The sequence below is a fragment of the Camelus dromedarius genome, chromosome 33 (genome assembly GCF_036321535.1).
Source record: "Camelus dromedarius isolate mCamDro1 chromosome 33, mCamDro1.pat, whole genome shotgun sequence".
NCBI classification, from domain to species: Eukaryota; Metazoa; Chordata; class Mammalia; order Artiodactyla; family Camelidae; genus Camelus; species Camelus dromedarius.
The window spans coordinates 14,162,207-14,301,036 of NC_087468.1; the positions used below are offsets into that span (position 1 = coordinate 14,162,207).

Sequence of the window (138,830 nt, forward strand, 5' to 3'; positions counted from 1 at the left end):
TCCTCCCTCTTCTCTCAGGCTGTCACTGCGGGGCTGGGGGCTGTGAGAGCCTCAGGTGACTGGAAGGTAAGAGAGAGGAGGGAAGGGAAGCTTTTGTGTCACTCTTCCACCTTCTCTCATGGCCGTGTCACTGCCAAGGGGCCCCGTGGACAACATCCTCAGCCCACTTCTTGCTTCCCACCTTTGGAGAGACCCAGCCTTGCTCTCACTCCCAGGCTCCCTTCCCAGCTCCTGGGCTAAAGATCTCGGGAGACATAGGCACGTATCTGCGTTTTTCCCTCAAGGGAACCTCTCATCCATCACTTCATCATCACCACCAAGATACACAACTGCTTCTCCTCCCAGAGGTGGGGGTAGGGGAAGAGGGGGGAAGAGAGAGAGAGAGATGAAGGAAAGGAGGAAGGAAGGAAAGGGAAGGAAAGGGAAGGGAAGGAAAGGGAAGGAGAGGGAAGAAAAGGGAAGGGAAGGAGAGAGAAGGGAAGGGAAGAAGAAAGAGATGGAGGAGTGGTGGGAGGGGGGGAGGGAGGAGGGAGGGGGAGGGAGGAGGGAGGGGTAGGGAGGGATGGGGAGAGAAGCCGGGAGAGAGAATGGAAGAGCTGAAGCTTTCAGCCCACACACCATCTTTGTAACTGGCCACCACAAGCCTCAGAAACTCTCAAAAAATTGAGGTTTTGCTTCGGGGCATCGTGCATGGCCCCCTGCCATCTGTTCTGCAGTAAAACAGGAGGAGAGAGAACCCATCAGAGGCAACAGGTGGCCGAGGAGAAGGAGAGGGCAGGACAGGTCTGGAGTTGCTTGGGGATGGGGGTCAAAGGAGCAAAGCAAGATGGCCAGGGCCGTGGGGAGGGGGTCCAGGAAGGTCTCTGCCATCAGAAGCCCCCACTCCTCTCCAGCCCTCTCCAGCCCTCTCCAGCTCCACCCTTGCAGGGGCCCTACCGGAGCCACAGGACCCCTCAGTGGTGCTTGGTGGGTGAGCAAGGCAGCCAGGTCGGTGGGCCCAGGTCTCAGCACACCCACCGAAGGCACTGAATCTCCCACGGGGAGAGGGAGGAACTGCCAAACTCACTTCTGCTCTGAAGTCAAAGAAAGCCAGTATAAACACGGTGGGCTCTTTGAATTATCCACATGAAATGTTTAACACGTTTAGCCTGGAGCAGGTGAGATTTAACAAGGGGATGTTCCCATGGTGATTTTATTAAAAATTTTAATAATCAGCCACCATTTATTGAGCGCTTGGGATCGACCGTATCAGCCGCTGGGCTCCAGGCACCTTGCCATGCGCTCTCCTCCCTGAAATCCCTGTGAGGACCCCCCACCCAGACTCACACACGCACCCACCCGCAACCACCAGCGTTACGGCCGGGAAACTGCTCTGACGTTCAGCGTCGTTAAGGAGCTTACTCAGTCATGGAACCAGTAACAGTAAACGTCAGACCTGGAAGCCAGGACTGGTTAACTCCAAACCCCAGGGCATCCATCACTGCGCTATCCTGCTTCCATTTACATTTCAAGCATTAATCAAGCAAGCAGATTCAGTCTGTTCAGTGTAGTTTTATATAAGGCAAAATTGGCAGCTTGAGTCTTCTATCATTTAATTGCTTTTTCCTAAAAATCAAAGCAATTCTGCAAGAGTTAGAGCTTCTTCAAAGGTTGAGAAATTTATGATCTCATTTAGGAGTCAGCACCTAATGCCCTACACGTACTTTTAAAATCAAAAGGATCTTTTCAAACATTTTATGTATTTTATTTCTAAACGATAATTTATGAGCTGCACGTGACAATGTAGGTACAAATCAAGCGATACAGAAGAATTTATCCTCAGTTTCACCTTGCAGTTCATTCATTCCTGCCTTCATGAGGAAACCACTTGAAGACACTTAAACACACTTAAACATAATTTGCCAAAACCAAAATGAGACACAGTGTTGGAAAGTTTCTAAACAGAACTTCTTAAAATCAAAGGGTTATAGGACATAAATATTTCCACCCAACACAAACATTTTCAGGAAAGGGAAGCAGACACTGAATCAGTATCAAGGTGAGGACCTTCCTAAAGAGTTTCCTTCATGGTTGCTTCCACTCTCCCGACTGCTCCTAACCCCAGCTGTTCACCTCCCTTGCTTTTCTGCCTCCCACACCTCAGGTCCAGGTCCTGCCCTCTACTGCCTCGAACCTTAGACAGGGATCTCTCTCCTGGATCCCGTAACCACTTCCTACCCTTTCTCGGCAATTTCCAATTATCCCTGTCCAATCTATTTTCCAGTCTTTTAAAAATACGAGTCTGACTCTTCTTAGAAGACCCAAATTCTTAGCATGGCCTCTCAAGGATGTTCTTGGTTGCTTAACAATCATTTTGTCCTCTTCCTCTCTCCTATGAGAAATGTTGTCAACTAAGCTGTGTTGAGATGCAGGCAACAGAGTACCCGACTCACAGGAGCTTAGGCAGTAAAGCCCTTTAATTGTGTTCCTCGTTTAATGTAGCTGCTCCACAATGTTGTCAAAACCCCATGCCCTTTCTGCTCTGCCCTCTTCAGCATGTTGGCTGTTGGCCTTGTGTCTGCCACCTCATGAGCACAAGAAGGTTGCTGTAGCGCCAAGTATCACAACCGCATTTACAAGCAGGAAGCCTGGGGAAGGTGGTCGGGGGTCAAAGGGCATTGCCTCAAGTGATAGTCTCCTTTTATAAGCAAAATAAATACTCCCCAGAAGCTCCCCAGCAGACTCCCTCTCACGTAGCACACATCAGTACTGCCACATGGCGCTTTCTAAGTGCAGAAAAACCTGGGAAAGTGAAGCTAGGGCAAAGGGAAATGGCATTACCACGGCTGGCTTCAGTCAATCATGATGCATCAAGTGGGCCCCTGGGACATGGCGGGAGGTTTGGGGGCACTTCTGAGAAAGTGATTTCTTTATGTTCCTAGGGCAGCATCTGCAAGGGATCGTGTTCTCTTCCTCAGGATGTGGTCTTGCTCAGGAGTGAAAGCTCTTAAGTTGTGTAGCCATCTTGTTTCCAGCCTGATAGACAGTGATGCACAGAGGAGGGCCAGAGCCAAGAGAAATCATAAAAGCATAGATGGAGGCGGTGGCAGGCAGCCTCTGATACTCACCATCCCCCATGGTCCCTGCCTCCTGGTGTTCAGGTCATTGTGTAACCTCCTCCCCCTGAGGGTGGGCAGGACCTCGGAACTCTCTTCCAGTGCACAGAATAGGACAGAAGTGCTGGCTCGTCATTTCTGAGATTAGGTAATAAAAAGACGGCAGCTTCCACCTCGGGTTTGCTCTTTCTGTCTCTCTCTGTGCCTCAGCTCACTTCCATGCTGTGGGCATCCCTATGGAGAGGCCCACATGGTGAAGAACAGAGGTTCCCAGTCCAATCGCCATGGAGGAAATGAATAACCACTGCTAATCCTGGAAGCAGATCCTTGAGCCCCAGTCAAGTCTTGGGAAGACTAGAGTCCTGGTTGATAGCTTGGCTGCAGCCCCAAGAGAGATCTTGAGCCAGAAGCATCCAACTAAGCCATTCTTAGATTCTTGACTATGAGAAATTGTGAGATAATTCACATTGTTCAGCTGCTTAGTTTTTGGGGTAATGTGTAATACAGCAATTGTTAACTAGCAGTCATCAGATTAAGTCAGTTCTCAAGCCTGCTTGTGCACGGGGCTTCCAGTTATATAAGACAGCATGTTTTCTTATTAAGCCAATTAAAGTTAGGTTTCTGTTACATGCAGCCAAAAGCACACCAGTTGATCAAAAGAAGACTGCACGTTATCTGTCTGTAGACTGCCTCTCTGGCAGCATCTAAAAACAGTTTCTTTTTTTCTAAAACACTCTAACCACCAGCCACCACTGCCTTTTTCTAACCCCATGAGCACACCACACTCCTTCCCATGTTCTGGGTTTTTACTCAATTTGTTCCTGCTAGCCAGAACATGCTTCTGTTTATCTTGTTAACCCTTTTTAGTTTTTCAGGTTTTAGCTTGAAACTATTTCTTGGTGAAGTTCCCTAACTGCCCCCCAAATTATATCACATCCTCTTGCTACACACCTTCATAGCATGGTTCCTTCTTCTGGGCATTTATCACAGTGGTCATTATGCTTTATGCAATCATTTGGGAACCTCTGTCTCCTTCCTCCCTGAGGACAGGGTTCATATCTGCTTGGGTACCATCGTACCACGGTGTTCCATACAGTACGGGAGCAGGGCAAGCTCTCAATGAATAATTAATGAGTGAATAAATGAATGCTTTGGAAACATACATTGGTTGCCCTAGAGAAGGGCCAAGACTAAGTAGATGGGTTTTGGAGTCATCAGTATAGAAGGGATATTTGAGTTCTTGGGAGAAAGCAGTCTCCCAGGAAAAATATGTGAGGGTGAAGATGAAACCTGAGGATCACCAGCGTGTGGAGGCTGAGAGGGAAAGGAGCCTCAGTAGAGGAGATCCACAGGTGGTGAGTGAGAAAGCCTAGAACGCCGAGGCAATTTGACCATCAGAAAGAACTCCAAGTCCTTGAGAGGGGACAAGAGGTGGGACTCTCAGCCAAGGGGACATGGTACAAACCAAGCTGGGCTGCAGAAACGCAACTCAGAGTGTAGGGTCCTTAAAAGGACACACAAGTGACTCTTCCCCCTGGAGATGAAGGACCAGGATGGGTCGTCCCCGCCTCACACTGCTTCCTGTGCCCCCGCGCAACAGCATGGGAATAAGACAGACAGTGGAAATGTAGTCCTTTGAAAGAGTGACAGCCACAGCACTTTGTACATGAAGAGAGCTTTTTTCCCAGTGCAGAAGCTAACTGCAGCATCCATCGCTGTCCCCCAGGGAAGACTGCACCAACCCAGCAGGGTCACGAGATGACGATGCAATCCGCCATCTCTGCGGAGAATGCAGGGCCCCCTCCTCTTGTTTTTAAAGAGCTGAGGTAGGAGCCCAAGTTGTCCTGACAATGATTTTACCCTGACTTTTGTTCAGCCCCTAGCTCATACATCTAGCTGAGCCTGAAATCCTACGTGTTCCTTAAAACGTCATCTATCTGGCACGACCGAGCGAGGAATGAATGTGGATCTGATTAACACTGTGTCTATCAAGCTAAATGTCTGAGTCAGATGAAATTTCCAGATGACTGAAACTTGCTGCTTGAGCATCAAAAAGTGAAAAAAGAAATAAAGCATCGTCAAATTCAACACATTCCTCACTCACATTCAGTGCAACCCACAGCTCCTTCCTTCTTTTTCCTTCCCGATGGCAAAGGGGATGGTAGTGAAGTGGAAAAAGAAACAAAATGGAGAGGGAAAGAGAATGTGGCATGGCTGGGAGCAGGAACTGTCTAAAGCAGGCATCTGCAAATTTTTTTCTGTAAAGGGCCCGGTAGTAAATAGTTAATTGAAACTACTCACTTCTCTCATTGCAGCATAAAAGTGACCATGGATAATACACGATGAAACAAGCATGGCTGTGTTCCAATAAAACTTTATTTATGGACATTGGCCATACACTGACCTTTGAATTTCATAGGATTATTCACATGTCACAAAATCTTCTTCTTTTGATTTTTAAAAATCATTTTATTTGTTTATTTGTTTAGAGCGGGTTTAGGTTCACAGCAAAATGGAGAAGAAAACAGAGAGTTCTCACACAAGATAACTTTCCATTTTTTGTATTGTCTTCAATTTCCTTCATCAATGTTTTACAGTCTTCAGAGCATAGGTAACCTCTTCGGTTAAGTTTATTTCTGGGTATTTTGTTGTTTTTGATGCAATGGAAATGTTTATGCCAGTTATAAAATTCTGGTTTTTGAAGTGAAAAATATAAAAGTGAATGAAGGGCTGAAAATGGCAAAATATTCTTCTTCTTATGGGTGAGCTGTATTCCATTACGTATATAAGCTGCATCTTCTTTATCCATTCATCTGTTGATGTGCACTGAGGATGCTTCCATATCTTGGCACTTAGAAATAATGTTGCTGTTAATAGCGGGGCTTATGTATCTTTTTGTATTAATTCTTATTATGTGGTGGGCTTTATTCCTTTGATAACTATGTAACTTTAAAAAGCTAAAGCTCTAAATGTTCTTAGAAACAATGAACAGTATATAGATGTAAAATTTAAAAAATATGTGCAGTATATTGTGTATGTGTATTTACATGCAATATATTGTATGTGTGCAGTCAAACTGTAACAATTCTACCTAATAAAAATGGAAATTGAAAAGCAACAACAACACAGAGTTCCTCTCTACCCCACGGCCCCACACAGGCACAGCCGCCTCCATCATCAGTGTCCCCCTCTCGAGAGTGGTCCATGTGCTACAATTGAAGCACCTGCATTGACACATCATTTTCACCCAGAGTCCATAGTTTATGTTACGGTTCACTCTTGGAGTTGTATATTCGATGGTTGATTTTTTTTTTCAACTATTAAATTTTGAAACCATCCTTAGCTCATACACTATACAGACACAGGTAGGGGGCCAGATGTGGCCCGTAGGCTGAGGTTTGCTGACACCTGATCTAAATTAAAGAGTTAAAACTCCCGAAAGAAGCAAGTCTCAAAGTTCCCCCTCCCTCACGCTCTCACCTTCTCTCTCCACCTCTCCTTCCACCCCATGACGTTCAAATTTTATCCCGTAACACTCATACGGTTCCTCTCAGCTTCTATTGGACTGTCCACTTATAAATACTTGTGTTAGCTTTCAAGGGATTGGTCCTTAACTGCATATTCACATGCCTGTAGCCAAAGGATTAAGGCACATCCAGAGCTTTCTACAGAGTTAGGTTCTTAAGAAATAAGACAGGAGGAGGCAGTAGCACCCGTGGGAGGGAAAATGACTTAAAATTCAGCTCTGGAGACTATAGGCCCATTCTCTTTTTTCCCTCTGTTTCTGTATTGTGAAGTAAAAAATCATTTCTGGCGAACTAAAAGGCTTCTGTTTTATTTTAAATTTTTCTTACCTACTCAAAATGTTAAAGCAATTTTCTCTGAAGTCTGAAGGTGTTCACTAGTCCCTACTTCCAGATGAAACCAATGCTCATGTGCTGCAATTTGCAATAACACGAAAGACCGACAACCCCCGTATGTATCGTGGGTTGATGTCTTTGACCTTCTGTTTGCATAAACGTGAGGCTCCGTGGATGAAGGTCATGGGCATCATGGGAGACCACAGTGCCCGGAGGGAGACAGGCTTGGGTCTTAACCGAGCTCTGCCACTCGTTTGCAGGACTTAACCTTCTTGAAGCTTCAGTCCTTCCTCTGTGTGCTGGAAATAAAAAAGGCCAATTGTTCTGATGTTAAAATGAGCTGACAAATATGGAGCCCTGGCCAGTGTCAGTGTCCTTCTTCCCCTCTTCTCTGGAGTCTCTGCCAATCCCTCTCCATCCACTGAGCATCCTCATTTAATATCCACAATAACTTTCTATTTTTTACCTTAAGGCAGAGCAAGTCATAAAAAAGCATTCAAACTCAACCTCCTGCAGTGTTGATGGTTGTTTTTTTTTTTTCAGCTGTCTCCAAATATTCAACTTAGATTCAATTACTTGCAGCAATAATTAATAGCACATTAGTAAACGAAGCCGGCTTTCTAAAAGTAATAAAGCCGAGCAAAACATGAGCTCACGGCCGCCCTTGGCTCTTAAGTCTCTGCTGAGGAGGAGAAAAGCAGCCTGCCAAGGAATGCTGGGGGAATTATCAGGTGTGTGGGTTTGCCAAAGCAGAATTAGCCAGGCTCTCATGCGTGCGGTGGGCGCCGTGCAGATGGGGAGACGGTTGAGAGCAAGGCAGGGGTCCAGGAGTGGGTGGGGGGCTGCAGGGGAGGGCTGGGAGGACGGTGACAAATAGGGGCTGGGGTCGTGGTGAGGGGCCGGGGGGTGCTGGGCCGGGACTTGTTCACTTGAGTTACAGGTGGGCCTGGCTGTTAAGCCCAGATTCAGACACCAAAGCTAGAATAGGTTCACACCAAGTGGCTCTGCCCTCACTGCCCAGATGACAGGCTGAGGCTCAGCCCTGCTCTGACTTGCCCAAGGGCACACGTGTTCCAGGAAGGAAGCGCCTCCTTGTATACGGCTGGCTTTCTAGAGGTCATTCAGAGAAAGGAAGTCCAGGGTCCCGTTTTGGCCAAATAGATGTCCAGAAAGTGTTCAGGTCATCTCATGAAAATCCAGAGGCAATGCCACCTACTTGTCTGTCACCCCTGGGCAGAGAGGGTCCCGCACACACACAGACTCGCTCGCTGTTGTCTTTCTTTTGGAACTTGGTGGGTAAGAGAGTTGAAGCCAATTACTGTGGCTTTTTAAAATTTTTTTGTTGCTACTGTAACAAAGACTTATAAGAGTTATAATGAAATATGAATACTAAGAATGAATCGGACGCCGATCTGTGGAAATGACCCCTCTTCTCTGTCTGCTCTGAGGGAGGGGCAGGGACTGAACGCCTGTGACCAGCCTGGGGGATCTTTGAAAACCCACCTCCTGATCGCCCTTTGGAGAATCTCCCAGCAAGAAGGGCCCTTTACGTTCTGAGCCACGGCCCTCCAGCCGAAGCCTCCCCTGCCCATCCCCAACACCTCCCCTGGGCTGGGGTCCCCCAGTTACTCCCCGCCCCACCAGGAGAGAGCCTGGCAGTGGGAGAAGGTGGTTGCTCAGTTTTGCGGGGAAAAGAGGTGCCAATTACAGCCTTTATTAGGCTCACCCCACCGTCTCCCTGCCTTTCGACTGCTGCGGACCACACACGCACTCAGTTTTCCTGCACTGGGACAGCAGACCTGTGTGGTCCTGCCGACTCACTTATAATAAATCTGCGAGCTTAATAAAAGGCATCACTTCTATCTTTTGATCTCTCTTGAGTTACTCATTAGCTCTGGGTAACACACTTCTTGACTGACAGGCCCTTCCCAGGGAAAACCCAAGCTTGGTGGTTCTTCAAACAAAAAGTGGCCTGGAGAGGGGTGTGTGTGTGTGTGTGTGTGTGTTGGGGGTGACACATGTGTGATTTGAGGGAAGGGAAAAGGGGAAGGAGGAGCTTGGCCATCTCAGATGTCTGGGACAAGGTCCCCAGAGGAGGCAAGCATCACTTAGGGCCGGCTGCTGCAAGCAGAAGGTTCTAGAACCCACAGTCCATGGGGCTGTATAGATCTCACCTGCTCCAGTTATCCCTCCTGCCTTCCTTCAGAATCCTTCTCAGGCTTCCATTTCCTCATGGAACCTCTGTTCACTTCCGGTCATCTCCAAGGCTTAGCTTTCATTTAATCTGAATTTGCTTTAAGTGCACTAAGGCCGTTTTCTTGTAGGATCTCCTGCCTGTAAGTTCCTTAAAGGCATAACTATTCCATTCTCTTTCCCCCCTCCCGGCACACCCGAGACCCGGCATACCAGCTGCCGGGTGTGGGCACCTGGGGCTCTTCCTCTGCGCCAGGCCTGGGCTGAGCTCTGGGCATGTATTATTCCTGTGCGTCTTCCCAGCAACTCTGTGAAGTAGGGACTGTTTCGAACGGCATGTAACAGCTGAGGAAAGTCAGGCTCAGAGAAGTGAGGTGAGTTGCCCGAGGTCACACAGCTCACTGGTGTGGCTCTCATCCCAGGGCCGTCTGGATCCACAGGCCCTGCTCCCACCCACTCTGCCCCCAGACCACCCCTGCCCAGCCTCCCTGGGATGCTCGGCTGTGTCTGCATTTCTCCCTCCCTCCAGCACCCAAGCCCGAAGGCAAGGTGAAGTTCCTAGTGTCCCGGCCTCCCTGGACTCACGTCCCGCCCACTCCCGCTGTGTGACTTCACCCCGGGCCACAGCTGCTCTGGGAAACCGCAGCCACTTAGGGGGTGGCGGGGTAGACGCCAGACTCCGTATCGACTCACTGTGTGTTGGCGTTTCAGCTGAGAAAACAAAATCAGCAGGCCAGCCGTGTTTGGTCCTCTTTACCTGGAAGACACAACGGTCTTCTCAGCCACCCCCACACGAAGCCACAGCTCGGGGACCACAGGGCCTTGTGGAAGAGAGAAGCTGCATTGCCCGATGACTAAGGGCGCACACTGTGCGGTCAGCTGAGGCAGGCTCGGGCCCCAGCCCTGCCCCTCAGCACCAATTTTACCTCGAGCAAGTCACTCGGCTTCTCTGCTTGGTCTCCTCACCTATAAATTGAAGATAATAATAATGCTTATTCTGTGTTAAGGGAGGTACTCCACATTTAAAAGGCTCTCATCAAGGAAGGTCTTTCCTTAAAGGTTAGGTACCATTAGTGTTAGGGGTTGAATTGAGTCCCCTCAGAAGATAGATTGAAGTCCTAACTCCCAGTGCCTGTGAATGGGACCTTATTTGGAAATACGGCCCTGGTAGATGTCATCAAGCTAAGATGAGGTTATCCAGGTGGTGGAGGTTTTTCGTCATATTCAATATGACATGTGTCCTTATAAGAAGAGGGAAATTTGGACCCAGATGCACACAGAGAGGAGAACATGAGTGAAGACATAGATGTAGGAGGAAGGTGGCCATGTCAAGACAGAGGTAGAGATTGGAGTTATGCTGCCTCAAGCCAAGGAACTCTTGGAGCTACCAGAAGAGGTGAGGAAGGGTCTTCCTCTAGAGGCTGAAACCTTGATTTGAAATTTCCAGCCTTCAGAACTCTTAAGTCCTGCAGTTCGTGACTTCATTACAACAGCCACCAGGAAACGAATACAGTTAGAAGTTACGATTAGAAGGTCATTGGCATAGGAGCCCCAAGACTTCTGTCCTTGTTTTGACTTTGCTCTATATAGTTGTATGACCTTGGACAAATGAGAGCGGCATCGACTATTAGAATTGAAAAAGACCATGTGAAGAAACAGGCCCACGTGGCCCCAGAGAACCTCAGTTACCTCATCTGTCAACAAGAGATAGTTATCCCCGCCCCGCCTGCTTCACCAAGCTGTGGTTGACATGTCAATAAGATGACCTAGGTAGACCCGTTGCCATTACCATCACAACAACACACACACCACTGTCTGCCCTCAGAGGAGCACCCTTGTCAGTTTCCCAGGATTCTGGTTGCTTCGGAGGAAGGAGCCAGGCCAATGATGAGCTGCTTGAGGCAGATGGAATCAATAAGAGCCTCTGGGCACCCATGTGACAACCAGCCCACTGGTTGGGTAAATACAGAGGCGTTGGGTAAATGTGGGTCAATGTGCCACTTGAGAGGCAGAGCAGACAACATTTATTGGCATCCAAGAAGGAGTGCTTGGTCTCTTAGAGAAGAATAAGATGAATCAGGACACCTGGGTTCTGCACCTGGTGCTGCTGCCTGACTCACTGTGCATCCTTGGGCAAGTCTCTTACTCTCTCTGGGCTTTCTCATGCCTGTCTCTCCTGTGTGAAGCTGGGACCCGCACGCAGGTCTGGGTGACTCCAGAATCTCTGATCTTAACCACCATTTTATTCTGCCAACAGAGATGAAAGCAATTGGCCATTCCAGGGAGTACAGAGTGTCAGTAAGGTGCTATGTGCAGAAGTATGTATGTACGTGTGTCCTGAAATCACAGGGCTGACGTGGTCAGGAGGTCATCTGGCCCAACCTGCCGGGTGATAACCCTCATAAGCAGATGTTTGAATAGCTTCTGGACATTCCAGTGATGTTTTTCTTATTCCTCTTAAGGACACTCATCCCATTGGCATGGAAACAGTCTTCCTTAAGTGGGGAAGTGATGAATATAAAGATTAAGAGTTTACAAAATCAGTTTGGGTCATTTTGGGTTCTGCCACTTTCTTTTTTTTTTTTTTTTTGGCCCATATGACTTTGGGCAACTCGGGGACGTTGCAGTATTACTGTGAAGGCTGTGAAAGCTCTTGGCAGCCCTGGAACATGGCAGGTGCTCAAGAAATGTGGGCTTTCCCTCCCTTATGTTCATCTGGAGCCAAACAGATTATACCTACTCATTGTACCTCTCTCAGCTCTTCAACTGTCTGAAAACAACTCTCAAGTGGTCCCCCAGCTCTTAGCATCCCCATCACCTTCCTTTCCATCATCATCTTCATCATTACCATCAACATCATCACTGTTTATTATCATCATCACCAACAGCCTCCTCACCATCATCTTTATCAACATTGTCATCCTTTATCATTATCTTCCTCGCCATCACATCCCACAAAGGAGGTAACACTAGAATTTATCATGCATTCTCCTAAGTGTGACCAGTGGGCCCTTCAACAATTCAATGAACTAAATATTATTCTTATTTTACAGATGATGAAACTGAATCTCAGAGAACTGAGGTGACATTTTCGGGCTGGCACAGCTAGAAGGCTGCAAGACAGAAGCCTAACCTAGGTCTGATGACGCAAAATCTTAAAATGGTTCCTTCGATGGCATCACTGTTTTTAGCAAACATGTTGCCCAGCCATCTCAGGTTACCGGAGGGGTGAGGTAGGAACGTCCAAGTGTTTCTCAGTGAGGTTTGACATTCTCCATTATGTTCCTGTGCAACTGACTTATCAAACTTAAAGGGAAAATTTTACGTTTGAGTGTGTATGTGTGTGTGTGTGTGTGTATGAGAGAGAGAGACAGAGAAAGAGCGAGAGAGAGAACGTACATAAGCCTGGAAACCTCTGGGATCCTGCTTCTGCCAAGCAGACTCGGGATTCAGCCCACACCTGCAAGACTTGGAAGTCTTTTGTCCCCTGAGAGTCATACTCCGCCTGATTAATCCTGGCAGAGCCTCCCGCTGCCTCCTTACAGGACGTGCTTCAGACCAGACTATTAATGGAGATTACACCAAGGGGAAGAATAGATGTGAATGTGGGAGGGAGCTGCCTGGCAGGGAAGTGTGGCGCCCAGGCGGGGGTCTTCCATCGATGATCCCAAAGCACTTGGTAGGAAGCAGGATGAGATGCAGGGGTCTCTTCCCTGGGTGCCCAGAGCTAGTCTCTGTCCTGTGCCCAGCTTGTTCTTAGGACAAATCTGCTCACACCTTTACTAGGTAATTGACATGCATGCATCTTTTTTCTCCCCTGCATATCAAACTCTGCTCACTACAAATAGAGTGACCTTACAGCCCAGTTTGACTGGGACAATCTGGTTGTATCTGCTGTCCTGACACCCTATCCAGTTTACTATTTGTCATCATCAGAAGTAACCCTGTTTAGACATGAACTACAGAACATTCTTTCAAGGATAAGCATCAAAGAAGGCACAAAATAAGGACCACCAAGTAGGGGGTTTGCCATGTAGCTCGCTGGGAAGAGCATTAGTCTTGGAAGCAGAGAACTTAAAGTCTCAACCACATCACTGTCTACCTATGCAGGACTCAGGCATCTCATCCACAAAATGGGCATAATTATACCCACCGCACAGGGTTGTTCAAGGGGAATGGCCTTTGTGGGCTCCATTCACTTCAGCCGTCACCTTGGATGGTCTGTTTTACCTCCTTTTTTCAGCTATGACTGAGCCAGTTTTTCTCCATGATTGTTGAGTGTCTGGTCACAGGGAATCAGTGGAGGCCTTGGGCCAGGGTCAGGGGTTCACCGCCTATAGGGTCCACTCAGAGAGGTGTAAGTCATGCCTGAAAATCTCCAGCCCCTCTTTCAGTGCTGCACCAACCGGAGCAAGACACACCCCAGGAACTGCTCCTTTGGTAGCTGGATTTGGAAAATCTGGAAGATTATAAAAAGCATTTACCTGTTAGAAGTTTAGAATGTGAGAGCCAAAAAGCAGAAAGTGGTATTGGGAGGTGGATTAACTACAGTGAAAGACCGAATTTGCCTGGGGGAGGAAGATACTGGAGTCAGTCCTGCACGTCATTCCCCGTGGGTAGCCAGGCCCGGAACGTTCTCTCCAGCCTGGTTACTGAGCCCAGCACTGCTCACCCAGCCCTGTGCTTGTGACGTCCACTCTTACTGCTCCCTTCCACTGCTTGTGGCCAACAAAGCCACCTGTCAGTCACAACCTGGCCTGCTGAGCACGTCGTTCCTTTTCCAACTACACGTTAACCAAGTGACTAAGGCCTTGACTACAGACACACGTCTGAGATATTGGGGTTTGCCTCCAGATCAAATATTTATTTAAGAATGAACAGACTATTTTAATAAAGTGAGCCACACACATTTTTGTATTTTCCCAGTGCATATAAAAGTCGTGTTTATGCTCTACGGAAGACTATTATGTGTGCAATAGCATTGTGTCAAAAATGTACGTAGCTTCACTTTAAAACGTTTTATTGCTAAAAAATACTAACCATCATCTGACCGGTCAGCAAATCATAATCTTTTTCTTGGAGGAGGGTCTTGCCTCAATGTTGATGGCTGCTGACTGATCAGGGTGGTGGCTGCTGGAGGCTGGGGTGGCCATGGCAATTTCTTAAAATAAGACAACAATGAAGTTTGCCGCATCGAGTGATTCTTCCTTTCCATAACAGTTTCTCTGTAGCATGAGATGCTGTTCGATAGCATTTTACCCAGAGGAGAACTTCTTTCAAAGTTGGAGTCGGTCCTCTCAAACCCTGCTGCTTCTTTATCAACTCAGTTTGTGTCATAGTCTAAATCCTTTGTTGTCACTTCGACAGGAGTCGCCGCTTCTTCACCAGGAGTGGATTCCATCTTAAGAAATCTCTTTCTTTGCTCATCCATAAAAAGCAGCTCCTCATCCATAAAAGTTCTGTCGTAAGATCTCAGCAGTTCAGCCACATCTACAGGCTCTACTTCTCATTCTAGTTCTCTTGCTATTTCCACCACATCTGCAGTTCCTTTGTCCACTGAAGTCCAGATCCCCTCAAAGTCATCTGTGAGGGTTGGAATCAACTTCTTTCAGGCTCCTGCTCATGTGGATATTTTGACCTCTTCCCATGAATCACGGATGTTCTTAGTAGCATCTAGAATGCTGAGTCCTTTCCAGAAGGTTTTCAAATGACTTTGCTCCGATCCAACAGGGAATCACTCTCTGTGGCAGCCACAGCCTTATGAAATGTATTTCTTAAACAATGAGACTTAAGAGTTGAAATCACTCCTTGCAGAATAGATGTTGTGTTAGCAGACATGAAAGCAAAATTAATCTCATTGTACATCTCCATTGGAACTCTTGGGTGACTGGTGTCTTGTCAATGAGCAGGAATATTTTGGAACAAATCTTTTTTTTCTGAGAAGTCTCAATGGTGGGCTTAAAATATTCAGTAAACCATGTTGTAAACGGATGTGCTGTCATCCAGGCTTTGCTGTTCCATTTACAGAGCACAAGCAGAGTAGATTTGGCATGATTATTAAGGGCCCTAGGATGTTTGGAAATCAATAAATGAGTATTGGCTTCAACTTTAAGTCACCAGCTGTATTAGCCTCTAATAAGACAGTCAGCCTGTCTTTGAAGCTTTGAAGCCCAACATTGACTTCTCCTCTCTAGCTATGGAAGTCCTAGATGGCAGCTAATTCCTGTAGAAGGTTCTTTTGTCTACACTGAAAGTCTGTTGTTCAGTGTAGCCACCTTCATCAGTGATCTCAGCTAGATTTCTGGCTAACCTGCTGTAGCTCCTCTGTTAGCACTTGCTGCTTCCCCTTGCACTTTGATGTTCTGAAGACGATTTCTTTCCTTAAACCCCGTGGACCATCTCTGCTACCTTCAAAGTTTTCTTCTGCAGCTTCCTCTGTCGCCTTCATAGAATTGAAGAGAGTTAGGGCCTTACTCTGGATTCAGCTCTAACTTAAGGGAATGCTGTGGCTGGTCTGGTCTTCTATGCAGACCACGTTATTGTCTATATATCAACAATAACACTGTTTTGCTCTCGTATTATTCATGCATTTACTGGAGCAGAGCTGTCCATTTCCTTCAACAGCTTTTCCTTTGCATTTATAGCTTGGCTAACTCTTTGGCACCAGAGGCCTAGCTTTCAGACTGTCTTGGCTTTTGACATGCCTTCCTCACCAAGCTGAATCATTTCTAGCTTTTTATTTAAAGTGAGAGACTCTTCCTTTCATTTGAACATTTAGAGGACATTGTAGGGTTATCAATTGGTCTAATTTCAATATTGTTGTGTCTCAGGGAATAGGGAAGCCCAAGGAGGGGGTGGGGTGTGTAGTGGGGATTGGCCGGTCGATGGAGCAGTCAGGACACATACATCTACCCATCAAGATTGCCGTCGTATACCGGCGTGGTTCATGGCACCAAAATAATTACAGCAGTAATATCAAGGATCACTAATCGCAGATCACCGTAACAAATGTAATAATAACCATAAAGTTCGAAGTATTGTGAGAATTCCCAAAACGCAACACAGAGACACAAAGTGAGCAAATGCTGTTAGAAAAACATCTTTCTCCACCCAGGGCTGCCACAAACCTTCCATTTGTAAAAAAAAAAAAAAACTCAGTATCTGCAAAGTGCAATAAAACAAGGTCTGCCTGTACTCAGACCCCCTCGGGATGTCCAAATGCGGAAGGTACTGCCAGGCCCTGTTCGGGCTGTTTCCTCTTCTGAACGAGCCCTGATTCTCCCCACCATGCGAGTGCAGCCACCTTTCAACAGCGAAATAAGTATCATCGATTCTCAAGTCTTTTCTTGACTCCACCTGTTCCAGGCAATATAAATTGTTCCTTCCCTACTACTTCGTGGTGAGTTTAACTGTCTTCGCAAATGTGGCCAGGATTTAGAAGAGAGTGTCTCCTTCTCTGTCCCCTCCACCCACCATGAGCTCTGGGAGGGCAGGTGCTGTCCCCACCCAGCTCTGTACCCCTGACGACTCAAACGACCTTAGTCAGGTTAACCCCCCTGAGACCCCTCTTATTCGGACACAAGGTGTTTTGACCTATTAGTCAGAGTTCTCCAGAGAAACAGAACACATAGGATAGTCATAGTATATTTTATATAATGTGTTTTATATACACATTTATGTACACGTGTGTGTGTATATAAAGGGATTTATTATAAGGAATTGGCTCACATGATTTCAGAGGCTGGTGAGGTCCAAAATCTACAGTCATGTCCAATTTCAAGTCTGAAGGCTGGAAACTGCTATACAATCAAGTCTTCCAATGTCTTAGTTGGGAGACTTTCAGGCAGGAAATTTTTCTCTTATTTGGGGAGAGTCAGCTTTCTGCTCTATCCAGCCCTTCGACTGACTGATGAGGCCCACCTGCACTGGGGAGGGCAGTCTATGATCCTCTAACCAATTCAGATGTTAACCTCATGCAAAAACACCCTTGCCGATACATCCACAACAATGCTTGGTCAAATATATAAGCACCCTGTGGCTCAGACCAGTTGACTCGTAACATGACCATCACGAGCCCCCTGCACTGGGTGTTGTTTAAAGGAAATCAGTATTCATTCCTGTAGCCCTCTGTCCTCTCCGGTGCCTCGCAGAGGCTGGAATCTGAGAGCTGTGTTTTCCGGACTCCGTTGCCGGCAAGGATACCATTAAGGTTCTGACAATGGATCAACTTGCAAGAGATTTGGAAGCAAGGCAGAGGCATCTTCCCTCCAGCACCAGGGACTGGAGCATAATCTTCTGCAGATGCGAGTGTCGGAGTGGCAGCTAGAGTCCCGTCCTCTGTGTGTCATCTGCACTAGCAGCAGTGTAAGCAGATAGGGTAGGGGTTCCCCCAAGAAAGAAAACCAGGCATGGCTTTCTTGACATAAGAGAAGCCATTGTGGCCTCAGGCATTGTGTGACCCAAGCCTGGCCACAATGCTTGCCCTTGAACAGGTCTCAGTAATTAATGATTTTAAGAACAAAAGAATGCAGGAACAAAGGAAAAGCAGTCAAGAAACAAGAGTTCAGCAATGAGACAAAGTCCCAGTTCATCCTCAAAGGACATATATCACAATCTGATACTTGTCTTTGGGTTCTGCAGGAACTCAGGCCCTGCCCGGGTGGAGGATGACTCGTGCTGAGACCCCAGGCTGGTCAGAACCTAAGGAGTGATGGGGTGGACCCTTTTTCTGACCTTCATGACTTCAATCAACTAAAGATTGGACACTGTCGACCTTTGCCCCAATTCTATGCTGAGTTCTCCTCTGCTCAAGCCCTTTCATGAATATGCATGTACCCTTAGCTTAAAACCGTCCCCAATTTTGCTGTTCGGGGAGACACTGCTTTGGAAAAGATCCTCCGTGTTCTCCCTACTTGCCACAAATAATAAATCCTTCCATCTCCCCACTCTGGCTTGATTGTGTCTTTCGGCTCGACACCCACCAGGTTTTTGGGTAATAGCAGCAGACGCCTATAGATTTCTGACCTCGGATTGCGTGGTGCAGCCTGACCAAAATGCAGATGTTGGTCCTTGACTTTGTGCCTTCATTCTAAGTACCTCATTCTCAGAAATAAACCCACTTTTCTGGAAATACCTAAAGTGTTTTTTTCTTTTTTGCACTAAACTCCAGATGACATGTCATCATACAGACCTGAAGGTGTTTGGACTCTAGGTTTGTAAATACAAAATTTTTTAAATACAATTGTACCAATATGAATACTCCCTGAGAGTATTTACAGAAGCAAATCTCATTAAGCCAATATAATTTCTAGATCAATTCCTATAGAACACAGTTACCCCAAAACTAGGTTTGCCTCTTGGTGGGCGTCAACCAAAAAGATGCAACTAAGCCAAAGAGCTGCAGAAGGAAGGCTTTGTTACTCGCAGCAAACAAGAACACTGGAGATCTTTCCCCAAGCAGTGTTTCCCGGAACAGGAAAATTAGGGAGGTTTTTTAAGCTGAGGGTACATGCATATTCACGAAGGGACTTGAGCAGAAGAGAACTCAGCATAGAATTGGGGCAAAGGTGGACAGAGCCCAAGCTTTAATTGATTGAAGCCAATGAAGATCAGGAAAGGTCAGCACCAGTAGGTTTGCTATTGACCCAAACCCTTCAGGAAGAAAGATTCAGGTCACCCAACCAGGCAAGGCACCTGGACCAGCTGAGGTGCATGCCCAGGGCAGATGGAGAAGAGGATGGGCCAGGAAAGAAGAGAATTATAAACACCAGCTCCCACAAGAGCAGCTGCAGAAACCAAGTTCGTATTTGTATTTCTTCCTCTTTTTTGATGTGAATACGTTTGTGTATCTGTTAAGTAATTTTTTCACCCTTCTCCCATTTCCCTACCATCTAACAAGAGATGTGTTAACAGTCGTTAACATTATGTCTCAGGATTTGTTACAGGATATTGAAAGGGGAGTATGAACGAGCTGGAAGAACGAACAGCATCCAAAGACAAGAAAAGGCTCCGTATCCTCCTTTGGGGAAAGAGCTTAGTGTGTCACTGGTGGTGTGGCATAGCTGTGCCATGCTGGACGGAGGTGTGACTTGGCTATTGCCTTCCCTTGCTAAGTGTGGTTTGAGGGGGTGTGTAAGCGTTCTGAGTTGACAGCGGGTGGACCACAGTGGCTTTGTAAGCTGTCAATTTCATTGGCATGAACTGTGTTCCCCCTAATTCCCTTTCCTACATTTTTGGTTCTGGTGGACCCCAAGGAAGGTTGTGCATGGGTTCTGGAGAGTGGAAGTGAAGCAGCCGCGGTGGCGTGTGAGCTGCAGGGGCCCCAGGCATCGTCACAGCTCACACATGTCACCTGCTGGCTCACTTTGTTGGCATGGCCGGCAGCCAGGACTGCAGCTGCTCCGGCTCCAGAGCAGGTCACGCTGAACTTCATGGTAAAGGGCGCCAGCTTTGCCTGGCCATGGGAGGCAGTGAGGACCCGTTATGGACTGAATTGTGCCCCACTCCAAATTCATATGGGGAAGCACTGAAGTCCCATGTAACTGGGTTTAGAGATAGGGCCTTTAAAGGGGTAACTAATATTTTAATCTGTGTGAGTTCATAAAGCGGGGTCCTAATCCAACATGACCGACCGGTGTCCTTGTAAGAGGAGGAACACCAGGGATATGTGTGCCCTGAAGAAAGGTCACGTGTGGACACAGCCAGAGGTGGCCCTCTGCAAGCCAAGGAGAGAGGCCTCAGGAGAAACCAAACCTGCCCACACCTTGACCTTGGACTTCCATCCTCCAGAGCTGTGAGGAAATTAACTTCTCTGGTGGATGTCACCCAGCCTGTGGTTTTTTGTTCTGGCAGCAGCAGCCAACTCTCCGGGGCCTGACATGGGTTCCAGCTCATGCCTGTGGCATCCAGATTCCCCACTCTGTCCACCTTCCTTTCCCAACTGTCTGCCCTACTGGCCTCAAGCTCCAGCATCAGGGAAGACAAGCGTTCCAGAGACTGCTGATCACTTCCCGTAACTGCACAGTCAAACCCAGGCACACATCCCAGGGTTCCGCTTCTCCGACGGAGCCTGACGGATACAAGGGGGAGGTTCTCGCCCAGGCCTACAGGGGGCCCCCTGCAGGACTGAAACTCTGAGGGGTGTTGAAGGATAGGCACCAGCCAAGTGTGTGGGCACACTGGCTACAGGCCCATGCATCTCTCTCTGAGCCTGGGCGGGAGGGAGCCAGCCTGCCACTGGGGACCCTCCAGCAGAAGAGAGGGAACACAGGCAGAGGTGAGGTGAGCAGATGGGGCCAGGCGTCCGCTGAGCAGATGTTGGACGCCCCATCTGCAAACTCACAGGCCCCGTGTAAGATCAAACCCCCCAGCCCCAGAAGCCCTGCTGTGACAGGTAGCGACCCAGGAGCCAGCTGCTGCCCTCCACGTGACAAAGCCGGGCACCTTCAGCTGTCAGGCTTAGGGATTAGGCTGCACTGCCACGGGTCACTAAGGGGTTAAACTACAGGCAGTTTCCCTCCTCTGTCACCTGAGCCCATCTCCCCCGGCTTTCTTCCTGCTACCTGGAAGCTCTCCTGGCTGTGTGGAGGCTCTGGGATGGCAGCAGCCGCTGCCCCTTAATCAGCCTGATGCTGCCTTTTGGATTAATTTTTAAAGAATACAGTCACCCTCGAAGGTTTTCAGCATCCTGGTTCAGGAGTCCAGAGGCCTGGTGGAGAAGCAGAAATCAAAGAGAAGCTACTATGTGCAGACACAGTGTAATGGTTATTAGCTGAGCCTCCTACTCTGTCCCAGATGGGTTTATAGTTACAATCTCAGCAAATCTATGAAGCTGGTCTTAGCATTTGCATTTTCTAGGGAATTCTCTGAGGCTCAGAGAGGTCAGGTAACTTAACAAAGGTCACACAGAGACTAAAAGGCCAACAAGAAAATCAAACCGGATTGTCTGACTTCAAAGTCCCTTCTCATCTTACTTCCTGAGGTGGTTCCTGGTTGAATCCCTGTCTCTCAGTCCAGATGGGGCTGGAGTGTGAGTGGGGGGAGAAATACCACATATTACAGGGGTTCTCAAAGTGTGGTCCAACCAGCAACCATCACTGGGGACCTTGTTAGAAATGCAGATTCTCGGGCCCACCCCAGACCTGCTGAATCAGAAATCCTGGGGACGGGGCCAAGGCGTTGCTGCTTTAGTCAGTCCTGCAGGTCGTTCTGATGCGTGCGTAGGTTTGGGAACCACAGGTCTGAAGGCTCCCGCTCTCTGGACCTGGGCTGGGGTGCCCTGGCTGAGCATGTTGGGGCTCCCAGGTTGGAAGAGCTGAAATGTGGGCTCACAGCGAGGAAGGCATCACACCCTCAGGAATCCCGGAGAGGACCCGGGTCTGCGATGCCCTGCTTCTGTATCTCCAGCACTGAGCTCGGTCGAGGCTCAGTGAACATGTTTGGTAAGTACCGTTGAAGAAATGGATGAAAACCCTAGATTCTAACTCACATTCACCATCAATAGGTTTTGCCCTGGTGACGCTGCCTCAGGTGTTTTAAGGCAAAAGGACACTTAGTGTTTGAAAAACGACCACCCCTGATTTTCTCTAGTGTCAGAAACCCTGGGGGTGGGTCCTCCGGATTCTGCCCCCATGGGGCGGAGCCTCCTTCTCTCGCGAGGCTGGAAGAGGAACCTCCAGGCCTCCAGGTGGGAAGTCCCACAATGACAAGTGGCCGCAAAGGCTGTGAGCGATCAATTCCTGGTCAAGGTTTGTGAATAATACAGGAGTAGTTAGTTACTCAGTGAAGTTACACCCGGGGGCTTGAAACAAAATTTGTCTCTAGATTCGGGAGTGATCTTTTAAAATGTTGATGGCATCGTGCCTCCTGCTTGATACCCTCGGGATGAAATCCAAACCCCATCCTTGGGCCTACAGGCCCCGCCTCCTGCTCAGACGGCTCCTCCCCCAGCCTTCTCCTCTGCGCAGGCGCGCTGCAGGCTTCCTCTTTGCTCCTCTGGCAGCCAAACCCGCGCCCCGCTCCGGATGCTTGCACTCGCTTTTCCCAAAGCCTAGTAGGCTCTTTACCGGGGCTTTTGAATTATTGACTCCTCATTCAGATATTGATTTAAATGTTGCCTCCCCCGGGGGGCCTCCACCAGCCTCCAGTCTAAAGCAGTCACACGCACTCTGCCTGCCAGTCTCTTTATTTCTCTCACATCCCTTATCACCCCTGCCATCAGCCTGTTTATTTACGGGTTTATCCTCTTCCTCTCATTTATGCTGCATCAAAACTTACCGTGGAACCTGGGCCATGGGACGACTCCATAAATATTTATTGAGTAAACCAATACGTGCTTCTCTTCTTTTATAAGGAGTAATTGCAACCCTAATGTCCTTCAGTGGGTGAGCGCTTAAACAAACCATGGTACCTCCACACCATCGATACTGCTCAGCAGAGGAGGGGCACAGGCTTCTGATACCCGCAACAGCTTGTGTGGGACCCCAGGGGAGCTAAGCTGTGTGAATAAAGCCCATTTCAAAAGGTTACATATGGTGTGATTCCATTTCTATAACATTCTTGAAATATCAAAACTATTGTGTGAGAACACAGATTAGTGGCTGCCAGGGGCTGGGGATTGGGGCCGGGTTGGGGGTGTGGGGGTGTGAGTCAATTAAGGGGGCAGCATGCGGGACCCGTGCGGTGATGGAGCTGTTCTTAATCTTGATTATAGAGGTGGTTACACAAACCTACATGCGTGATAAAATTGCACAGAACTCTGTACACACTTACACAAATGAGTGCTTGTAAAACCGCTGAAATCCAAACAAGTTCTGTGCATGATGTCAACGTCAGTTTGCTGGTTTTGCTCTTGCATTACCAGCACGCATGACGTTCACACTGGGCAAGGCTGGGTGAAGGGTGCATAGACTTCCCTATCCATTTTTTTCACCACCTCCTGTGAATTTACAATTGTTTCTAAATAAAAAGATAAGAAAATGGTCCTCATGATCAAAAAAAAAAAAAAAAAAAAGGCAAGCTAAAACGTTTTTGATAGTAAATCTATTTCCATAGGCAATACTGTTAACTGCCATTGCAATATAAAGTACATCTAATTCATCTAAAAGCCTTCTTCAAAAATAATTGACCAACGCGTTTTGCCTCTAGTATCAATGAATAATCCTTTTATCTTGGGATTGGTATTTGTCCCTGATTAATCCCTAACATGGATAGTGCTTTACAGATCACACAGGCTTTCATAAGCACCATTTCATTGGAGACTCGTACTGAGGTGGCACTTTGACTGATACCTCCGTCGTTATGGACGAGACAACCAAGATACAGACATAAAAAGGATGCGCCTTAACTAAGAGGCAAAGTGTGAGAGATTCAGGACCCGGTTCTCCTGATTTCAATTACCCCTCTTCCCCCTTTTCACCAGTGACACGTGTTTGAGTAACTATTTGGAAATTCGAAATTAATCTACATGTATGCTGATGTTCAGACTCTGAAACCTGTATCCACTCTCCCCTCTAGAGGGCTGAGCCCTCCCAGCCTCAAGCAGCTCCAAGAGGCTAATTAGCACTGCTTTTCAAAAACTCAGGGTGGACTAAGAAAGAAGAGAAAACCTGTTGGTTGGTCTCACTTGCGGATGTTTTCCTTGCAAAACCACATCAAAGCGGAGAAGCCCACCGTGGATTTGGCCGGAAACCAAAGCTCGCTGGCCAATCTGAGAAGCGGCAAGTTCCGTCAGGCAGAAAACCATTTTATCTTCTGGGCCCAGATTCCTCACTTAAAATTGATGGAGGTGGAGCATCCCCCCAGCAACAAAGCTCTCTCTAAGCCCCCAGCTGGGCCTAGGGAGCCCCCCAGTAGGGCCAGATAGGGATGGGACATGAGTCTCCAAACAACCCCATAGACCATCACTGGGTGCCTCCCAGGTGCAGAGCACATGGCGAATGTGACCCTGGGAGCAGGCCCATCACATTCGGGTCCTAAAAGATGAAAATGTGTTTTCATCTTCCTGAAAGTCATTATTGAACACATGGACCAAAGCTAGCCAACCAGAAGCCCCCACCTACCTTGGCTTTAATGAGGTGCCCATGACACCATCCCATACCTCAGCCATGAACTTCCTACAGGACAAATATCACCCAGGTGGACAGGAGGTCACTGCAGTCTCAGTGATGATTCAGAGAGCATTCAGCAGATCCAACCCAGCCACCAAAAGGCCGTAGTAAACAACAGCCCTGCCTCTGCACCGAAGAGAGACCTCCTTCCATATAGGAGAAGCAGAGAAACGGAGCAGAGCCACCCCGGGCCACCCAGCCCAGGGGCAGGGCCTCCGATTGACAAGTGATGATTCCCGGATTCAGTATTTCAGGCTCTGAATCAGGCCCCATGGGCAAAGGCTGGAGGGTACTTGAAAATTTTTTCTTAAACCAATTGTTTCTGAATGTTCTGAGGAGATGAAGATTTGAGGTTGTTTCCTACTAGACGGGTGGTTAGAATGATAATGTCGAGGCTAAAAACATAGACTCCAGAATCAGACAAACTGGCATTTAGTTCTGAAATCCTCCAACTGTGTGACTTTGATGCAATCAGTTAATTGTGACTATGATTATCGTTGTTGTTGGCGGTGGTAGTAGTAGTGAGGCGGGAAGCCCCATAAAAAGACCGGCAGGACCCGCAAACAGGGCCACTACTCTCCTGCCAGCACCATCCAGTTCCCTGGCCCAGAGACTCTTATCTCACTTTTTGCCTCTGAAACGGCTTACTTACCCCTAAAATTCTATTGGTTCCCTGAGCTCACTTCTGATTGGTTATTTCCTTCACTCCTGATTGGTTATTACTCTCACTTCTGATTGGTCCACTTTCCTATCTTCTGATTGGTCCATTTGTAGTACTTCATTTGCATGGAGCTCACTCCTGATTGGTCTATTTCTACAAAGCTTGTTCCTGGTTGGCCAATTTCTGTTATACTTTATTTGCATATGATGTTGCAAAGTGTAAAACTGGCAGCCTATAAAGGCCTGTGTAAACCTACACATGGGGTCCAGAGCTTGGAGCATTAACTTTTCTGGGCCCAGTGGCGTAATAAGCTTGAGTTTTTCAACTGTCTTAGTGCTGCTTGGTTTCTTGCGTGGATACAGGTTGCTGTCACAACTGAGCTGTAACACCGAGCTATAACACATTTTTCTGCAACAGGAGCATTACTTTTACTGTATGGGGGCACTACTTGAGGGGTCAGGATTGGAGAGACACAGAGGAGACAGGCTGTCTCCAAGCACTCCGCCTGAGCGCCCGGCTGAGCAGAGGCAGACAGTGGGAGGAGGATTAAAATTGCTCAGCGTAGCCCTGAGGGCAGAAGACAAAGCAGCAGTAGAAGCTGCAAGGTGACATGTTTGGCTTCAATGTAAGACTTTCTAATAATAATCTGAAGATGTACCGGGGTCACTTCGTGGATAGTAAATCTCTGATATGGGCGATGTTTAAGCCAAAGTCGGAGAAATACTTGGTGAGCTATTGGAGAGAGGACGTAACCAGACTGTAGATTTGATCAAAAGTATAAACAATGAAATTTCCCTTTTAGATGAAATGTCCTGTGAAGCCCCAGTCAATGCTGTGATTACCCAAGGGCGGAGTAAGCATACGCTTCGAACACCGGGAAAGGGGAGAGAGAAAAGTTCCCCTTGAATAGACACAGCTAGAGTTTTTCCACTAGCAAAACTGGAAATGAGCCACTTTAATGTCAGTGATTAAAACAAGTTGTAGGTAAGGTTGGGGGCATCCCAATCTTCTCAGTGTTCGGGGGCCTTTAAAGTCTTAATCTGGTCCTGAGCTCATTATAACAAACAGATCAAAGGAGAGCTGCTTTAAAGACTGCGGAAGCAAGCGCCAGGAGTCCCCTCCCCACAGGTCTCCCGTTGAGGTCCCTGCAGGGACTTCGAGGACCCCCAGAGAGTCACGGAGCCTGGCCTGAAAAATTCCAGAGCATCCTTCTAGTCCTGGGATCAGGGGAAGGTCTTCCCATCTTGGCACACTGGCTCGAGTCAAGCCTCACTTAGAGTTTCATCTCTGATATTACTTCCTTTGCTTAGTAATTTTAACTTTTTCATTTTTTCCTCAAATACATTATTTTAGTTTGCTCTCACAGTATTTCTTTTTTTTCCCCCCATTTTTTAAAATTTAAGTATAGTCGGTTTACAATGTTGTGTCAGTTTCTGTTGTACAGCACAATGCTTCAGTCATACATATACAGACATAGATTCCTTTTCATATTCTTCATTCTAGGTCACTACAGGGCATTGAATATAGTTCCCTGTGCTATACAGTAGAAACTTGTTTATCTATTTTATATATAGTAGTTAGTATCTGCATTTCTCAAAATCCCAATTTATCCCTTCCCAACTTCCTTCCCCCCAGTAACCATAAGTCTATGTCTGTGAGTCTGTTTCTGATTTGTAAATAAGTTCATTTGTGTCATTTTTTAAAAAACACTCCACATTTAAGTGGTATCATATGGTGTTTTTCTTTCTCTTTCTGGGTTATTCACTTAGAATGATAAACTCGGGGTCCATCCATGTTGCTGCAAATAGCTTTATTTTATTCTTTTTATGGCTGAGTAGTAGTTCATCGTATAAATATATCACAGCTTTTTTATCCAGTCATCTGTCTATGGACATTTAGGTTGTTTCCACTGACTTGGCTATTGTAAATAGTGCTGCTATGAACATTGGGGTGCAGGTATCTTTTTGAATTAAAGTTCCCTCTGGATATATGCCCAGGAGTGGGATTTCTGGATCATAGAGTAAGTCTGTGCTCAGTTTTTTGAGGAGTCTCCACACTGTTTTTCTGTAACGGCTGCACCAAACTGCATTCCCACCAACAGTGTGTAGGAGGTTTCCTTTTTCTCCACACTCTCTCCAGCATTTGTCATTTTCCCACAGTATTTCTTAAAGGAGGTTGAAGGTGTCTCTTTTATTCTTATTTTGTTGGTAAGGAAACACGTCTCAATCACACAACTGCTTTTTTTTTTTAAGTGGAGAATTTCTAACATACAAAAAGTGGACAGAAGTGTATGATGAACCCCCAAGTATCCATCATCCAACCCCAGTAACCATCAACCGATGGCCAGTTTGACCTTAATCTACACGTCATCCATGTCCTCCTTCTGGTTTTATTTGAAATAAACCCCGGGTATCGTACCACTTCATGCATAAATATTTCAGTACAGACCTTTAAAAGGTAAGAATTCTTCTCTCTCTCTCCCTTTAAAACATAACCACAATATCATGATATATTTTAAAAATCAAATAAAATTCTTTAATATCTATTTGGTTTTCACATTTCCAATTACTTGGTAAATGTCAGGATTATTTCCATTAAAAATTCATAATCCAAGTCAGGACCTCACTTTACAATTGGTTAAGTTTTAAAATCATCTTTTAATCTATGCTCTCTCTCATCTTGCAATTTATTTGTTGAAGAAATGCAGTCATTTTTCCTGTGGAGTTCCCCATAATTGGATTTAGGTCACAGAGGTATTCATGGAAAGTAGGAAACAGCCTGGTGTGGAACAGTCCATGTGGTTAGGCCCTTACAGGACCTCCCTCTCTGCCACCAGGGTTACTCTGCTCATGAGCCAGTGTGCAAACCCTGGGGTGGCTGAGAACAGCAATGGGCTGACAGCCATTGGCTGAAGTCCTAATCACTCATTGTCTGTTCCCTCCTCTGCAATGAACGCTCTCCGATGGGCATTAGTCAATACAAAGATTTCCACACTCAGTGTCCACTACCATGGCTCAAATTTCTGGACCCTTAAAAACTCGACTAGTATAGCAGTTCCCTGAATCTTGGATGGTTTTCTCTAGAATGCATGTCTAGAGGTCATATCTTTTACCAAGGCATCCAGAGTTTTTGCTACTTTTTTACACATTGGGTCAAATTAGCATGATTTTACCAATTTATCGTGGAGGGTTGCTAATGTACCACCTATGTGCTGTGGGATGTTAATAAGTGTTTCATTTTATCTTTCTTTCTTTCTTTATTCCTTTCTTTCTTTCTTTCTCTTTGGCTTTTCTGTATTTTCAGGGTTTTTTGTTTGTTTGTTTGATTTGCAATGAGCAAATAAGCAGAAAAAAATAAATAAAACTATTTTGAAGAAGGAGAAGGAAGTGAGGACTCAGGGCCGGAAGGCTGGATTCTCCTCTGTCTCCGTTCCCTCCTTCCCCTCCACCCCACCGCCAAGAGCCACTGGGTCCGAGGGTGGCTGTGGGCAGAGGAAGTGAGGCCGCGCGGCTCAGAGGCAGCTCAAAGCCGGGATTTCTAGCCCAGCAGATTCCCCCATTCTTTTGTTTCCAGCCCCAAATCCCACGCTTACTCACTTCACAGCACCTACTTTTAACCTGCCAAATGCTACTAAATCTGCAAATTAAACCTCTGATTACAGAATTCCTTTTGATGTAAAAAAAAAAAGTGGGGATTTTTTAAATGTAATTATTCATACACTAAGATTTTAATTGTGCTGGTTTTCTCCCTCTCTCGCCTTTTTTTTTTTTTCTTTCCAGGCAGGGTGATTCCCCTGTGCAGGCCTGCCCGGGCAGCACCGGGGGCCGGCACAGGAAGGAGCCTGCAGCCTGTCTGATGCCCACCAGGCTGCTCCGTTCTGGGCAGGCTGCAAGGGATCTGGGCGGCAGCAACGATATGACACCAAAGGGCACTGCGACTTGGAAGAGTTCTTGGGACGAAATCCCGGAGCCAGCCTGGTTGGGGACGGAGCGATGGGGAAGTGGCCTGGGCTGCCCAGTTTATTCCAGTTACTCATCCCTCCCTTCTTGAACTACAACCAGGCTGATTTTTAAAAAAAATTGTAATAAAATACACATCACATAAAATTTATCATTTTGACATTTTAAAGTGTCCATCCAGCTCAATGGCATTAAGGACATTCTCACTGTTGTGCAACCATCACCGCCATCCACCTCCAGGACCTTTTCATGATTCATCCCAAACTGAGACTCTGTACCCGTTAAACACTAACTCCCCATTCTCCGCTCCCCTGGACCCCAGCAGCCGCTATTCTCTTCCTGTCTCTAAGAACGTGCCTACCCTAGGTACGTCATCTAAGCAGAATCACACGGTATTTGTCCTTTTGTGTCTGACATGCTCAATTAGCATAATATCTTCAAGGTTCACCCATGTCGTAGCAAGAATCACATTTTCTTTCCTGTTTAAGGCCAGATGACGTCCCATTGTATGCTATACCACTGGTTTATCCATTCTCCTGTTGATGGACACTTGAGTGGCTTCCACCTTTGGGCTGTTAGGAATGTCGCTGGGTGCACAGATGTTCATTTAAGTCCTGGCTTTCAGCTTTTTGGCTAAATACCCCAGAGTGGAACTGCTGGATTTTGTGGCACAGACTGATCTATTAAGCATGCAAATTAAACCAGTTTTGTTCCAAGCTTCTCTTGGGGTCTACAAGGGTCTGCATGACGGGCTCCTTCGCAGGCTCAGGAACTCACCCCATTGTCCCCTTACAGACCCCGCCACACCCACACTTACATCCTGGGGGATTCTCAGACAGCCAAGCGTGCCCCGCCCAGAAGCCCCTGCTCTGGCTGTGATGTCCCTCTGGAATGCTCTCGTGCTGGGCTAGCCAGTCCTCCCAGTCGGGGTGACAGCTCCTCAGAGACCATCTCCTGACCCGCCCCCCCGCCCGCCAAAAGCTGGCCCTGCCCCTCTGATGCCCTCTGTTTATTTTCTTTCACAGCTTTATCACAGTCTGGAATTAACTTGCTTATTTTTGTATCCCTCTACGGCCTGCCCCACGTCTGCCCCCAAATGAAAGTTCCAGAGAAGCAGGTACTTGATCTGTTACGTCCTCGCACCTAAAACCATGCTTCGCTTAAAGCCAGCACACTTTACAAATGTGTTGGTTCAATGAATGAATGAATGAATGAATGCAACCCCATGCATTTCCACCTGGGGGGAGTAGGAACGGAGGTTGTGCCTTAGGCCATAGACTAAGCATGGGTATCTTCCAGGAACGTAGGTTTTATTTGAAGATGGGGGAAAATATTATATTTATTTTGAAAAGATATTTTGAGGAGTGTGTCGGTTTCTTGGGACGGCCATAACTAAGGAGCACAAACTGGGTGGCTTAAACACGAGAAATTTATTGTCTCACGGTTCCGGAAGCCAGGAGGCTGGGATCAGATGTCAGCAGGGTTGGTTCCTTCCGGGGGCCGCGAGGGCGGGACCACGGCCATCTTTTCCATGCCTTCATGTCGTCCCCTCTCTGTACGTGTCTGTGTCCTAATCTCCTCTTTTCACGAAGCCACTGATTGTGCTGGTTTAGGGCTCACCCTAAAGACCTCACTGTAACTTAATTACCTCTTTGGAAACCCTGCCTTCAGATGCAGTTATATTCTCAGCTACTGAGATTTAGGACTTCAGCATGTGACCATCTGGGGGACACAATTCAGTCCATTACAGCTGATAAGAATTCCTGTAGTCAAACAATAAAACTAAAAACACACACAAAAATAAAGATAAAAAAAGGTATTTTCACTAACTGCTCACCACTGCACCAAAACGCAGAGAACGTGGGCCAACTCTGTGATTCACAGCACTGACAGGGGATCAGGTACATCTGGGGCCACCAGCTGGATGGTGGCAGAAGCAGGAATGAGAATGGGGCCCCCTGACCCCCAGGCTACTCTGCTGTCCACCACAAGCATCATGTCTGTCCCCAGAACAGGCCTGGACGCCTAGAACAATCTGTCCCAACCCCTCGAGCCAATTACAGCACAGACCCACACACCCAAACATAGCAAGCTTTCTTTACCTAGAAAAAAAAGAAGTTGGGGGGAGTATTCTGGCACATGGAATGGAACCACTTAAATCATCAAAAGGTTATCAATTTTCAAGAATTGTGTAGACTTGAAGGGCCACTCCCTGGTCCTAGCTGGCGCAGGCAGACGGAGCCTTTCTTTGATGATGCTGATGGCCCCGGTGGTGACCCTCATTCTGAGCACAGATTGCCACTAGGATGCCTTTAAACATAAGGTACAGAAAACTCAACTAAAATGTATTTAAATATAACCAGCCTTGTTATCTCCTCTAACTGGGAGTCTGGGACTTGGAGGCTGCAGAGCAGCAGCTCAGAGGTTCACAGCATCCCTCAGGGCCGAGGGCCTGGCCCCTCTCTGTTCTGCCATTCTCCCCGCCTCCCATTCCAATGCCAAGAGGCAGAGCCAGTCCTGGATGAAAATTCCCTTGTCAGGGACACAGTATCAGGCAGGGGGTACTGATATTGTGTGATGATTCTCAAAGTTTGGTCCCTGGGTCTCTCTCTTAACATCTCATGGGCCAAAGCCAGGTGACCGGCCTTTTCTGAGACTGGCCTGCGGAATAGGGCACCACGATTGCTTTATATCAGCCTGTACTCCCCCAAGTCCCAGGGCTCATCCTAACTCACTTTTCCTCTGAAATCCGTTCCACCCCACCCTTGGCAGGGCCACTTGATGTCTTCCCATCTAGTCATTCAACAAACATCTACTGAGCATCTAGGACATGCCAGGCATGGAGAACACAGTAGTGAACAAAAATGGACATTTTTTTGTCCCTATTTCTGTTACAGTACTTGGCATATTTATTATGTTTTGTGGAGTGTGTGATATTCAGCAACTCTCTGAGCCTCAGTTTCCTTCTGCATAAAAGGGGGGTAGTGATGTCCACTTCAATGCTGTAAGCTTTACAGATAATGTACCTTACAGAGGCCAGGAGGTGCCCAGTTCATAACTGATGCACAAGAAATGGTGACTCCACAGATTTGTTTTCCCCAAATGAGGAGTACTTTTCTGGTACGTGAACTCCTTCAATAGCCTGGAATAATATTTTCAAGTGCATAAAATAAAATACATGGGATAAGAAAGAAGACTAATTATATTGAAAGGCAGTTACCAAAATACTTTAAAATGTACTGTAGAACTATATGCTCCTTATTGATAATTAAATAACATAATATCATGTCAGATCTAATACTATTTTAAAGTAGCGATGAGCGTTAATGACATTTCAGGACACCTACAACTGCTACGGTAACGTCATGTGAAAACGTCTGTGATTTTTGTCTTCGGCAAAGTCCCAGGTGCTACTCGTGTTAATTGGGTTGTTTGCCACCATTTATATCTTAAGGAAGTGCTAACTTTCAGGCACAAGCTGGGGGAAATAAAGATGAAGTTTTCTCCCATTTGGTTCTTCTCACCCTTTCTGTCCCAAATTCTATCCATGGACCCTTTGGGAGTTAATAGACCTCAAATTAAAAACCTGCCTCTGCAGGTGGGGCAGAGATGGTCTATTTCCCCCAGGCCCTAAAAGTAGCATCCACTGAGGCCTCAATGTCTAAAAGATTTAATGAGTTTATGTATATATTCTTCATATACATATATAGAGATCAGAAAATGAGAACATACAGAAAGATGTGGACTGGAGTCTTCTTTTCAGACCCTGGAGTCTGGAAGGGCTTTAGACAAGTTCTTCCTGGGTCTATCCAATTTCTTTCCTGTTCCAAACTTTGAAAGATGACCGCTTGAAACCTGCAGGAAGCTACCCGAACTGCAATGCTTAATCTCTAAAAGCATGCCCCAAGCTCCTCTCCCTGGGCCGAGCCCATACGGGCTGCCTGAGTGTGTTGTGTTGACAAGAAGTATTGCTGTGCAAAATGGGAGATCTTGGTGGGGGGGAAGCTATAGCTCAGGGGTAGAGCATGTTCCTAGCATGCACGAGGTCCTGGGTTCAATCCCCAGAACCTCCATTAAAATAAATACATAAATAAACCTAATTACCTACCCCCCAAAATGTTAAAAAAAAAAAAAAAAAAAAGAGAGAGAGAGAGAGTTCTCAATCTCCCTGACCCAATTAGCTGTGTGACCTCGGCTACGTCAACCCTCCTTTCTGAACCTTTTTGATCATCTCTGAAAAGCAAAGGTTGGGGGAGATAATGTGTGTCAAATGAGGCTGCAGACGTACATTCTTTCTAAATTTTCTGTATTTGTTTTTTTAATTGAAGCATAGTTGAGTTATAATATTATATTAGTTTCAGATGTACAGCAGAGTGATTCAGTATTTTTACAGATTATGCTCCATTAAAAGTTATTACAAGATAATGACTGTAATTCCCTGTGCTATACAGTTTATCCTTATTATATATCTGCTTTATACATAGTAGTTTGTATCTCTTAATCCCATGCCTCTACTTTGCCTCTCCACCTTCCCCTCCCCTGTCTTCTATGTCTGTGAGTCTCCTTCTGTCTTGCACATACATTTGTCTGTGTTAGTTTTTAGATTCCACACATAAGTGTTATACAGTATTCTTGCTGTTTAAGAATTCTTCATCTATGGTGTTTTTGGGGGTGTGTGTAATTTCATTTGATAATTTTTTTTAAAGACTTTTCCTGGATCATCTGTCCAACCATCTTAAAATTAAGTCATGGCATCATTTCAGCATCTGCATTTGTACGTGTAACATATTCACAATGGCAAGCAACAGTACCATCTCAGTTGTCACAAACCAGTAAGAGGAGGCAGACAGATGTGACAATATCTGGTGAGCTGGTGCCACATAAAGGTTATCAGACACCCCAAAATGCTGTGCTTGGGATGTTTCCTGGTGGTTAGAATATGAAAAGTGGTGGGAGAGCCAAGTCCTTCCCCTGTAAAGGCGGGGAGACACACTACACAAGCAACAATAGTGAAGTCTTAGGAGTGTGGGTCCACGACCACGCGGCACCGGAGATGGGCGTGCACCGCATGACGGTCACATGTATTAATGAGATTATTCTGAATTTTATTGATTTTGTTTACAGATTTGTTCCCATTAATTTGAGTTTTTATTTGTTTATCCGTATTTAGGAGTTACCAGTATAAGGAGTTTGTAGGAAGTTTTATGTTTGTACATGTTTAGGTAGCATGATTGTAAAACAGAAACTGAGACAACATTGGAAGCATCTGTGATGTGCGTGTGTGTGTATATATTTTTTTCTTTTTTTAACTTTTAAAGAAGGGAGCCCCCAATATTAAATTTGAGAAACAGTGAACTAAAAAAAAGTTTCTGGGCCCCATTCCCCGCTCTGACCTCCAGGGGCTCTAATTCCTACAGAGCAAAGTCAGACCGGTACGCCTGTGGGTTGTGAGGATCCGGCTGCCGGGTGCGGGCGGTCAGTCACCTTGGGAGGGAGAGGGACTTTGAGCGTGTTCTGCCGCCCTCTGCTGGCCGTGTGCACCATCAGCTGGGCTCCTCCTGGGCTTGGAGAATTTGGAGGGCGCATTTGCTCAGAGGTTGGGAAGGTGTTTGGGGAGCAATGTAGCTCGGAGGGATTTTCATTTGCAGGAGTGTTGCCCAGAGCTGGGCCCTGACCGTTCTGAATTCTCAAGACCTCTATTTTGTCTGTTTTACAAGCAAGCACTGTCCCTGCTTGGGGATGAGGCCAGGATCAGGGATGGTGGAAGATGGTGATCCAAGCTACTGACAAGATGAAGGGGAGGCTGGAGAGGTGACACTCCGAGGTCCCCCTAGCGGCCAAACCGAGGGGCGGCTCCAGGGGATCTCCCTCTGGCATGGCCTGATCGGTCCAGAGTCCGGCCTCAGTTCTCAGCTCGGCAGGTGTTACAGGACCTTGGCCTTGATGACTTAGACCCTGAGCATCCACTCGCAGGACAGGAGGTCCCATCCCCAAGGGGAAGTGCAGACACTTCTGCTGCAACAGAAGGTCCCTCGCCTTCTTATAATAGATCTTTGTGATGACTAAGCTGTCAAGGAGAAGGAAAGAGTCCTGAATCTGGGAGCACATCCTCAGTACCCAGCAGACCCCTGGAGACCCAGCCCCGCCCTCTTCACCCCACTCCCACCCTGTCCTGCCCAGACATCTTTCCTCCTCTGGACCCTCCACTCCTCTTGCCAGTTCTGTTCCAATCAACCATTCACCAAGGCCATACTCAGTGAAGGCTGGGTCTGGGGGCCAGGTCCTGGCTTGTGGGGTATTCGACAGTGGCCTTTAAGGAAAGTTTAAGTAGTGGGGGAGCAGGCCCTAAACCAACCCCTGCAACACTGCTGGTCAGTGCGGAGTGGGGGGAGGGGATGTGAAAGGAGGAGGCAGGAGGGCAGCCTGTGCTCCGGCGGCGTTGGAGAACCAGTCCCTCACAGCCCTGGGACAGCCCCTGGCTGCTGCCACACTTTTACCCTTTCACATAAGTCCACCCCAGTCCCATCTTTTCCTACTTTTTCTCTCTCCCCAGAAGTCACCACACTGGCCCTCAGCGTTTGCCCAACAACACCTTGGGGGGGACCCAGGTTGGGAAGTGGATGAATTGATGGGTGGAGCCTAGAAGGGAGTTCCAGAAAGATGCTTTCTTGGGCAAAGGCAGTGAGCTAGACAGAGAAATCAGCCCTCTGCTCTTTCCAGAAGGCTAATGGTCCAGCCCTCCCTATGTTGCTCACCCCTTTTTTATGGGGGACACAGAAAACTCTAACAAAAGCTCCCCAACTTCATCCATCTGAGTCTGAGTCTCTCCAGTGGGACCCACAGGCTGGGCCTCCCTGCCAGCAGCTGAAAATGCCACAGAACCCCTCCCACCCCTCTCTCCTTCCAGGACCAGCATCCCCCGGAGGAACCCAGCTCCAAGTGGGACACTGAGCTACAGGAGGGCTCCCTGCAAAGGTGCCCCCTCCCCAGATGGCCTTTCTCCTAGTGAGGGGCCCCCTTCTCTCCTCCTCCCCCCTCAGACATGGCCCTCTCCCCACCCAGCATGCAAACTCTGACCTGAAGAGAACTTGGGAGCCAAGAGGCCCAGAGCTCCCCACCCTGGTCCAGCACTGAAGTAAAGCTCACAGACCTGCACTCAGCCTCACGCCCCTCCTCCAGGACTCACTGGCTGGGTGGCCTTGGGCAAATTACTTAACCTCTCTGAGCTTCATTTCCTCATCTCTAAAATGGAGCTCCTAATAGCACTCTCGCACACAGCCCTTGGGAGGACTGAAGGCGCCAATGTCTGGGAAGTGCTTTACAAAGGGCTCAGCCCATCATGAGCGCTCAAAAAAGAGAATTATTCCACCATCCCTAGCACTGCAAATGAACGAGGCGCGTTAACCACCTGGTGGGACCACGATGAATCCATGGCATTCAGTCCCCAGATGACCCCGCAGAGCTTGTGCTGACACACTGACGGGGCCAGGGCAACTTCAACCCTGCATCCGGAGCTGTGGCAGCACCGCGGGGCCACGGAGGAACTTTTCCTCCAGGAAAAGGCAGGAGAAGACTAATTCAGGAAGCAGTTAGTAAAAAACACAAGAGAGCTTCAAAGTACTAAAGTGTCAGTGCAGACTAAATTGCGTTCATAATAAGAAGCATTTGGAAGGCGTGTTAGTATTTACCTAGCAATTGGAAATATGTGATCTCATGTCATCCTCAAAACAGGATGGAGAGAGGTAAGTGTTCTAAATAGCAGATGAGGACACCCAGGCTCCCAGAGATGAAGAGACTGGTTTGCAGTCACATCACCAGTTAGCAGATGACTGGGGAAGGAAGGACGGCTTCGACCTGATTCTAATGTCATTTGGTAGCAGGATCTTTGCTTTTTTCTACTGAGGGGGATGTGTGTGTGTGTAGGCATGTATATGTATGTGTCTGTCTGTCTGTCCGTGTTTGTCTGTGTGCCTGGGCACGTGTTCACAGGGCTGAATGTTTCATCTCACTCCTTCACTCCTGTTCTCCTCTGTTCAGCCCCAAGATGCCCTGTGGCCAGAATATCCTGTAGTTCATCATTCGTGTCTATTTGTGCTGTGTCTGATGGCCTTATTCTGGGTCCTCACTCACAGGGGTGACGGCCTCTCAGAGCTGGACAGAGCTCTGAACCATCTAGAAGGTGAGGGGGCTTGTGACCCCTGGTGGCCCCCAACACTGCTCTGAGGCCCTCAGAAATACAGCAGCAAAGAATAAGGAATCCCCGGCTCTGGCTGCCCGCAGCAGGTCCTGGGTGCCAGGGCCAGTGCCGGGCAGGCGGAGCAGGGCAGAGACCTGGAAAGCAGGGCCTCGGCAGCCCCTGGTGGGCCCCCTGGAACAGCACTGCTCTCCTCCCAGATCCACCCACAAGAGGGGATGCCCTGTGGTCCTTTCACAGCAGACCTCAGGGTAGCAGCAACAGCGCCTTCTAGTGGCCAAAATACTCCCCCCACGTGGTGCCTGCCTCTCCTGCCTTCCAGAGGGGCCCCCAGAGTCCAGGGCCTGAGGCTTCTGTTAACATCCACGTGTCTGTGTTTGTCTAACCCCCATCTCAAACCACAGAAGATCTGAACCCAGTAATAGAGCTAAATCCACAACTATCCGTGGTGTGTTCCTGTGTACACAAAACCAAGGTCAAGCTCTAGATCACTGCTGTCCATAGAAACATGATGTGAGTCACATGTAACTTTAAACGCCCTTGTAAAAGATAAAGGGAAAAGATGGAATTAATTTTGATAATATATTTTCTTTAACCCAATACATCAAAATACTATCCTTTGAACAAGTCATCAATATTACAACTATTAATAAGATTTTTAAGGTTTCTTTTTTTCATCAGAAGTCTTTGAAATCCACTATGTATTTTACACTTGTGGTATATCTCAACCAGAGCATTGCATTTTCACTGGAAACACTTATCTATATTTTATGTACTTCATAAAATTTTACAGCTGAAAAAGCAGCTTCACATACTTGCATTTTTCCAATCATACTTAAAAGTTCTCCAATAACTGAATCAAATAAGAGTTTTGAAATTTAAAGGTGAATTAAGTAAACTTTAATAGAACGTAAAATTCAGTTCCTTAGTCATTCTGCTCACCTTGCAAGTGCTCAACAGTTACAAACAGTTCGTGGCTAGACTGTGAAAACAGTGGGAGGAATAAAGCATGCCCTTGTGACAATAAAGCCCCTCTCCCCGTGGGAGAGAATTAGCTGTAAACTTAAAATCTCCGGCCAGGGTTTCCCAAATTAGAATGCAGAAGACTGACTTAGGGGATTTGTAAAAACTGGATGCCCGACCCACACCTAGAGATTTGCCTCTGGAGGCCTGCAGTGGGGGCCAGGAGCATCCACTTTGAGGAGACCCAGGGACCAAACTTTGAGACTCATTACACAGTATCAGTACAGCCTGCCTGATACTGTGTCCCTGATAATTCCAGAATGCACCAGGCCCTGCGCTCAACCAGGACTGCCAAAGACAGGCCCACAGGCAATCCACTGGAGTGCGGGGAGAAAAGGAAAAGGTAACTTTTATTTTTATCCCTTCATCCCTATTTTAGCTTGTGGTTTGTGTAGTCCATACGTAACTTGGTACACATATGTTGGTAGAATGTATTTTTAAAAATTTTAATCAATAGGGGCAAATTCAAAAAGTTTCCACCCATTGTGTTAAGCAGTGGTTTCTATCTTCAAGGAGCTTAGAGATGGGGAGATAATGTCTAACGTGGATAACCTTAAAACAGGGCAGATGAAAGAAAAACTGAGCTTTTGTCAAGGTTCAGAAACAAGAGTCCTTATTTCCAGCCGGGCTGATGAGGGACACAGGGACCAAGGCATGAATAGCCTGTGGGACGGGACTCGTGGCCTCGTCACAGAAGGGCAGGCTCCCGGGGGCAAGTGCAGGGTGGAAGGCATGCAGAAGGGAGAGCTGTCATGTCTTCAGAGGAAAGAACGACCCGACTTCTCTGGGGCAGCATGATGACAGAGGTACCTAAGGGAATGTAGGCATTTGGACGTCGTTTAGTGGTTAAAGAGGGCCTGCTTCTCACTGCTGTGGCCACGCCTTGGTTTAATAAAGATGGTGACCCTGATACAAGAGCCACAGGGCAACGTGACCCAGTTTGAGACCATGCTTCCCCACACCTCCTAGGACTGGAGATCCCAAGCCTCAGCTCCATCCACCACCCCAGGTGCCCCCTACCCCCTCCCCAATTTGGGGCAGCAGTGGAGCGGCCCGCACGGTGGCACCCCCATCACCAGCCACCACGCTCCGCCCACAGCCCATGCAGAGTCACTGTCACACAGAACGTGCACTTTTATTCCAGGGATTCCCAACATTTTAACAGGATGGAAACCTCTGACAAGGCAGGCCAAGACCTCTGGATGTGGCTTGTGGACGAGATCAACTAAGGCTCAGAGACCATGAGCCCCAAATATGTGTTAATGGAGTGAGTGGCCCCCACCTGCACAGGTATAGGGCCTGGGGTCCAAAGTCCTGGAGCCGAGGTGGAGCCTGTTTCATTTGCGCACTGCCATCCATCACCCACGACCCCCGCCGTCTCCAGTGACCAGGCACTACCCAGAGCAGCCGCAGAGCACAGCCGGCTGGGTCCAGACTGCGCTCAGCAGCCCCTTGAGAACCTCCTGCACCGACTCTCAACGAGGATGAGGTGTACAGAGCTCGGAGGGCACGGCGTCCGGGTCCGCAGCCTAAAGGAAGCCAGCCCCGGCCTGGCTATTCCGGGGCGTTCAGGCACTGATCACCTGCTGCCGGCTCAGCTTCTCAATCGTGTCCCGAAGCATCAGCGTCCAGTCGTCACCCTTCCGCATGGCGGCGCAGCGCGCCTCCTTGCTCTCCAGGGCCAGGATCTCCGGGGGGGTCTCTGGGGTCAGCCCGGCGGCCAGCACAGCCTCCGGGAACTTGGCGGCAGAGGCGGGAGCCAGACAGCATCGGGGAGGGCTGTGGGGTTGGGCAGGTGGGAACAGGCGCGCCGAAGCCAGTAGCCAGAGGGACAGGTAGGGGAAGAAGGCGAGGCGAGGAGGGAGAAGCAGGAACGGGGAAGGGTGGGGGAGGGTGGGACATGGAGGAGAAAGAGAGAGGAAGAGACAGATGAACTTGAACTTCTCTCTGCAGTGACTCTGCCAGCGAACTGCTCCTCCTGGTTGGAGACCCAGCTCCACTGGCACATCCGTCATGCCTCTTCTTCTGGGGCCACAGTTCTCAGGACACGGTTCCCCGCTGTACCCATCACGCTCATAAAAGCCATCTGTTCACAGTCCTGTCTCCCCTGCTTGGGGAAGAGGAGGGCCACTGAAAGCCAGCGGGCCCCCCGTGACCCAGGCGCCCACCACCCTTACCTGGGCTGCTGCCTGTCTGTCTGTTGGTAATGGTAGCTCACGGCCACGGCCGAGTGAGGGCACAACAAGTACCAGTTCTCTTCCCAGCAGCGGCTCATGGTCTGGGTGATGGTCTCATCCGACACCGACTCAGACGCTACTGCCTCTGAAAGCTGATGAGTTCTGGGGTCAGGGGGTGGGCAGCAGGGCTGGGGGAATGTGGGGGAAAGGTGACCAAAAATCCTACCGGGTAACACAGCCAGATACACACCAGAAACTCAAATGAAACATTCAGACTGACTAGCTCAGATTCAACTCGGAGAAAAATCTGCCTTCCCACATTTCCCAGTTTGACACAGATTCACTCAAGTTAGGGGAAGGATATGTTTGAGTTTCAGGTCAATACATTTAGTTAGGATTTGGCTCATGAATCAGCAAATTGGTATATAGTTTTGTTGGACAACCTGACGAGACACAGGCGAAGGGCATTCGAGCATCCCTGGGGCTTTTTTGGTGGTGCATCTGCTTCCTGCGGGTGTGAGAACAGCTTCTGTCAGTTCCCACCCAGGTCTGGTGGCACCTCCATCAGACAGAGGAAGACTCCCTGTGGGTGCTTCCTCGGTGTAGACAGTGTATTTGATCGTTCTCTGAAAATGCACTGCGTGCTGACAACATGCCAAAAACCCTGGATATACTCAACTACGTCAGAGACCATAGGGTATTATTATAAATCGTTTCGCTACCTTCCTGACCCATTAAGGGTTCACAGAAGGCAATGAATATATTTTATTTATCTTTGTATCTCCAGCACCTAGCACAGCTCCTGGCTCATGATCGATACATAACATGAAAGAATGAATGAATGAATGTGTTCCAGCAGATGGAGGATCTTCTGTGTGTACAGCCAGGGAGAGAAGGAAGAATCGGGGGATACGGTGTCTGTCTTCATGGAGCATCTCATGGACACAAGGAAAGGGGATGCAGATGTCAAAACAAACTATTAACCAAGTTAGTTGAAATCTGGTTGTGTTATAGGAATGATTCATTCCCCGCACCCGGATTTCTATGTTGAAGCCCTAATCCCAGTGTGACAGTGTCTGGAGGTAGAGCCTTTGGGAGGTAATTAGGTCGTAGGGCTGGAGCCATCAGGAATGAGATTAGCGTCTTTATAAGAAGAGACCAGAGAGCGAGCTAAATCTCTTTCCACCATGTGAGGCAGCCGTCTGTGACCCAGAAGAGGGCCCTCGCCAGAACCCAGCCATGCTGGCACCCTGATTTCAGACCTCCAGTCCCCAGAACTGTGAGAAATACATCTGTGTGGTTTATAAGTCACCGGTCTGCGGTATTTGTCACAGCAGCCCAAACTGATTGACAGGTTGCATCAAAAGAAACATAGATTCTTGAAGACAGAAATTCCACGCCAGTCTGCGTGGATGACTGAGCCCAGAGAACTGTACCCAGTTCTGGGCACAACCCTGTAAGATGGACATTGACTACCCCAAATTATGACGCGGAAGGGACAGCTAAAGAAACCAGGAAGGCTAAGCAGGTAAATAAGATTCTCTCCAATTACGGGAATCAGACTGCTCAGCAGTGCACAAGCTAGAAGTAGCAGATTCCAGCTCAGCATATATGAGGTCGAGAGGTCCTGGTCATTGGAGGTATACACAGTCCGGATGGCCACTCGGTGGGAATGTGGTAGAGAACATTAAAGGTAAATTCAACATATAAAATCCTCTTTTTAATATTAAATAAGTTTCCATCACCAGGCTACATTAAAATAAAAGCAATCCCTTCCAACTAGACTCCTACCACTCTGAGGAGATGAAATTTCTCCTTCTTAATATAAAAAACTATATTCAGTGGCATATATGTGTGTGTAACTGACTCACTATGCTGTACACCAGAAACTAATACAACACTGTAAATCAACTAGACTTCAATTTGAAAAATGGGCAAAAAAAGTTAATAGAACAATAGTCTGTGCTCATACTGGATAGGAAAAGTGGTTTCTAGTTATTATTATTGGAAATCAACAACAATAATAAATAAAAATAATAATAGTTACTATATTTAGCCCTATGTTGCCAGGCAGTATACAAAGTGCTTCATGGGTATCACTTGACTTAAATCTTCAGCAGTGCTATGAGGTAGGCATTCTTATTTTCCCCATTTTATAGATGAGGAAACTGAGGCCCAAAGTTTAAGAAACTGGTCCAAGGTCTCACTGCTGGCTTGGAGTTGAGCCCCATCTGACTCTAAACCAATAATTTCTACTGCCTCTCCTCATTTGACAAATAAATCCACAGAAAGTGACTGCAGAAGTGCCAAGCTCATAGCAGGTACTCGAGGAACAAATGTCCCCTTCCCTTGAACAGATTCTCAAACCCCAAGTCTAATCTTGTGGTTGCACTCTTTCCACACTCCATGTTGTGTGGGTGGGGACTGACCTTGCTGTGCAGCTCCTCAGGCAGACTCACACTTTGGGTCCTTTCAAACTGCTCCATGAGGGCTCTTGTCCCCTGGCTGTCAGAGCCGGAGAGCAGCCAGAAGATCCTCTCCATGTTGTAGGGCACCTGGGCAGAAAGGCAGGGTCCCGGGGGTCACACTGACCTCAACCCTTGTCCATCTCCACCCAACCAACACCTGGGTCCGACCTGCACACCTCCTCACAGGTCCCACCTGAATGTCCATCGCTGATGCCAAGGTTGGTTTGACTGCCCTGGACAGAGAGAAGTCTCCCCGCTGGACAGTCCTGTGGATGATGTCATTGCAGTTCACCGCCACGGCCAGGTGGATGGGCAGACCCATCTTCTGAGCAATGCACCCGGCTTAAGACAAAAGAGGAGAAGCATCATGGTTTCTTAGTGCACAAACAACAAAAGGAAAAACAGATAAAGTGAACTGCATCAAAATTGAGAAACTTTTGTGCTTGTTGAAGCTTTTGTGTGTCAAAGGACACTGTCGAGAAAATGAAAAGACAACCTACAGGATGGGAAATCCTATTTGTGACTCGTATATCTGATGAGGGACTTGAACCCTGAACAACTCATCAATAACAACACAAACAACCCAATTAAAAAATGGGTGAAGATTTCCCTGGTACTGGTGATGCTGAGCAACTTTTCATGTTCCTGTTGACCATCTGCATATCCTCTTTTGGAAAAATGTCTTGTCAGTTCTTCTGCCCATATTTTAAATGGGTTGTTTGTTTCTTTTTAATTGAAGAACAGTTGAACAGTTGATGAACAGTTGATGTAAAATGCTGTATTCGTTTCTGGCGTACAGCATCGATGGACTTGGAGGGCAGTATGCTGAGTGCAGTAAGTCAGACAGAGAAAGACAAATACTGTCAGATATCACTTATATGTGGAATCTAAACAAATGCAACCAACTAGTGAACATAACAGAAAAGAAACAGAGGGACAGATATAGAGAAAGAGCTACTGGTTACCAGTGGGAGACGAAAGGCAGAAGCGAAAGATGGAGGTGGAGGATTAAGAGGTACAGACCATCAGGTATAAATTAAGCTACAAGGACATATTGTACAACATGGGGAATATTACAATTTTATTATTATTTTATAATAGCTATAAATGGGATATAACCTTTACAAACTGTGAATCACTATATGGTATACCTGTAACATAATATTGGACATAAACTATACTTCAATTTAAAAAATATGATATTGTAAAATAAATACATAAATAAATTTTTTAAAATGGGCAAAGGACTTGAATAGACATTTCTCCAAAGAAGATCTACAAATGGCCAATGAACACATGAAAAGATGCTCAACATCATTAGTCATCAGGAAAACACAAACGAAACCCACAGTGAGGTACCATGTCATACCCAGTAGGATGGACAGATAATAACCAGTCTTGGTCAGGATGGGGAGAAACTGGAACCCCCATGCACTGTTGGTGGGAATGTAAACAGTGCAGCTGCTTTGGAAAACAGTCTGGCAATTGCTCTAAAAGTTAAGCATAGAGTTTTAATATGATCCAGAAATCTACTCCCAGTTATATATACTCAAGATAATTGAAAACAGATCCACACAAAGACATACACAAATGTTCATAGCAGCATTATTCAAAATAGCTAAAATACTGAAATAATCCAAATGTCCATTAACTGATCAATGGATAAATAAAATGTGGTGTAGGCATAGAATACAACAGCACTCAGCCATGAGAAGGACCAAAGCACTGATCAACACAGATGAGCCTTGAAAACATTATGCGAAGTGAAAGAAGTCAGACACAAGCCACGTATTGTATGATTTCATTTATATAAAGTGTCCAGAATAGGAAAAATCTGTACACGCAAAATAGATTAGTGGTTGCCTAAAGCTGGGAGGACAAGGAATGACTGCTACTGGGAACAGGGCTCCCTCCTAGAGTGATGAAAATGTTCTAAAATTGATTATGGTGATGGTTGCACAAATCTGTGTACACTAAAAACTCTTAAGCTGTATACTTTATTTTATTTAAAAAAATTTTATTGAAGTATAGTTGATTTGCAATGTTGTGTTAGTTTCAGGTGTACAGGAAAATGATTCAGTTATACATATATGTATCTTTTTCAGATTCTTTTTCATTATAGGTTATTATAAGATATTGAATATAGTTCCCTGTGCTCTACAGTAGGTCCTTGCTTACCTATTTTGTATATAGCAGTGTGTATCTGTTAACCCCAGATTCCTAATTTATCCCTCCTCCTCCTTTCCCCTTTGGTAACCATCTGTGTCTGTGAGTCTGTTTCTGGTCTGTAAATAAGTTCATTTGTGTCATGTTTTAGATTCCACATATAAGTGATATTACATGATATTTATCTTTCTCTGTCTGACTTACTTCACTCGGTATGATCATCTCCAGGTCCATCTGTGTTGCAGCAAATGGCATTATTTCATTCTTTTTTTCAAGTTGTATGCTTTAAATTAGTGAATTGTATGGTATAGGAATCATATAGCAATAAAGTTGTTACAAAAAAAAAAAAGAAAAAAGAAAGAGGGGGAGAGAATGTTACTGTGCTGGATACTGTTCTCCGTGCCACGCCCCCCGCCAGGCACTGACACACCCGCTCACCACCATTTGCAGAAGAGAAAACAAAGGTTCTGAGAGGTTGAAATGGCCCATCCAAAGCCTGCTAAGTGGCAGAGTAAGGATCTGAACTAGGTCTGCCTAAGTCCGGAGCACATGCTCTTGTCCCCTGAGAGCCTCCTGGAACCATCGCCTGCAGACTGAGTGTCCTGGAAAGGGACTGGGGGAGGACAGGGCAGCACCCTCCGGTCACCGTAATAGCAGTTCCTGTCTGCATGGAACAAGCAAGGAGTTCCTCACCCTGAGAGACAGAGAGCCCAGAAAGGTAACATAAGTTTAGGAAGGTTCCTTGAACGGTTTATCTCAGATGAGTAGGTAAAAAGTTAGGGGTAACCACACCACCCAATATCACTCTTAATTTTGCAAAGCGCCTTCACAGTCTTAGTTGATGTGATCCTCATGTCACCTTGTATATGACAGAGGAGCAGTGGAGGTTCAGGCGGGTCCAGGACTTAAGGTCAAGCGGCTGGCTGCTGCTGGGGTAGGGCTAGACTGGAGCTCCCTCTGAAAATGTGACTTTTGTGCCAGGCACTGTGGCAGGCACTGGGACACGTGCAGGGGGCATCACTCACTTGGGGGTGAAGCAAATGGTGAGGGTGGTGGGCTTCCTCCTTGTGTGGGAAGAAGGCTGAACGTCCTTATCTAACAGCCAGCTCACCGTTCCTTCCATCCCTGTGTTAGTGGAAGGAGTCAGGACTGCTAAGATGCTTTCATGATCTCACCTAAGCCATCCTTGGTGCCCATCAGAAGCGACGCCACTGACAGAACCATTGGAAACGGTAACCCAGCCCATCAGGAAGTAACCTCACGAGCTCGAGAGGATGCAGACTCCGGAGCCCGCCTGTCTGGGCTGCAATCCCGGCTCTGCGACTGACGAGCGTGTCACCAGGGGCAAAATGACCGGCTTCTCTGTGCCTCGGCTTCCTCATTATAAAATGGAGCTTATAGGATCGTCCCCCTCATAGGCACACAAGGATCAAACAAGTTAATACACAAGAAGCGCTGAGAGCAATTCCTGATGCAATCCGTCTAGTGCTTCACAAACATTTAGCATCAGCCCAGGAAATGACTTCAATGCCACGCCGCTGCACAGCACCTGACCCTCACAAAGTTCACGTACACACAGAAACGATCTTATTTGTGCCTCACGGTTGTCCTGAGAGATACAGTAAATGGTTCAGTCTCTCTTTTACAGCCAAAGAGCTGAGTCTAAGGGACAACCATTCAGCTCGTAAAGGACCGAACTGGGGCCAGAGCCCCAAGTCCAGAGCTCTTTCCACGTCACGTGGACTCTGGGGAGAACACACTCCCACAGCAGGCAGCGGGCCGAGGCTGGGAGTAAAGTCCCTGTTTCTGGAAGAGAGCACTGCCAGCCGGGCACAGCGGCTGAGCTTTGACCTTGTCTCTCCACCCTTGGCTGAGCAAACGCATCAGATCAGGAGGCTGGAGCATGTGGAGGTTAACCCGTCACTTTCTCCCTTGCCCCCAACCCCAGAGAGAGAGGCAGAAGTGTTCTGGGGGCTTCTGCGTCGTTTCCATCACCTTCAGACTCAGTGTCCCCTAGGACTTAACCTTTGTCTTCACAGTTACAGCCAAAGAGCAGCTGGGAGGACTGGGGCCACGGGCATTTTTCTGGAAAGTCCATTTCCGCCCAGGGGTCTCCTTACCTGCCAGGTTACCAGCAGCCCCTGTTGGCACAACCACCTCCACAGCGGGCAGGGGGTCCGTGTCTAAGGATGGTGCACACCGGAAATAGGCGAAGAAGTGGTGGGCCATTTGCACCAGGACCCGGGACCAGTTGATTGAATTCAGACTCATCAGATTGTGCTTCTTGACAAAGGCCACGTCTGCAAACACGGCCTTGATCGGCTCGTCCAGCTCATCACTGTTCCCCTCCACTGTCAGGGGAGAGAGGAGGGGAGCTATCAGGGGCATGAAGACCCCCAGGGGGTCAGCACTGGTCCACAAGGCCCCCATGCTGAGTCCATCCTGCTGCGACCTTCGCTCACCTTGGTTTCTTTACTCTCATGTGTCTTGGCCTGGTATTCTAGACTCAAAATTAAGCTTCTCAAGGACAGAAACCATGTCTCATCTCCTTGTCATCTTTCCAATGTTTCTACCGTTATATAAAATTAGTTATAAAATGTCAGCCTTCTGGGATATTGGGGGAAGAATTCCTCTTGGTGCTCCACGCCTACTTCCCCTCCCTCTGGGAGCAAGGAAGGATGCTTCATCAGGTTGTGAGATGCTGAGACGCTGATCTTTACTACACGGTCCTCTATTAGGGGCTGGGGGGAAAAGAGTCACTCCTCTCACGTGGTCTGTCTTTCTTCTCCCATTGAGATCACAAGGGTTACGTGCCCTCTACCCCTATGTGGCAGGTAAGCTTGCACAGGCAGAGCTTCTCCTCCCTCAGCTGAGTGTGTACACACTCCAATTTATAGAGGAATTACTGGGTAAATTTATGGGCAAATCAGCTACTAGTCCAGGTTGCATTTCTCAATCCAGCCCAACCAAGCAATCAAGCCAAAATTGATCTCTTTTTCGAAACTTGGGTCTATTTCTCCATTGGATCCAAACTTGGAGGAGAAGGGGGTAAGATTATTGGGGGGAAGTGCCAGAGTTGGCTCTGAAGTTACTATTCATTCCACCCGTCACCACTGTGTAGCAGCAGAGGCTGCAGGACTGACTCCAGATCTACACACAAGAGGGATGTTTGCTGGGTTCTAGGGAAAGATTCACTGCTTCGACAAGAGCCACAGGAAGAGACACTTGGTTACCGTAAGTAACCATCATATGCTGCAAGAGGAATGAGCCTGAGGACTGGAAGATGGAGCTGAGAACCAGGGTCCCTGAAGGCACTACTGAGTCACTGAACCAACCAATCGGGAGCCCATCCCACCTCTAGACTCCCAGATATATGTGCTGGAAAACATTCCTGTTCAAGCCAGTCTGAGTTAGATTTTCTGTTACTTTCAGCCAAAAACCTCCCAAATAATATATAACTAGCTCTTGCTGATTACTCTATGCTTAAGAAGAATCAAATACATGTATGTATGGAAATTAATGACTTTAGAAAACATCAGTGTCCAACACACAATAGTCCAGGTGGCCCGTCCCTACTCCCTGAAATGTTAACTCCTGAATTTATCCACATCCTCCGGGAAACCAAATCAGAAGATTCCCGAAAAGAAAGGGAGAACTTGGCAGCAGTTTAGAAACAAAAACTAATTCCTTGAAAGGCCACAGCCTTATCTTCCGGGAGCTCAGAACATGTATGCCACAGAGATGCCCTTCAGCTCCAGCAGCAGCACATTAGGACCATACACTTTTCACTGCAATGTGTATGTGCTTGTTAAAGGAAAGAGGCAAGGGGGTCTCTGCTTACTTGCTAACAAACGGACAAAGAATATTCATGCTGCTCCCATGGGTCAGGTTTGTTTTCACTGTGCTTTTGGACCTTGACAAAACTGATGTTACAGAAAACATTCTTGGGGGGGAAGGTCTAGCTCAGTGGTAGAGCACACGCTTAGCATGCAGGAGGCCCTGGGTTCAATTCCAGGATTATAACAGGAGGCCAGGCTGTCATAGAAGGGACGCTGTCTCTCACCACATTTGCTGTCCTGCCAGACGAGTGATCAAACCAAGCCTGGCCACCTGGACACCTTGCCCCAGGCCACAGTGTAGAAAACCTCACCAAGACCCCCTGCTGTTCATAGTCCCATCCCTACCTTGGGGCTACTTGGGGTGGAGTGGGGTGTGAGAAGTAGAAATAAAAAAATTTAAAGGATGGCTTCACTCAAGCTCACCTCACCTCCCTACACCCTTGACCCCCGTGATGATTAAACGCACTGGGAATAGATGGCCAGACCTTAAGGAGATGGTTTTCTGTCTTTCCGCAAACACAAAATGCCACAATTTGTCATGTGGCTCAGGAAGGGGGGGTTACTAGCGATGGGGACCCCTGAGTAGCTTCCTATTTTAAATACTTAGACCTACTAACCAAGGTCAGCGCTTAGCCGATTCTAGACAGCAGGGGAGGGCGTGAGCTGCCAACAGGTAACGACACATTCTCTAAAAGTAATTATTTAATAGGTTTTTGCCCTCTAAACCTCAGTGCCGCAGCACAAAACCCAAGTCACTAGCCTCAGGCTATGGCTCCGGGTGGCTGCCTGTGTCCGAGGCACCGGCAGGTTGAACCTGCATGGAGGTGGCATTCTTTGGGGTATGGTTCTAAGCCTGCGCTTCCTAGCCTGATCGACATGGTGAGTATTGGTTTATGTATTCGTTACCTCCAGTAGTCTCTGAGCCTGCTCGGAGCAAAGCCAAGGCACATATCAACCTCAAAACATGACTGATGAGGGAAGGGAAGGGGAGAGAAAGGGAGGAGGAAGGATGGCCAGCTCGTCAATTGACTGGTTTTATTCCAGCCCATCTCCCAAAATAGACCCACTCAAGGCAGGGCCAGGCTGTCCCTGGAGCCTCTGTCCCACGCTTGCCTCCAAACACGTGGACGTTCTCCCTCAGCACCGTTGTCATCTGGAGCTCCTGAATCCTTGTGCAGTGACCCTTGGGCAGCAGGACGATGATGTCCACATTCTTTGCCCCATGAACACTCTCGATGGCAGCACTCCCAGTGTCCCCAGAAGTTCCTGGATGGGATGAAGGAGGAAGCCTCCCCTTTAGAATCAAGAAGATGGAAAAGGAAAGAAATGGCCCCTTTAGGACCATTGTTGCAAGTAAGGCAAGATCTATACCTTAACTGCTTGGAGGGTAGGAACCTGGGTCTTAATCTGGAGTCCTTCAACCTCCAAGAGAACCAGACTGAAATGAGGGCATCTGTGAACCTGGCATCCTGTAATCTATGCATTTTATGTATTTTTAAATACTATTCTGAGAAGATTCCATAGCCTCCACCAGACTGTCAAAAGGTGACACAAGAGAAGGTTAAGATCTCTACTCTAGAAGAACCAGCAACACACTCCTCGAGACATCAGTGGAGGGCATCCTAGGGGTGGACACCGGCAAGATGGGGCACCAGCGCGCATGCGCACAACGCACACCTACAACCACAGTGACGCGCTGCTTCCTCTTCTCCAGGAAGCGCTGCAGGAACTGTGCGGTGCAGCCCAGGGACAGGTCCTTAAACGCGTACGTGACCCCGTGCCACAGCTCCAGCACGTTCAGCCCGTTCCTCAGCCTGGACAGATGGACCACCTCTTTGTGTCGGAATCGGCTGAAGGCTCGGTCGATCAGACCTGTGGGGGGAGGGGGGGAGGTTGGACAGTGAATGAAGGGCATTATCTCTTCTCTCAAGTTCTTAGTCTCTTTACACTTTTACATTTGAAATTTCTATCTCTTGCTACCAGGTAGAAAGACCAGAAATTTTTCTCTAAAAGATGCTGTGTCTGAATGTGTGTGTGTGTGTGTGTGTGTGTGTGTGTGTGTGTGTGTGTGTGTGTGTGTGTGTGTGTGTCTATTATAATCCTAAGGAAAAAGTCTGAAAGACACGAACCAAACTGTTCATGGGTTCCTCTTAGTGGCTCCCCCAGAGGCAGAACTGCTGCTGTAAGACTTCTGTTTTTCACTTTATAAACTTCTTCATCATTTGGATTTGTTGTGTGCACGTATTCCAACAGAGGTTCAATTAAACAATTATGCAACAAACAAATCAGTGTCTCATCTCTTCTAATTTTCCTTCCTAAAGATAGGAAGCTGTTTGCTTGTTTGTTTGTTTTTACATCACTTAACCTCACACCTGTGCTGCCAGAAACTTGGGATGGTTTACGTACAACCCTGCCTAAGGCTAAGGTCATCCAGAGTAGTGTTTCTCAAACTTTAATTGGCAAACCAATCACCTGGGATCTGAAAATGCAGATTCTGGTTCAGGAGGCCTGAGGGAATCTGAGAATTCTAATGAGAACTCAGGCAATGCCATAAGAGCTAGTCTTCCAACCACATTTTGAGTCCTCATCTTCCCAGCCTCAGATTCTCACCATCACCCTATGCATTATATTATACACTTGGTCCACAGACCAGCACCAGTAGTATCATCTGGATACTTGAGAGGAATGCAGAATTCTCAGGCCCATCCCAGACCTACCTAATTAGAATCCACATTTTAACGAGATTCCCAGGAGGGATCTGTAAGCACATTACAGTTTGAGACAAGCCGTTCCAGGACCCTCTCAAAGTCCTTTCTGGAATTATCATTCAAGAAAATAAAACAGCAACCTGAGGTTCAGGTGCTTTGTATGCAGGAAGGAAATATCCCAACATTCAAGCATCTCAGGTTGATGGTGATACCCCTAGTCTTGAAAGAGTTTTTTTAAAAATAAACTAAAAAAAAAGTTCTCTGCTGTTGACTTTGGCATTCATCTCCCTGGAGGTGAGTGGGAGCAGGATGGATGAACCTCCTAGGGGTTAAATGATGGATTTGCAACTCTGTAGGGGCAGTTGGAGGAGCGGGACTGGGCTGGCAGAAGAACAAGATGGGAGAGCAGGAAGGAAGGAGATGCTCACCGGTTAAGTCATCCCTTGAAATGAGCTGAGGGCCAATGAAGAGGGCACACAGCTCCTTCACCAGGTCGGGGTAGGAGAGCGTACTCCACTGACGCAGGGTCTCTCTGTCCAGCTGTGGGAGCTCCTCGGGCATGTAGAGGCCCCCATCTGGAGCATAGCCAGAGAAGAGGGCCCCCTCAAAGTCGACCCGTGGGGCCATCCCCCGAGTGCTGACGTACCACATGACACTGGAGACCTGAGGGAACAGCCCCAGGGGCACTTGATACCCAAGCTCAATACCCTGCAGGACAAAGCTGAAGGATACACAGTCCCCTCAGCTGGCCCCGAGCCATCACTCACCAGGGTAAGTGCCCAGACTGGGAGACTGGAGTTCTGTGAAGTCTTACGCCAGCTTCATTTGAGATATAGCTTCACCGGCTTAGATTCATTTCTCTGCCAGGGCCAGAGGGGAACCCCTGCCCTCTGGCGATAAAATCACCTGAAGCCTTCCACCTGTGAGAAAGGGAATGACCTTCAACTGACTTGGAGGAATTTTGGTTTCCTAGACTGGAGATCTGACACCTCTGAGCCCAGTGCAAGTCCTCCACGGGCTGCCACATGCCGCTCTGGAGCCTGTGAACATAAGTGCCTCCAACTTAGAGACAGAGACAAATTTAACTTTCCCAATCATGAATCTTTTAAAACTGGACGTGGATACTAATAACAATGAAGCTGGGACAATGGGTATAAGCCAGAACTGTCTCAAGCAAATGAAGCACAGGGTCACCCGGGATGGGGATGCACTCCAAAGAAATGAAATCAGGGTACCTCCAAAAGCCAACTGCAGGGAGTAGGCAAAGAAGGCCCAGTGTCTCACGAAGCAGAACCAGGGTAGGAGGAAAGGGAGGAACTTCTGTAACTCTGTGGCAAGGGTTACAGCCAATGCCAACCACCCAAGACCATGGAGTAAGCAGAGGGCGATCCTGTCTGGCCACTTCCTGGACCAGACTGAAGGAAAGGAGGCAATTGAGCTGTCAGAGAAGCTGCCACAGGCAAGAGGGCAGGAGCAGGTGCTGACAGGGCTCCGAGGAACAGCCAGAGAAAACTGCGGAACACGCTTCCCTGGGGATGGGGGTGAGGTGGACCACAGCACACCTGGGGTGCTGGGCTCTGTTCTGGGCTCCCCACTTTAAGGAGGATGAGAGCAAAGTGGCCCGGAACAGATGAGCAGGCCTGACACCAGGCTCTGCACATATCAGTGGAGGAACTGGACTGATTAGCACACAGGTGGCTGTCCTCACCGGGAAGGGCGACCTCCGTTCTGTCCAACGACCTCATGGAGCAGCCTTCTCAGGCCACCAGGGCAAAGCTACAGAGAATATACACCCCTGGGTTCAATGTCAACCAAACTGAGGAGCCCAGCAGCTGCCACAGGAGGTGGTGAAGGCGAGGAAGAAAATCAAGCGCTCTTGTGGGGCTGTCCTACGGGGGCTGCGAGCATCGGGCAGGGACTGGACTAAGCGACCTCTGGCGCGCGGGGTTTTATAATTTGCTCTTGTGACTCAGCTGGGCCCTATTCCGGACGGCAGGCAGGTCAGGAAAACTCTGACCCCTAACCTGGATAAAAAACAAGAGAAACAAGAGGCCGCCCCAAAGCAGGGAAACCTTTCAGGAAGGGCTCCTCCCCGAGGCGAAGAGGTTTTCTCAGCAGGGATAGGGGCGGGGCGGCTGATGATCGCCCCGACCGCCGACCGCAGGCTGCGCCCCTGGGGTGGAGGCGAGGCCGGCCCACGGCGGGCGCCGGCCTCCCGGGGTCACTGAGCACCAGTCCTCCCGCTGGCCCCGCCTTGGGCCAAGAAGGTTTTGCTAAGGTCTGCGGGATAAGCCTCTGAAAACCTCGCAGACTTCTCCGTGTCGGGGCTCCCCCGAGAACGGCACAAACCCTGCAGAAAAGTGCAAAGCATCGGAAACCCTCAGCCCTCTTAGGTTCCCCCGAGTCGCAGCGCCCGAACTAGAGGCTGAAGAAAGGGGCAGGGAGGCCGACCCAGCCACCCTGGAGCCGGGGTTGAGCGAAACGGCGATAAGTTCAAGAGCTCAGAAGTCTCGCTACCGATTACCCCGGGGAGGGCGCCGCGATCGCCGGGAGGGGACACGGGAGGGGACCCGAGGAAGAGACCCGGGGCCGGCGCGCGCGCAGGGGGCCCGGCTGCCAGGGCGCCCGCTCGCGTGGGACGGTCAGGGAGGCGAGCGAGCGGCTGAACCCCAATCCCCGCCCCGGAATCGCCAGGCTGGGCCGCAGGGCCGGAGGGCTGCGGGGCCGGGACCAGTTACCGGGTCCCAGGCTCCGGGCGGCGACGGGGCTGCCGGGCTCCGGACATGCGAGCGGGACGCGGCCGCGGCCGCTGAGTCCAGGCTTCCGGGCGGAAGATGAGCTGCGGGGCGGGGCGGGGCGGGGCGGGGCGGGGCGGGGCGGGGCGGGGCGGCCAAGGGCGGGAGAAAGCGGAGTGGAAAGATGTGGAGGTGGGAGCGACAGGGGATGACAACGAGAGGGAAACCATTTATTCCTCCCTTGGCATGTTTTTAAGAGACTTTGCTGCTAAGCGCTTTATCCACAGTCTCTTAATCTTCATGGCAGCCCTGAAAGTACCACACGCCTGCATTTTTCAGATTAGAAAGCCGAGGGCAAGTTGGAAAGAAGAAAAACCCTTTCTTTTTGGGGCTTCATGCTTCCCACCTACAAAATCAGAAGGCTGACAAACTCTTTGTTTCTCAAACTAGGGCTAGTGCGTCAAGAATGCAAAATCCTTGAAAAAAAAAAAAAGAATGCAAAATCCACAGGGATACTTGACATCGGCTTAACTCAAAAAGTCTTTGTAGGAAAGCGCTTTCCTATTAAGCATAGACCTGTTCTAGGGTAAAACGCATCCCAAATTTATTTTAAACAAAAAAACGCAATACACTTGAAAAAATGTCCTCCGGATATAGTCAAATGACCCTGGATTCGCATTCATGTTCCTAGGACCCAATGGCACTAGACGGCAAGGTTTGGGGAGCTGGATGGGACAGATGCCGGCTAAGGTTTAGACTTGCCTCCAGACTGGCCCTCATGGGGATGGAGGGCATGGACAGCTGCCCTATGATGTGGCGGTTCTTCTCCTATCTTCTTCCTATTTATGACTTTCTCCTAACCTGTGGTCTCTGCTTACTCAAATTACTTGCCCTTCAAACTCTGGCCCGCACATGGTACCCATTTGACATATCCGTACAAGTGCATACACCCCCATTGACTGACTCCAGTCTGAGCGGGTCTCAGATTCCTGAAAGCGAGAGTTTGCTCACCATGGAATTCAGCCAGAGGCCAGGGGTACCATTCCCAGAGAGGGATATAGGCCCAGCAGGAACCCCCAAAGAGTTTCTATCCACTGCATCAAGTGTACTTAATCACTCAGAGGTCAGGGAAACTGAGGTTCATGGCAAAAATGCTGTAAGATGCCACAGCATTTGTTACAGTGCTCATAACCAACCAAGATGGCATCTCCAAGGACACAAGCTTAGCATGTGCGAGGTACTGGGTTCAGTTCCCAGGACTTCCATTAAAAAAAAAAAAATCACCACGACAAAAAGAACAAAGAGTTCTCCCGCCAGGTCCCTTGCCAGAGTGCTGCTTTTTTACCATCTGAGCAGAGTGTGTGCTTCAGTAAGTGATGTTTGTTATAAGGACTGGATGCTGGTTTCTCAGTCATGTCCTTTCCCTTCTCCTGGTCCATGCTGAGCATTGTTCTATGTGCATGAGAGCATCTGTGCCAAGTTCAAAGGTACTTTTGATCATGCAAGTGGGAAAACATGCCTTCCCAATTATCTTCACTGAAGCGGAAGTAAGTGAAGGCCTAGACTCATGTTTCATTGACTGGAGACCGTTGTCCAGACTGACCCTGTACATGCCGCCTGTTTCCTTGGAGTGGAAATGGATGTAAATTGCTTGTACAGTTCAGAATCTTGGGTATCGCTGGCTATCAGGACGTGAGATCCTGTGCTGACCTTACATGGATTTAGATATATCTGCAGTGGGTTCTTGCTTTGTTCCGGGAGGTGACCTAATTCCACGTGCCTGACAGGTACTGGACCTGCCCTTTACTATTCCACGCTGACTCTCAGCCAGGACTCACGTCTTCCAGAATTTTCCCATATATTAGCACATTTATCCTCTCATCCACTTTGTCGGCAGGGTTGATGGGGGGTGGGGGCGGAGCCTGATCATCATTTTCAGTTTTCAGGAGCTGAGATTTGGCAAGATTATGACCGTCCTAAGACATTCTATTAGTAAACAGCACAGCTTAGATTCAAACCTAAGTCTCGCAATTCCATATTCAGCTTTCTTTCTGTCCCACCATAACTATAAGTTGTTTGGAACTTGGAAAACAGTTTTCCATTGATAAGAAATTGTGAAAACCTGAGAGAGATGGCAGTGTAAGAGCAGCCTTACAAACATCCTGGGACAGACCACTGGGAGATGCTCGATCAACATCCCATCCTCATCTTGTTCCTCTGATGTGGCAAGAGGTGCAGCTAGAAAATTTATATGGACCCTCAAACTTCTTTGCCTTTAGCAGTGGCCAAGTGACCAAGTTCTGGCCAATGCAATACACATCAAAGATTCTGGGAAAGGATCCAAGACAGCTTCAATAAAGAACAGACTTAGCTACTTGTCAGCCAAAACAAAATGCACAACCTAAAAGTTCAGAGTTGTGTTTTATTTGGCAGACCTGTTGAGGACTCGAGCCCGAGAGGCAGCCTCTCAGATCGCTCTAAGAAACTCCTCCAAAGAGGCAAGGGAGGAGCCAGGATATACAGGAGTTTTTGCAACAAAGACCAGGTAGTCGGAACATCAAAAGATTACTGTTAATTAAAGAAAACCAGACATTTCAAGTTAAGGAATTTAGCACTTTTCTGTGTATGGAAAGATGCAAGAGTCTGGGCTCACTGAAATCACTCCTTTGGTGTGCACCTTAGCTATGTAGGGCCAGTGTCCTCTTTTCTCCAGCGTGCAGTCGCCGCGGCTGCAGTGGCTGATGGCTCAATGGCCCCAACATCCTTTGTTTACTGTCATGATAGGTGACATTCTTCATCCACAAAGCCTAGTATGTTTACCATTCGGCCTTTTACATAAAAAGTTTGCCCACCTTGGTCTAGCAGCTTCTTCCTAGGTGGAATGACAGAGAATAAAGGTGGGCAGTATTGGAACACTTTGGGGGAGACTCGGAACGTGTTGACTATCTCACAACAAGATGCCGTAAGTGGAGCCACGAAAAAACCTGCCAAGAGAAGGAAGGAAGACACTGGGGCCAGGAAACAGTGCCAGTCACACAGAGGCACCAGGCTGAGTTCCAACTCTCTGGTAGGTCCCAACTCCCGCATAAACCAAGCTGTTTACACTTGCTGCCGCTAGGTGGCAGTACTCGGTCAAAAGTGCTTGCAGCTGTTTTAGCGTAGTCAGCACTGTTCGATTTTGGTTCATGGAGGGGACCAGGAAGGGTGTTTCTGTGAATATCAATAGGATTTTCCATTTTTTAAACTTTAATTCATCAGATTGAACATGGCATATATATCCATGTGCCCAAAAGGATTTTAAAAAATAAAGCAAATTACTAGAGTATTGGTGTCTGTAATAGATTGGAAATTACTGCCTAATGTTTTCCTAGAAAACTGGCGAAACTAGAATTTTGCCATGAGAATTATCTTTTCTTACTGTGTCTCCCTTACCTCTTGTCCAGGTATCTGATGTAGACTTTGGTGTTGCTACACTAAAGGTTTATCATGATCTCCAGTTGGCATCACCTTCTGTCACTTTTGTGTGTCCCACCCCCAGCCTGTCTGTTATGTAATGATGATTGGAAAGCTGGAGTTGTCTAAAATGTTTATAATATGTTAGAATAGGAAGGAAGCAATCGCTGGGGTACAGGAGAGGGACAGCAGAGGGGGCAGGTTGGCAATGCAAGTCAGAAGGACGCAGATCCCCTCTCTTACCCACACGTTCCTATAAAGAAGGTTTATGAGAGATTCTCAGTTTCTTGTGGGCTCAAAGCAGTTGTGAAAGGCAGCTGGGCACATGGAGCGTCGACCATGCCCCCACAAACCACCAAATAAGCCTCATGAACCTAATCTTCCATGATAATTAATCACTGATAATATCTAAATCTAAAAATGGAATGAGAAGAGAAAAGGAAGAAGAAAGAAGAAAAGATCGTTAAAATGGTGTTATTTACAAATGTGGAGAAAAGTATCAGAAAAAAATTGCCAAAAGAATTGAAAGTAGTTGCATCATCTCATTACTTTAACCTTTGTGTGTGTGTGTTTTATACGCATTTTAAAATTTTAGGGATGGTCCCAGATTCTCAACTTTAGTTGTGAACCTTAAACACTAGGGGAGCTTGCTAAACACCTGGACCCTGCCTTCAGAGACCTGCCTCGCAGGTCTGCGGTGGGCTGAGACATCTGAAGGTCTAACCTGATACAAGAGCTCCCTGGACTGCTTTGGGGAATCCTGTTCTAAATTCCAAGCAGGGGTAGAGAGTAGGATGTAGCCGACCCCCAAGTTCTGTTCCAGCCCCACTCCTTCCTGGCTGTGAGACTTTGAGTCAGTCACTTGACATCTCGGTTTCTTCATGTTAAAAAGAGATCACATTAGGTCAGAGCTTCTTGAACTTTTTGAGAGGTGAAGATTGAGAATCTGATGGAAGTCCCATCAGAAAAACGCAGTATGATGCTTTACACACAGTTTCATGGTCCTCTTAGACCCTGCAGGGTCCCACAGATTCTTGGTTACATTTCTTGAACAAATGTTCTCACCAATGTGTCCCTTTCGGCTCTAATGTTTAAGGTTGATCTGGATCCTGGATGCTGTGGGCAGGATGGCCGGAGGAGAGGGCAGGACTCCATCTGGACAGCAGCTTTAGAATCCCAGCCCATTGGGATTCTAACGCTGAACCCACATCTGCTACTGCTTTTTATGGGATCGGAGAGCTGCTCACTAACTTGGCAGATCCAAAAGGGATAAAGATCTTCCTCACCTTGACCAAGACCCTAGGAGCTAAGCCTCCTGGAAGCCCTGAGAGACCAAGGACACCCAAAGCTGTAAGAAAGCAGAACCTTTCTAAAGAGTAGCATTAAATCAGAAATTGACTTACTGTGAAAGATAAACATATCAGCTTGAGGAAGTGGCCCCAGCTCTGCCCTTCTCCAGATCCTCTCAAGAACGGCCTTTCTAGATAAGTAATGATTTTGGTAATGTACTCCGGGCTCTCTCCTCATCCAGCCCATGGGCTGACACTCACTGGGAGAGTGGCGGGCCGATCTGTGCAGTCTTTTGCATCTTTGTCAAGCCTGAGATGACCTTTCATCCAGAGAGGAGTCAGTGTGCAGCCCTGTCCATTACCTAAGGCCGCCAGAAGCCTCTGGATTGAGTGCTGAGTTCAGACCACTTTAGGCTTAATCAAAGGAGCCATTGACTCCTGAGATTAAGGGAATCTTTGGTTCAGAGCCAGCTGGTCAATGGTCACAGGGCCAAGTTCTTAGATAGGAAGAGCAAATTCAGGGTCACTGAAGCTGTGAGCCACCCACTGGGACACGTGTGCTGGGACTGGGACCCCGGTCACAGTCCATCATCCCTCCCAGCCTGGAGGGAGAGGCTGGGACCATGGGGCACACATCAGAGGTCTCGCTGCTCAAGATACTATTTCCCTCATCCACCTGCTGTCCTCCTCTCCTCATTCCATCGGGGCAGGGGCCTGGCACTCAGCACAGCACCAAGAGCTCCAGCCCAGGGAGGTTCAGTGGCTGAGAAACCACGGTGACTGGGGTGCGCCCGGACCCTGAGAACAGAGGAGCCCACCCCTCCCCTGGTAGCTCCTACTTGGGCTCAGCCCTGGCTTGAGTGAGCTAATCATAGGAAAGGCCAGCGCGGGGCGCTGTGGCTGCAGCAGGGGAGTTTCTAGGACAGTATTACATCCTCATTCATTCATTCATTCACTCTATAAACAGTTATTTAACACCTACAATGTGCCAGGCACTGATTTCTCTGGTTCTCTGGTTCTCTGGTCCAGCAGCCAAACTTACTGGAGATGAACTAAAAGGGGAGTTTCCAAATTCTGGGTACACACACTTCATTAAAATACAAACCTTGCTTTGCATTTAAGACGAAAATGTGAAGGGCGGTATCTCTGGCGTGGAGGGGACAGCTTTAGGATCGCTCTCAGAAGTCCTGCCTTCTCCGCTCTTTCTTGGCTGTGTGGCCTCAGATGAGATGCTTTCCCTCTCTGAGTCTCCACTTTTTCTTTGGTGGAGTTGCGAGTTGTAGGGTGCATCAGATCCGTCCAGCAGGTGCCCTCTACTGGTGGACATTTTGGTTATTTCATCCCCATCCCCTTTTTGAGGGGGTTATAAATAAATAACACTACAAAGAGAATCTCAATGTGGAGGCTATGCCTTCATTAGCCAAATAAGTTCAAACTTCTGGATTAAAGATATTCCAGGCCACAGACTACATTTTAAAGTTTAATCAGGATTTACTGAGCCTATACTACATATATGAGACCAGGGAATCCCATCAGGTCAGGGAGCCTGGCACAGGCGTCTAGTGACAAGGTAGCCTGGAGAAATTCTGCTAAGTGACTCTCATCTGGTTTTGGCTGTTTCTGTTGAGCTGTTGACAGAGATGCTGGGTTTTGCCCTCAGGATTTTAAAGGCACTATGACACGTGACTATGTACAATCTACTAGGAACTGAAGAAGGATGGGGAGGGGAGGAGGAGGCATGGCGCACAAGTGCACAAATAGCCATCATTACATTGTTACAGTCATCAAGCGTTTACTGACCTTGTCTCTGCGCCAGCGACCGTGGAAGTCCAGTAGCAGAGACAAAGATGAACGCTTCCACCCTGCTACTGAGCACCTTACCATCAGAAGGAAGATCTGAAACCAGGAGAGGCTGTAGGACAGAGTGGTACATACAGTGACAGAGGCTGAGTGGTTAGAGTTCAGAGTGGAGAGGAAAGACTTCTAGCTCGGAGGAGGGGAGAGGGAAGAGGCGAGGATGGCTATCTTCTCCCTACACCTCCCACCTGCGTAGGTGGCATCCCATCGCCATGGGAACCCCAGCTGGAGCTTCCAGGAGCATCTTCAACTCCTCGCATTCCCTGGCGCTCACCTATGATAGATGTGCAAATGCTCTCAGTTACAACCACAGAATAACTCTCCAATTCATACCTTCCGCCTCCTCCCAGTTTCAGATCCTCACCCCCTCTTGCCAGAATTTTTGCAGGAGTTTCCTAACCCATTTCTCCACCTCCAGATCTCTCTCCTTCCAGCCTGTCTTTCATGCTACCTCAAGAGTAATCTTCCAAAAATCATAAATCTGGTTATCATTCCTCTGCTGAAGAACTTTTGCTGACGTTCCCTCACGGCAATATCCAAAATTTTGTCACTAGTATATAGTTTCCCTATTTTATTTTTGTCATATCTCCATAGGTCCTTGTGCCAGTTTTTTATGTTTGTTTTGTTACTGTTTTTTGCCTATGTCTCTCAGCTCCTTACCCTCACTTCACCACTCTGCTCTGTGTTTCGGGGGCTGGAGTCTACAAGCTATATTTTCTAAACGCCTTTGCCAGCTGCCTCTCTGTTAGGGCCTAGGGCATGCCGATCACCAAGGCAGTCTTGACTCCCTTAATGCTCCCTACTAGACAGTGAGTTCCTTTATAGATTCAAAATATATTTCCTGCAGGAACTCCATGTAGTTGGTCAGAGTATGCTTGTTGAGTGAATAATCATGTAGTGGAGGAATCAGCTGATGCCTGTGGCTTCGGTGGGAACTGGGGCTGGGGAAAGGCTACCCTGGAAGAAGAGAGTGACACTCGTGATCACCATGGAGCACAAGGTGCGTGCTTACAGAGTGGCCCAAATGGAATATTCTAGAATTCAGTTAAATATGGTTTTACTGCACCTCTACTGAACACAGGGCTCAGCAGTCATCTCAGAACCTTCACCCCTTTGTGATCTCTCTTCCTGCACGTGGACTGTCTGGTTATTTGGTTTAGAGTAATAATGGGGCATTTCTAGGCCAACAGTAACCTAACCATTAATGACTCAGGAGGTCGATGGCACCTGGACTATTGTTGTATCAATACTTTCTAGACCCGTACTCCATGGAAAGTGCAGAGCTAAGCTCTGGTTTAGAGGCATTTTCAAGACAGGAACCAAGATACACCTTTATACATTATAAGATAGAAAAAAATACAAGTCAAAAACACAAACTTTGAGGTCCAAAAGATGGGGTTCGTGCTCCTATTTGGCAACTTCCTATTTGGGTAGCAGTTACTAACCACTTCTTTCCTCAGTTTTCTCATCTGAAAAATGGGAATAAAAATGCTTACCCTGAAACATTATGCTGCACAACAGAAATTGACCTAACATTGTAAACTGACTATACTTCAATAAAAAAATTTTTTTTAATTTTAAATGCTTACCCTATTGCATTGTTTTGAGAATTCAGTGAGAACTCAGAGAAAGCACGCACTTAGCACTCAGTTAGTGGAAGCTGTATTTCCTCATTGTTACTCTAATAGAATCACTGGACTAGAGTAGAAATCACTATTGGTGGTGTCACTGCAGAGGAACAGAGCCCCCGGGAGGGCTATGTGGAGAAGGACTGTGGAGCGGAGCCTTGTGAGATGTCAGCAGAGCGGCCATCCCGGCTCTAAAGGGCTGACGATTCACGGCTCTAAAGCAGGGAGGATGAAGGGCTGCCAGGCGGAGATGGCAAGTTGGCCGAAGGTTGCTTGGGAAAGTTTGCTCTTTGAAGTGGCAGGCTGACTTTGAAGCCAACTAGAAGCTTTCAACCACCAGAGGGCAAGGGACACAAGGACACAGGGACACAGAGACACAGGAAAAGCAAACACTGTTGGCATTTATGGCCAACACAGGAGCCTTATGAACCAGCCTTGCAGATAAGTTTGGAGCTCGTTCATGATTACATCAGCCTTCCAGTTACTGCCACCGCGGGCGTGCAGTCCACAAGGTTTTCCCCTCTACTGTGTCACAGCAAAGGAGAACTCACGGGGGGCCACAAACAGATCACAGGAAGGTCTCATTTTACACAATAAGGATATTGCCAAAAGTAATTGCATGCAGGGGAATTTTGTTGAATACATTTCCCAGTATAGTCTGTGTAAGTGTAATTCTTACAGTGCGAACCACCACTCACAATTTTTGTTTGGCATATTTGTACTTTCGTCCCCCGGTGGTTTCTTCAAGCAGGCAGACCTCTAAAACGCCCAGGACATTGAGTGGCTTTAAGGCTGATTCCATTCTGGCTCCTGGACAGCTGTTATAGGCAGGTGATTCTTTAAGGAATTTACAATGATTGGAGAGACAGAGTAGGCATACGAAAAACAAGGCTTAAGAATGTCTTTAAAATATTTTGTTGAAGGATGTACATCCTGACATCCCACTAAAAGGATTTAAAACAACACATGTAAGGAAAACACAAGACTTGCAGGACCAATGACACAGTGGAGCTGATGCAAACTCTCCTCTCAGGACGCACAGAATGTGCAGCTTGAGCATAGCAGCTGTTCCGATGTACAGCTGAGGTCACAAGAAAGAAAGAAAAATCCCCAGATGCCAGGAACACAGTAGGAGCTGAAAGCTGGAGCCGTAAGCAGTGAGCTGCGGCTGGAGCTGGCACCTGGAGACACGACCGCTGGCCCAGGGAGATGGGAAGGAAGCCTGTCCCCAAGCCAGGAGATAAACAGACAAATTGGCCGGGTGCCAGGGCCACCTCTGGACACCTAGTAGGAGCACCCACAAAGTGTTCTGACCCCCTCTGATTGGAGTTTCACATTCCTGAAGGACTCGAGTTGACACAAGGCAGAGAATGTCAGGACCATTTAATGGACAAAGAAGAGGAGGCTCAGTAAGGTTGAGTGATTCGCCCAGGATCACACATCTGTTGGCGAGAAGAGCTGGACCCAAACTCAAGTCCTTCCCCCCTGCAGCCCTGCATCTAGCAGAAGCATGACTCCTTGGCATCTCCTGAAACACCCGGGAAATGGGCAAACTGGCACTGCAGACACCCTGGGATCAGACACAAGTGCAGAGGTGCCTGGTCTCAAATGAATGGCAGTCAGATCCTGGCCGCCAAGAGACACGTCATCCCTCCCACACCTCCGTGCTGCTCATCTGAACAGGGACAGTGAGCAGAGGGGGCGTCTGATGGAGACTGGAGGGGGCTGGAGGCCGGGTGGACAAAAATCAGAAGCTGGGCCCATGAAGTGGGAGTCTCTTTTTTTTTCCTTCAAGCCACTTGAACTTTGTCATTGCAATTAAGCTTATCTCCTCTTGTGTTTGCTTAACTTGTGGGCAGGGCATGTCATTACCCTTTTCTAATTTTATGGAAAACTATTTTCAAGTGTTAAGTTTCGAAATGGCCACTAATCTCTGTGACTTCAAGACACACACACACACACACACACACACACACACACACACACACACACACAGTCTGGCCCAGAGGAGGCCACTGGGGTCTGCCTAAGAATCTCCCTGTCTCCATCCAATCTGGGGGAGGAAGGAAGTCCTCACCTGGTGTCCATCTGCCTCTCCCTCTGTCAGGCTGTCCCTTTGCCGCAGGAGCTGTCGGGTCTCCCATGGCTGTGCCAGCCCCTCTGACCAGCCTCTGGTCCTGCCCGGCCGGCCAGGGAGGCGGGAAGTGCCGGCCAGGGAGGCGGGAAATGCCAGCCAGGTCACAGGTGCTGCTCTTCCTCAGACACCGGAAAAGGAGCAGCCGATGTAGGCTTCCGGAGAGGAGTCTGGGACTGGTGCTGACCTGCCCTTTGGAGAAACTTACACTGATGCTCCATTCCCCTCTCCACCTCGGAGCCATTGAGCAGTACTGTGGGGTCTGTCATTTGTCATCGGTGGTCAGCGGGAGAGGGTCTGAATGTGAAATTTATATGCCAGGTATCCCTTTATCTGAGGAAGGATGTTGGGCAGGCAGGGGCTGCATGAGAGAGAGTGGTGTGTCCAGGGCACTGTCAGCAGATCCTCGCACCCACACAGAGCACTTGATGGCAGGGAGGGCTTGGGGCGGGGATAGAGTCTCAGATGTAACTTGAATTTATCCCAGAGGTCACCCACAGCATAGTCATGCAAAGCTCTCAGCCTGTGGGTATTAACCTATGGAACCCAGATGCCATGGGGAACTGGATGGTACCCTGGCATTTGGATAACATTAGCTTGAATTCCTGCAAAGCCCTCCCTAAGATTTCCAGGGATCCCTGCCTGGGAGGCGTGCACCCCACGGCCACTAGGCTTCCCGAGACTGTTTGGGGCGTGCGGTCTCAGCTCCGTCCCTTCAACCCGGAAATGAAACTCAGCCCCTCACCATGTTCCGCATGCCCATCTATTAACTGGTGAGTTACATTTTCCTGAAGCATCGAGGTCGTTGGGGAGAAGATTAAAGAAAGATGGATGGGGATTCACTTGGCAGTAAAGGAGCAGCTTCAAAGTCAACATCAGCCCCCTAGAAGCCTCCCTGTCTCCCTGCCACTGGGGGTGTGTTGGTGACCCGGCCCCCCACCCCTTCTCGCTGGCCGCCTCCTTTCTGCCTGCTGCCCTGCTCTCTCATCTCCCAGGGGAAGAAAGAAGACACAATCCGTGTGCCTCCCGCCGGCTCCCCAAGCACAGCCCCGCTTCTTTATCAGCTCAGCCTCACCGAGCACGCACGGAGCTCGGGTTCCATCACCCCCCTCCCCAGCAGCTTCTCTGCTCATTTTCCCTCTCACTTACACACACGCACACACACGCACAGGCACACACACACAGACACACACTCACCCACACTGAAAGGAATCTTTTTTTAAAACTGACCTGTTTACTTTTTTAAAGTTTTTAAAAAAATTGTTTTTGGGGTGGAGGTAATTAGGTTGATTTATTTCTTTCAATGGAGGTACTGGGGATTGAACCCAGGACCTCGTGCATGCTAAGCACCCACTTTCCCACTGAGCTACATCCTCCCCGCTCTGAGAGGAATTCTAATGCCAGTTCTTAAGGTAATGGACTTTTCCCTTCCTTATATATACAAAAATAAAAAAATCATTGTCCAGTCTGGGGAGACAAGGGACCCTCAATACAATGAGTCATATTAAAAGGGACATAACCAAGGTGCAGAGCAAGACAAGAGGAAGGCTAGGATTTGCCCATCATCCTCTGGGCCGCTTTTCCCACTCCCACCTCGGTGCCCGGGCACTGGTGGTGACTAAAAAGGGCTGTGAGTTCTCAGCACACGAGCCTGCCCAGTGGTCTCCAGGGACAGCCTTGACCCATGGCCTGGAAAGCACTTTGTGTCCTGGGCACAGTCAGAGGGAGGTGGCGTAGGGAGGGCCAAGCAGAGCCCGCCTCTGCACTTAGACGGGAAGGTTGGCTGGTGCCAGATCCTCAGGCTGGCACGTAGGCCACTGCCCTTTGCCCACACTGCTCAGAAGGTAGTGATGTCTTCACGGCCAGGTGTCTGCTCACAGCACCTGTCATGGAGGCTGGAGACCGGCTATGTCACTGAGCGTGTGGACTCCTAAGGTGATTTGCTGGATCAGCATATCTAAATTCTGGAAGTTTTGGAGAGTATGGTGAGACGGCTGGAGATAACAGAGCGCTCCTCACTGTGGGCTGACTCGTGTTCCCGTGGCATCAGTGTCCCCTGTCACGAACCCTCATCCACTCATGTGCCCGCTGCCTCAGGCACAATCAAAACCTGAAGGCCTCCTGGCTTCCAGAGCAGCTGCCCCAACAGCCCAGTGAGTTCTGGGGGGCAGAACAGGGGGTGGGCAGTTTGGCAGTTGAGGGAGGCAGCACCTTGGTGACTGCACTGCCTGCAGGACCAGACAGGATCCCCTGGCCAGAGCTCTGCTGGAGTCTCCCACCATCCACTCAGACTCAGACTGGGAGGGCAGAACAGGATTGCAGGGGAAGGAGAAAGAACGGCTGGGGATGGGAGGTGGGGGAGAAGAGCTGGCTCTCGGACCTCGCATCAGCCTCGCCACCTCGTTCACAAACTCCCACGCTGGACTCGGCCAAGCGCGACGGTTAGATACACATGTACTCCAATCTCCTGACCACCCAGCCCCAGGATTCAGTGGTTGGAGGGGCCGTGCCAGTCTGACTCCTCTATACCTGGTTTTCCTTTAACCAGCAACACTTCGGCCTTCTTATCTGCCAACAGTCTTTATTTGCTGACTCATCATTAATTGAACTTCTACTATGTGCCACATTGGGAAGACTGAGGAAGGAGGACAATGAGAAAGGAGATGTAGAGAAAAAGTTCCAGTAGGAATGAGGATATAAGTGTTTGCAAAGTGCTCTCTGAGCCCAGAGCATCCATGGAGGAGGTGACCTGGAACGGGAGAAAAGAGGGGCAGAGGGAAAAGTGTGAAGGCCAACGCGGAGGCCGGGGTGACCCCGGCGGGTTCCGTTGGCTCGCAGGTCCTCCTCTCTTCCGTCCCCTTCCGTCTCTGCCAAATTAAATGTGTCTCAGTATCCTCCCCCTACCTCGCCCCGGCTTACACGTATCTTTTATCACTTCAAAAAGGAGACTGAGTTGGAGGACAGTGAGGACGGAGTCCCAGAATACAAAACAGCTCCAGGGGCAGATGACAGCTTTGTAGAATTCAGTTAGTGAGACGGAAAAATGGGGGGAGATTATAGACCTATGTACATAAGGGGAGGTTTGGGGGTTAAAAAGATTCTTGGGTATTTTCCTGAGTGTCTGGATTAATGCACACACACGCACATCTCTGTGTGCAGACGTATACCTTCACATACACACATATAGATGTACACACACACATTTCATGGGAGAGCAGTGACTTAAACCACAGGGCCATAGGGCTTCGCACTTGACCGACACACATTAATGTTTGCTGAATTGGAGAAAACTGCCGCTATGCCCAGCTTGCTGTTTTTTCTATTTTTTTTTTTTTCCTTTTTTATCATTGACCATTGCTCTCAGGAGTTAATATTTGAACCTGGTCATAAAGGAGTTGACACCTACTGACCTACGGCCAACACTCGAAGCAGAAGGAGCCCCTATAAAACAGCCCACGCTGGCACCCGGCCGGCAGAGCTGTGAGCAGCTGAGGACGGACCCTCGTCGCCACCATGAACTTCTCCGGCAAGTACGAACTGCAGAGCCAGGAAAATTTCGAGGCCTTCATGAAGGCCGTCGGTGAGTGCTGGGCCGGGGGCCGAGGCTGCGGGCCAAGGGAAGGAGGGTCCGGCCCTGCAGGTGGAGCCCAGGCAGGGTCTCCATGTAGGGATGTGGGGAGCGGTTCAAGCTGTGCACAGACTAGGGGGCCTTGGCCTGCGTGTGGCTTTCACAGCAGGGCTGTTCCTCCCTGGACAAGGCCACGTCACAGGCGCGTGGAAAGAGCACTGACCTACGGTCTGATCTGGATTGAGGCCACCTCTGCTGGTCCCTCATTGTGTGACCCTGTCCATTCACTCACTCATTCATTTCTTCATTCTTCTAACAAACATCGATTCAGAGCTAACCATATGCTGAGCTGGATGCTGTGCTGGGCAGACACCAGGGAGACAGGTACAGTGAGCCCCATGCTCAAGGTCACAATTGAGAGAGAGAGAAATGAAGAAATAAATGCACGAAGTATCTCTGATCGTGTCCTGAGTGCTGCCTTGGCCCCAAGCCCTGGGCTCAGCCCTCCGTAAGGCAGCTTCCTGTCGACTCCTCACAAAAAAGGTCTGAGTTGGGTACATTTATTTTTCCCATTGTGCAGCTGAGGCAACTGAGGCCCGAAAGTTCAGGTAGTCCCAGCTGAGGTCACACAGGGAGCGATCCTACCTGAGTTTGAAGGAGGAACTAGTTTCCACAGACCTTGTTTTAAATGCCTGTGAACCGATCTGCACCCCCATCCACCTCGCCCCACCCAAGTAACATCCAGGAGGATGTGATGCTCCCAGAAGGACCTCAAGGGAAGGCTTGGTGGTGGTCAAGGCGAGCCTTGGCTGAGTCTTGGAAGATCAGCAGGTGTCCACGAGGGGACAGGGGGAGGGGAGCATGCTCCAGGCAGAGGAAGCAAAGGAGCAGTGGGACCAGGAAGGGAGCTGACAGGGAGAGGATGCAGAAGACAGCAAAGGCCGAGAGAGGAGGCCCCTTCGAGCCGGCTGAGAGCTTGGATCTTCTCCTGTAGGGCAGTCACGGCCCCACTCTGGGCCTTGCACCGCTCACCTGCGCAACAGGACCTTCCCCACTGCTGTTAATGCACATGGTTTTCAATCCTCAATTCATGTGATGGAATAAACATGCTCCGAAATTTGTAAAGCTCTGTCCCGAGTCAGGGACTCGGGGCACATCTGACTCCAGGGCCCTGGTGGCAGAGGACTCGGCAGGGGTGGGGCACGGAGGTGTCCCAGGCACAGAGCTGGAGGGTGCTTGTCGTCTGGGCGTGATTATTAAGAGCTCCCTCTTTCACTCTCACGAGGGACCTGGCTTGGGAGATGAGCTGTAAGGTCACCCTGAGTGTGCAGGACGAAATGCTAACACTCAAAGAACAAAGTCTCCTGGCATAAAGGAGGAGGGGTGAAGATGAAGAGCGAGTAAGAAGGAGGTGCCGTCAAGAGGAAGGCTTCCTCGGGGCACAGGAGTGGTTTTTATAGACCAGCTGGCAAGATGCCTGGTGTGGGCAGTCAGGCCAAGTCAGGCCACTGACCTTCCCTTTCAGAGGTCGAAGCCCATGTCGCTCACAGGAAGCCAGTAAGGGCCATGGTCTCCGCGAAGCACAGCACCTCCCTCCCCGTCCAGGCTACAGAGTCCCTCTTGTAACCACCGCCTTCCAGCTCCCACCTCTGCCCACCTTAAACCTCAAATGATTTCCACCAGGTCTGCCCGACGACCTCGTCCAGAAGGGCAAGGACATCAAGGGGGTGACGGAAATCGTGCACAATGGGAAGCACTTCAAACTCACCATCACCACCGGGACCAGAGTGATCCAGAATGAGTTCACCCTGGGGGAGGAGTGTGAGCTGCAGACCATGACCGGGGAGAAGGTCAAGGTAGGAGCTCCCCTCTCGAACGCCCCTCTGCTTCCGGAACCTTCCCTGGGGCCTGGCCCCAGGGCTTCCTCCCCCAGGGCTCCCACCTCACAATTCCCACTGCTGAGACCCTATCTCTGAACCCACTGCTGGAGGGAGAGGCAGAGAGACAAAGCTCTTAAGAAAGATGCTCTTCTGGGAGCTCCCAGTTTCCTGGGACTGTCTGGGGGCACTCTGGCCCAAGAGTCTGAGCTCCCCCATACGGAGGGTGCTGGGGAAGCAGGCACACAGCAGGAATCTAAGACTCAGATTCTCCCAGGCCCCGCAATGGGCCAGGGGGCGCCAGCGCAAAACCCCTAAAGGGCTCTAAGGTCATCCCTGAGCTAAAGGAAATGGGCCTTAGAGCTGGTGGTCACAGGGAGACATCCTGGAGGAGGTGCGAGCAACGCCAGAGTACCCAGGCCCAGGCAGGCCCTCAGACCAAGCCTTTGGGGATGCTCACTGAGTCCCTGGCCTCAGCTGCCTCGGCTGTGAAATGGGTGCAGTCCCCCTTCCCAGAGCAAAGGCAGTGGGCAGGGCAGCATCACCTCCAACGGGCCGTGTCAAAGGTGTGTAACGGGAGGTGGGTGCTGGCCGTCTGCGGGGTTGGCAGGCAGAGGCAGGGAGATCCAGGCAGTCGGGCCCCTCACCAGGAGCCCCTATTCCCCCCTCCAAAACTCCGCACACCCCAGCACAGCCAGAGCCCCTGAGCGGCGTTTCTCCTCCACACCCCCCACCCCCGGCGATAACCGTGTGCATCGGGCTCAGCTGGCTGGTCTCCCCTCCCCTTCGGACGGCTCTCCGTTTCTGCTTCTCCAGACGTAGCAGCACAGGTCGGAGGTCGGTGATAAATCTGAGGAGGGACATTCCCTTCTACACCCCCAGTTAGGGGGGGCAGGTCCTCAGGGGTTTCACCACAGGCCTTTCCAGTTGTCCATCTTGGAGGCAAATTGTGAGCCTTGGCCAGTGTCTTCTGCTCCCTGCTGGCTTTCTGCTACTCTTCCTGGATGCACAGAGCTTGAACAGGAGAAAGATAAAGGTGCTGGAAAGAGCAATACAAACCAAAGCAAAACCACGTGCTCGCCCATCTGGCCGGGATTTTGAATTTAGCTGCTCCCTCCCTCCGTGGACTTGGAGAATTGGGACTTGCAATTTTATCTTAGTGTTGGCATTCGAAACACTCAGTGGTCCTATGCTGATTTCTGGATCACATCCCAGAAGTGAAAAGTCTGACAAAAGAAGCCCTGGTTTTTTCTTTAGTTCTTTTTTTTGGAGGAGTGGGAATGATTCGGGTTACTTATTTAATTATTTTTTAAAGGAGGTCCTGGGGATTGAACCCAGGACATCATGCTTACAAAGCACATGTTCTACCACTTGAGCTGTACCCTCCCTCCTTTTCTCTAGTTCTTGAACGCACCTCACTTCTCTTTAGAGCCAGACGAACGGGGGGAGTCAGGGACGGTTACACAAAGATGAACAGTTAGGTATCTGTAAGCAGAGACCCCTGCAGGGTAGTCAACCCCATTAGCAAGGGTTTCACCCCCTCCCAGACCCTTCCCCTCAGGCCATTTCTTCTGTCCCCCGTTGCAGGCAGTGGTTCAGCTGGAAGGTGAGAATAAACTGGTGACAACTTTCAAAGGCATCAAGTCTGTGACTGAATTGAATGGTGACACAATCACCAGTGTAAGTTGGCCCTCGGATTCTGTATCTCCTAGTGCTGGGGTTGAGGGGCGGGGAGACAGGACATGTAGCCCTCCCTGCTGCCTTCCCCGTGGCCAGTCTCTGCTCCCTCGTGCCCTGGCAGTGGCCCCAGCTGCTGCTTCCCCGCACTCTGGGTTCCTTCCGGTGGTCCCTCCATCACCACTTTCCTGCCTGGAGTCCATCACTCTATAATCCTCACCCCCACTTCCTCCCTCCTCATTGCCATCCCCTGCCTCCTCTCCCCTTCCTTCCCCAGCACCCGAACAGGATGGGATAAGACAGGAGCTTGTAGGAGACACAGGGTCCTGGGGAGCCACCAGCACAGCTCACCCTTCATGGTCTCCAGCAGGATGTTGACACAAGACTCACTCACGGGCGGGAGCATGGAAATCCGTTCCCGCCTCCTGTGGTCCTCTGATTCATGGAGCAACCCTCCCCGTGACCCAACCAGCCCCCCCCCCCACAGCCCAGGAAGGCTTTGGCCAAAAGTTGGGCTCTTTCCTTCCTTTTTCTATTTTGTGACTTTGCACTGCTTGTCAGCCATAACCCTTCCCTTCTGCCTCACTCACCAACGAGCTCCAGGGGCCTCCACCTGCCCTCCTGCCAGCCCAGGGCACTCAGTCAGTGCCTCTGCCCTTTGGCATCTATAAGGAGAATGATGTTCTTGGCCACTTCACGGCAGCTTTGGAATCCGGCGCTCCGGTGGTGCGTGCGGCATCATCCTCGGTGCCTGGCTGTCGGCCGTGTCCTGCCCCCGTGTGGGGTGAATAGTACAGCGTTTCCCCTGCAGTTATGTCCCCCTGGCTCTTCCTTGCCCCCAGGCTGTGTTTTGAGGAGCAACAGAAAGCAGAACACTGCCCAAAGGGCCTGTCATCTCCCCGTTCAAGTGGAGAAATCCCTCAGCTAGGGAGAGACGGAGGGTCAAGCATGAAACCCGCGGTCCCCAGCCCCCGTCCCGGCACGGTCGCAGCGGAGGAGGGGCACCTGCAGGGCAGCAGGAAATAAGCTGTGCAGGACTGCCCAGGCCTGGCCAACGTCCTTTGATACGTCCCATCGCCCCTCATGCTCCCACCTCTCGTGAGGGAGGCAGGATGAGGGATGCAATGGACAGGCTGACCTGTCCAAGGTCACCCAGGGAATGAGTTGTGGAACCAGGGTTCAAACCTTGATCTTTTCATCCCATTGCGACACTGCTGAAGCTATGGGGCTCCTTTTCCACCCTGATGACATTGCCCTCCCTCATTGCCACAGTCGTGTTCCCGAGAACTAGCACGAGAAAGGGACCTGGGGGAGAACAGAACATCCCTCAAAGACTCAAAAGTGTATGAATCTCAGGAATCTAATGCTTTCATATGCTTCACAGCTTTGGGAGGAGAATTACTGTGTCCCAGGCTGGGTGCCTACGTGTTTCCACATGCATGAGTCCTAGGTGCTCAGCACATATTGGTTCATAGTAGGTGCTCAATGAAACTTTGAGAAATTGGGTTGGATTGGCTGGTTGGGATGGTCTTGCTCTAACAGCCATTGACGTAGAAAGGAATTCAGTAAAGGGCGGACAGCTCTCCACGGGAGGAAGCAAAGTGACAAAGACCTGGCGCGGGAATTTAGAAAAGATTGCCAGCCCTTCCTCTGGTCCAGAAGCAGAGGAGCCTTTGAGTTGCTTCACATGTTAGCTATTGGGGGCTTCATCATCATTTACAATTCAACATCACGGTAACATTTTATGATGTTTTTTCTGACTTGCAGACCATGACTTTGGGCGACATTGTCTTGAAGAGAATCAGCAAAAGAGTTTAGATTAGTCTGCGTTTCATATTCTTTCACTGTGTAAAATTAATGTAATAAAGTAAACTTTCTTTAAAAATACGCCTTTTTTCCTTGATGGGTTTTCATCGGCGGTGCTATTGAGCACTGAGCAGTTCTGTTTTTGTAAGCCCTGACAATCTGCCTGTTCTGTCCTGCTGGGTCAGGTCTGAAGAGTAGACCCCAGGCTGCCCACTCAGGTGACCCTATGAGGAACACATGATGCGGCTGGATCTGTGGGGCAGCCCTGGAATGACCACATGGCAAGGAGCTGGAGCAAGAGGGTGTGCCGTGTGCTGGTCCTGAGGGTGACTCCTGCGGGGACAGAGAGAGCAGGAATGCTGGGCAGGCAGAGGGGAGCTATGCCCACCAGGGCGGCCACAGTGGCCCCACGCAGCAGGGGACACGAACAAAACAAGCGGGCGCTGACCCACCAGATGAGCAGTTTTCCCTTCTAGAGGAGGGCTGAGCAAGGACTGCCAGAAATGAACAGAGGAAGCCCAGACAGAAATTTCCCCCAAGCTACAGGCAGAGGCACAACGTGGGAGAAGGATTTCTCTGAACAGCGCTCTGTACCGGGCAGTGGTAGCTGTTACGGGTTGAATCGCATCTCCCCAAAACTCACATGTTGAAGTGCTCACCCTCATACGTCAGCTTGTGACCTTATTCAGAAGCAGAGTCATTGCAGATGTCATTAGTGAAGCTGAAATGAAGTCATACTGGAGTAGGATGGATGGGCCCTTAATCCAGTATGGCTGATGTCCTCAAAAAAGGAGAAATTTGTGGATACAGACACCCACACAAGGAGGATGCCGTGTGATGTTTGGAGTTACGTAACCCCAAGTCAAGGAACGAGTGGGAGCTGGCTGAGAGAGCCTGACCAGATCTCCCCCTCTCTCCTCCAGAGGGAGCATGGCCTGTACACCTTGATCTCAGACCCCTGGCCTCTAGAGCTCTGAGATGATAAATTTCTATGGTTGGGAGAACCCAGTCTGTGGCACTTCGCTATGGCATCCTTAGCAAAAGAATTTAGTGCTCCTACCCCAGGAGCGGCCAAGCCCGGGCATTTCCACCTTGTATCTTTCAGCTCTTAGAACTGTACGCAGCCCAGAGAAAGCTCTCAGGAAAGATGCCTGAATGAGTGAAGGAATGAATCTGTCCCATGTCCCACCTCCTCTCTTCCCAATTCTCAAGTTGAAGCCCATTACTTGTCACTTGGATTGTCTCACAGTCCGCTAGGACATCTGCCTGCCTCTCTCTCTCTCTTTCACCTGCTGACCTCCATCCCACTAACAGTCATCTCCCCTAAATGCGACACTGATGCTAACATGTCTTCGTGCATTGCCTCACATATCAGAGTCAAACCACTAACCCTGCATTCAAGTCTCTATGACGGGGTGAGTAAACTTTCTCTGGAAAAAGCCAGAGAGTAAATATTTTCACAGCTTTGCTACAACTCCCCAGTTTTGCTTTAGTGGCACCAAAAACAGCCAGACAATACCCAGACAGATGGCCGTTTGGGTATTATCTATGGCTATAAAACTTTATTTATGGACACGGAAATGTGAATTTCATATCATTTTCCTATGTCATAGAATATGATTCTTCTTTTGATTTTTTTTTTCGACCACTGAAACACGGAAAATCATTCTTAGCTCACGTACATATAGAAAGAGGTGGCAACCGGATCTGACCCTTGGACCGTAGGTTGCCGACCTTTGCTGGTGACAGCCTTGTAAAAATTCAGTTAGTGTGATGATAAAAGTATGAGGAGATTATACGGTTATGTACATGAGGGGAGGTTTTGAGATTAAAAAGATTCTTGGGTATTTTCCGGGTGTCTGGATTAATGCACACACACGCACACACACACCTCTGTGCACAGACGTATACCTGCATATATACACACACACAGATACATACACACATTTCATGGGAGAGCAGTGACTTAAAGACCACAGGGCCATAGGGCTTCGCACTTGACCGACACACACTAATGTTTGCTGAATTGGGCAAACCACTCCTGTGCCCAGCCTATAGGTTTGTTTGGGTTTTTTTTTTTTTTTATCGTAGACCATTGCTCTCAGGAGTTAATATTTGAACCTGGTCATAAAGGAGTCGACACCTACTGACCTACGGCCAACACTCGAAGCAGAAGGAGCCCCTATAAAACAGCCCACGCTGGCACCCGGCCGGCAGAGCTGTGAGCAGCTGAGGACGGACCCTCGTCGCCACCATGAACTTCTCCGGCAAGTACGAACTGCAGAGCCAGGAAAATTTCGAGGCCTTCATGAAGGCCGTCGGTGAGTGCTGGGCCGGGGGCCGAGGCTGCGGGCCAAGGGAAGGAGGGTCCGGCCCTGCAGGTGGAGCCCAGGCAGGGTCTCCATGTAGGGATGTGGGGAGCGGTTCAAGCTGTGCACAGACTAGGGGGCCTTGGCCTGCGTGTGGCTTTCACAGCAGGGCTGTTCCTCCCTGGACAAGGCCACGTCACAGGCGCGTGGAAAGAGCACTGACCTACGGTCTGATCTGGATTGAGGCCACCTCTGCTGGTCCCTCATTGTGTGACCCTGTCCATTCACTCACTCATTCATTTCTTCATTCTTCTAACAAACATCGATTCAGAGCTAACCATATGCTGAGCTGGATGCTGTGCTGGGCAGACACCAGGGAGACAGGTACAGTGAGCCCCACGCTCAAGGTCACAATTGAGAGAGAGAGAGATGAAGAAATAAATGCACGAAGTATCTCTGATCGTGTCCTGAGTGCTGCCTTGGCCCCAAGCCCTGGGCTCAGCCCTCCGTAAGGCAGCTTCCTGTCGACTCCTCACAAAAAAGGTCTGAGTTGGGTACAATTATTTTTCCCATTGTGCAGCTGAGGCAACTGAGGCCCGAAAGTTCAGGTAGTCCCAAGCAGGAACTAGTTCCCAGAGATCTTGTTTTAAATGCCTGTGCAACTACCTCCCTCCGACCACCCCTCCAACCCCAAGTCACTTCCAGGAGGATGTGATGCTCCCAGAAGGACCTCAAGGGAAGGCTTGGTGGTGGTCAAGGCGAGCCTTGGCTGAGTCGTGGAAGATGAGCAGGTGTCCACGAGGGGACAGGGGGAGGGGAGCGTGCTCCAGGCAGAGGAAGCAAAGGAGCAGTGGGACCAGGAAGGGAGCTGACAGGGAGAGGATGCAGAAGACAGCAAAGGCCGAGAGAGGAGGCCCCTTCGAGCCGGCTGAGAGCTTGGATCTTCTCCTGTAGGGCAGTCACGGCCCCACTCTGGGCCTTGCACCACTCACCTGTGCAACAGGACCTTCCCCACTGCTGTCAATGCACATGGTTTTCAATCCTCAATTCATGTGATGGAATAAACATGCTCCGAAATTTGTAAAGCTCTGTCCCGAGTCAGGGACTCGGGGCACATCTGACTCCAGGGCCCTGGTGGCAGAGGACTCGGCAGGGGTGGGGCACGGAGGTGTCCCAGGCACAGAGCTAGAGGGTGCTTGTCGTCTGGGCGTGATCATTAAGAGCTCCCTCTTCCACTCTCACGAGGGACCTGGCTTGGGAGATGAGCTGTAAGGTCACCCTGAGTGTGCAGGACGAAATGCTAACACTCAAAGAACAAAGTCTCCTGGCATAAAGGAGGAGGGGTGAAGATGGAGAGCGAGTAAGAAGGAGGTGCCGTCAAGAGGAAGGCTTCCTCGGGGCACAGGAGTGGTTTTTTTATAAACCAGCTGGCAAGATGCCTGGTGTGGGCGGTCAGGCCAAGTCAGGCCACTGACCTTCCCTTTCAGAGGTCGAAGCCCATGTCGCTCACAGGAAGCCAGTAAGGGCTGTGGTCTCCGCGATGCACAGCACCTCCCTCCCCCTCCAGGCTACAGAGTCCCTCTTGTGACCACCGCCTTCCAGCTCCCACCTCTGCCCACCTTAAACCTCAAATGGTTTCCACCAGGTCTGCCCGACGACCTCGTCCAGAAGGGCAAGGACACTAAGGAGGTGACAGAAGTCGTGCAGAACGGGAAGCATTTCAAGTTTACTGTCACTGCTGGGCCCAAAGTGTTCCAGAACGAGTTCACTGTGGGTGAGGAGAGTGAGATGGAGACCATGACCGGGGAGAAGGTCAAGGTAGGAGCTCCCCTCTCGAACGCCCCTCTGCTTCCAGTCCCTTCCCTGGAGCCTGGCCCCAGGGCTTCCTCCCCCAGGGCTCCCACCTCACAATTCCCACTGCTGAGACCCTATCTCTGAACCCACTGCTGGAGGGAGAGGCAGAGAGACAAAGCTCTTAAGAAAGATGCTCTTCTGGGAGCTCCCAGTTTCCTGGGACTGTCTGGGGGCACTCTGGCCCAAGAGTCTGAGCTCCCCCATACGGAGGGTGCTGGGGAAGCAGGCACACAGCAGGAATCTAAGACTCAGATTCTCCCAGGCCCCGCAATGGGCCAGGGGGCGCCAGTGCAAAACCCCTAAAAGCTCTGAGATCATCCTTGGGCTAAAAGAAACGGGCCTTAGAGCTGGTGGTCACAGGGAGAATTCCTGGAGGAAGTGCGAGCAACGCCAGAGTACCCAGGCCCAGGCAGGCCCTCAGACCAAGCCTTTGGGGATGCTCACTGAGTCCCTGGCCTCAGCTGCCTCGGCTGTGAAATGGGTGCAGTCCCCCTTCCCAGAGCAAAGGCAGTGGGCAGGGCAGCATCACCTCCAACGGGCCGTGTCAAAGGTGTGTAACGGGAGGTGGGTGCTGGCCGTCTGCGGGGTTGGCAGGCAGAGGCAGGGAGATCCAGGCAGTCGGGCCCCTCACCAGGAGCCCCTATTCCCCCCTCCAAAACTCCGCACACCCCAGCACAGCCAGAGCCCCTGAGCGGCGTTTCTCCTCCACACCCCCCACCCCCGGCGATAACCGTGTGCATCGGGCTCAGCTGGCTGGTCTCCCCTCCCCTTCGGACGGCTCTCCGTTTCTGCTTCTCCAGACGTAGCAGCACAGGTCGGAGGTCGGTGATAAATCTGAGGAGGGACATTCCCTTCTACACCCCCAGTTAGGGGGGGCAGGTCCTCAGGGGTTTCACCACAGGCCTTTCCAGTTGTCCATCTTGGAGGCAAATTGTGAGCCTTGGCCAGTGTCTTCTGCTCCCTGCTGGCTTTCTGCTACTCTTCCTGGATGCACAGAGCTTGAACAGGAGAAAGATAAAGGTGCTGGAAAGAGCAATACAAACCAAAGCAAAACCACGTGCTCGCCCATCTGGCCGGGATTTTGAATTTAGCTGCTCCCTCCCTCCGTGGACTTGGAGAATTGGGACTTGCAATTTTATCTTAGTGTTGGCATTCGAAACACTCAGTGGTCCTATGCTGATTTCTGGATCACATCCCAGAAGTGAAAAGTCTGACAAAAGAAGCCCTGGTTTTTTCTTTAGTTCTTTTTTTTGGAGGAGTGGGAATGATTCGGGTTACTTATTTAATTATTTTTTAAAGGAGGTCCTGGGGATTGAACCCAGGACATCATGCTTACAAAGCACATGTTCTACCACTTGAGCTGTACCCTCCCTCCTTTTCTCTAGTTCTTGAACGCACCTCACTTCTCTTTAGAGCCAGACGAACGGGGGCAGTCAGGGACGGTTACACATAGATGAACAGTTAGGTATCTGTAAGCAGAGACCCCTGCAGGGGAGTCAACCCCATTAGCAAGGGTTTCACCCCCTCCCAGACCCTTCCCCTCAGGCCATTTCTTCTGTCCCCTGTTGCAGGCAGTGGTTCAGCTGGAAGGTGAGAATAAACTGGTGACAACTTTCAAAGGCATCAAGTCTGTGACTGAATTGAATGGTGACACAATCACCAGTGTAAGTTGGCCCTCGGATTCTGTATCTCCTAGTGCTGGGGTTGAGGGGCGGGGAGACAGGACATGTAGCCCTCCCTGCTGCCTTCCCCGTGGCCAGTCTCTGCTCCCTCGTGCCCTGGCAGTGGCCCCAGCTGCTGCTTCCCCGCACTCTGGGTTCCTTCCGGTGGTCCCTCCATCACCACTTTCCTGCCTGGAGTCCATCATTCTATAATCCCCACCCCCACTTCCTCCCTCCTCATTGCCATCCCCTGCCTCCTCTCCCCTTCCTTCCCCAACACCCGAACAGGATGGGATAAGACAGGAGCTTGTAGGAGACACAGGGTCCTGGGGAGCCACCAGCACAGCTCACCCTTCATGGTCTCCAGCAGGATGTTGACACAAGACTCACTCACGGGCGGGAGCATGGAAATCCGTTCCCGCCTCCTGTGGTCCTCTGATTCATGGAGCAACCCTCCCCGTGACCCAACCACCCCCCTACAGCCCAGGAAGGCTTTGGCCAAAAGTTGGGCTCTTTCCTGCCTTTTTCTATTTTGTGACTTTGCACTGCTTGTCAGCCATAACCCTTCCCTTCTGCCTCACTCACCAACGAGCTCCAGGGGCCTCCACCTGCCCTGCCAGCCCAGGGCACTCAGTCAGTGCCTCTGCCCTTTGGCATCTATAAGGAGAATGATGTTCTTGGCCACTTCACGGCAGCTTTGGAATCCGGCGCTCCGGTGGTGCGTGCGGCATCATCCTCGGTGCCTGGCTGTCGGCCGTGTCCTGCCCCCGTGTGGGGTGAATAGTACAGCGTTTCCCCTGCAGTTATGTCCCCCTGGCTCTTCCTTGCCCCCAGGCTGTGTTTTGAGGAGCAACAGAAAGCAGAACACTGCCCAAAGGGCCTGTCATCTCCCCGTTCAAGTGGAGAAATCCCTCAGCTAGGGAGAGACGGAGGGTCAAGCATGAAACCCGCGGTCCCCAGCCCCCGTCCCGGCACGGTCGCAGCGGAGGAGGGGCACCTGCAGGGCAGCAGGAAATAAGCTGTGCAGGACTGCCCAGGCCTGGCCAACGTCCTTTGATACGTCCCATCGCCCCTCATGCTCCCACCTCTCGTGAGGGAGGCAGGATGAGGGATGCAATGGACAGGCTGACCTGTCCAAGGTCACCCAGGGAATGAGTTGTGGAACCAGGGTTCAAACCTTGATCTTTTCATCCCATTGCGACACTGCTGAAGCTATGGGGCTCCTTTTCCACCCTGATGACATTGCCCTCCCTCATTGCCACAGTCGTGTTCCCGAGAACTAGCACGAGAAAGGGACCTGGGGGAGAACAGAACATCCCTCAAAGACTCAAAAGTGTATGAATCTCAGGAATCTAATGCTTTCATATGCTTCACAGCTTTGGGAGGAGAATTACTGTGTCCCAGGCTGGGTGCCTACGTGTTTCCACATGCATGAGTCCTAGGTGCTCAGCACATATTGGTTCATAGTAGGTGCTCAATGAAACTTTGAGAAATTGGGTTGGATTGGCTGGTTGGGATGGTCTTGCTCTAACAGCCATTGACGTAGAAAGGAATTCAGTAAAGGGCGGACAGCTCTCCACGGGAGGAAGCAAAGTGACAAAGACCTGGCGCGGGAATTTAGAAAAGATTGCCAGCCCTTCCTCTGGTCCAGAAGCAGAGGAGCCTTTGAGTTGCTTCACATGTTAGCTATTGGGGGCTTCATCATCATTTACAATTCAACATCACGGTAACATTTTATGATGTTTTTTTCTGACTTGCAGACCATGACTTTGGGCGACATTGTCTTGAAGAGAATCAGCAAAAGAGTTTAGACTAGTCTGCGTTTCATATTCTTTCACTGTGTAAAATTAATGTAATAAAGTAAACTTTCTTTAAAAATACGCCTTTTTTCCTTGATGGGTTTTCATCGGCGGTGCTATTGAGCACTGAGCAGTTCTGTTTTTGTAAGCCCTGACAATCTGCCTGTTCTGTCCTGCTGGGTCAGGTCTGAAGAGTAGACCCCAGGCTGCCCACTCAGGTGACCCTATGAGGAACACATGATGCGGCTGGATCTGTGGGGCAGCCCTGGAATGACCACATGGCAAGGAGCTGGAGCAAGAGGGTGTGCCGTGTGCTGGTCCTGAGGGTGACTCCTGCGGGGACAGAGAGAGCAGGAATGCTGGGCAGGCAGAGGGGAGCTATGCCCACCAGGGCGGCCACAGTGGCCCCACGCAGCAGGTGACACGAACAAAACAAGCGGGCGCTGACCCACCAGATGAGCAGGTCTCCGTTCTAGAGGAGGAATGGTCAAGCCCCGTCTCTGCCACAGCTCCCCCGTTCTGCTGTTGTAGCTCGGAAGCAGCCATAAACAATACCCAAACAGATGGGCAAGGCTGTGTTCCAACAAAACTTTTATTTATGAACACTGAGATTTGAAATTCATATCATTTTCACATGTCATAAAATATCCTTCTCTTGATTTTTTTTTAAACCATCAAAACACAGAAAACTCTTCTTAGCTCACTTATCATATTGAAAGAGGTGGCAGCCAGATCTGACTCATGGTCGTAAGTTGCCGACCTTTGCTCCATCATAGCCTGTCCCCTCTTATCTACCTTCACACCTTTTCTATAATGTACATTCCAATCAAGCTAAACTATCTCTCATTTCCCTTGTAATTTAAGTGCCACCTCCTTCAAGACAGCTTCCTGAATTGCACAGCTGGAAGTGTTCCCTCTTGCTGTCTGGTATTCTGCCTGCCGCAACCTAGCAGGAGAAGGTCTTCCTGCCTCGCACTGTGGCCCTCCCCATTCATTAGCCCTCCTTCTTCCATGCGGAGCAGGATCTTGGAAGAAACGTGAGACCGTTATTTCAGGGACCAAGGCAGACCTAAGGGCTTCAGAGCTTCAGTAAGGACTCTGAGTTGGAAGACACAGGGGGAAAACCAAGCAATAGCACAGCACGCTACAATGGACCAGTCAGAAACATACATTCGAGATGAACTAAAGAGCTAAATGAATAAATGTGAAATATTAGAAACACACATGGCGATAGGTCAAATAACTTGAATTACAGGAGACCTTCTTAAACAAGATGCAGTGACCATAAAGGAAAAGATGATTTCATTTTACTACCTCAAAAATTTTAAATTTCATATAAAAAAGACACCATAAGCATATTCTCTGCCTCAAAAAAGAAAAAAAAGGAAAAAGAAAAAACAACAATGTGGGAGAAAAGATTTAAGGGTACATAACAGAGGTTAATAGAATATAAAAACCTCCCCTCAAATCAATAAGATCAACAAGACAACGGAAAAGTGAGTTGTGGACATTTATAGGGAATTCACAATATGAAATATGCTAAGCCTCATAGCAATCAGGGAGGAAGGAGGTAAGATGCGATATCATTTTGCAAATCAAGCTAGTAAAGAATAAAAAGATGGATCACATACAGTGTTTGCAAGGATGTGATGGGTGACTCTTCTACCAGTTGGTGGAGATGGAAACTGGTACAGCCCATGTGGAACACCCATTAACAGCACCCATTAACATTTGCAACATCAATTCCCTCACACCTAGCCGTGCCGCTGTTGCACATCTCCCTAGAGACGTGTTTAAACACATGCACAGAGAAGTATATAGAGAATGCAACAGCCCGAAACTGGAAACAAATGCCCATCGGTTAAAAAAAAAAAAAAAGAAAAAGATTAGGCAAACGGGGCTCTGGCCACACCCTGAAATAACCTGCAGTAGACAAAATAAATGAGGTGGATCTATATGTACTTTCGTGGGACTATTTCTAAGACCAAGATGTTAAAAAAAAAAAAAAAGGAGTTTCAGAACAATATCAACAGTATAATTGCATTCATGTAAGTTTTGTTAAAATGTGAAACGAAATGATTGATTTTTATTGATATACATATATGTCTGTGACCATGGATGGATGGAACATCAGATAACAGCCATTACCTCTGTGGTGGAAACAGGTCAAGGGAGATTTTGGCATTATTTATATTATTTGAATCTTATGAGGAACTAACTTTGTGGAACCATTTTTTTCTAATGAGCAATGAGTTTTTAAAAAGCAGAGGATTTCAAGTAACAATGGTGGGCTTGAAGACGTGGTTCTAATTAACCAATCCGTAATTTTTACCTCAGTTTTCTCATCTGTAAAAAGGGCAATGAAATACCTTCTCTTATGGGTTTTGTAAGGAGCCCATGAAATTGTATCAGTGTTATCCCAATGAAACACAGATGTCATCATTACCAGCTGGATTCCTGGGGAACTGCATTTGGGTTTGACGTGCAGACCGTTAGCGGAAGCTCTGTTACTGCCCAGAGAAATTAACCTCTCTGAGCAGAAGAAGAGGCACAGAGAGGAAAAGAGGTTTGCTTAGGACCACCCAGCTGATAAATGGTGAAACCAAGGTCCTTTGACCCTCAAGCTACAGGAGGAGGAAAGTAGTAGAAACAAGGTCTTCTCCACTAGGAATCTGACAAAATCCCCGAAGTCTCCCCCTAACTGGGGACAGCTCTGGTTTAGGAGGTGACTGTTTGTATGCTTTTGTCTGAAAAGAAGAATTCATTTCAGATGCTGAATTTGGATTTTGCACAAATACCCAGAGAACTTTGGGCCTGAAGCCTGCTTTAAATAAGCTGAATAAACAGCTGTTGATGGTATGAAAAATAACATGAAAAGGAATATATATACAATGGAATCACTATGCTGTACACCAGAAATTAACACAACATGTTTAACTGATTATAATTCAATTTAAAAAAAAAACTACAGCAAAGTATTCTCTACAACTGCACTGTCGAATACAGTAGCCACTAGCCACATTGGCTATTTAAATTGAAATTAATTGAAATTAAATACAGTTTAAAAATTCAGTTCCCCAATCATACAAGACACATTTCGAATGTTTAATAGTCACATGTTGCCAGTGGCTGCTGTATTGGACAACACAGATAGAAGACATTTCCATCAACACAGTGAGTTCTGTCAGATAACACTGCTGTAAACAGATGGTCAGGAAGAAAGAAGCCATGGGGGAGGGTATAGCTCAGTGGTAGAGCGTGCAGGAGGTCCTGGGTTCAATCCTCAGTACCTCCATTAAACAAATAAATAAGCCTAATTACCCACCCCTCCCCCCCAAAAAAAAACAAAGAAGAAAGGAAGAAGCCACACATATTGGCTTGGAAACACAGAAAATTTAATGGCCTTTGTGGACTGCTGTAACATCAGAACCCGAAGATACACAGTTTCATGTCTTGCCTGCTTTGATCTAAGCAAATTCATTCACTTATTCATTCATTTGTTCAATACACATAAACTGAGCACCTACTATGTTCCAGGTGCTAGGTTCTGGGAATAGAAAGATAAATAAAGGGTCAAAGCTCCTGCCCTCCAGAGGCTCACAATCTGATAGAGGAGGCAGACAAGTAAAAAGGCAATTATAATGCTGTGAGGAGAGTGTTATGATGGGAGACTCACGGGTAGTATGACAGACTCAGACAGGCAGCCAGCTGAATCTAAGGCTTGCAGGGAAGGCTTCACGGAAGGGGTGATTTCCAAAGTGGGTGCTGAAGGATGAAGAGGAGTTGGCGGGTGTCAGGTTTTTAGACAGAATGTTTCAGACCTCAAGGAGCACACAGGGGAACATGGGTAACCCAGGGACCTGTGAGTGAGTGGGTCTGACTAAAGTCTAAGATGCAGGAGACACTCCGGAAGTGACCAGAGCAGAAGTCAGACGTTCTCCTCGGTGGGGAGAACGGTCCTGAGGAGGAGCAGTGTGGGGATGGAGAGAAAGGAAAGGGAAAGAGCTTCTGCTGGACATGCTGAGCTTGATGTGCCTGAAGAACACTTGAGAGGGTGCATGGTGCTGGAGCTCCTACAGTTTTAAGGACATCAGCCTCAAGGTAGGGATTAAACAAAGGGTCTGGCTGAGCTCATGGGGGAGGGTGTGCAGAATAAGATGAAGATGGATTGAGAGTGACCAGGATGAACAAAATCAGCTCCAGGAAATGCCAGCCCATCAGGGTAGGGAGAGAAGCGCCATCAGAGGACCATTGCTAAGAGGTGGTGCCCAGAATCAAAGGCTGCAGTTCCGACTGAGGCAGAGAAGCCAAATAACATGAGGGCTGAGAAGCACGCATGGGAGTCGACCTTGGGAAGAGCCACATTCCCGGATTCGGGAAGCCAGCCTGCAGGGGTCCAAGAAGAAGCAGAAAGCCAAGAAAGGCAGATGATAACTATGAGAGACAAAGCCTTTAAAAAACTCAGCCGTGAAGATTATGATCAGAGTCCTCAGCATGTCTATTAATTGCTCTGAAGAAGCCAGTGGACAGAGAAGTGTAACGAACCCAGGGTGAGAAGAAATATCAGTGGAACGAAGCTCTGAAGACCGAGGAAGGGACGGGGTCCAAAGCCCAGGCGGAGAGTCTCGCTCTGGAGACGGAAAGGGCTCCCATCCCACTGGTGTGAGAAGGAGGGGAGGGAAGGATGAGCACAGACGCGATGTGTGTAAATGTGGGAAGAGGAAATTGAGGGAACCCCATCTCCTGTATCTGTTTCCTCCATGAAGCAGGAGATGCAGCTCTGCTCAAAGCAGGGGACTCCAGGACAGGAGTGAAAGCCTGAAATAACTATCGGGCAAAGGGAGAGCCAACAAGGGGCATATAACGCATGCACATCTGGGCTGCACCCCAAGGTCAGCTGAGGCTGCGGAGGAGAAGTCCGTGGAGGCGCCTGCTACTCAGAGAGGTGCTGTTTTCCTGGCTGTGCTCAGCACCTCTGGGTGCAGCAAAGGAAAGACAAGACAACTTAATTAATGCAGGCAGGGGCTCTGCTGAGCAGAAAGTGCGGAGAGGCAAAAAAAAAGGAAGACAGGCTGATGCACTGGTTATCTGGAAGGAAGTGGAGACGGGAGGATGGTGACACACATGACGTCATATAGCAGTTTGGGGCGGAGGAAGGAGACAGAGGGGTGAGCAGGCAGAAGGCAACGACCAGCAAGTTAGACATTAAAAATGGAGGAATTATGGGTGATGGCAGTGTCCAGGGCAAGGCCAAGAGAGAGTGAATGGAGGAAATGGAAAGACATCTGGAGCTGAGTAAATGAAGAATCTGTGAAGCAAGAGGTCTCAACGATTTGTGAAAGTGGACTTTGAAGACACCAAGTTTGAGAAAGAGGGGATGGAAAACAAGACCATGGTATGGGGGAATGACCAGCAGATTAGCAGTGGCAAAGAAGGGAAGAGGTCTGGGGGAAGGTTTTATATGGGGGTGCAAGAGTGATTGTTTGAACTGGCACAGCTGGGTCCCTGGGAGAAGGCTGGTGCCCTCTGTAGACACGTCATACATTGGCTTGGAAGAACTGTCACTCTCCCTGTGCAAGTTCTAGAGAAGCAGGTGTCCTCAAAAAAGAGCCAAATGCCAGGAGTATTCTGTACAAGGATTCTGCAGAGAAGTGGAATCTTTGCAGAGTTTTTGGACAGTTTTTGGCACATTGACAGAGCTGTTGGTCAGGTTACGAGGGAGGCAGTGGGTCATTCTGAGAATGAAAGGATGGGGATGGAGGACCGAACACCTTAGGCACCGATGACAAATATGGGGCCCGGTGGGATCACTTGACTTCAAGATTTCAGCTAGAGCTGTGAGGTCAAGGGTGGCCCCAGATGGTGTAGAAGACATGGTGACACTCTCAAATGGGGGGTTTCAGCCCAGGATCCCCCAAAACATTGGTGAGACATCTGGGATCCCAGAAGATAACAGGACAACTAGATTGGTTGATTTCCAAGACCCTTACTCTTGGGTGGAAACCAGAGCAGCCTCCCAGGAGATGAGGGTAACTTGGTCACACCCCTCAAAGAGATCCTAACCTAGACATGTGGAGTCCAGATAAGATATTCCTTCTGGCAAGAAAAGCAGCGGCCTGGGGGCGTGGGCAGTGAAAGAAATTAAGCAAGGAAGGTCATAATTATTCATCACTAAAAATAGAGATTTCCTGGGGGCTGGTGATGAAGTGTAAGCTGGTAAAGACCAAAGGAAACACCCAAAGGCCAAGTCTTCTGGACCCATGACCATTAGGCATCTCTTTCCTTGTTTCTCCCTCTACTTCAATCTGAAGAGACGTCTTCAATCCTAGGAGGCCAATGGCCAGAAAAATCACAGATACTGTCCAAGGAGCCCCACGTCACAAGAATCACAAGGCTTGGTGGCAAGGGTGGGGAAAGGACACACCCCCTCTCTGTGTTCTGGAAGTAATTTCCGAATAATGCTTGGAACCCAGACTTTAAACAGAGGCCTCAAATGGTTTGGGCAAAGCCCCCTCCTCTTTCTGCACAGGTTCCCTTCTGAAAAGGTTTCCGTTCTCTGAGTAGGACCTGAATGGCTCAAACCCAGCCCCTTCTTCATAACTCCACACTCACTGGGGAGACTGGACATCACCCACCCCGGTCAGCCAAGTCCTGAATATTCCAGAGACACCTGCACAGATGGGTGAGCAGCCATCTGAGACTCCAGGCACCTTCCACCCTCAGCTCAGATGTCATCTCCTCCATGACACCCCTGCGACCACGCACACGCACACACACACACGCCAGACACATGCCCACCCTCCCTCCATATAGTTTATACCATTACATCCATTATTACACTGTGCTTTAATTGTTTGTTTATGTTTAGGGTCCTTTATCCCTAGGGCCTAGCACCCAATAAATATTTGTAGGATGAGTTGGGCTGGGCTGGGCTGGGCTGGGCTGGGCTAGAGTTGAACTGAATGGAACTGAGTTGAAATGAACCAAAACGACCATGGGGGACACAGAACAGTACATTCTCACAGCAACAAAGATGAGCATTACCTTGACTTCCTCATCAAAGAGCTCCCCCAGAAACCCACTGCCTCCAGAATGTCTCCCCTGTTCCCCAACCACGACGCATCCCCCATCCCCTACCCCCAACCCCCACCAGGCAGGTCCTCATTGCTTCTTATGGAACAGGGCCGGCGCCGGCTCATTGCTGGGCTCCGCCATGACCTGCATGGGCTGGTTGCTGAGGGCGGCCTCGCGCATCTTGTGGTACATGAACTCGTTCTGGCGGAACATGCGCAGCTCCATCTCCGTCTGCATCCGCATGGCCTGTGGGACCAGATACACTGTGAACAGCGCTGACAAGCCCCCAGGATGTGTTGGTCTCTGACCCACCTTGGCCCCTTTGGAAATGACAGACAATGGGACAGTGACTCCCAGCCACGGAGATTTCAACTGCATCCCCTCAGAGGATGCACCCACACACACACACACACACACACACTGACACACACACTCTCTCATCCACTGGGGGCCTGAGGTCCTGGCAGCGGGCTCCGTTTGTTAGAGAGAGCGAGTCAGACCACTGAGAGAGCAGCTTGGGGAACTGTTCTCAGCAGGGAATGTGTCTTCTCAGGAACTGCCAGGTGGGGACCTGGATTTGAACTTAGGTCCCAGTTAAGGTTGCAGGATGTTAAGCAAATGACTTAATCCCTTCCGTCCTCAGTTTCCTCATGCATGAAATGGGTCCCATTCCCTTGTACTTCACCATGGACAGGGAATATTCCAGCGTAAGACCTACAGAAAAGCCCTTATTCTCCCACCGTCCCTCTGGGAGCTATTTATCACGGGCCAGGCTTTGTGGAGGGGCTGGGGTTACAGCAGTGAATATGATGACAGAGACTCTTGTTTGACAAGCTTAATATACTCACATAAAGTCAGTCTTCTCATACATTCAATGACACCAAAGTCTGTCCTCTTGGACAGGCCTTCGAACCCTGTCACTTTCAAATAAACCAGCACAAAGCACAGGGGAGGCCAGCAGCGATGAAGAGCGTGCCGCTTGCCTAAGTGCGGCTCTGAGTGCTCCGCTCGCAGTAACTCACGGAACTCTTGCCACAACGCTATCCTTTTTCTCCACGTCACAGCTGGAAAGGGCTGTGTGACTGGGGTTCAATCCCAGCAGTCTGATTCCAGAGCCTGCGCTCCCTGAGTCCTGTCCCGTGGGCCACGGGCTGCACACACGTGCACATCATCGTTTAGGTTTTCTCAGCCCAGGCTCTGAGCCCCTCAGGGTTCAAGTCTCAGCTTTGCTGGCCACTCACTCTGTGACTAAGGACAGCTTACTCCCCTCCCCTCTGTGTTCTCAGATGTAAAACCCACGGAGTGGGCTCGGCATTTCTGAATCCCCTTCTGGTCCAGCAGGCCATCTCTGGTCTTTCCAAAAGCAGGGTCTAGAACTCAGCTTTCACCCTTAGAGCAGGCAGGGAGGCCCAGCCCCGGATGCCACTTGCCTCTAGGTCCTTGGTGATGGGGTGGGAGGGTCCGTGTGTCACGAGGAGAATGGCGTAGGCTTTGCAGATCATGCTGTGCCCCACCTCAATGTTGCCAGCGTGCCAGTTGGTCAGCCCCGCCCGCATCACAGCCATGCCCAGCTGGGCGTTGTTGGGGTGGTAGAGCTTCCTGCGGGGCAGAGAAAATCATCATAACACGGGTTCCCAGCCTGCTTGTATCCGCACGGCCTCTGACAACTTACAAGGTAGCCTCACTGATTAAGTCCATCTTCTCTCCCACCAGCCCCTTGAGGCCCTCACCCTTGAGCTGTATTTTCACCTCCTTGGCACCTTGCTAACAGGGCTTCCTTTTAGCATGTTGTACAGTTTCCCCGGGTTTTGCTCATGAGTAATATCCACTCAAAAAAACGAACCTTCTTGTGCCAACATACCCAGACATACAAATTCTGAATTTGCCCAGAAATACACATTCACATGCCCATGTGGACACAGAAGGCAAGAGAGGACATTAGCAGAGCAAAGGCAGGGGAGTTGCAGTTTACAATTTATAAACAAGGAGGGCTGAAACCTTTTTTTTTTTTTTAACTTAAATAAAATCTAATGCTGACAAGGTTGCCTGTGTTGATTGTTAGGGGGGAAGAAACCTTTCTAAGCACTTAAGATCAAGCTACATTTAGCCTTCTGGAAACCACAAGCGCAAGATGCCACTCAAGTAACAGATGAGCTGGGGGATTTGAAATAGACCAGAGACGACAAATAGGTTTCATCTCAGCTATCAGATCTGATTATTTGGACATTATTGCTTGGAACACCATGATAAAAAGGCTCAATCATAAGGAGGTCTGCGATCGATTACTGATGCCTGCTGTGGGTGCAGGAGGGAAGAGTAGCAACAGGTGTGCCGTCCCTGGAACAGACACATTTCCAGAAGACTATCCAAGACTCAGGATCGGACATACATATAGCCATCCACCATCCTCCTGGCGTAGTGTGAGGCCTCCCCATAGGCCTGCAGGTAGGACAGGACCTCGGAAACAATGCTCAGCATCCGCAGCATGTAGATGTTGGTGTCGGTAAATACTGGCTCCTGCTTCTCCAGACACTCCCGGCATAATTTCACAACCTAGGAGACACAGGCCCTGCCCGTTACCACTGCCCCAGAGCTCATGCTTAATTCACCTGGGGAGCATCACGGTGGCGTTGGACACTCATACTCTGAAGGCTGTGGAAATTGCTGACAGAGGTGGGAAAGTGCCAGTTTGCGATCTGAACAGCAAAATGGTCCCATTTGGCTAAGATGTAGGCATGGGAAAAGTAACGGTGGGAGACGCGGCTGACGTGGCAGAATGAGGCGTCATCACGTAAGCCAGTAGGTAGCAGAGAGTTAGGAAAGCTGTATTCATACGTGGACAGTTACCAGCACAACAGTGCAATGAGCTAGGTGCCACTAATACTCCCATTTTACCAGATGAGGGAACTGAAGCACAGAGAAGGTAAGTGCTTTGCCAAAGTTACACAGACAGTGAGCAATGGAGCAAGGGTTCAAACCAAGCCACGGAGCTTTATCTTAATCTGCATTCCCGTGATTCTCCTCCTGGCTGCGCTTTGGAATCACCGGGATTTTTAAAATACCAATGACTGAGCTCTACCCCAGACCAAGTAAAACTGAATAGCTGGGGAAGGGCCCCTGGCATCTGCAGTTCACATATGCCCCTGGGTGGTCCTTCTGCAAAGTGAGGTTGGACAATCATGCCCTGGTGGAAGTGTCCAGGACAGATCGGCACAGAGGCCGGGAGACCCACCATGAGGATGTCACTTGGCACCTGGGGAGGAAAAAGACAGGCCCGGCCCCAGGCAGCTTGGAGTCAGGCTTTTCCTTCGGATTCATTTATAGTGTAGTATGGTTTGCACCCTACGAAGTCAGATGGTTTCTGGATTTTTGTGGTTCATAGCTCTCCTCTCCTTCCCTGGCTGCTCTCCTGGGAGAAATGTCACACAATTCTTTCCATTTCAAGTGGGTGGAAGCCAATGTTCTCTGAGACTTTCCCAGGGGCCTGTTAGGCGGCTGGGTGGGGGTGTGACAGAGTGCAGGCTGGTAATCAATCCTCCGGCAGGTAATCTTCTTAAGCCCATGGGCAGGGTCCAGCCCCACAGCCGGCCCTGCCAGGCTTCAGTGGAGAAGGGACGTGAAGAGGCAGAGAGCAGAGAGGACAGAACCAGCGGGGCCCTCCTGCTGGCTCCAGCTCCTCCCTCGAGCCTCTGCCGTAGACTTTCCATACTGCACAGCAATACTTTGCTCGTGGGCCTCTCCCCACCTGCCTGGCAGGACTCCTGGGAGGCAAAGAGCAGCTCTTGTGTCAGTCACCCCAGTAAGGGCTCAAAAACGGGCAAGGAATGAGTGAGGAAAGGAACAAAAATAAGGGAAAAGCAGATAGAAATGAACACAAATTAATCTCCCCATGGCCATGCCCTAGTGGCACCCAAACCCAGCGATACAAGTTGTTTAAAGAACTTGCGGGGTGGGGTGGGGTGGAAATACTGATTCATGGTCCCTGTGCTCTGTTGCAAATTGAATGAATCACATCTCAGGGGGTGAGACACAGGAATCTGTATTTCCAACAAGTCGGCTGGGTGAATTCAATGCTGGCAAGCGCTCGGTCAGTGTTTGCAGTGGCTCTCGATTTTAGGTGCACAATGAAATCACTTGGGAGCTTTAAAAATCTGGGTGTCTGGGTCCCATCCCAAGAGATTCTAGTGGAATTGTCCTGGGTCAGGGTCTGAGCATAAAGGTTTTTCAGTGATTTTAGAGTACAGCCAGTTGAGAACTCCCGGTGCGTCGAAAGCCAGAGTTGAATGCACAGTTAGTAGAGACTAGAACCGTAGCCCCCACACGCATTCAGTTACGGGAAAGCAAGCCACCCACTGCCATCTCCATTCCTCCATCCCTGATGCCAAGCTAGATATCACAGATCCCTCCAACCCCCGGGGACACCCGTCAGGCTGCCTGTTCCCTCCTCAAACCCAGTTTCAGTGAGTTGAATAGCCAGTCACTGAGAACATGCCCCTAAAATGTGCTAAATGCTTAACAGCAAGAAGAGTCATGCACTCAACCCTAGGACAACTTTTAGAAAGACAACCTGCTCAGTAGCCTCCGCATCTTTACCCCCTGCACTCACACACACACACACACACACACACACACACACACACACACACACTCCTTTCTCCTCCCTTACTAGAAAAACTTTCTGCCCTCCTCTCCACTTCCATCCCCTATAAAAATGAATTTTTACCTCGTGGTACAAACCCTCAGAGCGAGCCTTGTCAATTTTCTCCAGCATATCCTTGGAGTATTGTATCATCTCCTTCACCACATCCTGAGAGGGCTGGGGAAAGGAGGGAGATTGAGCTGGAGACCCCTTCATGAGGCAACCCACTGCATCTCTGGACAGCTGCCATCTTTGACATTCACTGTAGTACCAGATCAATGCCCCCCTCACTGTGAATGCTTCATTTCTGTAAATGCGGCTCAAGGTCCCCCCAACTCCTTCATCATGCTTCTGACCCATGTTGTATTTTCCATTGACCAAGCTCCAGAGCCTTGCCGCTGGCCAGTGGTCCCCACTCTTTGCTCATGTCTGGAATTTTGGACCCACTGCAGTATCCGATATGAATCTCTGTTGTGTTTTCTCTGGCATTTTGGATTCTCATTCTACTCCATCGCCCAAAAGATTTACCATTCTTTCTCTTTAAGTCAACTACATATTCTACAGGTATGTCCTTGACTTTTTGTCTTCACCCAAATCATTGATTTAATACTGGCCAGCACAGAGCTGAGGATAGAGACCAAGAGCTTGGCCAAAACCATACTCAGCCACTGGAGTTCATTGAAGAGGCCCTGTGGCCAAGGGCATTGAAACCCTCCCAAGTGTTTCAGCATCCAGCTCATAGTCCCTTGTCTTGACCAAAGGGGCATCATGAGAGAACTTGTCAGCTGTCTCTGTGAAATCTAGACCCACTTGACTTCCTGTGTTTGCCTAAGCAGTCTAGTGATCTTGTTTAAAAACCCAGGACCTTGTGCATGCTGAGCACACACTCTACCACTGAGCCATACTGTCCCCCTAGAAAGACGATGTTCTGATATTAAAATTATGAAAGGCCCACGGGTGGAGGATGAGATGGACCAGCACAGATGTGGGGCTCTGCTCACTGCTGAGGGACCCAGAACAAAAGGCTCCAGAAGTTTTATGGACCCTGAGGTGCAATTATGAGGCACCAAAATTAAGAAGCCAGTTCCCATGAAGGCACTCTAATTTTGAGGGAAAAGAGCCAAATTTCTCAAAGTCTGAAGGAAAAATTTACTTGTTGTGTTTCCCATATCAGAAGCACCCCCGAACACACACACCTCCGTGTACATGGGGGGAGATGGCCCACAGTGGGGAGATGGACCACGGAGGGAAGATGGGCCGTGGGAAGTCAGCGCCCACTCCAGTCTTAGCCTCTTGCTTTGCCATCATGGAAAGTGATAAAAGGCTTGCTACTTTAATCGGCTGCTCTGACACGTGGCAGCCTAACTCTCTCCCAGCTCAGTGGAGCTCCCGACATCGCCCCCCACAGTAAGCCTTCTGTTGCTCCACGGTCTCACCATCAGTTAGGCAACAGCTACTCAGGAGGTAAGCATATTAATCATTCTCCACATTGCCCCTTGCCATGGGACTAGGAACCTCTTTGTGATAACCAGACAACACATCTCTGCTCATCCGGTCTCTCTGTATGAAATTCCCAGCATCACTTAAGCTGCCAAGGGGCAAGGAGCGGAACTAAGATTTACTGAGTGTCTACTCGATGTGCCCACCCCTTTTGCAAGCAGCATCTTGTTTCATCCTCATTAACAAGCCCGTGTCGTGCGTGCCATCATTCCTATTTTACAGATGAGGAAACTGAGTCACTTCCCCAAACTCAAATACCCAAAGTGGTGGCACCAAGACACCAGTGGGGACCTATCGGCAGTGCTCTGTCCAGCACCCATGTCATCCTAGAGGCTGGTCGTCTGGGAGCGGACGGCAGGGGTGCCTTGGTTAGCAGGGGAACCCACTCTTGCCTTGCCCGTGGGGAAGACGGCCCCAGCACCCCAGGAGCAGGGCTGCATGTACCTTGGGGTCGTCTTTCACCCCCAGGAGGAGGTTGTCCTTCAGCCCCTTCTGGCAGTGCTCACACGTGCAGTCGAAGTAGTACTGCCTTTTCAGCTGCCTCCTGCGCTCCTCGCTGACGTTGAGGAAGTCGATATAGGATACGGTCAGCTCCTCTCCTTCCGAGATCTTGCCCAGGGCCCGGAGTTCAATTCTGGGTAAAGGAGAAGAATGGATCAAACCCAGGCTGGGATTTATGCTCCTCAGGGTTTCAAGGAGCTGAGTCTCAAAGGCAACGAGCTCCACTAGCACTCCGGGAAAGCGCCATTCCCTCCAAACGGAGGGGACATGATGTGAAGCACAGTTTTCTGGATCGTTCTGCTCTACTCATCCTAACAGTCAAGTCTGCTCCCTTCAGTCAATTGCTCTGCAATCAGCGCAGATAGACTCCCGGCAGAGGGCTGGGCTTGGTCATGAAACCATACAAAGCTTCCATGCCTACCATTATCCCCGTGTAAGCAGCCACTGCTTGTCCGCAACGAGGGAGGGGAGACGAAATAAGGCAAAAACTCCAAACAAGAGAAGATTCAATGGTCACTTCTGGATAGTGCTGGGGACTGCTTCTCTCAGAAACATGCACATTCAGTTGCCCACCATCTTAGCCCATTCTGTGTCTAACTGTAAGCCCCTCTTACCTTGGCCACTGGTGCAATGGGTCACTTATGTGAAGAGCCTTACGCCTGGAGATCACCAAAGGCAACTGAAAGCCTCACTTCATTAGCCCACTGTATCGTTCACTTTTTTTTTTTAATGTGGGTACCGGGGATTGAACCCAGGACCTCATGCATGCTAAGCATGTGCGCTCCCACTGAGCTGTACCCTCCCCCTCAACAGGTCACTTTGTGTTTATTGGAGGACATGGGTTTGGGGTTGAAGGCGGTTAGCAAGAGCAGATGGCATTTCAACCCCCTCCCAGCCTAGAACTGACCCTCCGATTACCTACAGCTCTACTACCCAGCTAATGCCGAACAAATGGAGACCAGCCCATGGACCTCTCCTTCCACCCACGAGGCAACAGAAAATTGGTGAGCCTGGCAAGCTGGACCCTAAGCTGTGCTCCTGTGTCTCCCCTGGACTGGGGAGGATCCGGGGACCTCACTACCCAGAGGGAACCTGTAACCCAAAGAGTGAGTGGCAGTCTGCAGAGGGCTGGGGAAGCATCGGCAGAGAGGTCCCCCTGCATGTCTTTTATCCTCCAGAGAGGCTGAGTCAGATGCCATGTGAAAGGCAGGGCAAACTTAATTACCTCCCCCCGCCAAAAACAAAAAACAAAAACAAAAACAAACAAACAACAAAAAAATGAAAGGCAGGGCAAGGTCCAAGCACCGCAGGAGGGTCCCAGTCAGAGGCAGCCCCTTCCTCATGCTCTGAGGTGACAACCAAGCGAGGAACCGCTGAACAGCAGCGACATGCATGTCCAGGCATCTGAGGTGACCACTTGAGGCTAAAGAAACTTCTCTCAAATTGGGATACACGATGTACCAAATAAATTTGATAATATAATATATATAAAAACAACTGTATGGAGCCTGGCAAAATCTAAGGGCTTGTTCATCTTTTGTCCCTTCTTTCCTTTCTTCTCCACCCCAATTTTTGGCAGCAGCTGTTACCGAAGGGATGAAAGAGAGAGGTGGCAAGGTGATCCTACCCACAGCTCTGCCTGGAATCCTAACACGTCCCAGCTCCAGGGGCTGGACCTCCTCATTTCACAGATGAAGATACTGATGCCCAGAGAGGTGACGTAACGTCCCCCCAGGTCCCACAGCTCTTTGGCGACAGGTCAAGATTAGAACTCAAGAGCCACTCGCGCTTCACCACATCAAACTGGCCTCACCTGACTGTCTTCAGTCTGCCTCCCGGGTCTGCAGTGCACAAGAAATGGGATGCATTAATGCCCTTGAGTTAGGACTTGACTCACATCCTTAACAGTGGCATTTGAGCAACTCCTGGGCCACTGTTGAATGTGATCTCTGGTGTCTGGTCCCACGGAGGCAGCTCACTGTAGAGAAGGATCCTCATTCAAGAATGAATCGGTGGCCAGTTGAGTTAGCCAGCAGGTTTGTTTGCTTCCCACCATGGTTAAGCCAATTCTTACAAGAGTGGCTCAAATTATTTCAATGGTACTAGTTTCTAAGTATCACTTAGGTGTGAAAAGTGCACATATGTATGCCCCATTTTACCTAACTTGGAACTGGGGATCAGGGCATGAAAGTGACCACCACCCCTTTCCAGATCCCAGACTTCTTCCATCTCTAACACTCTGCGATTCTATAGCTCAGCCAATTGAGCCTCGAGGAGGCAACTTATTTAAGTACTTCTTGCAGAGATCAGAGGCAGAGTCCGGAGCTACAGAGACTTAGAATTAGAAAGGAAAGGTCCCTAGAGATGCTCTCATCTTGACCTTTGCTCTACAAATGTGGAACCAAGCGCCCAGGGATTACGTGAATCACCCAAAGTCACGTGCAATGCACGTCAACCCTGACTCAGATGCACCAACCAGTCCTACCCCTGCATTGCCAAAGCGCAGACTCCCAAGAAAGCATTTTGTTGTTAATCCAAAGACCATTCCAAGTACTTTCAAGCCTGGCCTGAGAAAAAACCCATCTGTGGCCATGCAGTTGTCATTAAGAAATGTCAAAAGTAAAATCTAACCTAAACCACTAATTCATCATTGGTCAGATGCAGTAAAGAGAACAAATATTTATCAAAAATATCATAGTTATGGGCACAAATTTCAGAACCCAGTCTGACTAAGAATTTGATGGTTATGAACAAACACAGTTTTTTAGTAGGTCAGTAATGTCAACAGTCCTCATTTCATGATAAGCAGGGTTTGGAGGGACAAAGTGGGGTTTTGCTAAGATGATGTGGACAAGAAGGGACCCTCATGCTTTGATATTGGAGGAAGGAGAGAAATAGGGAGGAAAAGAGAGGGAAGGAAGGAAATAAAGCAAAGTCATGGCAGGTAGTGGGTGAGGAACAAAATGATTAATATCAATGCATTAAAAATACAGCATTCAGCAAAGACAAGACTCTGGGGTGCAGAAGGATGCTACGAGCAGATGGCAGCCAAGGAGTCTCGGGAAGGGGCAGCCCCAGCAAACCAGGCAAGTGAGGGAGATGGGTCAGAGGAGCAGGGGTGTTTCCAAAGACTGACCCACCTCATCTGGGTGTGAAACATGGATTTCACTGCCTCATGACTGAAAAACAAAACAGATACCCGAATGGAAATCATTACCGTTGGCTCATCCTGTAGGGCTGGCAGGATGCACAGCAGTCAGGTTATGCAGCCAAAGATTTGGCCATCACAACCGCCTCTATCCCAGCCCCTTCCAGGGGGGACCCTTTGACAAGATGCAGCCTGGTATAGTGGAAAGTGCACTGGATTTGGAGTGAGAAGCTCTGGGTTCAAAGGTACTCAGCCCTGGGCAAATTACTTCCCTTCCCTTGAGCCTCAACGTTCTCATCTGTAACCTGGTAATAAGGCTGTCATGAGAAAATGCATTTAAAAGTAGAGTGCTAGATTTGCAAATGCTACCCACTATATAAAAACATAGATTTAAAAAAAAACAAGTTTATTCTGTATAGCACAGGGAACTATATTCAATATCTTGTACTAACCTTTAATGAAAAAGAATATGACAATGAATATATGTATGCATATGCATGGCTGGGACATTGTGCTATACACCAGAAATTAACACACTGTAACTGACTGTATGTCAAAAATAAATAAATAAATAAATAATAAAAATTTAAAATATAAAAATAAAAGTAGAGTGCTAAAAAAACACATGGGACGCTATTATTATCTCACTAACGAGCATCGTGGACAAATTAGTGTGGTCTCTTATATGATGTCCGTATTGGGAAGCGTTTGAAGTGCATCTGGAGGCTGGTCACACAGGTAGTATGTAAAAATTGCTGGCATTAGATAGAATTGGGCTCCTAAAAAAAAAAAAAAACAGAATTGGGCTCCTACCATCACATGCAGTGTTTTTTTCTCACTACGGCAGGCAGCTAGACAGGGACTGCAAAGTCACCTTCTCTTGCGCGACAGTTAAGAAGCCCAGGTAAAATGTGGCTGCTTGAAATTAGGATGCAAAGCCAGAGCGGGCACTGGCGATGATTTGAAGAAAGGGCTCCCGGGTTCCTGGGACTGGTACACATAGTGACAGGAAGCGGTCTGGGTCACCTCTGCGTAGGGGAGGGGTCTCCAGAAAGACCCGTCCCACATGTGGCTGAATTTGATCCTCTCTGTCAGCTAGGGTAACCCCAGACACCAGCCCCTCTGGGGAGGATTCCCTGAGGTCCAGGCCAGTGACCCCAAGAGGCTTAGGAAGGGGAACACAGTGCTGGGGAAAAATAACCATCTGGGTGCAAAACAGACTTCCCTGCCTTGAGTGATTTTCTCAAGTGCTTTCTCAAGTGCGTCATGCAAATCCTTGCTTCTGGAAATGGGAAGGAAAAGGGAAACCAGTCCTCGCTCTCCGGGGGCTTAGGCTTGAGTCCTGGCTGAGAACCAGAGATCATTGTCTGGCTTCCAGGAAGTTTGCAGGGAAACCTGCTCATTGCTGATGGCTTGGAGTCGACGTGCATCTGTCCTAAGAGCTTGTCTCTAAGAGCAGATGAAATATTGCTTGGGCCTCAAAGACCCCTAGCTTGAGCCATGGACAACCAGGAGCTCAGTCTGTTTGCTGATTCGTCCCCATTTGTGCCCCACCCCAAATTCCATCCTCTACCCTCCTGGTCCTTGATCTGTGCTCCCAGGGGGCAGGGGCTGAACCTCTGAGGGCTTCATCACCCAGGTTCCTTTGTCCTCTGGCTTCTGGTTGGAGTTTGGCCAATGGGAGGAGATTAGAAGGTGGGAGGAGATAGGGGTTGGGGTGTGCCGTCTCCTGGGGCTCCCTCTCTGCCTTGTCACAGTTCCAGCAGTGGCCGGGTTCTCTGCAGGCACAGCCAAGCCATTGGGTCAGGGGAGAAAGGGCCTCTCCCATGACTGCATCCCTCACCACCAGCAGGAAGAGTACTTCCTCCATTGTCCCTCCAGGTCCAGAGGTGGTAACGGCTCCATGCTGTTGCTAGACCCTGGACACCTCACCATTTTTTGTCAGTTTCTTAAACTCTACTCACACTTCTTTCAATTGTCCTTTCATTAAATTCTCTTAGGGTAAACCCTGAGTGTGCCCTCTGGTTTCTGCTGGGAACTTGACCAATGCACGTCCCTGCCGAGCGCCTTCTCAGCTGATGATATTCCACAATGACCTCTAGAGAGAAAAATCTCAGGCGTCCAGTTCTAAAATAGTGGTTAGAGGTTTCTCTAGCATACCTAGGCAACTTCAAGAAACATACCAAGACTCAGAAATTGCTCATGTGGAATTCTGCGTCGTCTTCCTCATTGCATTTATCTCATCTATAGTTATTCTAGAATGAAATTTCTGTTCTCTCCCTGTTTGAAGCCCAGGCCAGTTCAGGTTCAACAGTTTCTCTCTGGGTTAAGCCGAGTGTAGAGAACACCGTGAGGTCTCCCCACCCCCATCACACGCACACAGGTTAAAGACACACTTACTTGCCATTGTTGAATATGACGGTACAGTTGGGCCAGCAGTCGTGGTTCACCAGGCCCAGGTTGGGGAAGATGCCCACGCCCACTGCCTGCAGGCCTCTCTGATCACTGAGCGTGAAGCCGTTGCAGTTAATCTGCCCGGAGGGAAAGGAAAGAGTCAGCTAACAGACATAGATGGGGCCCAGAGCACCAGCCCGCTGTCGAAAGCTTTTAGACAAATAGAAAACCCAGCCTCATGCTGGAAAAACAGAAAACCCAATCTCATGCTGGAAGTGCCTAGAGAGTCTGGAAACAAAACAGTCCTTCTCCTGTTATCTGTGTGATTCCAAATGACCCTCAAGATTAGTATCACGGGAGGGGGAGGGTGTAGCTCAGTGGTAGAGCGCTTGCCCAGCATGCACAAGGTCCTGGGTTCAATCCCCAGTACCTCTATTAAATAAATGAATAAATAAACCTAATTATCTCCAAAAAAAGTTAAAGGAAAAAAAGATTAGTACCAAGGGAGAGCCTCACATTTGCTAAACTCTGCCTTATGTGTATGCGTGTCTCCCCTGCTTCCTTTAACTACACACCCTCAACTCCTAAGCTGTTCATAAAACAAAACTGGCATCTTTTTGTGATTATTTGGTGTCTGGTGGATATCTTGTCCTCCCTGTCCACATTTCTAAAATCTGATTGAGTGCAGCATGTATCTCTGAATGCAAGGCACACCAAACTGGTCATTACTTACACGGCACTCAATTTATTTCCTTTTCCTTAAAAAAAAGTTATTTGTTACAGAAACAGAGCCCAAATATTTGCTCTCAGGGTATAAAGAAATGTCTCCGAATAAATATAACCTAGAAGACATTAATAACTGCACACAAATTTCTGCTATATATAAAAATAAGAGCTATATATACCTGCTGTACATAGTATAACACAATATACATCGACAGATGTGTACTGATGCGTACAGCACATGGCTCTTTGTTATTGAAATTGAAGGAAGTCACGTTTTCCACTCAATCTCATCAGTCATTTAGCAACTACATGAGGTCAGGCCTGTCAATACCACCAGCAAGGTGCATTATCTTGAGCAAGATTCTTCTCTGGGCCCCCTTTTCTCATCTGTAGGTTGAATAAGCTGGACCAGATGGTCGCTGTGGGTCCTTCCAGCCCGGCACCCTGGTGATTATGCCATCCTGTGGCTGTAGCCCCCGGGATCCGGCTATGACACCCATTCACCCCGAGGCGATGGAGCATAACTGCTAAGAGTAGAAACGCTGGCATCAGACAGACTGCTTCCAGTCCGGCCCTGGACAGCAGCTCACTGCGTGACCTCTGGCAGCCATGTAACCTCTCTGGGCCGAGGCCTTCAGGTCCATAAAATAGGAGCGTTAAGAGCGCAGACTTCATCTTGTGTTGTAAAGACTGCATAAAATAATGTGTGCATATACACAGGCTATGATGGCTCATTTTATGGGTCAACTTGGCTGGGCTGTGGTGCCCAGATATTCAGTCAAACATTATTCTGTATATTTCTGTGAAGGTGTTTCTTGGATGAAATTAACATTTAAGTGTGTAGACTTTGAAGAAAGCAGATCAGCCGGCATCATGCAGGTGGGCCTCGTGCAATCAGTTGAAAGCCTTAATAGAACAGAGACTGACTTCCCCTGAGCAAGAAGATATTTGGCCAGCAGATGGTCTTTGAATTTGAATTGCAACCCTTCTTTGGGTCTCCAGTCTCCTGGCCGACTGGCAGATTTTGGATTTACCAAGTTTCCAGAATGCAAGAGCCAATTCATTAAAATAAATCTCTCTCTCTCCCTCTATATATATGTGTGTGTGTATACGAACACATCCTTCTAGTTCTGTTTCTCTGGAGAACTCTACTACAGAAGCATCAGCACATGGTGAGGACTCTGCCAGGCCTATCAGATGGAACCCCATAGCGCACAGTCTGAACCTGCTGATCCCCTGGGCTCCCACCCCACCTCCTAGACTCTCATGACCGAGAGAAGCTGGACTTGTTGCTCCAGGGCAGCAGCCTCCAGAAAGTTCCTACTCTCCTCTCCCTGGTTCCCCATTCTCGGCCCATCTGATCTGGGAAAAGGAAGAGTCTTACTTCCAAAGTGACTGCTGGGCAAGAAGGGCTAGTGATCGGGTCTGTGTTTTCAACGTGGAGGAGAGACAGTAGAGGAGGTGTGGATGAACAGGAGGCAAATCACCCTCCAAGCCTCCCGCTCAGAGCTAATGAGCGGCCTGCGTGTGAGCCGCCAACTTCAGAAGCGGAAGGCAGGACCTCATAGTAAAGCAAGACCAGAAAGGGGTGAGATCTCGTGTGAGGACTCTGTCCCCCTCCAGAGCTTCTCCTGGCTCCCCTTCATCCTCCTCTGGCCTGGCAGCATCTGGAAACTTCCTAGTTGGACCATCCCAGCCGCCCCCCAACCCCGACCCCCACCGTGGGAGAAATGGTACCACGCCGAAGATGTGGGAGATGTACTGCATGCTGAACTGCTGGCTCTGCGGCGGCCAGTACTGCAGGAAAGTGTCCACGTCCACCCGCAGCTCCTTCTGCTCCTCCTCCCCGAAGTGCTCCACGTGGTTCTGCAGGTCGTCCACGGACACCAGGCAGCCCTCCGTGAGCCCGGTGCCCTCTCTCTCCACCCGCCACATGATGCGGGCCGCCAGCCTGTGCAGAGGGGCAGGGTTAGGGAGGCCGCACTGCATTCATTCATTCATTCATTCATTCAACAAACACTAGCTGAGTGCCTCATGCATTCCCATCACAGCGTCGGGCCCAAGATACAGTCTGTACTTTAATGTCACAGCCTACACGTTTGGTGCAAATGCTCCCAGCATCAACATCCCCATCGCTTCTGCTCTCCACTGCTGGCTTCATATGCACCCATCTGCAGACTAGCGTCAGGTCCTACCCTGGCCGGAGTCTGCACGACTTGGGAGCTCTGTAACTGGGGCTCCCCAGTGTTTGGTGATGGCCTCCAGGGGAGGCCACTAATTGTTGCAAATGCAAATGCCTTTTGGGTGTAATGAGTACAAGGGGCTAGTGTACAGCGTGGGACTAGTGGGCTGTGGTGACTTGAAAAGCTGTATATTTTTATTAATTTACAATTTTATTAATTTACAATTTTTAATTTTATTAATTATAAAATTTTATTAATTTTATAATTAGGTACGGGGGATTGAACCCAGGAACTCACACATGCTAAGCACGTGCTCTACCACTGAGCTATACCCACCCCCCAAAAAGCGTGATGTTTTTAAAGGGGTTAGTTGCTATTGAGCTGTAGCTTATTTTGCCAAATCTTTACATTTTTTTAAAGAGAAGCCAGAGCCCCTAATTTTTAAAATTTTTTAAGAATTTTTTAATTGCGTTTAAGTCAGTTTACGATGTTGTGTCAATCTCTGGTGTACAGCACAATTTTTCAGTACTACATGAATATACATATATTCGTTTTCATATTCTTTTTCACCGTGAGCTACTACAAGATCTTGTATATATTTCCCTGTGCTATACAGTATAAACTTGTTTACCTATTCTATAGAACCCCCGATTTTTTTAATGTGAAATTTCCCAATTTTTTTTTTTTTTTTTTGACACGGGCAGATCAGTTTTCAAAAACTAAACACTGGGGAGTCACACAGATCAGGTCTGCAGCCAGTTCCAGCCAGTGGCTGCAGTTTGGACGGCTGCTGCAGACACCCCGTTCTCCCTCAGAGATGGGCTCCCAGACAAAGAGAGAGACGGAATCCTGCCTGTCTGGGGTTCGTTCCTGGTGTGCCCTCAGCCCAGCTTGCCCGGGCCTGGGGATGCTGTCACTGCTGCTGTCCCCGCTTGACATTCGGGAGTCCCAAGCGCCACCCCCAGGGCCCAGCTCTGACCTGATGTTCTCATTGGGCACCTTCCCGTATCTCCTGATGGCCGAACACTCGTTCTTGTGGCTCAGCCAAGCATCCCTCTGGCAGGTGCGGTCACAGTAATGGGCAAACTTGCACTGCCCGCAGCGATGCAGCTTCTCCTGCCTCTTGAAGCAGGTGTGACACACAAAGTTCACGAGGCTGGAAATGGAGAGAGAAAACGTGACTGGGGGCTGCTGCCCTGGCCGTGGGGGCTCTGGGGCTCCGGTACCGGCTCAGCGGGCTGTCCTTGTCTTTCTAAGCTTCAGATTCCCACTTTTCCAAATGAGGGGCTTGGGTTTCCAAAGGTCCCTTCTAGGTGCAACTGTTCTTTCAGCAGATATGTTTAAGTGAAACCAGTGTGGAGGACACTACTGCACTCTGCGTGTGAGCCCTTCAATTTAACTCAGCAAGTGTGGATTTACAGCCTCTATGCGTCAGGCACTGGGAATTCTACGAGTTGCCAGAGGAACCACTGAACTTGCAACCACCATGCGGCGTGAGGAGCAATGAGACAGGGGAGGCACAAGGTATTCCTGGATCACAACGGAGGAGACCCTTGAGGAACCCAGGAAGTCTTCTTGGCCAAGGGAGTGGGTGGAAATTCCTCATGGTCCTCTTGCCAAAAGTCACAGGTCATTGGCACCACCTGGGAGAGGGCCTTCTGCATGACATCTTCTCATTGTTGAAATGGAATGTCCCTTTCCCCAAAGAATTAAAAAATTCTAACTATTTACAACGCGATTAGACATGAAACATGACATTTTACACAAAATGAGGTCTACGCGTTACAACACGTGTCATAGTTCTGTGTGTTTTGCAAGCATAAGAAATACAAGGTCACTGATGTCACTGGTGTTACCTGATGTTGTCTTCTGGCTTAGCCAGAGGGTGGAAGGGATGGGTGGCCAACTCAGCAAACTGCTGTCTCCCCATGTCCTGTGAGGTGCGATGCCAGTAATTTGTTACACATTGTAAAATACTCAAGGGCATGAAAGTTCAGAGTGTATTTATAAAGAGGGCAGATTCAAGGTTATTTCCATAATAATGTCTTGCTCACTTGCTTGTATCCCCTTAAGCTTTCCTAAGGAGAGAGGCAGAGTAGAATTACACCGGCATACTTAGAAGAGCACAGAATCCGCGGCCATTCCTAACTATGCCACAGAAGGTTTACCCTGACTGAGAATGCCATTTGTCACAAGTGCCCCAGCAGAACAGAACACACCAGCTCCTCTGGGATGCTGACCACTCAGTGGACCCCTGGAGATGGAGAGCTGTGAATTTCTCACTTCTGTCTCAAGTCAGGACTGTATTCTCTGCCAAGTTCACTGGCAGGGACTGGATTGCTGAAGAACCCAAGTAATCTGGATCCCAAGAAGGCTCTAAATCTTGTCTCCTGGCCTGTTATGTAGGGAGGCTGGGCCGGGTGGTCTCTGAGCCCCTGCTCTCACCCAGTAGCCACTAACTCCCAGGCAGCCACCAGAAAGGTAGATCTCTCAGCTGGAAGAGATCCTATAGGTAGGGGGCCAAGGGTACTTCCTTGATACAAATACATCCACTTCCTTGCTTCGCCTGTGAAAGCATCTGCAAGACATGGAGTCTTGGAGGACATTATGCTAAGCGAAATAAGTCAGACAAATACTGTATGATGTCACTTAGATGTGGAATCTAAAAAATACAACTAGTGACTTTAACAAAAAGAAGCAGATTCACAGATTAGAGAACAAACTAGGGGTGGGGGATACAGCTCAGTGGTAGAGCACACGCTTGGCGTGCACGAGGTTCTGGGTTCAATCCCCAGTTCCTCCTTTAAGGGAAAAAATTTAAAACAAACAAACAAGAGAACAAACTAGTGGTTATCAGTCGGGGGAGAGGGAAGGAGGGAGGGGCAATATAGGGATAGGGGATTAAGAGGTACAAACTATTGGGTATAAAATAAACAACAAGGATATATTGTACGTCACAGGGAATATGGTCAACGTTTTATTGTAACTATAAATAGAGTATAACCTTTAAAAATTGTGAACCACTGCATTGTACATCTGTAATTTATATAATATCATACATCAACTATACTTCAATAAAAAAATAAATAAAAGACACGAAGTCCTAAGACCACTTTTTAAATTCCAGGAGAAAGAGTGCTTCTTGCAGCCAGTTTAGCTGGTGACCTTCAGCAAGCCTCCTTTCTCCTCCTGGTCCCATTTATCCACTCTCCACAAGCGTCCCGTTTCTATAACACTTTGCAGTTTTTAAAGAGGTTTTTTGTTTGTTTGGTTGGTTTTTTTTTTTTAAACAATTCTCTTTTGTTAAACCTTCTCAACAACTCTTTTGAGTACAGGTGATCATATCCTCACTGGGATATTATTCTCATGGGGTCCCCGATGCTTGACGCTGCTCCCAGCACAGACGGCAGAGGAAGTCACCAAGCTCACCCGCTTTGCCTGCAGCCCTGAGTGTGCCCTGCCCCAGCCAGCGGGCCCCCACTCACTCTCTGCTTGGCAGCCCTGGGTTATGTCATCTGTCAGAGTCAAGAGAGATGGAAGGGCAGCTGCTGCTCGGCGCCTTGTATGGAAATAACCAGTTACTGGACAGATAAATGCATATAGAAGGTGCCTGCCCGGTGGACGAGCCCTGCAACAGCACAGCCAGAGGGCCTTTCTCAGACAGAGAAAGACAGATACTGTATGTTATCACTTATACAAAATCTAAAAAAATAAAACGAATGAGTATATGGAATGTAAAAAATAAAACAAATGAGTAAGTGTAACAAAACAGTAACAGACTCACTGATACAGAAAACAAGCTAGTGGTTACTGGCGGGGAGAGGGAAGGGAGATAGGAGTAGGGGGTTAAGAGGTGAGAACTACTATACATAAAATAAACAAGCTGCGAAGACACATTGTACAATGCAGGGAATAGAGCCATTATTTTGTAACAATTTTAAATGGAGTATAATCTATAAAAATACTGGATCACTATGTTGTACACTTGAAGCTAATATAATGTCATAATTCAATTATACTTTAATTTTAGAAAGTAACTAAAAATAAGCAAAAAATAAGGTTTAGAGAAAGTATTTATTGGGCATCTTTTATGTGCTGTCCATCGAGCTAGGTGACAGAGAGCCTTAAAAATAAACAAGATACAAATCTTGCCTTCGGGCAGTCCCCAGGCTCACATAACACATAAGGAAAATGAGGCATGCCCTCCAGGGCGCTGGTAACCAGCTGCAGGGTTCGAGGAGGTGAGATCTATCCCCCACTGAGGTGGAGGAGGGAGGACTCCCCAAAGGCTATCACCAAGGAGGGGAGGAGGCATTGTTCTGACCCTCTAAAAATGAGCTGAGTTTGTACTCAGAATGTCAACCTCTTCCATGGAGAGGCACTGGCATGAGTCAAAGGCTTCCATGGGGGAAGTAGTGGGGACAGGCTCGTATGGGAGGCAGGAGTAGCTATTTGACAAGATCCTAGGATGCACCACATCAAGAAATCATCTTGGAAAGATGACCAAGGCTGTAGGGGACCTGGAATGCAACTCTCATTAAGTCCTTATTCTGTAGGCACAGGGGAGACTTTTGCAGAGAGGAGAAAAACAAGCAGAGTTGGAATCCTCACTTTCTTTTCCCCAGTGTATCTACCTAATGTCGTTTTTAAACAGCCCGTGTCAGTGCTTAAGGGGCATCGCTGGATTCACGTTTGCAAGATTATATACCTTAGCAGAAGAAGCTCGGTGGTACTGTTTCCCTCGGTCAGACCTAGGGGTTGCCCATTTATTTTTAACATCTCGTCCATTAAAATAGCAATCTCAAGATTTTCTCTGCCACAGCCTGGACGCACCTCTCACACACTAGCTGTGACCAAAGTAAATGAGTGAAGCTGACATTGTTACGGGGACAACCTGACATTTGACCTAATCTATGTTTAAAAGGCAATTATTCCCACACGTCTGCATTTAAGGATTAGTCAATAGAATTTAGCAACATAGCTCATAATGGATCACGTGGCATATCAACACGTCCTACCTCCGCGGCTAAATTAATGTGCCGAATTAAAGGCAGATTTCTGAATCTCCTGTGGTTATCCTCAGCATTAAGCGCAAACATTCAAGGCTGTAACCTGAATACTTTCAGTTATTCACTCATTTTCTGAACTAACTGTTCAGGAATTTGTCTAATCCCTTTATTAAATTATTTCCATTTATAGCATCATATATCCCCCACCAGCTACCCATCAGCTGTCACCAGATTAAAGGCCACACGTGCATTTGTGCATATGCCATGGTTAATTCTGGTGTCCCCATGGGCCCACAGAGAATTACACGGGCTGAGAGCCCAGCTCTTTCCACTGGACCTGAAGAAGCCGTGACTGGCCTGATTTTTCCAAAAAACCCGGCTGAAGTTAATTTCATTTAAAATATGCTTCTTTTTCTCATGTTCTCATCTTTGTTTTTCCCTACACACACACACACACACACACACACACATCTTTGGGCATTTTCAACTCAATCATTTAGGAGCTGGTCAAGAACTTAAAAAAATATCCTCTATCCTTGTCACAGCTTAACATCTTTTGGGATAAATTAGATTAATAGGAAATTCATATTATTGGTTGTGGTAGGCTGAATAAATAGCACCCCCCAAAATACCAACATCCTAATCTTAGAAATTGCAAATACATTACCTTACATGGCAATAGGGACTCTGTAGGTGTAATTAAGATTAAAGACCTTGAGGTAGGAGGATAATCTGAATCCCCTGGGTGGGCCTAACATAATCACAAGGGTCCTTAGAAGAGGAGGCGGGAGGTCGAAGGAGGAGAAGATGCTCCGGAGCTGCTTTGAAGATGGAGCCCAGGGATGCAGGCAGCCTGCAGAAGCTGGAAAAGCCTAGGAAACGTAGCCGTGTGGATGCATTTCAAATCTCTGACCTCCAGAATTGCGTGGTAATAAATTTGTGTCATTAAAGTCACTTAATTTGTGGTAATTTTTCACACTAACAGTTGGAAAGTAATATATTGGTTTGTTATTACAAGCGTTTTTTCCCTGTATAATCGCACGTATGTTTCTATTTCTCACCTAAGAGCTTCTGCATCTAACCATCCTCAGGCCCCAGAACCAGATCTTGATTCTTCCGAAATTGACGGGTGCATACTCTTTCTTTTGTTAAGGGTGAATATTATTAATTGGACTGAAAAGAACAAAAGAAAATTAAGCAGGCAATGCTGGGCCCACATGTGTGTCAGGGTGGGGAGTGGGGGCAGGGAGAAATGACTGGACGAGGTCCCAGGAGGCTCACACCTGCTCTGTGACTCACCCCTGTGTGACCCGGGGAAGGCCTCACTGAGCCTCAGTTTCCCCACCTGTAAGAGAGGATTGCATGAATTCCGTGACTCTCAGCCTTCTTCTGGGTTAAGGACCATTTGGAAAGTGATGAAAGGTGTCAATTTTCTCCCCAGAAATAAAAAGCACGCATGCACAGTCACATAAACTTTGATCCTCCAATTATAGGTGCTTCTCTTGCTAAGGATCCATAGACCCGGGTTAGGAACCCATAGGCTAGAAATACTCTAAATTTAAGACATCTGGGACTGTTAAACAAGAATAATCAAATGGTATGTTTGGCTTCTAGAACTGCCCACAAGCACCTTTCTTGTGCCATTTCTTGTGTTTGATGCTAAAATAGAATAATAATCAGAACAAGCAATATTCCTAGCACCCCTCTCTTGCTGCACGGGAGTCCTTTGCATGTACTGAAGCAATGGTGCAACCCAGAGGACCTCAGGATGGAAGAGACCACACGACCCAATTCCCTTCTACTGCTCCATGTACACCGCCTCTGCCAGGTTGTCACCAGGAAATACACAACCTTGGAAACAGCCCTTTCCACCTGCAGACGGTGTCAACAGCCCCGTTCTACCTAGCGGGCAACAGAGACTCAGTATCAAGGGCCTAAAAGCTTGCAGGTGCCCCAGGAAAAGGTTTGGGACTGGTAACACCTTTTAATAGTTCCAAAATTGTCTTAAAAAAAAAAAGCTGCAAAATGGAAATTAACAACAATTTCAAAAACCATTCTGAAGCGGTAAGAAGAAACTACACTCTGACATGTTGTGAGTTGGTGCCTCTAAACGTAAAGATATCTAGGACCTACTTAATTCTTCAATGGCTTGAGCTCTGACTAGATCTTTTTATCCACCACACCCCCACTCCCTTTTTTTGACCTGAACTATGACTCTGTAACTTTTGCTCAAGGTGCCTTGAGTTCTCACCCTTCTGTCAATTAAAAAAGAAGAAGTTCAGAACCCTCTTTCTTGAAAATGACAGTTCAGTGTGTGTAGATGACTATTAGGAGAAGTTCTTTAATGTTACTGTAAAACATGCTTCAGATCCTGTCCCTGGTCATTTCTTCGGAATCTATGCAAGGCTGGCCACGCATCTTTGGTTGTGGCTATTGTTTGTAGGTGATGGTGATGGTGCAGATTTATTCATATTGTAGTAAGTTACAATTCATATTGTAATAAATTGTGCCTCATGGACCTTAGTCTGTGGGTCGACTGGGTTACCCCACTGATTGATTTTATATTTTGGAAAAGATGGAGGTTGTACATCAGAGGACTGGAGGAGTCCTTCCAAGGCCAAGCAGAGCAAAGATAAGGGTCTAATCTCCTGGCTGAAGGCCTCTGTCACTTTTAAGATTAAAACCATTTATCTTCTGATTCCATTTGATGTAAAATGAACTAAATAAGCTATAAAAGGAAGATGAAAGATGCAATGGCACTAAGTAACTGGAATAAAAAATAAATAAACTAAAAGAAAGAAACTTAAAGCTTAGAGACCGTTTTAAAAGCTATATGTAAGGTAAGGAAAATGGAGAGTTTTAAAAATAAGATGAAAGACATGAAAAATTAGAGAAAGTCAAAACTAATGAAGAATGATTTAAAAAATGAAATCCAAAGAGCTAAGAAACCAAAATGATACAAAACAATTCAGACAACTTAGAAGTCCTGAACATTAAGGAGTAATAAATGAGCTACAATACAATTTTACAATGAGGATATCAATAGAAAACAGAAAAATCACAAAAGGAGAAATGTAATGATCAACAAACACACTTTTTAAAGAATTTTCACCTCCCTAATAATAAAATATTCAAAACAAAATAATACTTTCCATAGTGTCTGTACCAATTTACATTCCCACCAACAATATACAACGGTTCCCTTCTCTCTACATCCTTGCCAACATTTGTTATTTGTGTTCTTTTTGATGATGGCCATTCTGACAGGTGTGAGATGATGTCTCATTGTGATTTTGATTTGCATTTCCCTGATATTAGTGATACTGAGCAACTTTTCATGTTCCTGTTGGCCATCTGTATTTCCTCTTTTGGAAAAATGTCTGTTCAGTTCTTCTGCCCGTATTTTAAATGGGTTAGTTGGTTGGTTGGTTGCTTTTTAATTGAAGTACAGTTGATGTAAAATGTTGTATTAGTTTCTGGTGTACGGCATGGATGGACTTGGAGGGCATTATGCTAAGTGAAGTAAGTCAGAGAAAGACAAATACTGTAAGATGTCACTTACATGTAGAATCTAAACAAATACAACAAACTAGTGAACATAACAGAAAAGAAACAGACTCAGATGTAGAGAAGGAACTAGTGGTTATCAGTGGGGAGAGGGAAAGGGGAGGGGCATGATGGAGGTGGAGGATTAAGAGGTACAAACTATCTGGCATAAAATTAGCTAAAAGGATGTATTGTGCAACATGGGGAATATAGCCAATATTTTATAATAATTATAAATGGAGTATAACCTTTAAAAACTATACTGAATACCTGTAACATATAATATTGTACATCAACTAAACTTCAATTTTAAAAATACTATATTGTAAAATAAATACATAAATTTTAAAAATAAAAAAAATAAAAATAATATAAAATAAAATTGAAGATATAGAATGAAAAATGATAATAATACTAAAATAAGTTTTAAAGGTTATGTTGAAAAATGCAAAGTAACAGATAGCTTTCTGCACTGGCCAGGGCTGTGGGGGCAGACAAACACTCTACTGCTCATGGAGAAATTAGTTTGATTCTTTTTGGTGGAGTGATTTGGAAATCTATATTAAGAGCCTTAAAGATGTCTTTTGAATCTAAAATGCATACTTCTAAGAGTTTATCTTTAATAAATAATCAGAGATGTAAGGAAAGATCTACTAGGAAAAGTAGGAAATGATCTTGATATCCAAAATACAGCAATTCTTAAATTGATGAACAACAGTCAACAAAAAGAATACTATACAGTCATCAAAAACGCTTTAGAGGAATGCCCACAGTTTGGAAAGTTGCTCACAACATATTGTGAAGTAAAGAAAACAAGTTGCACAATAATTCTACTTTTGTGTAAAGAAAAAATGTATACATGAATTACATTGAATTTAAGATATTGTCAATTATTAAGTGCACGATTTTTACCACTAAGAAACAACATTAAAATGCTCCCAATTAAACCATAATGAGGGGAGAAGATGTAGCCCAAGTGGTAGAGTGCATGTCTAGCATGCACAAGGTCCTGGGTTCAATCCCCAGTATCTCCTCTAAAAATAAATAAATATATCAATAAACCTAATTATCCCCCTCATTTTAAAAAAAATTAAACAATATTGAGCCATAGACTGTAGGAGATATCACAATTAAAGAGATGTTAAAATGAAATACGTATTCTAGAATTGATAAAATACTATATTCTGTCATTCCTTTCATTGTGAAATAACCCTTCCCCCAATAATTTAATATCTTGAAGTTAGGGAAGCACTTTACAATCAAAATATACATTTAATATAGTGTTTCTCCCACCACCACACCCTACCTACAAATCACAGAGATTATGAAAATATTTTATATGCAACATATTTGCATAAAACTATTGTAAGAAGTCAATTATACCTCATTAAAAATATTGTAAGGACATTCTTAACAGAATATTAACAGTAGTTTTCTCTAAATACTAAGATTGCAGGGAATTTTTATTTTTTTGTTTTGGTTTTTCTGTAATTTCTGAATTTTCTAAAATAAGCTTTAAAAAAAAATCCAAACAAGACGGCATCATTAATTCCCAGATTAGCTCCACCTCATGCAAAAATGAGCAAGATCACTCAGGCTAAAGAATCACGGAGCTCCTATTCTCTGTCCTCCCTAGAACTGGGAACCCTCAGAATAAAGAGCAAGAGGGGCAGAGAGCAACCTTTAACAGTTCATCCACCACCCTTGGGGTCTCATTCACTTTAGAAGACTATGTCCGTGAAAGACAGCTCCTTGGTAAATTGACCTTACCCACCAAATTCACCTTCATCTCTTTCCAGCACCCAACCCAAAAATACCTAAAAGCCAAGCAAATAGATTTCCTTTTAAATGCCCATTAGTAGTGGCTGCCTGGAGTACTCTGCTAGAAAGAACTCTGAGGCCATGTTGGCATTCAGGAGGAAGGAGCTGCCTGATTGATTAGCCATGTCTGCCCTGGTGCAATCATGGTGCCTGATTGATTTGCCGTGTCTGCCAGGGATCATGGTGGCCCAAGTGCTACACACTTGCCAGGTCTGAAAGGATTGTCTCTACCTAGTTCTTGCTCCTTTATCTTTAAGCAGACCACCTGTTTTTCCAACCAGCAAAATTAAAGAGACCCTAACCAGACTAAGGACTATATTATAAGGGCCTGGATTGTTGCTGTTAATGCGAAACCCAATCTATTCTAGCAAAGACACAATTCAGCTTGCAAGCATTATATTTTAAAACTGAATATCGCATACATGATGAACCAGTAATTCAACTCCTAGGATACACACCACGTGCATCTGTTCACTGAGAGAGAGAAACAAAAATGTCCATAGCAACCACTCAGAGGACAACGGAAGAAGAAACGGTGATACTCACAAGCTCACACAGAGCTTATTCATTTCATTAGCTACACAAAACCATATGGATGAGTAATAAAAGTACATTTGAGTGAAAGAAGCAAGTGGCATAAAACCACATATAATATCTACCTTTGTTTAAAAGCTCAAAAACAAAATATAAACGCTAAGTGATATATCGTTTAGGAATATGTACATATATGACAAAACTGTCATTCAAAAGGCAGAGGAATAAATAACCCAAAATTCAGGATACTACTGTAGTTACCTTTGGGACAAGCAAGGGGCTGGGTAGGGAAAGATGCAGGTATTGGAATATTCTAGTTAAGCAGGATGGTGGCTCATGGGTGTTCATTTCTTGTTATGATTCATAACATATATGTATATACAAGTATATATCTGTCATATATCGTTTGAAAGAAGAGATTTTCATTCAATGCCGTGCTCAACTAAAAATAGAATCTTCCTTCATGTTTGTGTTTGGAGGGTAAGACGGAAAGCCTGGCTTGCAATAACAGGGATTAGAACGTGCCTCTTTTATAGAGTGACTTTTGTGGATGACTCAGTCCTACCTCCGCAATCAGGTTTCTCCTCTATAGTGGCTGTCTCCCAGGAGCCTAAAATGAGAGTGAGGACAGAAAGGGAAAAGCTTTCCTCTGATCCCTCCCCAGCTGTCTCAGGTACCCCGAGCAGCCCCCTCATCTTTGCAGTGACCGGTTTAGGTAAACAACTTTTTTAAAAGCACCTCTTCTAGATTTTTTTCAATCATTTTAAAGATCATTTACTCCAATCACCTTAATTTTTATTACTATTGTAATAATAATAATACAATATTTTATTAGTATTTTATCTGCAATATACACTGAAGTTGTTTTTGTAGTTATGACTTCAATTGAATGATGTATTCTTTATAGTAAAAAAAACATGTAAACAACCTAAATGGCCAGTCATAAAGGAGTGGTTGGACAGCACACAGCCGTTAAATACTATGCTTATGAAGAAAGTATAGTAACACAGAAGATACCTAAGTCATTACATAAAAAAAAAAAGATAGTTTATATAATAAGATCCCTGTTTACAGTACAAACAAATGAAACCTATGTTTTAAAATAAACTGGAAGGAAATAGTCAACAATGCTGAGTTGTTATCTTTGTGTGAAAATACATTTTTTTCTTCCTAAGTTTTACTTTTGTAATGGAAGAAAACCCAAACATTCTTGAAAGGGGAACTGATTGGCTATATTGGCTTTTAGGAAGTTGGAGGCACCCATGGAGGTGTCGTTCCAGGAAAGGCAAGGTGCAACTCAGTAGCAACACCACAAACATTGTTCAGAATTCCTGTGTTTCTAGCTTTTTATGATTTAATTCTGCATCCAACTGACTCCTCAACCACACACACACACACACACACACACACACACACACACAAAGGTAAATTAATAAAGTAAGACACACTTCCCCTGAAAAGGTATTACTGTCATCTCAGTGCCATTACGTTCCTCAGCTGGTAGCCAGCCATGTACTCCATTCGCTGTCTTTTCCCTGAAGGTCTTGGTAGGCTGGATGACATGAGAATTTGAATGCTATTCAAATTATCTCTGAAAAGCAGCACCCGTTCCCTGGATGGTCAGTGCAGGGAGCCAATCATGAACCTAGATTATCAGAAGCCATCTTAATTCAGGCCCCACAAACGTCAGGCAGGTCACCTCAACTTTTGAGCTCAGGGAATACTGTCATAATTTAATCACAGTGTCCAGGGTTTTTAAATAAAGATTTAGTACTATTTTTTTCTTCTAATTTTGTTCTTTTTTTGGAAGGGGGAGGCTGTGGGTTTTTTCTCTTTTTTTTTTTTTTTTTTTGAGATTTAGTACTAATTCAAAAGTCTGGTGGTCAAGTATGGACAAGATTGTGGGGAAATGGGAATGTAAATTTAATAGAGCCACTCTGGAGAGCCTATTAAAACAAAAAACAGCGCACCCTGTGGCACAATTCCTCTTCTAACCATTTATCTTAGAGAATAACCACACACGTATACAAGTGGACATGGTCAAGGATTTTAATTGCAGAAATGTTTGTTCTTATGAATAATTGGAAACCACCAAATGTCTCTCAATAGGGGAATAGATTTTTTAAACTTTATATATTTATAGAGTTGAGTACCTACAAGAGTTAAAATTGGTGATCCATATACTATATGGACCAACATGGATAGATCTACATGTGGGCAAAAAATTAAAAAGAGATCTTTACAGATTTAAAAGAAGTGGGTATAGGGGGTGAGGGTATAGGGCAGTGGTAGAGGGCATGCTTAGCAAGCTTGAGGTCCTGGGTTCAATCTCCAGAAACTCTGTTAAAAAAATTAAAATAAACACATAAATAAATAAATCTAATTATTCCCCCAAAACACTAACAAACAAATGAAAGAAGTGGCTATAGACTTAAAGTCCCCATCAGGATAAATAACAAAACATGTTTTTTGGGAAAAGAGCAAGTTCCAGAATGACATCTGAAATACGATGCCATTCCTGTAAAAAAAAAAAAAAAAAAGGAAAAGGAAAAAAGACAAGCAACAGACATACATTTTGACAGGTACGTATATAAATATATGTAATAGCACAAGAACATTCTAGAAGGAAACGCATTGAGAGCACAACAGGGATTACCTCTGAGGAGAGACAGAGGAGACTGGGATGAAAGCTGGGAAAGGTAAAAGGGGATTCCAGTTCCTTGGTGATATTTTAATCTTTCAGAGGTAAATGGATTCCAGTGTTATTCATGTGTTTACAACTTTTTTTAAGTCTCAGGAATTATTTAATCCTCTAATATATTTTTTTATACCTCAGAAGCTAAAAACACGGCGCCTTCTGTAAGACAGTGTTTCCTAGGGCACCACACCCACCTCTCCACTCCCCTTGCCTCCGCCCTCACCACACACAGCGCTCCCACACAGCCAAGTTCACGGTTCACACCCCGTGCCCTGAGAGAGCGCCCCACCGCCGCCGCTCACCTCTGCACCACCTGGCCACCAGAACAATCCCCACTGGCCGTGACTCTTTGCAGAAAAAGTTACGCCAGGAAACAGTCAGACTACCATTCCTTATCAGTGGTCACATGGGGTTCATCCCTCTCCCTGATGATTTTGAGAGTCAGCTCTCTTAGAGCGTGGCACCAGCCCAGCCAACCGGAGAGAAGGCAACAAGCCACATTCCGTACCTGTCAAAAACCACCGCGGAGTAAGCCCGCTCTGCAAAGATGACATCCGAAGCCCAGAACTCCTTAGTGGCCTTCAGACCCCTGCCTTTGCCCTCGGAAGTGAAGACCTCCACGTTCTCCATTCTCCCTATAGTCATCTCAGAGTCTTCGGGCCGCTGGGCAGATATTTAACACTGAGCCAAGTCCCTTGTCCTCGCTGCTATTTCAACACCTTCAGCATCCCAAAGAGCAGGCCTATAAATGGACAAGCACCTCCCCTTCCCTACCCACTTCCAGCCCCTGGGCCCTCACCTCCCCCTCCGCCGCCCTCCCTGGCCAGGGGGATGGGGCAGGCCAGAGGATGGTGATCTGGGAAGGGTCCCATTCATCGCCCAGCAAAGCTGGCAAAGTAGAAAATGACCAGGGGCCAGTGTGCTTCTCAAATTCCTGGGAACTTTTGAAAAGTTCCTCTGCGAGGACTTAATTGAGTCCTGGATGGCAATCCGTGCTCAGCTTCAGCTGGAATAGGCAGCACTTGGTCAGTAGGGTATTTTTAGCAGCCAGATGCCTCTGTCAATCCAGAGCAGACAGCTGAAACGGTCCAGGAGAAGAGGTGAAGTGATGCTTGCTGCTCTGGGACCCTTCAGCTGTCAGGCTTGGACTTTCTCAAGTGAAATGGGTCCCTTGTTCCCCTACTCCCTCCCCCACGGGCAGACTGTTTGCAGAAAGCAGCTGATGCTAAGCTGACTCCTTTGCCACTATTTAGGCTCCGAGGGGCACCCCCATTTCTCCAATATTACTTGGGGCTCCCACAGCACTCCCACCCAGGGTGTGGGGGTCTGAGAGTAGGTATGCTGGACACAAGCTATATTTAGAGAGGAGGCAGGTCTTGAAAATGATAACCTTCATGTCCATCATTCTAGCAAATCTCCCTTAAACACGTGTCTGCTGCTAGAAAAATATCAATACCTTCTTTCCCAGAAGGGAGGACACTGGCGGGATTATTCTAAAATCTCCATTGAACTAAATGGCCACTCTTTTTCTTTTTTTAAATTTATTTATTTTTATTGAAGTAGAGCCGATTTACAATGTTGTGTTAGTCTCTGATATCCAGCATGGTGATTCAGTTACACACACACACACACGTATATGTAAATATTCTTTTTCAGTATAGGTTACTACAAGATACTGAATATAATTCCCTGTGCTCTACAGTAGGACCTTGTTGTTTATCTATTTCGTATATAGTAGTTAGTATCTGCAAATCCCAAACTCCCAGTTTATCCCTCCACCGCTGTTTCCCCTCTGGTAACCATAAGTTTGTTTTCCATGTCTGTGAGTCTGTTTCTATTTTGTAAATAAGTTTGTTTTTGTCATTTTTTAAGATTCCATATATAAGTGGTATCATACAGTATTTTTCTTTCTCTTTCTGGCTTACTTCACTTAGAATGACCGTCTCCAGGTCCATCGATGTAGCAGCAAATGGCATTATTTTATAATTTTTTATGGCTGAGCAGTATTCCATTACTTTGTATGTGTGTATGTGTATATATATACCACAACTTCCTTATCCATTCATCTGTTGATGGACATTTAGGTTGCTTCCACATCTTGGCTATTGTAAATAGTGCTGCTGTGAACATTGGGGTGCATGTGTCTTTTCGAATCAGTCTCCTCTGGACATGTGCCCAGGAGCAGGATTGCTGGATCAGAGAGTAAGTCTATTTTTGTTTTTTAAGGAATCTGCATGTTGTTTTCCATAGTGGCTACACCAAATTACATTCCCACCAACAGTGTAGAAGGGTCCTCTTTTCTCCAGACCCTCTCCGGCACTTATCAGTTGTAAATGTCACTCTTCTTGGTCTCCAGGCAGCCAGCTCTCACCAAGGTTGAAAAGAAAGACACTTGCAGATACGGAGCTATGGCTTATCCTCCAGGTAACATTTTTAGTTTCTGGGGTGCATCTATTTACGGATTTCTGTGCTCAGGGTTTCTGTGAGTGTAGTAGTTCACAAGCACTGGCTTCTGAGGCAGATAGATCTGCATTTAAATTCTAAGCCTACTAGAGCAACTTTGAGATCAAACCTGTAAAACAAGGGTGGTCACTTCTACCTCACTTTATTGTAGAGAGGGATCAATGAGCTAACATGTACGAAGGACACAGCATGACACTTGGCACTTCATACTGAACTTAGTAAATGTTGGCAAATTTATCTTATTTATCCTGTCACATTATCTTCCCCAAACTATCAAGATAGGATAGGCTAGAAATTCTAACGTGTCTTCAACCAAATTGCATCTCCTGAAATTTCTTTGACTTTTGGAAGCAGCTCAAAAATCCTGTCAGAATATACAACCTGATTTTTTTAGGTCATAACACATAGTTCTTGGAGCTAAAAAAATAACTCAGTGCCTTCTGATGTATCTTGAACAGCAGAACAACTTAAGACAATTAAAGCTGGGTGCTCCAAAAAGTAAACATCATATGCTCTCGGGGGAAAAAAAGATTTTAACAGGGGTACTTCAAGTTAGCTTCAAAGTAATGCCTGCACCCGCAGAGCATGACAACAACCAGAGTCCTCCCTCGGGACCAGCAACTCAGCCTGGTGGGTTAGGCTGTTCTTCTCTAGACACGGTAGCCCTGGAACAGGTGCAGCCCAAGCCAAGGTCAAGGAAGAAATCTACCTGCCCCAAGTCAGAAAGAGAGAGGGAGCAGTGCTTTAGTTTTAACTGTGAGTCTCACCCCTATCAGAACAAGAACTATTAAAGTGTGATAAACAGAATAGTCTCCCAAAGATGTCCAGGTCCCACCCCCCCAGACCTATGACTATGTTACCATATATGAAAAAAGGGACTTTGTAAGTGTGATTAAGTTAAGGATCTTAAGAGAGGGAGGTAATTCTGGATTGTCTGGGTGAAATCGTAAGACTCCTTCTAAGAGTCAGAGATGGAAGCAAGGAGGTCCGAGTCACAGAGATTTGAAGATGCTATATTGTTGGCTCTGAAGTTGGAGGAAGGTCCTGTGAGCAAAGAAATGCAGGTACCCCCCTAGAAACTGGAAAAGGCAGGGGAACAGCTGCTCCCCCCAGAGTCCTCAGGAGGGTGGCCCTGACAACACTGTTATTTAAAGCCAGTGAACCCCATTTCTGGCTTCTGACCACCGAACCGTGAGATAATAAATCTATGTTATTTTAAGCCACTAAGTAATTTGTTACGGCAGCAATAGAAGACTAACACATAAAGTATTCTCCTTAGTTTCCTGTTATAGGAAATATTAAATAATACTTCTTTTGCTGCTCTGAAGTGAAATTCATACATAATATAATTTATTAGTACTTATATCTAAAAAACATAAATTACCAACTCCTATAGTCTGAGTGTTTGTGTCTCCACCAAAAATTCACATGTTAAAAGCCTCACCCCCACAGGTAACAGTATTAATAGGTGGGGCCTTTGGGAGGCACTTCAGTCTTGAAGGTGGAATCCTTATGAATGAGACTAGTGCCTTAGAAGAAGCTCCAGAGAGATTCTGTAGGCCCCTCTCTTCTGCCGTGTGAGTCACAAGGAGAACTCTGCGTCCTGGAAGAGAGCCATCGTCCAAACATGCTGGCACCCTGATCTAGGACCTCAAGCTTCCAGAACTGTGAGAAATAAATTTCTGTTGTTTACAAGCTACCCAACCTATGGTATTTGGTTATTGCAACCCAAACAGACTAAGACACTGACCTAACCTAACAAGGGAGAAGCAAAACGAAAGTTAACTATAACGAAACAATATATATTCACTGTAAACTAAATATGTCAACGTGCTCACTAGACATGAGCTTGGGTACAACTACACTAGAAGAACTGATCCAGTGGCCAGATGTGTGCACCTCTAAGTAGAATCACTGTGATACTGAGAGCTAAAACTGCAGATTGGTTTTGGGGACACAGATACCACACCACGCATTGTTGTCTGCGACCTGATTTTCTGACATGGTGCATCACTCTTAGTCAAGTTCTGAATGAAAGAAAGTATAATCTTCCTTCAGTTAATAAGAAGCTCCATTCCTGGAAAATTTAGTGTATATTAAAACTTTACAGAAACTACTCTATGATTATGTAAAACAGAGTCCTACACTCAGATAATTAGAAACAAGATTTTACGTCCGTCAAATGCACATCTGGATGTTTGAGGATGTGTAGGCGGGCAGAGAACTGTTTTTTTTGTTTTGAAGATTAATCTTTTTTTTTTTAATTGAAGTATAGTCAGTTACAACATGTCAATTTCTCTACAGCATAATGTCCCAGTCATGCACATATATACATATGTTTGTTTTCATATTCTTTTCCATTAAAAGTTATTACAAAATATTGCACATAGTCCCCAGTGCTATACAGAAGAAATTTGTTTTTTATCTATTTTTATATATAGTGGTTAACCTTTGCAAATCTCAAACTCCCAAATTTATCCCTTCCACCTGGTAACCATAAGAGTGTTTACTATGTCTGTGACTCTAATTCTTTTGTAGATGAGTTCATTAGTGTCCTCTTTTCTCTTTTTTTTTTTTTTTTGATTTTTTTTTAAGATGCCACATATGAGTGATATCATATGGTTTTTTTCTTTCTTTCTGGCTTACTTCAATTAGAATGACAATCTCCAGGTCCATCCATGTTGCTGCAAATGGCATTATTTTATCCTTTTTTATCTCTGAGTAGTATTCCATTGTATAAATATACCAGCACTTCTTTATCCAGTCATCTGTTGATGGACATTTAGGTTGCTTCCACATCTTGGCTATTGTATATAGTGCTGCTATGAACACTGGGGTGCATGTATCTTTTCGAATTAGGGTTCCCTCCCAATATTTCGGGCAGAGAATCTTTAATGCACAAGGCTGTCCCTTGCTCCCCAGGACATCTAGCATCTCTGGCCAGGACCAGTGAGACAGGGATGTTGGATCTGGTTACCAGGCTGGTGGTGGGGAAGGGAGCACAGGGCCCTGCTCTATTACATAGCAACACAAATCCTGTGTATAATTTTTTTGCCCATCTGCCCTGCTCCAGCTCTTTTTTTTTCCCCACTGGGATCCAAACCTTTCTTGGTGGCCCTGTCCCTGGCCACAGTATGCCAATAGCATCCCACAGTCATTCTGACAACCAAAAGTTCCCCCCACATTTCTAAGATGCCCATTGAGAAGTGCTGGTCTTTGTCATCAGGAAAAGCACATCTAGGGTTTTGGAAAGATTTCTTATTGCCCTGTTGGAGATGTTTAGCCAGGGAAGAAAAGATTCAAGAAGGACGTAAGAGCTTTCTTCAGTGTCATTCGTCAAAGTATGAACGAAGTAGATTCATTCTGCATTTCCTGGGAGGTCAAACGAGGGGCCAGAGTGGACACAACCACGTGGCAAAGGGGTGGAGTGGTTCAGATCATAAACTTGAGCTCCACAGACCTTCACAATCATGGTGAGCCCTTTCTGCTCCCAGAAGATGGAAACGTTTTCCATTGTTAATAATTTTAATAGCTGTCCAGTCTCTTTTTTGTGTGTCTGGATAAAGAAGGGTGGTGAGAAAGGCAGAAAAATGAGACTGCTCAAGTCAAAGGAGTCCTGGTCCAGGAGAGTGGTCTGAGCTGGGAAATTCCAGACAAGGAGGTGACAAGAATGACCACTGTGGTTCCGTCTACCTCTGTTTCAGCTGAACTTCCCTCCCACCTGAGGCCACACACACACCAAGGACATTAATGGCTATGAAGCAGTACCCCCACACCCTAAAGGTGTGGGGCAACTCTTGCAACATATGCAAAGCAAGGGTCATGCTGGGTCCCCAGTCGTGCACCTTAAAGGTAGAAGGTGACATGAAGAGCCCCAGAGTGGCGCTGTTTTGGAGAGAACTATTAGCATATCATTGCAAAACTAGACAGAGGCTTCAAGTATCCCTTACTGTCAGCCCCATTGCTTAACCTTCATCTCGGGTGGAATCTGTACCCAGATTCCACATTGCAGCCCTCAAATATTTAACCATACCCTGTGTTCATAGCATTATCCTGAACCTTTGAGCAAATAATCTCAGAGGCCTTGAGAAAGTGATTACGTGACCTTCAGTTGGATATATTGCAATTCAGGGAATATGCACAAATAAGTGTGAAGGTGGAGATGGAAATAAAACCCAGAATAACGGTTCTGAATCACTGACACAGTTCGTGTTAATATTGCAGGGGCTGATCTACCACGTTCTGGAAAATCTCCAATCATCCCTTCCATTCCAAGACTTACTGAGTCTCACACCTGCAGGGACTGCCACCTACTGGCAAATCAAGGGAGCTGCAAGGTTTTAAAGCTTTTTCTAAGGCCTTTTTTAAAGCACAGCCCTTTATCATTGGATTGGACCTTCCTTTGTACCCAAGAGCTAAGGTTCATTTAGGCCAGGAGTCAACAAGGGTCCTTTGGGCCTGTGAACTAAGAATGATTTCTACGTTCTTTAATTGTCGAGGGGAAACGTCAAAAGAAGACTACTATGTGACACATGAAAATTACATGAAATGCAAATTTCAGCGACAATAATTAAATTTTACTAGAAAACAGCCATACTCACTTGTTTACATATGTTCTCTGGCTGCTTTCACAGTACAACAGCAGAGCTGAATATCTGCAACAAAGATCATATGGCCCAGAAAGTCAAAAATATTTACTGTCTGGCCTTTTACAAAAAAGGCCAATCCTACTTTAGACTAATAATAGCTCAGTGCCTAGCTGTGTGAAGTAAGCCAGGGGTTGCTCACTGGTTTAAGTGCATCCACTGGCTGATTCATTCATTATTTCATAATCACAGGATCAAAGAAGTTCTTGGGCACATCTAGCACTCACATTCCAGAATGACAGGGCAGATTCCCTCCTGAACAGTCCATTATCTCCTGCATAATTATATCACATCACAGAACTTTACCCCCGCCTCTCGTCTCTGTGTTCTAAAATAGCATGCTTGCTTCCATCTTTCTTCCTTTGGCTCCTAGAAATCCTCTGCTGCAAGTTGCTTTCCTCCAAAGAATTCCTAAATTCACTCCTTCCACATGCATTGATCAGCCCATGTATCAGGCAGTATCCTCAGTGCCTCAGTACAAAGATGGTTAAAATGCAGACCCTGTCTTTAAGACATGGACCATTTAGAGAGGATGATGAAAGGGCACGTAAGGATGGTGAGAGAGATAAAGGAAGCAAAGAGCAGACAGTATCTGGGGTAGCCAGATGAGTCAGGGAAGGCTTCAGGGAAGTGGCAGACAAAGATAAGTGGGGAGGGAGAGAACCAGAACTTCAGGAGACCATTTCAGGCCCCAGGATACAGCAATGTGAGCAGAGGTGTGGAGGGAAAGAAAGAGCATGACACACGTAGACAATTATACTCAGTTGGGTATTCTGGGAGCTACAGAAGCCCATGTGTTATACTTCTGTTAATCATTCTGGCACCCGACTATTGCCCGTTAGGTCCCAGTGTTTCGTATACATTTGAGTGATCTTCTAACAGCAAGAATAAATGTTTGAGTGCTTGAAACGGTGCTTTATTTGCATTACCTCATATGTTTTCACAGCACCCTTTGAGGTGGGCAGTATTGAAACCTCCTACTTAAAAAGGAGCAGCATCTCCTAAGTATAAGCCCCAGAGAAACTTTCACACGTATGCACAAGGAGACTGCACAAGGATGTTACAGGAACGCTGTCTGTCAGAGCAAAAACGGGAAACAAGCTCAAAGTCTCATGATAGGAAAATGGATAGCTCATGTGCATTCATGCAATGGATGTTACAGAGCTGTGAAAGGTAATAGATTAGAAACTCACATCTCAGAAGTATATAAAAGAATAATGATGAGTGAAAAAAAGCCAATTGCAGGGGAATAAACAGTATGTATAATAACATTTATGTGAAGTTTAAAATCATGCAAGGCACTACTTCACGTTACTTAGGGATACATACATATGTAGTAAAAAAAAATATGAAGAAATGCATGAAAATGAGAAATGCTGAATTTAGGATAATATTTACTTCTGAGGGGAGACAAAGTTCATCAGGAAGTAGGAAGAGGACATTTCAGGAAGAAGTAGCAGATATAATAAATTGAGTTATGCAATAGCTCAGTATTTACAGGAATCAATAAAGGTTTAATGTTGGTGAATCATAAAGTGAAAGCAGGGTGGGGAGGTGAGAACAGTAGGAGATAATGAGTTCAGGGAGGTGCCCAGAAGCCCAGTAGCAGTATTCATGTTTGACTTTCTCGAAAGGACATTGGGGAGCCAGAAATGACTTCTTGATAGAACCCTCTCGCCGTGTGGAGGGTAGACTGGAGTGGTGAAATCAGAGAAAGGATTATAAATTAGGCAGTAATTACCATGGTTCTAACAAAACCATGACGAGAACCTGAAATTAGGCAATGGCAGTGTGACAGGAAAGGAGAGCACACCCTAGAGAAACTTTTGCACTGTGTACCCGGGGACACACCCATCAACGGGAAAATGGAGCGGAATACTGTACAGCAGTGAAACGAATAAATAACACGCATATGCAACAGCTTGGATGAACCTCAAAACGTTGAGCAAAACAAGTCTCAGAATACTGCTAGAAAAAGACATATATCTTATGAAATTCAAAAACAAGCCAAACTTTTTTTTTGCACCACGCATATATGTGATAAAGAGATATACATGTGAAAGGAAATGGTGACTACAAACCAGGGCTGTGACTTCTTTGGGAAACGGGGAATGAGAGGATGAGATGAACGTGTGTGTATGCATACACACAGACACTGAAAGAGCCAGGAGGAGAGAGGGAAAATGTCATTTATGGAGCAATGATGACATACCAGGACCAAGGACTCTGCTTAATCTACTCTGTGTATTAAAGGCTCTAACAAAAGGAAAACAGAAAAGTACGTGTCTTTCAGATATTTTGGAGGTAGAATCAGTAGATTTCCACATCTTTTTTTTCTTACTTGGTGTTAGAATCACTCGCCCGAGGCGACCGGTCCCAGGAGCTTTTCCTCCGCTCCAACGGAGGGTCGCAGGGGCCGCAGGAGAAAAAGGCGCGAGGTCGGACGAAGCTAGCGAGAGGGGCGGGGCTCGAAGGAAGGCGGGGCTCGAGGGAAGGCGGGGCTCGGAGGAAGGCGGGGCTCGAAGGAAGGCGGGGCTATGGGGGCTTTTGGGGAGGGGCGACTGCGCAAGCGCAGTAGCGCGCCTCGCCGCCAGGGTGGCAGCGACCTCCCCTCAGGAAGGCAGGTCTCCGCCTCCTCCTCCTACCCCGCCTGTTTGGCGGCGGCGGAGGCGGCGGTGGTGGCAGCGGTTGTCCCTGCCTCTCCGCCACCTCCACCTCGGCCTGTCCCCTGCCGGCGGCGTTGGCGGGGAGGGGGACAGTAGTTGTAGACGGCTGCCCCTGCCTCAGAGAAGGTGAGTTCCCGCCCCGGCGGCGGGAGCGGCCCCGGCCTGCAGCGCCTCGACTCCGCCGCCCCGTGGAGGCCGGGCGCGCCCGGGGAGTGCGAAATGGCCGACCGGGACCCAGGCCGAGGCCCTGCGCTTCCCTTCCCACCCGCCGCCCCGGGAAAGGGGCGCCAGGGCCCCCACGTGGAGCGTGGAGGGAGAAGGGACGCCTCAGCTGCCGGGGAAGCTGAGGTTGGAGCGGGAGATTGGCGGCCGGGCCGAGGCTGTGGATCTGAAGTGTCAGGGAGAGGGGTTTGATGGGGGCACTCGGAGATCGGGGCCACAGAGCCGGGGAGAGAAGGCCCCAGACACGGAAGGGAGTAGACCTGCACTGGGTGAAATTCACCATCCTGGAAAGTAGAGACCTCACACGTGGGGAGAAGTGGGTTAGGGATGTGGGGAGAGTGGACAGTAAACACGCAAGCTGAAAGTTGCAGGGGCCCTGGGGGAAGAGAAGGGGGTGAGGTTTTTAGGGATCACTTTTAGAGTTTTCCTTGGTTCTTGAGATAACACCCTATAAGACAAGCCTCTAAGATTTACAGGCCTGTCTTGACAGTGATCCAAGTTTTAATGTGTATCTAGCAGTGTCAGAGATAATAAAGCGGGACATCAGGGCGGTGAAAACATTTTATTCAGTAGGGAAAGAGCTGAGCTCCATTCCAATTTGTAGAGGTGACTGGGGGTTTTAAAGGGAAAATGAAGGAATAGGGGAGAGGTGGGGTTCAGGTAGAGTCAGGGAAGTGCAAAATTACAGAGGGTTGGCAGTGTCAGTGCATTAGGCCTGCTGTGTCTGCTTGCTGGCAGTTATGGAACTGAGGATTCTGTTTCCCCACGGAGACGGAAGCCCTCTTCTTGATGACCACACTCCAAATGAATGGCTTTCACATCCTTGAGAGAGACACTCCTGAGTTGTAGGAGGTACACATACATCTCAAAGGGACAGAGGAAGTATTCACAATTGTAAACCCTTTTTATTAAGTACTCTAAAAGAGGTCGGGGTGTTGGCTAGAACAAACAATAAATGTCTTTTGACAGCCGAGCTTTTCCAAGTCTGAGCTCAAAATGGGGTTGGGTCATCCAGGGGATGCAGCCACAGGCAGCTCAAGGCCATGTTAAAGTTTGGCCAGGTCTCTTTGTGCAGAAGTTTGGAAAGAATGTACTTGTCTATAGAGTTCACAGTTTTCACCAACACATTTTCCCTAACACTAAGAGCTATTTCTTGATTGTCTCAGTATGAGATATTTGAGTTCTCACAAGTCCTATATACCTGCAGACAAACTGCTTGTTCCAAACTGTGAGTTTACGCTTCGACAGTTTTAGAAATGGTTTTAGACAGTGAAGCTTGATCCCACTGCAGAATATCTAGTAAATTACTCAGCCACCTTCAGTTTCACAATTTTTAGTATTTACTGTGTTGCCTTATGTTGCATTTTGTCTCCAGGGTGAAAGATGATGGAAGCCAGAACATTGTTGGACAATTTAATTGCCTTTTTCCTGAAAGACATAGTAAATACAGTAGTTTCATAAAAATTTCATCTTCATCCTCTTCCACAATACACTCTATTCTTGTGTGCTAGTCTATAATCTGTTATACCATTCACTTTGGAGGAATGGCAAAACAGTAAAGTATTATAAATTTCCTTAAAAATTTTGTAACCACTTTGTATAAATTCCATTCACTAAAAATGGGAATTAGAAATTCATTGCAGCCAAATGATGTTCCATTAAGTCCCTTAGTGAAAGCAACCTTTGGAAAACTGGATTTAGCATCTTCAGTCAGCCTGGGTTAGTATCACTGTTTGAGATAAAAAATAAAGTCTTCTGAATTTCCTGCTTTCATACCAAACTTCCTGCCTTTCACTGACAAGTAAGCCTGAGCAGTTTATAGGCGTCAAGACTACAATTCATCTTAGCTCCCATCGTCAAATCACAGGAAGAGTTAGAAATGATTTCTCATGAAAAAAACAGCTTTCTGCCAGACTTTTTTTATTTGTTTGTTTTTTGCAATGACTTTGAACATGTGCAATTACTGAAGACTTTAAACAAAATCAGTTCACGCTATGCTAGCAGTTACCTCTCTATACTGCTTCAAGGTGGCATGAGAATACTGGAATAGGAGTCTTAACTATTAATAGGTTCTACTGCTAATTTCTCAACCAGCTGTATGGCCCATAAGTCCCAAACTTTCTGGACTTGAGTTTTGTCATCTGTGGGGAGGACAGTTGGACTAGCCCAACTGAGTGATTCTCAGCCAGGGGTGCTTTTGCCCCACCCCTCATCCCAAAGGACATTTCACAATGTTTGAAGACTTTTTTCTTGGTTTTTGCCACTGGACAAGGAAGGGCTTTGTGAACACAGGTGTAACTGGCCAGAGATGCCACAGACAACCTAAAACGCACACGGCATCAACACAAACACACAACAAACACAACAAAGGATTATCCTACCCAAAATGCCAGTAGTGTCCAGTGAAGAACTCTGCACTAACCAATTGAGATCCTTGACAGCTTTAACATTGTGAACTGATTCTGCAGTTCCATATTGGTATTCTTGCCATGGCTTAGCCATGTACTAGGACAACAATTCATAAAACATGAAACTTTGACCTGTAACGGCCGTCAAGTGATGTTCAAAGAGTAATGAAATTTCTGTTGAGTTACAATTGAGACTATTCACTACGATTTCAAAACCAGAATATAATTTGTTACCTAAAAATTACCTCTTGTCACTTTAAGTAAATACTCTTCATTAACTGTTCAGTTAAGGGCTACTTAACAGATGGTAAATATTTGATATACTATTTAAAACATTAGTAGTGTATTTTTAGTTTAGATATTTATAAAAGCATAACATAATTGCCACTTATGATCGTACATGAACAAGAAGAGAAAAAAGAATGCTTGGTACTTGGCCAGTATCTTTTTTTTTTTTTCTTAAAAGACTTTGTTAGGAGATTCCTCCAAAAGATACCAAAAGAATTGTCATGCTTCCAGTTATTAAAAGTCTGCTTTCACTTTCAAGATCCTGATAGGACCATTAAAACTGCTGATCCATTTTCACCTATAGCTGTAACATTTTTACAAGGAACTCGTAAATGCTGGGCTTGATAATAAACAAATGTCAGTAAGGATTAAAAATTAGCAAGCAGAGAAGATATTGAATGTGTAACATAACAAATAGGATATTGAGAAATTAAACTCAATCACAAAACCCAAAGAAATACCACATGATCAGACTTACATGGAAAGAAATATATGTTGAATTTACGGTCAAGGTGTCAAGATTTTCCAGGACACTTTGTAATTCATTCAGTGAAGCTTCACAAATATTTTGACAATTAAAAAATTTTGACTGAGTAATAGTATTCCTGAGAAATCAGTAAAAACAAAACCACAGCAAACCCTGCTTATCTGCTGCTTTCTAAGAGAAAAAAAAGTAGACTTATTTTTAAGAATGAAGGACATTTCCGGCTTCTTACTGAATCATAAACCCATTTACATAGCAATTGCCAAAAATGTTCCTTTGTTTTCCTTATAGTAAGCAGAGATTCAAGTGAAATAACCAAAAAAAAAAAAAAAAAAATTAGCTAACAGTCCTTCTTACATTTATTTGGAAAAAACTTGGAGCTCCTACTGTGGACCAGGTACTGTTCCCAGTACTAAGGATATTGATATGAATTAGGCACAGCCCTTTTAAATGGCTCAGTGGTAATGTTTGATAGTGAAATGGAGCAGGGTGGAGGGGCCGAAGACAGAGTAAGTGGAGAAAATTCAGTTTTAAATATGGGCTAACCAAATATGTTGGCAGCTGGGAAGAATGGTTGGGGGAGGAAGATGTCTGGTGAGACATTAATGATTATTTTAGTTTCAGATCCACTGACTTTTTTAGGTGTTAATATGTGAAAATATTGACTAAGCATGTTAGAATGACTTAAGATCGCCCCTACTATGTCCATCAGATGCATGAGCATTCTTACAGACCCATTCACATTAACTGACCTTTCAGAAGGAATGGCATGTATTTGATAGCATTCTGATGTAGGGTGTCTGCCCTGGGTCCAAGTAAAATTAACTTCACAAGCAAGATCCTTGAGCTAACCATATTTTAAAAACCTTTATGCTGTATTGTGTTTGAATACCATGTCACAACACAAATAATGTGCTGTGAGAATGAAAAATTTTATTAAATTGAATTGATTTACTCATCAAACCTGTTAAACTGGTTAAGGTGTATTAAACATGTGTTTCATACTGTGCAAAAGTTAAATTCAGGTTTTTCAGTTTCTAAAAGGGTGTTTGGAATATACCAAATTCTCCCAGACAGGTCTAGAATTAGGAAAAGTTGAGTGGTTCTTGGTACTTTGTTAAGATATGAAGCTCTTTTTAAACAATTTTGAAGTATGAGCAATTCATACTATTAATGTGTCTCCTGTTTAACTCAGTAGTTGATGTGCTGTGTTTACTACCTTAGCTTTTGTAACGGTTTTGCATACTACCCTGAAATAAAAAAGACCGAGCCTTGTACAGCTGTTGAATAACAATGTGCATAGTTTCATTTCTCCAAAATAAAGGACTCCATATTCTTTCTCTTTCCACTATATCTTCAGTATATTCTGTCAGGACAAACTACTTCTTGCTTAAGACCTAATACCAGCCTGTAAATAGCCTGGGTATTTCTGCTTAATATTCCATACCCTTGGATATTAAAGTACACGTAGCAGACATTAACACAGGACATAAACTGAAATCTTCAGAATTAGTTTAAAATCAGAGCAATCAGAAAAGATAAGGATCAAGTCGAACTTTCAGTTTTCATTAAAAAGAAGTCCCTCTGAAACATGAGTTAGCTTGAAATGCAAGGAATTAGGTACTCCTGTCAGGCGCTCTTGCTCTATTTACACATCGCCTTTTCTCTTTTTGGCTTTCTATAGTTACTGGAATAATTGGTTGGAAGAACATTTCATTCTATCAGTTAAATAGAAAAAAATCCTGAGTAACAATAAAAATAGCTCAGTAATACTATGTGCCGTGCACTTTTCTAAATACTTTATTTTAATTTCTTTAAGACTCACAACAACTCAGATGTCTGTTACATCCCATTTTAGAGATGAGGAACCTAAGGCACAGAGAGGTTGAGAAACCTGACCGAGCTAACACAACTAGTAAGCGTCAGAACTGACTCCAGAGTCTCTGGGTCTGGCTCCAAGAAGCAGTGAGGTAGTTAACGTAATATGACAACCAGTAGTTCTGCACAGGTGACTTGACCTTTGTTAGGTGAATGATCCTTCTGGAAACAAAGCAAACATTTAAAAATCCAGTTTAACAAGTGAAGGTAGAATTTTTCCAAATATTCATTGCAGATCTTTCAGCCCCTCTAGTACACTCTGAGGTACACTTACCATGAATGGCATCTACTGAAAGTGTACAATTCAGACATGTCCTCCCATGAAATCACAATCAGAAGCAAAATGCCAAATATTTCCACCAACCCCAACAGTTTCCTCATCTCCCTTCGCAATCCACCTCTCCCTCCAGGCCTGTCCCCAGCAACCACTAATCTGCTTTCTATCACTGTAGTTTGCATTCCTAGAACTTTTTATAAGTAGAATCATAGTAGGTACTCTTGTGTTTTTCACTCAGCATGATGATTTTGTGATTCATCCATGTTGTACGTACTGCTATTTTGTTCCTTTTTATGGCTGAATAATTCTATTGTATGGATATACCACTTTTTTTAACCCATTCCCCTGTTGATAGACATTACAGTTGTTTCAGTTTTTGGCTGTTACAAATAAAGCTGCATGATTTGGGGGTATTCAGCAGTGTGTTAGGAGGTACTTGAAGTTCAAATGATACTTTTTATTTAAAGATTAAATAAAAAACTTTTATATAAAATGGATTTTTAAGGCTAGAGTTCAAGAAGTTCATGTTTTTAAGGTAAAACATGAAACTTGAAATCCATTTTTTTGTGATTGGTCTCTAAGCTCTATGCTCCCTAGGCCTCCAAGCGATAAGAGTTCACTTGTCCGTCTAGATAGAATGCTTTGGTCAAAATGATTGAGACTGAGCAACATTCCTGTAGAAAGAAAAATTGCAATTTAGGAAGACATGTCATCTATTTTTCAAATATCAATAAAATGGGAAAGTAAGACTTCAATGTAGTATAAATAGATTTGAATAATCAGACCCCTAAGAAGGAGGGTAGTAGGGAGCAGAGTGGAGAAGCATAGAGTATTCAAAAAGATGCTGAATTTAATTTTGGAATAAACAGATTCTATGAAATTCTTTATGTCTTTCTTATTGGGAATGAATAGATCAATCCTAGATGAAAGAAAAGGGTCGATTCTTTGTAGCATGCCATAGGTGTTACCTTGCTCTCTTCCTGCTTAAATTTTTCGCCAGTAACATGGATGAAGACATAGACTGAATGCATATAAAAACTATGTGAGAAACATAGCAAAGGTCGAGATTAAAAGAATTTGAATTTTAAAGATCCTCATAGATAGGAATGGTGGCCTAAACCTAAGATGAAGTATAAAGTCATTCGTTTAGAAAAATAAACCACTTACATTAAGTACCAGATGGGAGAAGACAGCCAATATGGAGAGAGATGCTACGTCTGGGGTTTTAGCAATTACAAAGCTCAGTAGAAATCAGTAATATGTCTGCTATAAAACACAAAATACCAAGGCTGGATGCCCCAGATCATTTCCATGAAGTTCAGAGTCTTACTGGTGCCCCAGTAACATTTCCTTCAGAACGGTATTTTCTCGACTAAAAAATATATTATGAGATTAAATATTAGAGGCTTATTAAATGTTTTCATACTGAAATTGCCATTCTAATGAGCAAAAATTAGTACTTTAGCCTTGCAAGCACTCAGGAAATTAAGATTTGAGATGGTATATGAAATGATATCCAGGTGAAGATTGAAAATAGAACCTTAAATGTCTTGTCTCCCTTTATTTTATTCATAGATACCACACTGAATGAACAAAGACTGAATACGTTTTGTAAAAGGCTTGTAAGGAGTAATGCCATAGTTTGAATCACAGTGGGTTTCACGTTATGAGGTAGGTGGAAAATAAAAGGCTTCTAATTTGTTAGCATTATGTATACTGAAGCTTGAAAAGCAAGCCAAAGTCTACAACTCTTAGTTCAGACTAAATATATTTAAACTCATGAGTGCTATCTTCAAAGTCAGAGGTGTAAATTTCAGATCACTGTTTTTCTAAAATAAACAATACTACTTATTTTTCAAGGGTAAAATACATACTTCAAAAGTTTACTTTCAGATTTACAGGAAGCAAAATAAGAAGTTGAAGGCAGATTTTGTGAATTTTCAGATGATTGATCTATGTTGATCCAATTCTAAACTTTGAATTATTTAATTGTCATAACAAAATTGTGCTTAGTTTCAGGTGAATGGGAGTAGAGTATTGGACAAAAATAGATTTTGTAATCTCTGCATCATTGTTTTTAGCTCCTCAGTTGTTACACAGTCTTACTACTTGGGGAAAGTTGATACTGAAAAACTGAAGCAATTAAAGGGTGAATATGATCAGATTTCTCCACCAAGTTCTGATGAGGGTAAGGTTCCATTCATCTCTTCATTGATCTCTGTCTGCAGCATCTGTGGTCTCTGGGGACTGGCTTCTTTGACTCAGCATGTCTTCAAGTTTCATCCATGTTGTACCATTTATCAATACTTCATTCCTTTTTATTGCTGAATAATATTCCATTGTATGAATTGCTACATTTTATTTATCCATTCATCAGTTGATGAATGCTGAGTTGTTTCTACTTTTAACTGTTAGGAACAGTTGTGCTGCTGAGAACATTTTTATACAAGTTTTCATGTGGACATAGATTTTCAGTTCCCTTGGGTATATACCTAGGGGTGAAATTTCTGGGTTCTGTGATAACTCTATGTTTGACATTTTGAGGAACTGCCAAACTGTTTTACAAAGTAGCTGTACCATTTTCCATTCCCACCACGAATGAATGAAGTTTCCAGTTTTACCACATTTTTGCCAACACTTATTATTGCCTGTCTTTTTTTTTTATTATAGCCATCCTAGTGGGTGTGAAGTAAAATCTGTTTATTATCAAAGATGTTTATACACAGAGGTAGAGAAAACAGTATTATGAACCCCCCTGTACCTATCATCTAGTGTTAATAATTATCAACATCTTTTTAATCTTACTCGTGACTTTTCAGAAATAGCTTTATTGAGGCATAGTTGGCATACGATAGACTGTGCGTACTCCAAGTGTACAGTTTGGTAGGTTTTGACGAGTGTGTATACCCATGAAGTGATCCCCACGACTAAGATAGCAAACACATCCATACCCCAGCAAGTGTCCTGTGTAACAGCTCCCTCCCACTTCTCCCTGCCTCGTCCCCAACCACCCGTTATTGCTATAGATTAGTTTGCACTGTCTAGAGTTTTATGTGTGGAGAATCCTATATTATGAACTCTTTTGTCAGGCTTCTTTCATTCAGCATAATTATTTTGAGGTTCATCCATTTTATTGCTTTTTATCATTGATAGTACTCCATGGTCTGGATATACCACTGTTTGATTTATCCGTTCACCTGCTGATCAACATTTGTTTTTGCTTTTGCTTTTCCCTTTTCTGGGGCTATTACAAATGAAACTGCCATGAACATTCACGTAGAAGTCTTTGTGTGGACATACGTTTCCTTTCCTTTGGGGTCAGTATCTAGGAGTGAAGTAACTGGATCACGTGGTAGGTGCAGGTTTAACTTCCTCAGAAGCCACCAGACTGTTTTCCAAGTGGCTGCACCATTTCACATCCTCAGCAGCACCGTCTGAGAATTCCGGGTGTCTCACATCCTCGCCAGCACTGGTATTGCCAGGTCTCCTTAGTTTCAGTCGATCTAGTGAGCGCATGGTCGTATCTCTGTGTGGCTCTAATGGACACTCACTCGATGACTAGTGACAATGAGCATCTTTCATGTGCTTATTGTATATATTCTTTTCTGAAGTGTTCAAATTTTTTGCCCATATTTAATCAATTATTTGTCACTTTATTTTATTCTAGTCAGAATTTTTATACTGAAGTTGAATAGGGGCTAAATTTTCTGACTCACTAAATTTGGCTTCATTTAAACTTTCTTTTTTATCTCAAGTTGCCAGTAAAGACAGCTATCTTTAGTGACTCTAGATTGCTGTCAGGCTTGTTCCTGCTGAAGGGAAGAAATCTTTGATTCTACGTGGGTTATGCTGCATCCTAATTTTTAAATAAAATATACCACCAAAAATATCTAGGACATTATCATCTCCTAGTTAGTATATTATCTGCTGTTATTTGTACCTTTGCAGGATTTGAAGTGGGAAAAAGAAAGAGAAATAGTTGTTGCTGCCCCTACCCACCCAAAAAAAAAAAATATTAAACAAGCAGAGACTAGTATACCTAGTTCAAATTTCTTCTGAAACTTTTTTCTCCGTAAATCCTACCCCATCTCAGCTCTCTTCTCCATTTCCTCCTTAACCTTCCCACCAGTACGTTCTGTAACAGAGAGAGAACAAACCAGAAGGAGTTCTAGAATGTTTTTTTCACCAATCAGAAGCAGCAGAATGAAATCCAAGCTCTGTGCAGAAGATACAGAACTCTGTTCCCTCGTCTTTCCTCGTGCCCTGTACCGCAGAGTAGTTTTGTCTCACGGCTGAATTTCTCATTTCCAGCATTCCCAAACCATTTTACAAACGTCCTTTTGTTATTAAGTCTTACAATACTCTGGTCAGGTGAGTATTTTATGTTTAGTTTATTTTGTTTGAGTATACAGAAGATTTTAAAGATCAAATCATTCCTCCATAGTTCATTAACTTTCTTAGAAAACAATATACAAGAAACTGATTAATCAGAACTTTAGAAATTATCTGAACATTCAGACCAGGCCACTCGCCATGGATGTGGAAGTCCATACATTTCTACATCCCTTACATTTTTAGCCCTACAAAATAATTCTGTACATCAGCTCCTTTCTGCCTTCTTCATCCTACTTCTGAGAAGGATAAAATGATTTGTGAGTGGCCTAGGCAGTGTTTGGCCCCCCTGATGCTCCTTTTTGGCGTATAGTATCACGGTGCTTAACTTTTATGCCAAAGTCAGTTTTAATTTGTTTGGGCTTCTTTATTTTGTCTTTTGAAATTCTTTTCAAGAGTAAAGGAAATATTCAGAATAAAATAATCTAGTAAGAAGAATTTTCTCCCATCTCCTCTACAGAGAATCCCTGGTTGTCAACCTAATGAAGCATTCAGAGAAGATATATGACTCTTTTCAAGATGAGCTTGAAGATTATATCAAAGTGCAGAAAGCCAGAGGCTTAGAGCCAAAGACTTGTTTCCGAAAGATGAGAGAGGATTATTTGGAAACCTGTGGGTACAAAGAAGAGGTTGATTGCAGACCCAGGTACAGAATGTTTGATCCGAGACTCCCGTATGAGACCGTCCAGACCTCCCCAAGATCGCGCAGTATCTCGCACACAGTGGAAAGGCGGTTACCGCAGTGGCCACCAGCCGGTGACAGCAGGTGGAGCCTGGGCTCCCTGAGCTGCTGTCAATCCGCCAGGGACTGTTTCTCAGGAACCCCAGTACCCCTGAGCCTTAGTCAGCAGGAGTATAACTGTCGCTCACACAGTGTAGAATCTGGAGTTTCCAAGCACCTCTCCTCAGAAAACGGAGCCAGTGCCCACCAAGCTGGTTATAAACAGACGCATCGGAAGAGATCAAGGCGCCCAGAGGAAGGCAGAGGACAACCAGGGGAGGAGCGGCCCAAGCATAAGAGGAAAAAGGCTTGTGAGGAAGTAGATTCAGACAAACACAGGAGCATCCAGAGAAACGAAACAGAGCTGGAAGCTGTCAAACCCAGTTCAGAAAAGCCTAAGAATCGAAAGGAGAAAAAAAGCCGAGATGTAGCTTCTAAGAAAGAGGGACGTAAGCGTAGGAAAGAGAAGAAGGAACAAGGCAAAGAAAGGACAGAGGAGGAGATGCTTTGGGACCAGTCTATCCTCGGGTTTTGAAGCTTTTGAACTGGTCCTCCCGTGGTTAAACTGAAGATCGCGGAGGGGCTCGGCTCTGTGTCCGTGTTCCAGCACGCTTCCCGTGTGAGCAGGTGCGCAGGCAGGGTGAGCAGGGAACATTTAGCACGTTTGCTCTCCAACGTGGAGACGGCTGTTCTTCATTTTCTAAAATCAGCGCTACGTTGCCTTTACACATAACGTAATTCCCCTTAACGAGAGTGGCTTCGCTTTTGTTCGTCAAATTGCTGTGATGGTGGAAGTGTTTTTCTTGGAAGGTCATTTATTTGAAATTGGAGGATAGGCAGGCTTTGCAGAATCTATTTCTACATTGGGCTTTAGTTTGGGGTGGGGTATTTTTATATTCATCAGTTTTCCTTATGAAGCAATTTAGATTCTTTTTCCTTTACTAGAGCTAACTTGCAATATATTTTCTAGATTGGAAAGTGGAAAATGCAATAGAGTATATAATAAGCTTAGGTTACATACAGTTTTGAACATTTCAGAGTCTTATACAAAATCAGTTTATATTCTGGAAATGTTTATAATATAATAAAGTTATAGTTTCTACAGTTTTTGGTTCTGAGTCAGTGGTCTGTTCCGATTCAATGATGATTTTCTTTTGGAAGAACAATAACTAAGCATATTTAAACCCACTTTTTAGGATAGAAATGCATGAATGGTCACAGCTTTTCCAAATAGTTGAAATTGGGACATTTATAAGAAATAAAATGCCGTTAGCTTATTCTTTCCTGACTAGTGTTTTCGTTATGATGATCCCCTCCCCCTTTCTTTGAGGAGGAGTTGCGGATGGGGGTGGAATCCAGAGAGGGCCTCAGCTGGTTAAGTCACCTCGCTTACCAAGCCCAGTCTCCCCACCCGCCGATATCAGGGAGGAAAAGGCAAAGTAGGGGATGCTTCACGAGCTTGCGTCTCATCCTTGCACGGAGGCCGTGCTCATCATTCCAGCTGTAGTGTTTGTG

The 138,830-nt window shown here is 47.0% G+C and overlaps 5 protein-coding genes across 13 annotated transcripts; 3 read left to right on the forward strand and 2 right to left on the reverse strand.

The window, feature by feature from the left end:
* Positions 1-39,208: 39,208 nt before the first annotated feature.
* THNSL2 (threonine synthase like 2) lies at positions 39,209-54,298 on the reverse strand. 4 transcript variants are annotated; one of them, XM_031441289.2, is made up of 10 exons: positions 54,189-54,298; positions 52,218-52,370; positions 51,879-52,025; positions 50,424-50,614; positions 49,856-50,036; positions 47,024-47,254; positions 42,931-43,079; positions 42,699-42,824; positions 40,270-40,421; positions 39,209-39,871 (listed from the first exon to the last, which is right to left on the reverse strand). In XM_031441289.2, exons 3-10 carry the CDS (start codon positions 52,009-52,011, stop codon positions 39,661-39,663), a joined length of 1,374 nt encoding a protein of 457 aa, XP_031297149.2. In that variant the 5' UTR covers positions 52,012-52,025; positions 52,218-52,370; positions 54,189-54,298; the 3' UTR covers positions 39,209-39,660. The 4 variants fall into 4 exon arrangements, with proteins under 4 accessions (XP_031297149.2, XP_031297147.2, XP_031297148.2 ...); XM_031441287.2 differs by having other exon boundaries at positions 51,879-52,113; XM_031441288.2 differs by having other exon boundaries at positions 49,856-50,008; positions 50,420-50,614; positions 51,879-52,113.
* Positions 54,299-67,947: 13,649 nt separating this feature from the next.
* On the forward strand, positions 67,948-73,555 carry LOC105106653 (fatty acid-binding protein, liver). Its single transcript, XM_031441290.2, has 4 exons — positions 67,948-68,126; positions 69,798-69,970; positions 71,579-71,671; positions 73,436-73,555. The coding sequence occupies exons 1-4, from the start codon at positions 68,060-68,062 to the stop codon at positions 73,484-73,486; spliced, it is 384 nt and encodes a 127-aa protein (XP_031297150.2). The 5' UTR covers positions 67,948-68,059; the 3' UTR covers positions 73,487-73,555.
* Positions 73,556-75,603: 2,048 nt separating this feature from the next.
* On the forward strand, positions 75,604-81,178 carry LOC105104178 (fatty acid-binding protein, liver). The gene is made up of 4 exons (XM_031441291.2): positions 75,604-75,795; positions 77,429-77,601; positions 79,209-79,301; positions 81,059-81,178. The coding sequence occupies exons 1-4, from the start codon at positions 75,729-75,731 to the stop codon at positions 81,107-81,109; spliced, it is 384 nt and encodes a 127-aa protein (XP_031297151.2). The 5' UTR covers positions 75,604-75,728; the 3' UTR covers positions 81,110-81,178.
* A 5,103-nt stretch (positions 81,179-86,281) lies between these two features.
* On the reverse strand, positions 86,282-117,665 carry SMYD1 (SET and MYND domain containing 1). Of its 3 annotated transcripts, none has more exons than XM_064481933.1 (10): positions 117,379-117,665; positions 104,242-104,418; positions 102,817-103,030; positions 100,360-100,490; positions 97,952-97,990; positions 94,755-94,944; positions 92,895-92,987; positions 90,561-90,724; positions 89,602-89,770; positions 86,282-88,417 (listed from the first exon to the last, which is right to left on the reverse strand). In XM_064481933.1, the coding sequence occupies exons 1-10, from the start codon at positions 117,513-117,515 to the stop codon at positions 88,259-88,261; spliced, it is 1,473 nt and encodes a 490-aa protein (XP_064338003.1). In that variant the 5' UTR covers positions 117,516-117,665; the 3' UTR covers positions 86,282-88,258. The 3 variants fall into 3 exon arrangements, with proteins under 3 accessions (XP_064338003.1, XP_064338005.1, XP_064338004.1); XM_064481935.1 differs by lacking the exon at positions 117,379-117,665 and adding an exon at positions 105,119-105,231; XM_064481934.1 differs by lacking the exon at positions 97,952-97,990.
* An 8,940-nt stretch (positions 117,666-126,605) lies between these two features.
* Positions 126,606-138,419, forward strand: KRCC1 (lysine rich coiled-coil 1). Of its 4 annotated transcripts, none has more exons than XR_010378830.1 (4): positions 126,606-126,771; positions 133,778-133,873; positions 134,284-134,390; positions 136,332-137,048. XR_010378830.1 is itself a non-coding variant. In XM_031441293.2 (4 exons), exon 4 carries the CDS (start codon positions 137,077-137,079, stop codon positions 137,848-137,850), a length of 774 nt encoding a protein of 257 aa, XP_031297153.1. In that variant the 5' UTR covers positions 126,613-126,771; positions 133,778-133,873; positions 134,284-134,390; positions 137,055-137,076; the 3' UTR covers positions 137,851-138,419. The 4 variants fall into 4 exon arrangements, 3 of the variants coding, with proteins under 3 accessions (XP_031297153.1, XP_064338006.1, XP_031297152.2); XM_031441293.2 differs by lacking the exon at positions 136,332-137,048 and adding an exon at positions 137,055-138,419 and having other exon boundaries at positions 126,613-126,771; XM_064481936.1 differs by lacking the exons at positions 134,284-134,390; positions 136,332-137,048 and adding an exon at positions 137,055-138,419 and having other exon boundaries at positions 126,613-126,771.
* Positions 138,420-138,830: the final 411 nt, after the last annotated feature.

What these genes read in the sequence shown, in the direction of transcription:
- THNSL2 (XM_031441287.2), bottom strand. Translation starts at nt 52,101, where the DNA reads ATGTGGTACGTCAGCACTCGGGGGATGGCCCCACGGGTCGACTTTGAG. An exon ending in CATCAGCGATGGACATTCAG is followed by an intron (nt 42,825 to 42,930) that starts GTGGGACCTGTG and finishes CTTTCTGCCCAG; the next exon opens with GTGCCCTACAACATGGAGAG. An exon ending in ACAGACAGGCAGCAGCCCAG is followed by an intron (nt 39,872 to 40,269) that starts GTAAGGGTGGTG and finishes CCAACCCCACAG; the next exon opens with CCCTCCCCGATGCTGTCTGG.
- LOC105106653 (XM_031441290.2), top strand. Translation starts at nt 68,060, where the DNA reads ATGAACTTCTCCGGCAAGTACGAACTGCAGAGCCAGGAAAATTTCGAG. An exon ending in GGCCTTCATGAAGGCCGTCG is followed by an intron (nt 68,127 to 69,797) that starts GTGAGTGCTGGG and finishes GATTTCCACCAG; the next exon opens with GTCTGCCCGACGACCTCGTC. An exon ending in ATGGTGACACAATCACCAGT is followed by an intron (nt 71,672 to 73,435) that starts GTAAGTTGGCCC and finishes TCTGACTTGCAG; the next exon opens with ACCATGACTTTGGGCGACAT.
- LOC105104178 (XM_031441291.2), top strand. Translation starts at nt 75,729, where the DNA reads ATGAACTTCTCCGGCAAGTACGAACTGCAGAGCCAGGAAAATTTCGAG. An exon ending in TGACCGGGGAGAAGGTCAAG is followed by an intron (nt 77,602 to 79,208) that starts GTAGGAGCTCCC and finishes CCCCTGTTGCAG; the next exon opens with GCAGTGGTTCAGCTGGAAGG. An exon ending in ATGGTGACACAATCACCAGT is followed by an intron (nt 79,302 to 81,058) that starts GTAAGTTGGCCC and finishes TCTGACTTGCAG; the next exon opens with ACCATGACTTTGGGCGACAT.
- SMYD1 (XM_064481933.1), bottom strand. Translation starts at nt 117,515, where the DNA reads ATGACTATAGGGAGAATGGAGAACGTGGAGGTCTTCACTTCCGAGGGC. An exon ending in TCCGCGGTGGTTTTTGACAG is followed by an intron (nt 104,419 to 117,378) that starts GTACGGAATGTG and finishes CTCCATTTCCAG; the next exon opens with CCTCGTGAACTTTGTGTGTC. An exon ending in AGGATGGTGGATGGCTATAT is followed by an intron (nt 89,771 to 90,560) that starts GTATGTCCGATC and finishes TCTGCCCCGCAG; the next exon opens with GAAGCTCTACCACCCCAACA.